At 32.3% G+C, this 129,429-nt stretch overlaps 3 protein-coding genes across 3 annotated transcripts; all 3 read right to left on the bottom strand.

Annotated features, from left to right (window-relative positions):
- Window positions 1–8,507: 8,507 nt before the first annotated feature.
- On the bottom strand, window positions 8,508–96,697 carry LOC145321555 (uncharacterized). The gene is made up of 51 exons (XM_080162976.1): window positions 96,631–96,697; window positions 94,661–94,753; window positions 93,859–93,912; window positions 92,582–92,659; window positions 92,058–92,135; window positions 89,876–89,976; window positions 89,705–89,752; window positions 87,936–88,012; window positions 86,940–87,002; window positions 86,495–86,581; window positions 85,876–85,949; window positions 85,475–85,556; window positions 81,669–81,746; window positions 79,608–79,689; window positions 78,117–78,194; window positions 77,574–77,669; window positions 75,981–76,064; window positions 59,072–59,144; window positions 54,647–54,746; window positions 54,044–54,118; window positions 52,874–52,957; window positions 52,541–52,632; window positions 51,657–51,716; window positions 44,001–44,075; window positions 42,803–42,866; window positions 42,366–42,451; window positions 38,186–38,215; window positions 37,124–37,156; window positions 36,562–36,642; window positions 35,023–35,076; window positions 34,471–34,526; window positions 33,507–33,547; window positions 33,126–33,208; window positions 32,479–32,572; window positions 31,944–32,007; window positions 31,437–31,506; window positions 30,668–30,787; window positions 30,234–30,297; window positions 29,428–29,526; window positions 27,055–27,182; window positions 19,293–19,391; window positions 18,831–18,943; window positions 17,729–17,856; window positions 16,002–16,081; window positions 15,410–15,486; window positions 14,827–14,905; window positions 13,295–13,345; window positions 12,585–12,879; window positions 12,354–12,368; window positions 12,005–12,065; window positions 8,508–11,385 (listed from the first exon to the last, which is right to left on the bottom strand). The coding sequence occupies exons 2-51, from the start codon at window positions 94,729–94,731 to the stop codon at window positions 11,327–11,329; spliced, it is 4,014 nt and encodes a 1,337-aa protein (XP_080019102.1). The 5' UTR covers window positions 94,732–94,753; window positions 96,631–96,697; the 3' UTR covers window positions 8,508–11,326.
- LOC145321552 (uncharacterized) lies at window positions 63,199–67,492 on the bottom strand. Its single transcript, XM_080162974.1, has 7 exons — window positions 67,151–67,492; window positions 66,855–66,911; window positions 66,377–66,417; window positions 65,902–66,039; window positions 65,440–65,523; window positions 64,710–65,046; window positions 63,199–63,888 (listed from the first exon to the last, which is right to left on the bottom strand). Exons 1-5 carry the CDS (start codon window positions 67,338–67,340, stop codon window positions 65,464–65,466), a joined length of 486 nt encoding a protein of 161 aa, XP_080019100.1. The 5' UTR covers window positions 67,341–67,492; the 3' UTR covers window positions 63,199–63,888; window positions 64,710–65,046; window positions 65,440–65,463.
- A 56-nt stretch (window positions 96,698–96,753) lies between the features above and the next one.
- LOC145321463 (uncharacterized) lies at window positions 96,754–112,418 on the bottom strand. The gene is made up of 7 exons (XM_080162884.1): window positions 112,218–112,418; window positions 111,374–111,450; window positions 105,062–105,119; window positions 104,629–104,708; window positions 102,508–102,619; window positions 97,116–97,209; window positions 96,754–96,771 (listed from the first exon to the last, which is right to left on the bottom strand). Exons 2-7 carry the CDS (start codon window positions 111,384–111,386, stop codon window positions 96,754–96,756), a joined length of 375 nt encoding a protein of 124 aa, XP_080019010.1. The 5' UTR covers window positions 111,387–111,450; window positions 112,218–112,418.
- Between the last annotated feature and the right edge of the window lie 17,011 nt (window positions 112,419–129,429).

The following is a 129,429-nucleotide window of genomic DNA, read 5'->3' as shown; positions in this document are numbered from 1 at the left end:
AAATCCAAAATTAAAATTCTGGGGTCGACTAATAACCCTCCACCCTAAAAAAATTCTTTTAAAAACAAAATTTAAAATTTTGGGGTCGACTAACCCCCCACCCTAAAAAAAATCGCACCCCAAAATATTTTTTTTTTTTAAATTAATTTATCTTTTAAATCGAAAAATTAGGTTGATCAAACCTCTTAAGGAAAAGCCCCTTGAGGCTAGGAGCTAAACCGCTAGTAAGGCAAAAAGCAAAATCATACAGTTTTGGTCGAGACATGGACAGTGACACACTATCTTCCTTACATCAACAAGAATATAATTTTCAAGATTAAAAAACACAAATATCTAAGTTTTATAATCAGTTTATTTCATAACGACAAACAGTATAAATCTTTAACAGGACTATTATAGGTCGTTACGACACCAGTAATTAATTACATGAACATCAGTACAAAGTTACAGTACAAGCACGCAGTACATATATCAGTACAAAAGTTACAGTAGAACACCAGTATTGAAGCAGTACATGTAGTACACAAATAGGTACATTATCATTTGACAAAAGCCTCCTATAAAGCCTAAAATTACGTCATACAATTACTGACCAATGATATACCAGTATTTCACCGTTGAATAATTACATTGTATACTGGCCTAGCATTGGTCATTTGTATTGTATGACGTCATTTTTATTCGGCACTATAAGCTGCTTCCATTTGAAATCCAAAAGCATTAAGCATCTCTACAGGGTGTTTTAAATTATCAGGTTATTTAAAATTCTGTATATTAAAACTTACATAGTAAAATAAAAAAGGCCGTTTAGTACAGTAACAAAAAGACTATGACACTAACAGTCATTTAAAATTGGAGTTAATTGTTTTTGGAAAGATAACATTGTAATATTTATTTGAATTTTAAAAGATTTCAAAAGAAACAGATTAAATAAAACACCCTGTAATGAAATGTAATTAATAAAGTTGAGATTGGTGAGCTGTTTTGAAAAAGAAATTTAAGAAAATTATTTTTTGCTATTAATACCCATAAATGTATTCAGTACTTGTTTTTTTAAATATCTTTAGAAAAATATATATTAGAGACAAAATTCCAATTGTAAAAAGACTATTTTGCTTTTTAGAGTTTGAATTATTTTTCTAAAGAAATTTCACGATAATATTTTTTGGAATGTTTTTGTTAAGCTCAAAAAAAATAACAAAATAATCTAGAATGAAAAAATATAATAAATAACTGGTGCAAGAAATAAAGGGAATAGTACCTTTCGTGATAACACCCCTTAGGGGCGATTCGTCGAATTTTTAAAATGGCTTTTTATAGGTTATTTTAGGTTATATTGGATTAGGTGCTTGCCCCACAGGGTTAGACAATTGGCCCCGCAGGGTTAGAGCCCCTCGCAGGGGCTAGAAATAGGAAAAAAGCTACTATGAAAAATACGAAGAATCGCCACTTAATGTGCGTTGCCACGAAAGGGACTATACCCGAAAATAAAATTGAAAAAATGAGCTGATTTGAAAATTTCCTAAGTTTTGTTGTTTAATATCTAATTCATATCATATAATAATAATTTAATACTTAAAATCTATTTCTATTCAATTATAACAATAATATTAAAAAATATATGTTTTCTGAATATAAACTATAACAAAATCAAACTATTATATATTTTGGATCTAGCGCAGTTCAAGATAAAAATGTTCTAACAAATATCTCCAAAAATCTATGAACTTTTAAAGGCTGATAACGGCCAAACGGTGGAAAGTAAAGATTGTGCGTCTTTACTTCAGTGAAGCTTTCCCTGTGCATCATTGGATTTTAGCTATTCCAGAGCTGGATCTTTAAATCATTTTAATGGTGAGCCAGATCGGGGTGAGCCGAATTTCAGCCAATCACAGCGCGGCATTTCATAAAATGCTGTGCTCTCATTGGTGGAAAGTTGGCTCACCCTGATCTGGCTAACTACTAAAATGATTCAAAGATTCAGCTCAGATCATTTATAGACCTTCTTATGCCTCTTAATACTGACTGGGCATGACATACAAGTTCAGTAACAGCTTTTTTCGTTTTCATTCGAATCCGGTGGATAGGAACCGGTTCTCATCCATACGAAAAAACTATGTCTAGCACCGAATTATATCCAGCTTTCTATGAATATAAAAATGTACAATCATAAGATTAAAACCAGTTTTTTTAGCCGGTGCCTTCGGCACCTCGGGGCTAAAAAAACTAGTTATAATCTTATAATTGTAAATTCTATATCCGCGGAAAGCCGTTTATAAAACGATGCGAGAAATAACTATTAAAGTTCATATATTTTTGGAGATAATCGTTACCAAGAACATTTTACCGTGAATTGCACTAAATCCTTTATTTTTGTATGTAAGTCTTGTTTTTTATCCTTTTTTTCAGTTTTTTTGATTATAATTATCTATTTGCATTGAAAATAGAGAACAAAAGTCTGAATAAATTTAGCTGTATACACTTTTAATTCATATTAATTTAGCTTGCCTTTTTTCGTATACTAGCGGATTCGCCCCTATCCTCTAGGGGCTTTGTCCCAAGAGGTGATAAAAAAAAGTTTTAGCGAAATTCGTAAAAGGAACAAGGAAATCTTCAGCAAAAAAATGGGGGGGATTTTTTTGTTATTTTGGAGAGGTTGGGGGTGTCTGTCCCCCCCCCCCCCCCAGAAAATTAGCCTAAAACCCCCACAGGACCAGTAGGTATATTCCCTGAAGAGTGGAATCCGATCACTTCAGTGGTTACCGAGATCTTAAGGGACGGACAGACATCATTCTACTTTGTATTATAGATAAGATCGGTGAAAAAAATATAAATTCTTTAACTGGTCCGGGTGGCCTGTTTCATGCTAAATTAATATGAAATAAGTATTTAAATATTATTCCATTATGGCATATTTCCGCCAGAATAAAAATCATGTATCGTATTACAGATATTTTTCCATGAATTATAAAATAAATCCCTGTTTTGGTGGCCCGAGCCATCGGCTCCTCAGGGACAGCCAAATTATAATATTTTACATAATTCTTCATTTTAGTATCCACGGAAAGCTGTCTATAATAATACGATGCGAATAATAACTATTAAAAAGGTTTGATCAATAAATTGATTTGAGTGTAATAAATTACAAAAAAAGCTATTAAAATATTATCCAGATCTTTTTTAGAATTTGACAATTTAAGACGCACATTGGGGCAAATCAACCAAAAAGGGGATTTAATTATTTAGTACCCTTAAAATTCATCTCACAAAAATTTCATTTTATACTTTTTTGTAGGTAATTTACCAACAAACAAATTTGCTTTTATGTTTTTTTCTGTCATTTGAAAGAAACATGGAGATAAAGGTCATTTTATTAAGGTAGATAGAAAATTACCAGATTAACCCCTCCCGAAAATAGCCCCCCCTTACCCTATCCATCTATCTATCCATCAATATATCCATCTATCTATCCATCTATCTATCCATCTACCTATCCATCTATCTATCCATCTACCTATCCATCTATCTATCCATCTATCTATCCATCTATCTATCCATCTATCTATCCATCTATCTATCCATCTATCTATCCATCTATCTATCCATCTATCTATCCATCTATCTATCTATCTATCTATCCATCTATCTATCCATCTATCTATCCGTCTATCTATCCATCTATCTATCCATCTATCTATCCATCTATCTATCCATCTATCTATCCATCTATCTATCCATCTATCTATCCATCTATCTTTCCATCTATCTATCCATCTATCTATCCATCTATCTATCCATCTGTCTATCCATCTATATATCGATCCATCTATCTATCCATCAACTATTCATCTCTTTATCCATCAACTATCAATTTATCCATCCATCAATCTATCCCTCTATCTATCCATCTGTCTATCCATTTACTTATCCATCTATCTATCCATATATCTATTCATCTACCTATCCATCTATCTATCCATCTATCTATCCATCTATCTATCCATCTATCTATCCATCCATCTATCTATCCATCTATCTATCCATCAACTATCTTGAATTTCGTGGTTAAATCGTCTAATTAGGGGTTTTGGTTATCAGAGCAATATGAGAATTTTTTAGTAGCGCAGCTACCCTATCACTAGCTTTTTGGGCACTTAAAAGTGTAACTATGTCAATTGTAGTCCGATTTTAGTGTTCAAAGTGTCAAATTTGGGGTCATGTAATTCATTTCAGTAGGAGGGGAGGGGATGGTGTAAAGGGGGTGGATGGGGATCCTTATTTTAGCAAGCTACAAGTTTCACTTTATTTTTATGTTTAATAAATCCATTATAAATGTGGGCATGATTAACATAAATTTTTATTAACTAAAATAGCCCCCCCTTACCCTATCCATCTATCTATCCATCAATATATCCATCTATCTATCCATCTATCTATCCATCTACCTATCCATCTATCTATCCATCTATCTATCCATCTATCTATCCATCTATCTATCCATCTATCTATCCATCTATCTATCCATCTATCTATCCATCTATCTATCCATCTATCTATCCATCTATCTATCCATCTATCTATCCATCTATCTATCCATCTACCTATCCATCTATCTATCCATCTATCTATCCATCTATCTATCCATCTATCTATCCATCTATCTATCCATCTATCTATCCATCTATCTATCCGTCTATCTATCCATCTATCTATCCATCTATCTATCCATCTATCTATCCATCTATCTATCCATCTATCTATCCATCTATCTATCCATCTATCTATCCATCTATCTTTCCATCTATCTATCCATCTATCTATCCATCAACTATTCATCTCTTTATCCATCAACTATAAATTTATCCATCCATCAATCTATCCCTCTATCTATCCATCTGTCTATCCATTTACTTATCCATCTATCTATCCATATATCTATTCATCTACCTATCCATCTATCTATCCATCTATCTATCCATCTATCTATCCATCTATCTATCCATCCATCTATCTATCCATCTATCTATCCATCAACTATCTTGAATTTCGTGGTTAAATCGTCTAATTAGGGGTTTTGGTTATCAGAGCAATATGAGAATTTTTTAGTAGCGCAGCTACCCTATCACTAGCTTTTTGGGCACTTAAAAGTGTAACTATGTCAATTGTAGTCCGATTTTAGTGTTCAAAGTGTCAAATTTGGGGTCATGTAATTCATTTCAGTAGGAGGGGAGGGGATGGTGTAAAGGGGGTGGATGGGGATCCTTATTTTAGCAAGCTACAAGTTTCACTTTATTTTTATGTTTAATAAATCCATTATAAATGTGGGCATGATTAACATAAATTTTTATTAACTAAAATAGCCCCCCCTTACCCTATCCATCTATCTATCCATCAATATATCCATCTATCTATCCATCTATCTATCCATCTACCTATCCATCTATCTATCCATCTATCTATCCATCTATCTATCCATCTATCTATCCATCTATCTATCCATCTATCTATCCATCTATCTATCCATCTATCTATCCATCTATCTATCCATCTATCTATCCATCTATCTATCCATCTATCTATCCATCTACCTATCCATCTATCTATCCATCTATCTATCCATCTATCTATCCATCTATCTATCCATCTATCTATCCATCTATCTATCCATCTATCTATCCGTCTATCTATCCATCTATCTATCCATCTATCTATCCATCTATCTATCCATCTATCTATCCATCTATCTATCCATCTATCTATCCATCTATCTATCCATCTATCTTTCCATCTATCTATCCATCTATCTATCCATCAACTATTCATCTCTTTATCCATCAACTATCAATTTATCCATCCATCAATCTATCCCTCTATCTATCCATCTGTCTATCCATTTACTTATCCATCTATCTATCCATATATCTATTCATCTACCTATCCATCTATCTATCCATCTATCTATCCATCTATCTATCCATCTATCTATCCATCCATCTATCTATCCATCTATCTATCCATCAACTATCTTGAATTTCGTGGTTAAATCGTCTAATTAGGGGTTTTGGTTATCAGAGCAATATGAGAATTTTTTAGTAGCGCAGCTACCCTATCACTAGCTTTTTGGGCACTTAAAAGTGTAACTATGTCAATTGTAGTCCGATTTTAGTGTTCAAAGTGTCAAATTTGGGGTCATGTAATTCATTTCAGTAGGAGGGGAGGGGATGGTGTAAAGGGGGTGGATGGGGATCCTTATTTTAGCAAGCTACAAGTTTCATTTTTATGTTTAATAAATCCATTATAAATGTGGGCATGATTAACATAAATTTTTATTAACTAATATCTATATTTATAATGATATTATGATTCTTGTTTACTGTTCATATGAATACTAGTGGCTTCGCTCCTAGCCTCTAGGGGATTTGCCCCAAGAGGTAATTAAACAAGGATGACAATATCCATGAAAGAAGCGAAGCTCTGAAATGGAAGGACAAACAAACATTAACACTTGTGAAGTGTCAGAACTGAATATTAATGCATGTCTATACAAAATTGTAATTAAAACTGATTAAATACATGTTACTGTTTAAGGACATACTGACGTTTTTAGGACTTGATTATAGAGTTGCTTCGCTTATAACATTACACCTTATTGAAATAGGAATCAGAATTCAAAAAATCAGATGAATAGGATATTTGTAACATTCAAAACCATTATTTGTTGTCAAAAAAGTAAAAATCAGCTTGTTATAAATGGATGTACGGACTTTCTGGTAACGATTATAGAGTTGCTGTGCTTTCTAAGTCGTACCTAACTGTTGTAGAAATCAGCATGAAAAGTTTGAGATCGATAGGACAGTTCTAGCCTGTTTAAGTTAAGTAAAAGAGCTATCTGTACCAGACGTACGGACGGACCGACCCTAATTATAGAAATATGAAAAAATTGAGGAGGATTTTTATTTTTGAAAAAGAGCTTTAAACAACCACAGGACCAGTAGATATATTACCTGAAGAGTAGAATTCAATCTGTTTAGTGGTTAGCGAGATCTTAAGAGATGGGCGGACAGACAAACAGACATCAAGATACTTTTTATTATATATTAACACCTAGGGATCTAAGGAACAAAACAATAACCGATTAATATGTACATCCCCAATATTGATACATATTTAATAAATTATATTACAAAATTATTTGTCTGTAGATGACAATTAGTGGTTGAAAAGTTTTGACACTTATCTTAATGAACCAACCAATAAAAAATCAATTAAATTTCCTGAAGTTCTTATGCTAACGAATATAAAAACGATATTATAAAACTTTGAAGGTTGGGGACTAGTGTAATTAACAGTCCCCTCCCTTTCTAAATAAAACTGCTGACATTAAACATGAATACCATGTAACTACATAATTTAAAAACAAAGCATTACCAATACACAGACAGATAGACTACTTGCTAATTCCAATTTAGAATGATTATAAGAACCTCACGTTATTTGCATATTTACTTTACCTTTCCGCAGTGAGGTAGGGGACATTGGGCTGTTTATAACACTAGTCCCAAAAGTTTTACAGTTGTGTGTTCAAACGTTTTAACTACTAACTTTAATCTACACAAGGGGTAATTTTGTGTATTATCATTGGGGATGTACAACAATTTATTGACCTTTGTCTTATCCCTTTAGATCCCTGATATATGTAATAATCTATAGAAACGATTATTTAGTTACATTAAAACATCAAACATAAAGAAGTTTAGATTTAGGTTTAGCCCCCCCCCCCCTCTCCTTCCCATCATTTAGTGGAATAGAACTTGAAAATACTTATTATTAACTTTAATTCTAAGTCAGAATAAATATTTCCCAATATGTCTATGTTTTTGTGTCTTTTATTTATTTGAATTATATCTTAAGTTTTGACTTTAAAAGTGCATTTAAACGCTTTTTCTTACAAACTTTTCGTGCACTTACGTTCAGAAAACGGACTAAAAACCCCTACGGGGGCGCAGGGGGGTAAGTGAAACCAGTACTGGCGATTAAAATATGTCTTTGGGTAATCAAATATCGTTTTTTTAGCCGGCGACACCCGGCGAAAACATGTTTCCTCTTACTGTGATCTTAAAAGTTGATTAAAAAACAAACAAAAAAAAACTAAAATCTTGACTTCAACTAGAATTATTTAGGACTAATTTCTTCAATTTGTGTTTTTTTCTTTTATAGTGTCAAAATATATGTAATGCATGACTCATCAAAAGTTATTTTGTCTAATTACGTTAATTCTAAGAGATTTTATAATACTTTTAAAATTGTTGGTGAAACACAAAAAGTATGCCTTTTTCTGTAAGAAAATTTTTGCATTTCTTGACTTCCATGCATTAGAATGCTTACTTGAAAAGCGTATTTTTACGATTCCTTTGAAATCTGATGTACATTGGGTATGATAATACTCATAGAATGTTTAAAACTTGATTTGGGGGTGGTGAATTGATGCCCCTTCTTGCCCCTATGTGAGACGTAGTGAACTTTATTATTAGAGTAGAGAAATATGAAAATATAGATTTGTTATAAGCTCTGAATATATAGTTATTTAAAACAGATTAACTAAATTCAATTTCCGAATGTGTACACAGTTTCCTTGGTGTTTCCTCATCCTATCTCAATATTTACTACTAGCTAAAATACTTCAAACTTTGATAATTTGAATATTTATACATTATACATTCAAAATTTAAATTTTTCAAATTTTGATATTTTTTTGGAAGTTTGAAGCTTTTTTAGCTAGTAGTAAATATTGAGAAAGGATGAGGAAACACCGAGAAAACTGTGTACACAATCGGCAACTCAAATTCAGCTGACCTTATTTGAAACAGGTTTGAACAAGGACATGACACTAGCAAAGTTATGGCACCAAAATTTACAAATATAACATATTTATATTTGACACATTTTGCATCGTTTTTTTAGAAGCACATTATCTCATTTTGAAGCTCTTTATAGTGACTATAAAAAATGACGTCATATTAGAATAGTTCATAATTCTAATATGACGTAATTTGGGATGTTTCGGCCAAGTGTTTTAAACTTTAAAACTTTTGGCCAAAAAAAAACACGAATTACGTCATTGACTATTCTAATATGACGTCATTTTTATAAGCACTATAAAGAACTTCTAAAATTTTTAGTAAAAATTATATAGCACTTTAATAATTTAAGCTTTTGTCAGTAATGGTCTCGAACCCAATTTATAGAATTAATTATATATCCTTAGATTTATATTTCCTTCCTTTTAACTTGTAAGAAATGCTTCTTTCAAAATAAATTTGTTTCAAACTGTAATAATTTTATAATTGACATTTAAATCCCATAAAAGCGAATACCTTTAAATTTGTAAACAAAAATTAAATTTTTGGAATCTATCTTAAATTAAAGTAAACATCCATAACAAGTTTAAGAAAATAGTAACCATAGCTTATATTTATAACATTATAAAGTTGGTTTCGTGGCCCATACTAAAATTCATTACCTATCTGTGAAGATGAGCTGAATTTGAATTTCTGTGTGCACAGTTTCCTCGGTGTTTCCTCATCCTATCTCAATATTTACTACTAGCTAAAAAAAAATCAAACTTCCAAAAAAATCAAAGTTTAAATGTATAAACGATTTATACATTAAAGATTCAAAATTGTAATTTTTAAAATTTAGATTTTTTGGGAAGTTTGAAGCTTTATTAGCTAGTAGTAAATATTGAGATAGGATGAGGAAACACCAAGCAAACTGTGTACACATTCGCAAATTCAAACTCAGCTCATCTCTGTGAAAATATGACAGTTAAAATTTTGATTATAAAAATATTTAGTTTTTTTTAAGCATCTTCATGTTACTTTTAATTTATGCATCAAATGGCCCGTAGACTAGTTTAAATGTAAGCTTATATAAAATTAAAATATTTGAAGAATACATATACATTGTTAGGGTCTAGTCCCTTTCGTGGCAACGCCTCTTAAGTGGCGTTTCGTCGTATTTTCACAATAGCTTTTGATAGGATATATTAGGTTAGGTTAGGTTAAGTTGAATTAGGAAATTGCACCGCAGGTTTAGGCAATTGGGCCCGCAGGGTTAGACCCCCCTGCAGGGGCTAGAAATTGGGGAAAAGCCACAGTGAAAATACGACGAAACGCCCCTTAAGAGGCGTTGTCACGAAAAGGACTATACCCCATTGTTATATAGACGGAAATATGAAACTTTTTGGTTTTAAGCTACATCTAGTTGCTGAATAAATATACAGAATTAAAAATGTTAAAATTGAAATTGAAGAAAATTAAATGTATAAGTATACAGCAACTAGAATTAACTTATTTTTTGTATAATATGATAAAATAAAGGGAATAGCATAATGGTTCAAAAAATTTAAATTTTGAATTTATTATTTTTATGAAACAAGGAGGGAGATGATAATTGACAATAAAGTAATCTAATGTTGGTAATAGTAAAAACTATATTCAATCTAAGTTTTCTAAAATTTAACTATTTTGATATTAGACTTTGTTATTTTACCAATTTCTATTTTAGAACCTTGATCCCATCCCTCTGATAAAAGGTGACGCACTGAAAAGTGTCACGTGTGACGTCATAAAAATACGTCTCTTTCCATCTCATCCCTCCTTTTTAGACGTATTTTTATGACGTCAAACATGACACTTTCCAGCGCTTCATAAAAGGTTACTCGCACAGGTACACAGTATTATCAACAAAATTAGTTATCCACTCGTTTCGTAATAATCTGGACGCCAAACCCCAAACTGGTTTCTAAACACCATTCTGTTTTGCTTATAAGACATCGCAGCAATGAGACTTATTAGGCATAAATGCAGCCAAATTACTACAAAATAGAGTGGATATAAATTATATTTATCAAATATTTGCCTAGACGCTTTCTGTTTAAAGCCATTTTTGAGTTTAAACGTCATCTTTATCTTCTAAAGTTCTTGGCAAGTACAAAAATAAGTCCAAAGCTTTTTGATATTTAGCTTTACTAATAAAATAACTTTATCAATTCTGATAAAAAAAGATACAGGTACTTTTATAATTTCCTTTCTTTCAAAATTAATGTTCGCCTAACCTTAGCTATATAACAAGGTTGTTTTTGTTTTTCATTAAAAAAATATGTTGATATACCTATCTAACATTTGTATACCTAACTCCTTTTTTATTTTAGATTAAATAGATACACCTAGAAATTGATTTTAGGGTAACTAAAATATTTCTTTCTGTTATTTCTTTCAGCAGACGCCGTTCTTGAGATCTTAATGTATGTTGTTTGTCCATCAATTCATATAGATGCCAGACTTGGGGAAAGGAATTCTAACTCAGACCTCTTTGTTGTATTATCTGCAAGAAAATTATATTAATTAATGACGCATCAATAAAAAGATTTGAACTTTCCAAATATGTTCTTTTGGTAGGTTATTTCCTTACAATAATATTTGCACTTCCAAGTTATAAATTTATTGAACAAGGAGTCAAATGCTTCTGGCAAGTCTAAATATCAAAAGTAAGTCACGAAACCTTTCAAATGTTCTAAAACGCACATCTACATTTCTTCGAATTTTGTTCAAAATTGGAATGTACTTCTTTCTTAGTCTAAAGAACGCACTAACATTGCATTATTATATATTAACAGTTTCAAACAAACCTTTGTACATTAAAGACTAGAACTATGATAAAGAAGGTTGACAAGGATTAGATGTGATTTAATCGAAATATATTCAAATTGAGCTGTGTGTTTTTCCTTGGATAGTCTCTTTTCAACAACGTTGCTGTGTTTTATTCCATATATATTAACTTTTTAAAAAATAAGCAATACCTTTGAATATATAACCAGGAGGAACATAACTACTTGTAACATCAGATTCTAATAATAATGGAGTAATAATACCTTTGAATATATAACTAGGAGGAACATAACTATTAGTGACATTAGATTCTAATAATAATGGAGTAATAATACCTTTGAATATATAACCAGGAGGAACATAACTACTTGTAACATCAGATTCTAATAATAATGGAGTAATAATACCTTTAGATATATAACCAGGAGGAACATAACTACTTGTAACATCAGATTCTAATAATAATGGAGTAATAATACCTTTGAATATATAACCAGGAGGAACATAACTACTTGTAACATCAGATTCTAGCAATAATGGAGTAATAATACCTTTGAATATATAACCAGGAGGAACATAACTACTTGTAACATCAGATTCTAATAATAATGGAGTAATAATACCTTTAGATATATAACCAGGAGGAACATAACTACTTGTAACATCAGATTCTAGCAATAATGGTTCTTCTAATCCACCCTACAAATTTAAAATAACTATTAAATATTTATTTTTTTAAGGCATCCAGAATTCAACTTACTTTGTTTGTCGGTTCGTCGGTCATGAAACAATTTTCATATGAATATCTTATGAAGTTTTCGTGTTATTTTCATTCATTCTTTCTTGATTCTTATGTTCTTATTCCGCTTACTTTATTTTTATCCGTTTTTATCAAAAAAATTCGTCCTTGTTTACCTCTGATTCACTGGAATGTTTCGGGGAATCTGTCCGCGAATCGTTGCCGCTCCCGCGTTTTCCGCCGCCGCTCACACTGGGATTCATCGGGGAGTACGCGCTGCCATACCCGTAATCCTCCGCAATTCCCGCCACTCCGTTGCCGCCCATGATGCGGCTTCCACTGCCGCCATTGGCGGCGGTCGTGTTGAACTGCGGGATGACGGTGTTGTACGGGTTGTACGTATTCTGACTGCCGTTGCTGCTGGTAGCTGCCAGGTTGACCAACGGAATCAGAGACGCTTTCTTTCCAGTACTAAAATCAAAAGTTAATCGTTACTAAATTTCATATTTCAAGAAACAAATCTCAATAATATTTTCGTTTGATTTTTACTTTTAATCAGCGCAGTTACGCAGCGAGAGAGGGGACAATGGGATATTTATTACACTAGTCTTTTTTTAATAACGTTTTCTTATTCGTTGGCTTAACAACTTTGGGGACTTTTAAAGAATTTTGTGTTTTATTTTATTAGTTGAATGTCCAATCGTTCCAACCACCAATTGTAATCTACAGAAGGGGTAATTTTGTGTACATTGTACATTGAGGAAGTACATCAATTAATCGGTACATACTCTTGGTACATCCACACAGACTAGGGCAAACACAACAATAAGAAACACGCACACAATATCCATTAATATTATGAAATTAAAAAAAAATTTCCACTTACCTCTTAGGAATTCCACTGTCTTTTCTTGAGAGGGAAATTTGACCATTTGCTCTAAATTACAAAATTGATTAAAAATATATTAATATATATTTTTTCTAGAAATACAATACAACAAGGACAGCAACATTTAAAGAAGCAAGCTTATCTGTTAAACGGTACTATTTTTTGTAGTTTTTTAAAGTTGTAACGTAAAGAACGTGTCCTAACTTTTGTGATTTTGTTTTAACCCATTTTTGACGAGCTCCTAAAGTTCAAAGTTTTGAAAGATCTTACTATTTTTCTTCATATTGGCAATTTTCTTCTTTTTTTTGTTGCGTTTTTTTACCTTAAAACCAACTTAATTTTAAAAAAAACTTTATTACTTAAAAAAGAGGCATACAAAAAACCGATTGCATATCTAAATTCTATGGATCATTTTTCATCTACCACTTACTAAAAGCACCGACTAGCTGTTTTAAGAAAATCACAAAAGTTAGGACACGTTCTTTTGTTATTTATACAATTAGTGTTATTTATGAGTTAAATGAAAAATACAGACGGCGACATTTTGTAAAGCGATAAATACCAATAAAAACTTAATCAGGGGCCAAAAATTTTGATCTTTTGTCGGGGTATTCTCGTGTTAAAACTGGCTTTATGGACATAAAAGTAAAACACTTGAGGGAGAAAGGGTTAAATAACTGTATCTTCCCATCGCAACCGCCTTATGCAACCCTTCTGTTGGGTCATTGAAAATCAGCCATTGGTATCGCTTATATTGACACAGCCAGGTAGCACAAAATAATTTAGGAGCAGACAAAAGAGGTTTTTTTTAAAAAGGAAGGGAGGTGGTTGTCTGTATATACATATATACTATAGATCTGTTTTATGGATGGTTGCAGAGAAAATGCAGGATCTTGCGGTCAGGTTTACCTGTTTCCTGGCATCATTTCCAGAGAGTCAGTGTCTAGAGGAACATCTATCTATATGTTTACCTGTTTCCTGGCATCATTTCCAGAGAGTCAGTGGCTAGAGAAACATCTATTTATATGTTTACCTGTTTCCTAGCATCATTTCCAGAGAGTCAGTGGCTAGAGGAACATCTATTTATATGTTTACCTGTTTCCTGGCATCATTTCCAGAGAGTCAGTGGCCAGAGGAACATCTTTCTATATGTTTACCTGTTTCCTGGCATCATTTCCAGAGAGTCAGTGGCTAGAGAAACATCTATTTATATGTTTACCTGTTTCCTGGCATCATTTCCAGAGAGTCAGTGGCTAGAGGAACATCTATCTATATGTTTACCTGTTTCCTGGCATCATTTCCAGAGAGTCAGTGGCCAGAGGAACATCTATCTATATGTTTACCTGTTTCCTGGCATCATTTCCAGGGAGTCAGTGGCCAGAGTAACATCTATCTATATGTTTACCTGTTTCCTGGCATCATTTCCAGAGAGTCAGTGGCCAGAGGAACATCTATCTATATGTTTACCTGTTTCCTGGCATCATTTCCAGGGAGTCAGTGGCCAGAGGAACATCTATCTATATGTTTACCTGTTTCCTGGCATCATTTCCAGAGAGTCAGTTGCCAGAGGAACATCTATACATGGACTGATCAACCGAGGATTTCTTCCTGAAATTAAAATTTTGTTGACATGTATAGAACCAGGGATCTAAAGGGAGAAGACAATGGGCGATAAATTGATGTACATCTCCGATGATGATACACAAACCTACCCCTTCTGTAGATTAAAATTAGTTGTTAAAACGTTTGGACACTCAACTTAATGAACCAATCAATCAAAATTCATTAAAGTCCTCAAACTTGTTAAGCCAAGGGCGTCCAAGCTTTTTCATTTGGAGGGGGGGGGGGTAAAAATTCAAAATTTTGGTGGTGATGTGGGGTGTTCTCACCCTATTACCCCCCCCCCCCCCTCTAATGGACGTCCTTGTGTTAAGCCAACGAATTGGAAAACGTATTTTTAAAAAACTTTGAGGACTATTGTAGTTAACAGCCCAATGTTCCCTCCCTCTCTGGTATAGAAAAAAAGAACTATAAATAAATTATCCCCCCGAGCTCATATAGATTTAAAATTCTGCCCTTGCAAGGACGAAAAAATGTGAGGTAGATTGTTACCTAAGTTTTCAACAATTTCTGCGGCTGCTGGTCTCTTGGTAGGATCCATTTTCCAACAGGTTCGCAATAAATTCACACTAAATGATTAATTTAGTTAAGTAAGTGCGTCCATGAAGATCTATAAAACCGCTGTATGTCTAAATAAATTCACAAATTATATGAAAAACAATGTTTTGAAATTATTCAACTATTAGGTCTAAGTAAAGCTTGCAATTAATTTTTAGGAGGGTTTTAAGCTATTTGAGGTATTTCATGGTATGGGGTCACAATAGCATTAGTTATTTCCATCAAAAATGATAATTTTCATCAATAATCAATAAATAATAATCTTTAATTTTTAAATAATAATCTTAATTATTAAGAAAGATAAGGTATTCTTATTCATTGCTATTTTATATTTTGGAAGTTATCCTATTTCATAAAGTAATAAGGTTTTTAGTGTCTGAAGCATAAGATTTCAATAAGTAATAAAGCTGGTTTTAGGCTATTTTTATAGCCCCTTCCTATCCTAGAGCCTGAAGATGTTAGGGGCAAAGTCGATAGTTTAGTATTAAAGCATTATAGAACACACTTTACGTGTAAAAATACTTACAGCTCTGGTTTAATACCGGAAGGTATGGTCAAAACTCTTCCAGCTTTCACAGCATTCAACACTTGGTCATTTGACATACCCTAAACGAAAAAATCAATAACAAATTGAAATACCCTAAATTAGTAGGACAAATATTTTTACAGCATTCAATAATTGGCCATTTGACATACCCTAAACAAAAGGATTATGTACAGATCGGAATACCCTAAATTTAGAAGTATAAATATAACAAATTGAAATACCCTAAATTAGTAGGACAAATATTTTCACAGCATTCAATAATTGGCCATTTGACATACCCTAAACAAAAGGATTATGTACAGATCGGAATACCCTAAATTTAGAAGTATAAATATTTTCACAATATTCAATAATTGGTCATTTGATATACCCTAAACAAATTATAATCAACAATTTGAAATACCCTAAATTTATTAGGGCAAAGTCTTTTACAACATAAAAAACTTGGTCATTTGACATACCCTAAACAAATAATAATCAACAATTTGAAATACCCTAAATTTGGTAGGACAAAGTCTGTTACAACATAAAAAACTTGGTCATTTGACATACCCTAAACAAAGTTGGATTATCGACAGATTGGAATTCCCTAAACTTGGAAAGACAAATACTTTGACAGTTTTCAAAAATTTGACACACCCTAAATAAAATGTAATAATCAGCAGATTGAAATTCCCTAAAGAAGGCGTCTTAACTTTTTTTTTATAGCTAGCCAGTGCTTTTAGTAAATTGTAGATGTAAATTTTTCCATAGAATTCAGATATGCAATCGGTTTTTTTGTAGACCTCTTATTTTTTAAGTAATTTAAGTTTTTTTTTAAATTAAGTTGATTTGAAGGTACTAAAATGCAAAAAAAAAAAAAAAAAATGGCCATTATGAACAAAAATAGTAAGATCTTTAATTTGACACCTTACTTTTTCAATTCTGTCAGGTAATTATTGAAAAAATAGATTTTTTTAAAACCCATGAGAATAAAAACTTTGAACTTAATTTTATCATGACCCAGGCATAAGAAATAGGCGGTATATATACCTTTAGAATGAGAAAAATATTACAAATCAATTCTAAGCAAAATTGAAATAAAAAGTTTACAATATAGTATATAAACTACAATAAAAGGAATTATATGAAAATATTATATTATATTATACAGGCAACCATCTTATTTCTTGAATTGAGAATAAAAATGGGAAGGGGGTAAAGAGGGGGTAAAGAGGGGATGAAGAAAGTGTTGCCTGTACAAAAAAATATATTAGGCCATTTTTTATTTTTATATTTTTTTACTTTTTTTCAATTTTGCTAACAATGGATTCGTAATATTTTTCTGATTCTAAAGGTATATATGAACCCATATTTTTTTACCTGTGTAATGATAAAATTAAGTTCAAAGTTTTTATTCTCGTGGGTTTAAAAAAATCAATTTTGGTTTTGATAATTTGGAGGCATATTATATTTTATAGAAATATATGTAATATCCTCTCGAATCACATATAATGGCAAATTTGAAAGGAAGCAGCTTATAGTACCTAATAAAATGACGTCCTAAGATACAAATGGCCATTAATAGGCCAGTATACATTCTATTTGACCAATGGTGAAAAGTTTACTGGCCTCTAGTTGGTCATGTGTTTGGTATGACGTCATTTTATATAAGGCACTATAAGCTGCTTTGTTTTCAAGCATTTACTTTCAACAATTGTTAATACCTGATAAGGGAAGCTTCCAAAGGTAATAATTTCATACAAAGTAACGCCATAGCTCCAAATATCTGACATGGGGGTGTAGATACCATCCGCTAGGCTCTCAGGGGCCATCCACCGCACAGGCAACAAACCTAGAAATGACAGTTTCAGCTGAATAAAATAATTAGGGTATTATTTCTCTCAAAGAACCTATTAAACACTGAACCCCATCACCTCCCCTTATTTTTCAGACAAATTGAATATAAGGAGAAGGTATTTTTTTCCGACGAAGCCCAATCTGTACCACTTTTGTACCACTTTTGATTAAGACGATGAAAGCCCCTCAAAAAATCAGCATATTCTATCTATTTTTTAGGGGTTTTCTATCCCACTCCTCCTATCCTCATCCATCATTTTTATGACATCATTGAGGGATTTTATTCGTCTTCACGTTTGATTCCTGTGACGTCATAAAAATGAGGGAGATGAGCGGAGTATTTGTAACAGGAGAAGTGGGAAAGAAAACCCCTAAAAAAGAGATGGAGAATCCCTCATTTTTATGACGTCACAGGAATCAAAAGTGGTACAGATTGGGCTTCGTCTTTTTTCCCTTCCTTTAAACCCTTCAATACTTGCAGTTCCCTATCCTGCGGGACTACCCAGTGAACACACACACTATAACCTAACTTAATTAACCTGAAGTATTACAACCCCCTTTAAATTCTTTTTTAAAATCATAGGGGGGGGGGTGGGATTCTGTATCCACAAGGAACTTAAAGGGAAATTACCAAGAAAAAAAATATCATGGAAAGCAACAAGAATAGGTAATATTGCATCTAAGAAATACATTACCTGCACCTTTTACTTTCAAAATAAAATGTAGATGTGATAAAGGGAAATACTTTTTTTCAGATGATATATCTCTGTCATTTATATATTCAGACATATTTTAATGTTGATTTTTTACATTTTAATGTTCGTTTGTTTGTTTTGTAGCCCTTCCTTTTATCCTCCATCATCATTTACTCCAGTTAACTCCAGGAAGGCTGCTGCTTCAATGGGTTTTTCCCAGAGTGATTTAACTGTCAGTGTTGTAGGTTTAACAGGACAGTTGAAAAGTTCTTACCTCTCCGGCTAAATCTGTAGTAGTCGCTCTCAAAGATGTACCGGGTCATACCAAAGTCGGCCAACTTTACGGTTCGAGTCCCGTTCACCAAACAATTTCGGCACGCTACATCCCTTTAAAATAAACATATTTATAAAAGAACGTGTCCTAGCTTTTTTTAACCCATTCCAAAAGTTCATAGTTTTGATTAAACAAGGGTTCAACAAAATAGATTTTTTCAATAATTACTCAACAGAATTCAAAAAGTAAGGTGTCAAATTAAAGAACTTACTATTTTTGTTCATAATGGCAATTTTTTTTTGTTGCGTTTTAGTACTTTAAAACTAACTTATTTTTTTAAACTTAAATCACTTCAAAAAACACCGATTTCATATATAACTTCTATGGATCATTTTACATCTACTACTAACTAAAAACACCGACTAGCTCCCCCCCCCCCTTCCAAATAAAAAAAAATAATACCTGTGGACATATTTGATATCTGCAAGATAGGCCAGTCCATTAGCTATATCCTGGGCCATGGAGGTCAACCGTTTGTTTGACACCTCATCCATATCCTCTCTAAAAACAAAATTAATATATATTTCATGTTATTTTTGGATACAAGAAATCCTTTTCTCGTATTCATTCGAATCCGGAAGATAGGAACCAGTTCTTATCCATACGAAAAAACTATGTCTAGCATCATATTATATCCAGCTTTCTACGAATATAAAAATGTACAATCATAATATTAAAGCCAGTTTTTTTAGCCCGTGCCTTCAGCACCTCATGGCTAATAAAACTGGTTTTAATCTTATAATTGTCAATGTACATTCTATATCCGCGGAAAGCTGTTTATAATACGATGCAAGAAATAACTATACTATTCTTATACTAAAGTAACAGGATGTTTCTTTGTTTGTTTGTGTGTCTGTTTGTGTGTACTGAAGGATCTCGCTAACCGCTGAACCGATCGGGTTCTCCTTTACAGGGTAGATTCTCATAGGTCCTGGGAAGGTTTATAAATAATTTGGGGGAGGGTATCACCACCCTCCCAAGAGAAATCACAAAAAATCGAAATTGTCTTGGGATGATTTTGGACTATTTTTCTGACTCCCCCTGACCTAACTTAGAGGCTAGGGAAGAATTTTTTTCTCTTGGGAGGATGGAGGTACCCTAAACCAAATTAGTCATAAGCTTTCCCAGAACCTATAAGAAGGTTCAGCGAGATTCTAGGCTATACACACTAGATCTTTTCATGAAAATACCCTTTCTCGAATTTCATTCTTCTGCTAACCTAAAAAGTTACTTTAGGGGCCTAGAAATACATGTACAAAATTTCAGCTCTTTATCTCTACTGGCGACCTAGCGCCAGACATGTAAAATATCAACAGATAACGGTAGCACGGCGGTTTTAACAATATCTCAGTAATGTGCAGGTTTTAAGCTCTTCTGCATATTTCAATTTAAACACACAAGGTCAAAGATATTATATCCAAAAAATCTTTTGTCAAAGTCTACTCTACACCTAGCGCCAGTCAGTTTTCTAAAATTATGCATTTTATACCTGTGAAAAATGAAATCGCCAGCGCTAGGTGTAGAGTAGACTTTGACAAAAGATTTTTGGGATATCATATCTTAGGCCTTATGTGTTTAAGTTGAAATATGCAGAACACCTAAATTCACCTTACAAGCCATTCTCTATGCATTTTAAATTTTTTTATGAAATAACGGGATTTCAAAACTGCCTTTTGAAAAGGCCTAAAAAATATCTTTTTTTGTCCCTTTTTTCACTGTTTATAGTTACAACTTATTAAGATATTATTCTCAGTTAAAAAAAAATTGGCGCTTCCAGCACCAAAACCGGCAAAAACAGGCAGTTAAACTTCTGTACCCCTACTTAACCCCCTAACAGACCCCCCCCTCTATCTCGGCTCCTGTTACAGATAGAGACTTAAAACTTTTTTCTGGTGGTTATGTGTAGTTTTAGAGAAAATTACTTTTTTAGTCATAGCGGTCAGACCGCTATTCGCTTTTTAGCGGCCAGCCGGTAAATATTAAAACTGCTGTAGAGCAGCCAATTTTAAAGCTAAGAAAACCAAATTTTATGACGAACTATTATTTTTTATAACAAAATAATACCTTTTCTGACCATTGCCGAAAAACGACAAATAACGGAAACTGCCAATTTTGGCGGTAAAATGGCGGTTGGCGGCGCTAAATAATATTTTTATCTGTTTATAGTTACAATTTATTAAGATATTATTCTCAGTTAAAAAAAAATTGGCGCTTCCAGCACCAAAACCGGCAAAAACAGGCAGTTAAACTTCTGTACCCCTACTTAACCCCCGAACAGACCCCCCCCCCCTCTATCTCGGCTCCTGTTACAGATAGAGACTTAAAACTTTTTTCTGGTGGTTATGTGTATTTTTAGAGAAAATTACTTTTTTAGTCATAGCGGTCAGACCGCTCCTTATCCACTTTTTAGCGGCCAGCCGCTAAATATTAAAACTGCTGTAGAGCAGCCAATTTTAAAGCTAAGAAAACCAAATTTTATGACGAACTATTATTTTTTATAAAAAAAAAATACCTTTTCTGACCATCGCCGAAAAACGACAAATACCGGAAACTGCCAATTTTGGCGGTAAAATGGCGGTTGGCGGGGCTAAATAATATTTTTATCTGTTTATAGTTACAATTTATTAAGATATTATTCTCAGTTTAAAAAAATTGGCGCTTCCAGCACCAAAACCGGCAAAAACAGGCAGTTAAAGTTCTGTACCCCTACTTAACCCCCGAACAGACCCCCCCCCCCTCTATCTCGGCTCCTGTTACAGATAGAGACGTAAAACTTTTTTCTGGTGGTTCATGTTTATTTTTAGAGAAAATTACTTTTTCTAGTCATAGCGGTCAGACCGCTCCTTATTCGCTTTTTAGCAGCCAGCCGCTAAATATTAAAACTGCTGTAGAGCAGCCAATTTTAAAGCTAAGAAAACCAAATTTTACGACGAACTATTTTTTTTATAACAAAAAAATACCTTTTCTGACCATCGCCAAAAAACGACAAATAACGGAAACCGCCAATTTTGGCAGTAAAATGGCGGTTGGCGGCGCTAATTAATATTTTTATCTGTTTATGATCACAATAAAAGACTTCATACAAAAATTGGCTGATTAAGGTCCGGAAAGGGGCAACACAGTTAATTGTTGAAACTAATGTAATAGATTATTATTTTAGTCAGATGCCAGACGCAGGCAATTAAATAAATTAACATTTAGAAATAGGAAAGAAAACAAAGTCATTCCTAATTAGGACAGAAGTCACTGGAAATTGATCTAATTGATCTAAGGAAGGCTACTTATGTCCTTCATCTAACAAAATCTAAGGTGAGGTGACTTATGTCCTTTGTCTGACAAATTCTTTCATTAGTAAGGCTGCTTATGTCCTTCATCTTGCAAAACTTAGCTTTTCTCTCCTTCACATAGCAAAACCTCACAAAACATAGCTTTTCTGTCCTTTACATAGCAAATTCTTGCAAAACATAGCAAATTCTAGCAACACATAGCAAATTCTTGCAAAACATAGCAAATTCTTGCAAAACCTAGCAAATTCTTGCAAAATATTGCAAATTATTGGAAAACTTGGTATTATCCTCTTAGAATTTTTTTTTTTAATATTGGAAATTTGAGTACCCCCCCCCCCCCCTCCCCGACAGCGAACTATGAACTTTGGCCGCAGCGCTCGGCTCCCTAGCCTGCCTAGCCGCAGCGCTCGGCCCCCTTGCCTGCCTAGCCACAGCGCTCGGCTCCCTAGCCTAAAACCTAACCTAACCTAAAATAGTTGTTCGTCGGTAGTCGGGGGGGGGGGGGGGAGGTGTTTGGTTAAAAATTGAAAAAAAAATTTCTAAGAGGATAACGCTGAAAACTTAGCTTTTCTGTCCTTCACATAGCAAATTCTTGCAAAACATAGCAAATTCTGGCAAAACATAGCAAATTCTTGCAAAACATAGCAAATTCTTGGAAAACTTAGCTTTTCTGTCCTTCAAATAGCTAATTCTTGCAAAACATAGCAAATTCTTACAAAACATAGCAAATTCTTGCAAAACATAGCAAATTCTTGCAAAACATAGCAAATTCTTGAAAAACATAGCAAATTCTTGCAAAACATAGCAAGTTCTTGGAAAACTTAGCTTTTCTGTCCTTCACATAGCAAATTCTTGCAAAACATAGCAAATTTTTGGAAAACTTAGCTTTTCTGTCCTTCAAATAGCTAATTCTTGCAAAACATAGCAAATTCTTACAAAACATAGCAAATTCTTGCAAAACATAGCAAATTCTTGCAAAACATAGCAAATTCTTGAAAAACATAGCAAATTCTTGCAAAACATAGCAAGTTCTTGGAAAACTTAGCTTTTCTGTCCTTCACATAGCTAATTCTTGCAAAACATAGCAAATTCTTGCAAAACATAGCAAATTCTTGCAAAACATAGCAAATTCTTGCAAAACATAGCAAATTCTTGCAAAACATAGCAAATTTTTGGAAAACATAGCAAATTCTTGGAAAACTTAGCTTTTCTGTCCTTCAAATAGCTAATTCTTGCAAAACATAGCAAATTCTTACAAAACATAGCAAATTCTTGCAAAACATAGCAAATTCTTACAAAACCTAGCAAATTCTTGCAAAACATAGCTAATTCTTGAAAAACATAGCAAATTCTTGCAAAACATAGCAAATTCTTGAAAAACTTAGCTTTTCTGTCCTTCACATAGCTAATTCTTGCAAAACATAGCAAATTCTTACAAAACATAGCAAATTCTTGCAAAACATAGCTAATTCTTGAAAAACATAGCAAATTCTTGCAAAACATAGCAAATTCTTGAAAAACTTAGCTTTTCTGTCCTTCACATAGCTAATTCTTGCAAAACATAGCAAATTCTTACAAAACATAGCAAATTCTTGCAAATTCTTGCAAAACATAGCAAATTCTTGCAAAACATAGCAAATTCTTGCAAAACATAGCAAATTCTTGGAAAACTCAGCTTTTCTGTCCTTTACATAGCAAATTCTTACAAAACATAGCAAATTCTTGCAAACATAGCAAATTTTTACAAAACATGGCAAATTCTTGCAAAACATAGCTAATTCTTACAAAACATAGCACATTCTTGCAAAACATAGCAAATTCTTGCGAAACATAGCAAATTCTTACAAAACATAGCAAATTCTTGCAAAACATAACAAATTCTTACAAAACATAGCAAATTCTTGGAAACTTAGCTTTTCTGTCATTCACATAGGTAATTCTTGCAAAACATGCAAACTCTTACAAAACATAGCAAATTCTTACAAAACATAGCAAATTCTTACAAAACATAGCAAATTCTTACAAAACATAGCAAATTCTTACAAAACAGGAATTTCTTGCAAAACACAGCAAATTCTTACAATAAGGGTCCCAAACTCAAAAACGAAGTTTCAGCGCGATCTGACCACCGTATCTTGAGATACGGTGACCTGGTGTCCTTGGTACTGACGGTAAGATTTGGGAAATGGTTCAAATCCTTAGTAAATTTGGCTAAGTCCAAAAATATTTTGACAAATTTTTGAAGAAAAAATACCCAGGTGACACCAAGTGTACCTACTGAGAGGACACCAGGTCAAAAATATTCTTAGTGTCAAAAAATTTTTGGACCAAATTTACTAAGGATTGGAACCATTTCCCAAATCTTACTGTCGGTACCAAGGACACCAGGTCACCGTATCTCAAGAACCGGTGGTCGGATTGCGCTGAAACTTCGTTTTTGAGTTTGGTACCCCTATTGCAAGAATTTGCTATGTTTTGCGAGAATTTGCTATGTTTTGTAAGAATTTGCTATGTTGTGCAAGAATTTGCTATGTTTTGTAAGAATTTGCTATGTTTTGCAAGAATTTGCTATGTTTTGTAAGAATTTGCTATGTTTTGCAAGAATTAGCTATGTGAAGGACAGAAAAGCTAAGTTTTCCAAGAATTTGCCATGTTTTGTAAGAATTTGCTATGTTTTGCAAGAATTTGCTATGTTTTATAAGAATTTGCTTTGTTTTGCAAGAATTTGCTATGTTTTGTAAGAATTTGCTATGTTTTGCAAGAATTAGCTATGTGAAGGACAGAAAAGCTATAATTTGCAAGAATTTGCTATGTTTTGCAAAAATTTGCTATGTTTTGTAAGAATTTGCTATGTTTTGCAAGAATTTGCTATGCTTTGCAGGAATTTGCTATGTTTTGCAAGAATTTGCTATGTTTTGCAGGAATTTGCTATGTTTTGCAAGAATTTGCTATGTTTTGCAAGAATATGCTATGTTTTGTAAGAATTTGCTATGTTTTGCAAGAATTTGCTATGTTTTGTAAGAATTTGCTATGTTTTGCAAGAATTAGCTATGTGAAGGACAGAAAAGCTAAGTTTTCCAAGAATTTGCTATTTTTTGCAAGAATTTGCTATGTTTTGCAAGAATTTGCTATGTTTTGCAAGAATTTGCTATGTTTTGTAAGAATTTGCTATGTTTTGCAAGAATTTGCAAGAATTTGCTATGTTTTGTAAGAATTTGCTATGTTTTGCAAGAATTGGCTATGTTTTGCAAGAATTAGCTATGTGAAGGACAGAAAAGCTAAGTTTTCCAAGAATTTGCTATGTTTTGCAAGAATTTGCTATGTTTTGCAAGAATTTGCTATGTTTTGCAAGAATTTGCTATGTTTTGCAAGAATTTGTTATGTTTTGTAAGATTTGCAAGAATTTGCTATGTTTTGTAAGAATTTGCTATGTTTTGCAAGAATTTGCTATGTGAAAGACAGAAAAGCTAAGTTTTCCAATATTTTGCTATGTGATGGACCAAAAACCAATTTTATGCAAGATTTTGCTATGTGAAGGATCAAAAAGCTAGGTTTTGTGAGGTGAAGGGAGGCTACTTATGTCCTTAATCTTGCAAAATCTTTGTTAAGGGAGGCATGTTATGCCCTTCATCTAACAAATTCTCACATAAGGAAGGCTACTTATGTCCTTCCTAGGAAGGTGACTTCTGTCTAATTTAGGAATGACTTTGTTTTCTTTCCATGATCCTAGAAATATTATCAATTTGTCTACAAAGGGTTAAAAACAAAATCAAAATATACAAATCTAATTATTAAAAACATCAAGATGATCTTTTCCATCCTATTACATATTATCTTTCTTATTTGCCTTTTCAAATGCAAGATGTATTTTCAAAATTTAACTGTTGATAGAAAGATTCTGGATCATTGACAGAAAATGAAGTTGCCGGTGATTCTTATGTGCTAGTATGCATAAAATGACTTTAGAAATGTCTTCTGATTTTAGTTGAAAGGTGGATACAATAAGTGAAGGACCTATTTTTATAGTATATGAATAAATATATATGATTGATCACATGGTACCTTCTGAATAAATTTTGACAAATAAAATAAAAATGAGGGACAACAAAACTTATGTAGTACAATAAAAAAATATGGATTTTTTTGTTATAAAAAATAATAGTTCGTCATAAAATTTGGTTATCTTAGCTTTAAAAATGGCTGCTCTACAGCAGTTTTAATATTTAGCGACTGGCCACTAAAAAGCGGATAAGGAACGGTCTGACCGCTATGACTAGAAAAGTAATTTCCTCTAAAAATACACATGAACCACCAGAAAAAAGTTTTACCTCTCTATCTGTAACAGGAGCCGAGATAGAGGGGGGGGGGGGTCTGTTAGGGGGTTAAGTAGGGGTACAGAAGTTTAACTGCCTGTTTTGCCGGTTTTGGTGCTGGAAGCGCCAATTTTTTTTTAACTGAGAATAATATCTTAATAAGTTGTAACTATAAACAGTGAAAAAAGGGACAAAAAAAGATATTTTTTAGGCCTTTTCAAAAGGCAGTTTTGAAATCCCGTTATTTCATAAAAAAATTTAAAATGCATAGAGAATGGCTTGGAAGGTGAATTTAGGTGTTCTGCATATTTCAACTTAAACACATAAGGCCTAAGATATGATATCCCAAAAATCTTTTGTCAAAGTCTACTCTACACCTAGCGCTGGCGATTTCATTTTTCACAGGTATAAAATGCATGATTTTAGAAAACTGACTGGCGCTAGGTGTAGAGTAGACTTTGACAAAAGATTTTTTGGATATAATATCTTTGACCTTGTGTGTTTAAATTTCCTGTTACTTTTATATAAAGATAAAAACAATGATAATTTGAAAAGTTTAAAAACCTGTTTCTCTCATTAACCAGATGTCTCCTGGCGAGCAGATATGTTTTTAGATTTCCATACAGCATATACTCCATCACAGCACAGATGGGCTCATTCCGAGTACACACTCCTATCAGCTTTACTATGTTCTAGATAGATAGATAGATAGATAGATAGATAGATAGATAGATAGATAGATAGATAGATAGATAGATAGATAGATAGATAGATAGATAGATAGATAGATAGATAGATAGATAGATAGATAGATAGATAGATAGATAGATAGATAGATAGATAGATAGATAGATAGATAGATAGATAGATAGATAGATAGATAGATAGATAGATAGATAGATAGATAGATAGATAGATAGATAGATAGATAGATAGATAGATAGATAGATAGATAGATAGATAGATAGATAGATAGATAGATAGATAGATAGATAGATAGATAGATAGATAGATAGATAGATAGATAGATAGATAGATAGATAGATAGATAGATAGATAGATAGATAGATAGATAGATAGATAGATAGATAGATAGATAGATAGATAGATAGATAGATAGATAGATAGATAGATAGATAGATAGATAGATAGATAGATAGATAGATAGATAGATAGATAGATAGATAGATAGATAGATAGATAGATAGATAGATAGATAGATAGATAGATAGATAGATAGATAGATAGATAGATAGATAGATAGATAGATAGATAGATAGATAGATAGATAGATAGATAGATAGATAGATAGATAGATAGATAGATAGATAGATAGATAGATAGATAGATAGATAGATAGATAGATAGATAGATAGATAGATAGATAGATAGATAGATAGATAGATAGATAGATAGATAGATAGATAGATAGATAGATAGATAGATAGATAGATAGATAGATAGATAGATAGATAGATAGATAGATAGATAGATAGATAGATAGATAGATAGATAGATAGATAGATAGATAGATAGATAGATAGATAGATAGATAGATAGATAGATAGATAGATAGATAGATAGATAGATAGATATTTTTTTTAAATAGTTGTATAACATTTCTAGTATTGATAAATTAATTAAATTATTTTTAATTAAATTAAAACGACTGAATTTCTAATCTAGCTGATTACACAGAATATATTTCATTTGGTGTGTTTTCACAAGCTTCAACAAAAATAAATTCAAATATTAACATGGTTCTTTTTTTGAAACTATAAACTTAAAAGTTAATATAATTTGATAGATTTTAGAATAACTTTGAATTTTAAATTTGGACGTTCGACTTTACCATATATTTTAAGAAATGAAGCTTATATTATAATATTCCCTTTTTAAGGTTTTTTTTACGTAACTCTCAGATAGATTTAAAATCTTTTTAGACTGTAATTTAAGTTTATTTATGTGATAATTGTCTTTTTGAGTTTATAATTTAGATAAGTCTTTTTAAATATTTTTTTCTTCATAAACTTAAAAAGAATTATAGTACAGCCATAGAAAATAAGAGAGGTCTAATTTTAGATGTCCGAGGGCGGGGATTATGGGGTGATTAACCCCCTAAAACTTTAAAACCTACATTTTACCCCTCTCCAAATTATAAAAAATACGTTATATTACTTCCCTCAAATCTTTGGAACACCTAATTTTAAAAAGCTTGGACGTCCTTGAGTCTAAACTCGTTCACTTAAAGAAAATTTAAATGGCAAAAAGTCAAAAACATACCAATACCAATAATGCCTTAAGTTTCAACAAGAACTTAATTGAATTTCTACCTTACTTCCCATCTAGTGCAATATATCTATGATTTTATATAAAAAAAATGTTCATCTTGACAGTCACTTTGTTTTGAAACAAATATTCCAAGCTTTTGTTACAATCTTTGGAAAAAAAGAATAGTTTATTGTAAGCTAAATTAATTCTTAAGATACATTTCAAGATTTTCAACAATTAAGGTCGGTCTGTTCATAACGAAAAGCTAAAATCGCCAATTTAGGCATGTAAGAATTAAAACTTTATATTATGATTCCTGCAATATTTAGGTAAAATTTGGAAAAAGTTATCAGAAAGTCAGTAGGTCCTTTTTAAAACATTTTAGACGTTTAACAACAATAAAGAAATAATGATTACTAGTACAACAAGGTACAATGTTATGAGCGAAGCATCTCTACAATCAAGTCCTGAAAATATAAGTATATCCTCAAACAATATACTATATTTAAGCAAATACGCAATATTATATTTAAATACAATTTTGTTTAGACTAAGAAATTTATAATATGCATATTACGTGTGTTAATATTTGTTTTTCTGATTCAAGAGATTCACTTTTATTGATGTTGTCATCCTTGTTTAACGACAAGTCAAGGAAAATCCTACCCTATGTTCAAATCTTTTCATCATTTCTGCCTCACTCAAGAAGCTAAGTTTATCCTCATAGTTACTGCCAACCTTCAGAGTTTTTACAGCTACAGCAACCTAAAAATATTAAAATACATAATAATATTTATTTCCCTAGTCCCTAAAGTTTTACAATAATGTTTTCTTAGTCGTTGGCTCAACAACTCTGGGAACTTTAATTGAATTTTATTAGTTGGTTTATTAAGTTGAGTGTTCAAGCATTCCAACCACTAATTTTCATCTACTGAAGGGGTCCCTTTAGATCCCTGAATCTTCGTACCATTTTAATTCTATGCCACTATATAACTAAGGTTATTTCTTACGTTTAACCTTCCTAATAGTTTACATTTGTACGTCAATTAATTGCATTCTTTACACAGAGAGGGGTCGATAATCTGTCCCCAAAGTTTTACAATAACGTTTTCTTATTCGTTTGAATAACAACTTTGGGAACTTTTACAGGATTATAATTGGTTAGTTCAATAGGTTGAGTGTCTTAACGTTTCAACCACTAATTTTTAAATACAGAAGGGGTAATTTTACATATAATCATTGGGGATGATCATCAATTTATCGTATATTTTCTAATCCCTTTAGATCACTGTTCTTTACATGCTTATTATAAATTAAATTTACAAAAAATTATTAAAATTAACTAATGAAAAATATAATATATTTGGTAAACATTTTCTTCTATTTAACAGTATTTTAAAATTCCTTGTTATGTCTCTGCTACTTTTGAAATAAATAACCCTTGTTTTGTTTGATTCTTAATAATTTTTTACCCATTCGTTGTTGATATGACACTCTCCACCGAAAACAGTTCCAAAGGCGCCCTCACCAAGTTTTCTAAAAGGAAAATTTAAACATAATATAAAAAAATTCTAATGGTAGGGTAGGTATCAAGTTTGAATCCCAGCCAAACCTGCTCCTTAATTAAACAGTTTTTTCGAACAGTTCCTACCTATTTCAACAATGCTAGGTTGGTGACATTTCTTTTGATGGTAGAGAGAATGTCTTGGCTCATAAATACTTATTCAAACTTAGCGCTTTCATAAAAGAAGTGCAATCAAATGATTGGAAACTAAAGTTAACCAGTGGCAGTGATTCACTTAAGGTTTATAAAAATATAAGGGGGTGATAAAAAAAACTTTTAATTTTAGGGGGGGGGGGTAATGACACCCTTCTAACGCACGATATTGAGGTTACATATTCTTACCTGTTTGTGACGACATTATCCCTTTTAATCTCCCATTCATCCAGCTGTAAAGTTTTGTGTGGGTCCAGGAGGCCGAGGGCTCGAAGCCTGTCCTCTTGACTCTTCATCTGCAGCTCGTACCTGACAAGCAGACAGTTTTTTTTTACAGTTGTAGCCAACGCTCGGCAGCCGCGCGTCAGCCACATGGAAATCAACCTTTTACAATTTTTAAAATGAATCAATCTAAACCTGATCCAAATATGAGCCTTAGTCGCAGCTGTCGAGCCATAGTTGTAACAGTTGTTTTTAAATCTTAGAATTACTTTTTTGAAAGCGCAGCTCTTTTACAACAAGCGGTGTTGAATTCGTATGTAAGTTTGCAACCGTCAGAACTCAACATTAATCTAAGTCTGTTAGAATGTTCCTATTAAATTCAATTGCAACTTTTGTGACAGTTGGGTAAATTAATTCATGGGAAGCAATTCAATAATTCCAATTCAAGTATGCCCATGATTGTTTATTCATTTGACATTTAAATAATTTAAATATGTAACTGTGTAGCTTAATGTATTCAAGCAAAATAGGTTTATATATGTTAGGGTTGGGCCGGATACTTTTTTGGTCGGATACCGGATATCCAGCAAATTACTGGATATCCGGTGTCAAAAATCAGCCGGATATCATGTAACCGTATAGTTTTAATATCCGGTATCCGGCCGGATATTGAAAATGACCGGATATCCGGCCCAACCCTAATATATGTGAATTAGTTTTAATTGATAAAAATTACCTTCTACGAAAGAATATGAAGAATATAGCAATGAGGGCCAACACACAAACAAACACTATCACAAATGCCACTGAAAACAAAATCCTGTGAAGTTTAGGTACTTCATATGATTTCTTTATTTACGGTGAAATCATTACTATATGGATGTTTTTGCAGAGAGAGAGGGGACAATGGGCTGTTTATTACACTAGTCTCCAAAGATTTATATTAACATTTTCTTATTCGTTGGCTTAACAATTTTGGGGACTTTAGTGAAGTTTGAGTGGTTGATTGAGTAAGTTGAGTGTTCAAATGTTTCAATGTTTAATCTACAGAAGTGATAATTTTGTGTATCATAATTATGGATGTACATTGTACATCAATTTATCTGCCATTGTCTTACTCCTTTAGATACCTGATGTGTTTGCCATTAATGTTAAGCTTGTATGAATTGTTCTATTTGATTTGAAGTAAATTCATTAAAATTTAAAGAATCTAATAATCAAAATGCCCGTTATATTTGTATACCTGTAATTGCGAGCTGGCAGTCGATCTGGAGGACGGTAGCAAATCCTGATAATATTCCACATTCCTAAAATTAAAATTGAGCCAGTATCAGTAATAAATTATCCCTCTTTTAAAAACTAAAATTGAAAATAAATGAGGGGTTTCGTCTCTCCCCCCCCCCCTCATAAAGTAATTTAAAAGATAAAGAATAATACAATTTTTTAATGATAAAGTAGTTATAATAATAAATTTTCATTATATTTTTAAAATGCTATTTAAATTAATGTAAAACAGTTAGCCATTAAAGATTCAGAGAAAAGGGAATGTGATTCTGACAAACAATTTTAAGTGAAAATTTCCCCCACAACCCCCTTCCCTTATTTCTCCCCTTCAAAGCCAACTTCTCTTCAGTTACACCAAAAAATAAGTTTTGCACTAACTCTAGGCCAAAAAAATATTAAAGTTTCGGCAATTTCTAATGGAATTGATTGGCTGAATAGCAGCCTATGTGAAAGATTAGCTGATCTACTATAAAATAGGCCTGACAGCAACCTACCATGAAATGATCTGGAGGCTGAAGTCCATCCTCTGTCTTCCAGATTAGGGCCGAGGCATTCCAGGTGATTTTACCCTTGTAATACTCTGACTCTATACATTTAATTTATTATACTCTTTTGTGTTTTTAAATCATTAAATATTCATCATTATCATAGACAGCTTTCCGAGGATATTAAAAAAAAAAATTATAAGATTAACTCCTGTTTTTGGGCTTTATCTTCTTTAAAATATTTTTTTTACAATTTTTAAAATTTTTATACCCAACATCCCCCCTCCCCCATCCCACAGAACTATGACTCTGGCAGAGAACATCATTTTTTTACAATTAGGTTAGGTTATAGGCTAGGCAGGGTAAGGGGCCGAGCGCTGCGGTTAGGCAGGAAAGGGTGCCGAGCGCCGCGGCCAGAGTTCATAGTTGTATCGAACCTTTATCTATTACGACTGAATTTTCTCTCGTGTTGATATATTTTTCGACAATATGTAATAACCACTTTTGATCTTTCAAAGACGTACAAGCTTTTTTAAGGGGGTGTAAAGTTATAGGGGGTAATGTATTATTAAAATTTTGAGGTGGGTAAAACCCCTTTACCCCCCCCCCCCCATTGAACGTCTATGCTGTCTTTATAATTTGTAAAATAAATTCCTTTAGAAGATTGATAATCTGGCACATAAACTCCAATTAACTTCGTGTATGGAACATCCCCGTTGTGCCATTGTTTTATCTCAATCTAGACAATATAATTATTAGTTTTGGGTGTCCATTGCTTTAAAATATATTTACAATCTTAAAGTTCACAAGTATCGCAGTAATAACAAAATGATAACATTTACAGGGTGTCCGTCAGAACTAATTTTTTGAAACGCTTATTACTCGCTTAATATTTGAGCTATCTTAGTTAAATAAAAAGGTTTTAGCAGCCTACTACTGGCCGTTTTATGGTATGGAGATGAAAAATCCACAAAGCTAACCGAACTTTTTTATTGTATAACGTCATTTTTTATATGCAATATAAGCTGCTTCCTTACCTCAGAAAGACGAGAATTTCTTCCATGGAAATTTATTTTTCCTAAAAAATAAAAATAGTGAAAATAAAGAATAGTTATTTATATCGCATCGTATTGTAGACAATTATCCGCAAATGGGCCGAAGGTGAGGGCTAACAAAACTAGTATTAATATCATGATTTTTCATTTTACTATTCGTTGAAAATTGTCTATAATACGATAAGATACATGATTATCGGTATGGCTTAGAACCGGATATTGCAAAAAAGCTAACATTTTTTAAATAAAAAAAGAAGTTCACATTAGTTTGTCAATAAAAAGTATACATTTCAACTTTAAAAATATTTTTGTTTGTTTAAGGTTTTAAAATACATATTTCCATGTTTAAGGGATAGAACAATTGACCATAAATTATTCGTCCCCAAAATTCATCCATGTCAAATTCTGCATTTTTATGTCTAAAATATTTGAGGGAAGATTGGGGTGTAGATTTACTTTTATGCTATTGTTCTTCCCCTTCTTTATTTATGTCTTTAAAGTATACTAGCGGCTTCGCCCCTAGCCTCTAGGGGCTTTGCCCCAAGAGATGGTAAAAAAGTGTGAAAACCTTCCACAAAGGTTTTTTTTTGGGGGGGGGGGGGTTAGGGGTGTCCCACCCCCCAAGAAAATAGCTTAAAACCACCACAGGACCAATAGGTATATATAAGAGTCGAATCCGATCGGTTCAGTGGTTACCGATATCTTAAGCTTCAGACGGACGGACGGACGGACGGACAGACAGACAGACAGACAGACAGACAGACAGACAGACAGACATCGTACTACTTTGTTTTATTGATGTAAATAAATAATATATGTTATTGACGGCTCCTATTATTAAATATTTTTCTATTATTACAAAATAAACATCAATTATATGGAATATGGCATCCAAATGAAAACAAATATGCCTCTAACTTTTTTGCCAGTTAAAAAAAATGATTACCTGTAACTCCGTTGAAATCAGTTTTCTCAATAATTTCAACAAATTTACTGATGGATCTAAAAATATAACAGTCATTAAATTGGGTCTTGACACTTTTTTTTATGATGATACATATAATTATCCCTTTCTATATATTACAATTAGTGGTTGAAACGTTTGGACACTCAACTTAATAATCCAACCAATTAAAATCCATAAAAGTCCCCAAGGATGTTAAGCCAACGAATAAGAAAATCGCAATATAAAACTTTGGGAACAAGCGTAATGACAGCCCAATGTCCCTGTACATGAAGCTTCTCTGAAAAGCCAAAATTTGTCATGCTGCTAATTATTATTCCCTAAAAGACTTTCTAGCTATCTGGTTCGAGTGTAGGTCACTCCTCTACATAGATGTTAAAAAGTGCATCTTCTGCTGTTATGTACATCACATGACACAAAGAATAAGAATTGGGAGAATTCCTTAGCCAATAATCATGCGCAACTCATTACAATTTACAGTTAAGACTTCAAAACAAAGGGTTGGTTTTCTGCTATGTCAAAATAAAAACTTACCTCTCAGAATGAAGGTCTTGGACATAAGATCTATTTTCTTTTATCAAATTGTCTGTTTAAATGTATATTATTTATATTTTAGAAAATTTGAATTTTAGAGTTGTACTTGTATATTTCTTTATTATGAAACAAGCGACTGAGCACCTAAGGCTCTGTTTATTAAAACTTGAATATGAAAGTCCAGCCCAAACACCCATAGATCCTATTTGAAGGTTCATTAAAATGGAGAAATCAATCGGTTAAGTAAGATACAGAAAAATACTTTACTACTACATATATATAATAAGTTTTGTTAACTAACAAAAAAAAGATTTTTAAAATAAAAATATGGTTAATTATGGCAAATATCAATAAAAGAGTACCTTGCTATTTTTAGAAAATAAACTTGGTGTAAAAATATTTTCTTAGCAGAGAAGAATAAACAGTTAGGGAAGTGTAACCAACTTTTCTTTCTTTGTTGACCCTGCATAGCTCGAGCCCCGAAGATAGATCGTTAGAGAAAGGGAGGGGACATTGGACTGTTAATTACACTGGTACCCAAAGTTTTTTTATTCTCATTTATTGGCTCAAAAACTTTGGGTACTTTGAGGATTTTAAAAGGTTAGTTCCAAACTAGTAGTGTGCAAACTGTTCAGCCATTAGCAAAAGTCTAAAAACGAGATAATTTTACTTATCATTTTTTCATCATGTGATATATTTAGATATTTTATCTTCCATTGTCTTATTTTGGTTGATAAGGGTGTAAAAAATCTCTTAAAAATAACAAAAAAAAAATTTTTTAATTTTGAGAGAGATGTAATTTGAAGCTCGCAACTTTTCGAGCAATGTAAAGTACCTCTTTTGAGTGAGTGTTTATCAAAATATGTTTATTTCTCTCTGTTCTCTCTAGGCTCTATTCAAGTATTTTTATTTAAGAATCCTCCACTATTCTTCAAACTATTCATTCTAAATTATACAAATAGGTAAATTAATTAGGTAATTAGTAGTTTTTAAAAGCCTTTGAAATTTGTGAGTTCTCCTTTTTATGAAATGTTCTCAAGGTATGAGGAAAAAATCAGCCATGTGACGTCATACAAATAGGGATTATTCATCTCTTTTTTAGGGGGTTTTCTTTCCCACTTCTCCTCTCATCTCCCTCATTTTTATGACGTCAAATGGCTGATTTTTTAAGACACTTTGTCCTCCTACTTTTCAGGATGGTTTAAGGCTATTTGTTTTAGAATTTAGGTCTTGATATGGTTTCAGAATTTTATTCTACTGCTAAAAGTGCTGCCGCTAGTGTACAAACCATTTATTAAAGCATCATACACATAGCCACTGTAATGGTACATTATATAGTATAGATGGACGGACGGACATACCAAACTTATAGAGTAGCTACGCTCCTAAAATATAAATAATTTCCTAGAGCATAGGCGTAAAGCCAAACGGCATCATATACATAACCACTGTATTTGTACACAATGAAGTAAATGGACTGACGGACGGACATACCATACTTATAGAGTAGCTTCGCTTCTAAAATATAAATAATTTCCTAGAGCATAGGCGTATAGCCAAACGGCATCATACACATACCCACTGTATTTGTTTGTCTCACTGTCGGCATTGAATTCAATCCTACCACACACAAGCAACATGTTTTCAAGTTTATAATGAAATTTTCATTTAAAAATAGTTAGCATATTGTTTCATAGTAATTATCACAAGGCCATTGGGCAGTTTAGACCAAATTGCTATTTTTGGGGGGGGAAACACTTTTTGATGCTTATTTGAAGTTAGGTTAGATTAGGTAAGGGTTAAAAGAGCCCCGAAGGGTTAGTAAATCGTTGAACTAAAGGACCTCTAGGGGTTAAAATGAGTGGCCATCAGATGTATACCATAAACGAACAAAAAAGTCCAATGTACTTACAATATGAAGTAAAAAAAAGAGTTTGTACACTCTCTAATTGTTTTCAATGCGGAAAATAATGATCAATTTGTATTAAGGAAAATTGATGAAAAAAATATGTTTTTCTTCTTTACTAAGTTATTTTTACAAGATGGTACTTTAAGGCTTTTTCTTAAATTGTATATTTCATTATTTGAACAGAAAGTTTACTTAAAAACATTCCTTCTCGCTTTGTCTGGGCTCCTAAAATAAAACAAAATATTATATATAATAATTGTTTAAAAACTCATACTAATACAATTTTCATTCATAAATATAGCTCATAATTAAAAATTAATGACGTTTTCATAATTGTTGGCTTAAATACTTTGGGGACTTTTATCTTAACTTGGTTGGTTTGTTCAAACTAGCAATGCCCAAACTTTTTAACTAATAATTTTAATCTACAGAAGAAAAAATTAGGGAAGTACATCTTTTAGGTCAATTTTCTTATCTCAATTTTAGCACAGGAAGAGTTGAATACATTTTAATGTTATAATAAGCTTCAACTTGAGTAAAATTTTGTAGTGCTCATAATTAAGTGATGAACTTTGTTGTTAATTAAAGAAAAAGTTTCCTGTCTCTAAGTTAGCATATTTATTGCAGTGACGTCCACAGATTTTTAACACATGGGTGCGCTAAATTTAAGAAGGTAAGACTTTATTCAATTGGCACCCCCTTGGGTGGGTGTATCAAGGGGTGTATATTCTTTCCATGTAAATGAATATGGGTAGAACCTTAGGGTAGTGAATACGCCCTTAACTTTGTCATGTGGGACGGGGGTGTATATACTCTTCTCTTAAGCACGCCCATGAATTTTAATGAAAAAACAATTTTGAAAATAGTTCATTTATGGGTGCTAGAAAAAAAGTTTTAAGGTTGTGTTTTAATGTAACAACAACAAGTTTTGCATTACAAGTGGCATTGAAGATGTTAGAGGATTTACTTGTACGCAATTCAATTCCTTTAAAAATAATCCAATTAGAAGAAACCTTTTCTTTCTTTTACAAATTATACAATATATATACAGTAGCTATAAAGTATATATGAAAAAGATATATTTTGCATCTAACTTTTCTGCCCACGAAAGTAAGCTTTAAGAAAAAAATTTTCATTTCCATAAGTTTAAATTCAAATTACATTTTCAAAGAATTGTTTTTTTTTTGAATGGCAGAAAAATAAGCTGCAAAATCCTTTTATCTGATATATAAAATTTATAAAATTAAAACTTACTGGTCAAGAGACTTGTACTTTTCAGATTCCCTGAAAATAAAATATTATTAGTTTGTTTTGAATTTATTTATTGGCTAACCAATTAGAGTAAAACACTAGAGGGAGAAAGGGTTAAATAACTGTATCTCTTGTGCAACCCTTCTATTGGGTCATTGAAATCAACCAATGGTGTCGCTTATTTTAACACAGCCAAGTAGCAGACAAAAATTTAGAAGCAGACGAAAGAGGTCTTTGAAAAAGAAAGGAAGGTAGTTGTCTGTATATAAATCTATACTATATATCTGTTCTTAACCCTACGGGGTTACATCTGTTAGCCCAATCTAACCTAACTTACAAAAATGTAAACATATACAACAACATTCACTAAGTTGATTTTTTATAGAGCATAATGTATAATTGTCTTTTTAAGTTGATGTGTAAAATGTCAAAAGTTAACCTAATTTGTAAAATCTAAAGGATTTTTACAATTGAACTATGACAACTAGAACTTTCAGGGGTAATTTTCAGAGAGGGGACAATTGGCTGTTTATTAAACAAGGCTCCAAATTTTTATAATAACGTTTTCTCATTCGTTAGCTTAACAACTTTGGGGACTTTTAATGAATTTGATTAGTTGGTTTATCTATAATACAAAGTAGCTTGATGTCTGTCCGTCAGTCCGTCTGTCCGTTTGTCCGTCTGTCTGTCTCTTAAGATCTCGGTAACCACTTAACCGATTGGATTCTACTATTCAGGGAATATATCTACTGGTCCTCTGGTGGTTTTAAGCTATTTTCTTAGGGGGTGGGACACCCCCAACCTCCACAAAAAAACAAAAAAAAACTCATTTTTTATGCAATTAATTTAAAATGTGTGGTTGCAGCAGAGATGCTAAATTATTTTTTAATTACTTCTTGGGCAGTGGCGTGCGAACCGAAGGGGGCATTTGGGGCAATCGCCCCCCCACCATAGCGACCAAAACGCCGCCCCTGCCCCCCTAGCCACCGCCCCCCCTGCCCCCCCCTAAATGTTGAAAAATGCCCCATTTTGCCCCCCCCCCTTGTTCAACAAAAATGCCCCTTTTTGCCCCCTACCCTACAAAAAGCAAAACTATCCCAGTTTCCAAAAAAAAGATCAAGAAATACTCAACAAAAAAAAAAATTTTGCCAAACAGACAGTTACTATTCATTTAACCACGCCAAATTTTTTAATTAGTGTACAAATTAGGTTATAATCTTTTTTCACTGAACATAACAAACCAGGTTATAGGAAGTATTTTATTTTGTATAATATAAACTTTTTACCAAAGAAATTTTGTACATCCCCAATGATGATACACAAAATTTCCCCTTATATAGATTACAATTAGTGGATAAAATGTATGGAAACTCGACTTAATTAACCAACCAATCAAAATTCAATTAAAGTCCCCAAAGTTGTTGAGCCAATGAATAAGAAAATTTTATATCAAATATTGGGGACTAGTGTAATAAATAGCCAAAAAAAACCTCCCTCCCTGCATATTTGAAGAAAAAAATTTGCGCTTCGCGCCCTTCTGAATCGTTTCTGCTCTTTATCACATTGTATATTTGGTTTTTATTTCTATAAAAACATGTGTAAACAACAAATATTTAATCAAAAAGTTATCTATAATACAAAGTAGAACGATGTCTGTCTGTCCGTCTGTCTGTCTGTCCCTTAAGATCTCGGTAACCACTGAACCGATCGGATTCTACTCTTCAGGGTATCTACCTATTGGTCCTGTGGTGGTTTTAAGCTATTTTCTTGGGGGGTGGGACACCCCCAACCCCCCCAAAAACCAAAAAATCCCCCCCCCCAATTTTTTTTTTTTTTTTTTTTTTTTTTTTTAAGGAGATTTCTATGGTTCTTTACGATTTTCGCCATAATTTTTTTTTATTACCTCTTGGGGCAAAGCCCCTAGAGGCTAGGGGCGAAGCCGCTAGTTTTATATAAAAAAGAAACAGCATTGATATTTATCTAAGCCTTTTTCTCAACACTGTATGTCTGTCTAAATGAATAACTATATATGATGTCATATTATTTTCAGGATAAGTTTATCATTTTTTTGTGTACATACCCTTAAAGACATGTTTTTTTTATGGCAATTTTCATTTAAAACCCTTAAAACTAACTACACTCTATATTCCTAACTTGATAAAATATGCCACTCTTGTTGTCTTTAATTGATTTTAGTTCAAAGGGGGAGTAAACATTTTTAGGTGTGCTTCACGCACCGCCCTTATAAATCCTTGGAAACACCACTTAATAAAAAATAACAGAGTTTTAAAATGCCATTTAAAGAGGGTAGGATATGTTGATATAACTTTTTAGCTTCTCTTTAATTCACTATGGCTGTCAGTACGTAATGCTAAGGGGGAAATGTGATTTTTTCAACTGCAATTAAAGATAGAAGGCTAAAACTTAATGTTAACATTCCCATCATTATGGAGTATAATTAACTATTAAAATTCATGGAGGTCGGACTGCTTTTTAGGACATTTTTGGCTATTTTTGTATCTTTTAAATTTCGGGTATAGTCCCTTTTGTGACATTGCCTCTTAAGGTGCATTTCGTCGTATTTTCACAGTAGCTTTTTACTTATTTATAGCTCCTGCGGGGCCAATTGCCTAACCCTGCGGGGAAATTATCTGACCTAACTTAACCTAGAATAACCTATTCAAAGCTTCTATGAAAATACGACAAAATGCCCCTTAAGAGGCATTGCCACAAAAGAGACTATACCCCAAAGTTTTCCATATTTCTAAGATATTTTTATATCTGTAGATGAAAGGACTAGTAATTTTTTTTTACATAGTTCTTTATATCTTTGGTTTTTATGGTAAGATAATTTTTTTTGTGGATTATAATATAAAAAAATAAAATTTCTCGCTGTTTCGAGCATCCAGTATGTAATTTACTTTGACTGTCATCACACAACATACAGGAAAAAGGATTTGCAACTTTTTCTACCTTAAATTAGTTTTTTTTACTTTTTTTTTCGAAGATGCTTTCTAGCTCCCTTCCATCGGTCATTGCAGGGTGGGGAGAAGAGATGGGGGGGGGAGAGATGGGGGATATAAATGGGAAATAGGGATGGGGAAGAAGGGATAAGGACAAGAAGGCCCATAATCAAATAATCCCACCCCTTAAAACGCCCTTATTTAAAATTAGTATATATAATCAAAATGCCCCCCCCTAAAGCAAAGTGCCCCCGCGGGGCACTTTGATTTAGGGGGGGGGGGCAAAATTTTACAAATTCTTCAAAATGCCCCCCCCTAGACAAAGTGCTTCGCACGCCACTGTTCTTGGGGCAAAGCTCCTAGAGGCTGGGGGCGAAGCCGCAAGTGATAGAATATAGGAGCGCAGCTTACGTAAATTCACTTAAACTTTGTTGACGGTTCCCAAGAATTGCAGTGGAATTATTTAGTATTTTGATATCTTCAGGATACAAATATTTTGAGAAAAATAACAAAGATCGGAAAATGAAGGAAAAATATTTGTTTCAAATGAATTTATTGCGTATATACGTTCTTAGAACTTATATTGTAACGGATAACGCACAAAGATGAAATTTGACATTATTTTGCCACTAAAAAATGTAAGACAGCCAAAATCAATTGATAATCAGGGAAAAGGGAATGATATTCTGACAAACAATTATAAAGGAAAATTTCCCTACAACCACTTTCCCCTTTTACTCCCCTCCCCCCCCTTCTTACCCACCCCTCTTCAGTTACATGAAGAAAAAAAAACAAATTATACTCCAACTTTACTCCAACAAAATATAAAATTTCGCGGCAATTTTAATTGGAATTAATTGGTTGAATAGCAGCCTCTGATAATAAGATTGAAATCATTACGTTTTTTGTAGTTGTATGTCAAGAAATTTCAAAACTGAAGCAAAGTGCTTTGTCGAGCTAATCCCCCCACCCCTAGTTTTAAAATAAATTGAAAAAAAAATCAAGGGGAAATTTTTAATCTGTTTTTTTTACCTTATGTCATGTTAAGTTACATTTGGTACTGGGTGGATGAACCCAGGATTATAGTCCCCCGCAGGGGTTAGGCATAGAAAAATCAACTATAATTTCTTTAAGATAATTAAATGAAGACAACTGCATTTGAAACTTAATTAGCTTTTTAGTAAACGTTTTGCCTATTGATAAGGCATTTTTTCTTGTACCTTAATCTGCTTTGTTTTTCAGCATTCCTGCTCATATTAAGCGCCATCTCTAGTCGGGTTCGGAAACTAGCTACAGTCTCACCAGTCTAAATAAAACAATATTATTTACCACCATTTTTGGCAGGTAATGTCAATTAAACATTTATTGGTACATTAAAACGGCTTATTTTAGGTTAGGATTAATATTTTTGAAGAGCCCCACAGGTTTAGAATCCCGTAGGGATATGGCCTTAGAAATTAAGAACCCGCAAAGGCTAAAATACTTTTTTTCAAAATAAAACGGGATCTGAAGTTGGTATATTTATATGTTTGAGTGATTACATCTCACAATCAAATTTGACCACCTTCGATTTTTTAATCTATGAATCCATAAAAAATCTAAATTTGAAATAAAATATTTTTTATGACACAAAAAGAAACAAAAATGTGAAACTTACCTGCATTATAGAGTCATTGTGGGCATAGTGGGTATGCACCAGTGTAAGATGCCCATCCAAAACCCTAATAAATAATATAATATTTATCAGGACATAAATAAACTTAATAAGGAGAAAACCATACTCTGGTACTAGACAGGTATCTAAAGGGATAAGACAATTGCCGATAATTGAATTGTACATCCCAAAAGATGAGATATAAAATTACCCCTTCTGTAGATTAAAATAATTGGTAGAAACGCTTGAACACTGAACTTAATGATCAAAGTCCCCAAAACTGTTAATAACGAATAAGAAAACGTTATCAAAAACTTGGGGGACTAGTTTAATAAACAGCTTATTGTCACCTCCCTCTTTTTCTGAGTACTAGGTGAAAAACGTACTAGGGGGAAAATCTCTTTATTAAAAGATTTTTTTTTTAAATTTTATTTTTAAAAATCTTCCAAAAAGGAGGACAAAATCTTTTTCAAGGACAAAAATATTTTTTGATTGCTTTTATTGTCTACTTATGATTGTTATCATCCTTGTTATTACAGAAAATCTAAAAATAATAGCAAAAAATATTTATATTGTTTACTTTGTCATTATGATATTTATTTTATATTAAGCCAATCAAAAGTAAACCACAATATAAATAAATAAATAATATGTGCAAAATTAGTTATTTCTTACATCGTATTATAAACGGCTTTCCGCGGATATAGAATGTACAATTATAAGATTAAAACAAGTTTTTTTAGCCCCGAGGTGCCGAAAGCTGGATATAATACGATGATAGACATAGTTTTTTTTCGTATGGATGAGAACCGGTTCCTATCCACCGGATTCGAATGAATACGAGAAATTTATTTTATAATTATAAGTACAAATAGTGAAATGTTGGACATGAGAAATAAAGATTTATCATATCGGTACAAACATACAGATCGTATCTCTATTGTTATCGTAACGAATTAAATATATGCCTTTTGGAGCAATTTTTGTGGGGGAGGGTTGTCTTTTTTTTCTAGAGGAAGTTTGTCTTTGAAGGGTGAGTGATGGTACCCTACCTCCAAAAAGTTGTAAACCTTCCCAGGACCTATCCGAAGCTAGATTGTAAAGGAGAATTGGTCCAGCGTAAGCAAGATCCTTCGGTACAAACGAATAAACAGACAGATAGACATCCTGTTACTTTTATATAAGAATTATCTTCCCATACCTTTTCATCTCTTCAGTGGTACAATTTGGCAGGTAGGCTATCTCCGAGGGTTGAAAGTCGGATCTCTCTTCGATTCTGAAAAAAATTTAAACAATGAACAAACATCTTTGCTTTTACAACTTTCCACTAAACACAAAAGTCTTTTGCTAGGTTGATTAGCTATCTTAATCAGTTTAACGTCAAAACTCTCCTCAATTCTTTTTTTTTAAAAAGAATTAGTTTTCATGAAAAAAAAGATGCTTTTTGGTAACATAAAAAGAACACTTTTCTAGCTCTATAAAATTTGAAAATCAGAAAAAAATGGCGAAATACACAAAATTTCATTTAGATAGACACACATACAACCTATTACTTTTACATCCGATTTCTGCATATTACGACTGAAAATTATTTTCCAATACGATTAACTAAAAAAATCTATAGTTCATACGTTCCTCGATTCTAAAGATAACAAAATCTTCAAAATCTTAACCATCTTTGATTTTAGAAATTTTTATTTTCTTTCCAGTATGGCTTCGGAAACGATTAATATCCGCTGGATTATAACCGGTTCTCAGCAAAACTGAAAAATCACATATAGCATTCTGTTACAGACAAAATATCCACAAATATTAAAATAAAAATCATAAAATCAATACCAGTTTTGTTAGCCTGGGCCTTTTGTTTTAATCTTATAAATTTTATTCTAATATCCGCTGTTACACATTATTTTCTATGTAGTGTGCAAAAAAGTTTTAACATGTTATTTTGTATAACCACCCCTTACCTTGCTAAAATATCATGCTGTATGTGAGGGGTAAATATGATAAATATTTTCATACTAATATATTCTAAATAAAGTAAATCTTTAAATATTTAGTAGTAATAGAATAATTCTATGCAAAAATATTTTTTATATATTTTTGCAAAGTTTATCCTTTATTATGCAGTCTGGCTAAACTTGTGTGCAAGACAAAAGAGAGAGTGGGGGGGGGGGTAAGTAGAATGGGTTGGAGAGAGAAGCAGGATCTTGCCATGAAAAGAATGCCACTACACAGTCTAGGCCTAACTTTTATAAAGATCAGACATGCCTAACACTAGGCCTAACTTTCATAAAGATCAGACATGCCTAGCACTGTCTACATACTGCATAATTTAGACTAATCTTTTAAGTTTAAATATGTTGCTGTATGTAATTGTTATATTCTTATATCAATACTTTTAAATAAATGCTGAAATTATCATACATTGAAGCTTAATCTTCCACAGACAGATAGGATCAAACATTAAAAATATTGAAAGACAGTCAGCCAGCAGCTTTCAAGATTACAACACTGTCTAAAGAAATTGCCTTAGTGATAAAAATATAATTGAGAATAATATACATAAGGTCTTTGTTTTTCCATTGTGGATAGGATAACAAATAGTTGACTTTATTAAATATTGTCATTGCCCTCTATTCAACAAAAGAGTTGATTAGATATTTAGTTAATATTGTAATTGCCATCTATTCAACAAAATAGTTGATTAGATATCCACCTGTTATTATTGTAATTGCCATCTATTCAACAAAATAGTTGATTAGATATCCACCTGTTATTATTGTAATTGCCATCTATTCAACAAAATAGTTGATTAGATATCCACCTGTTATTATTGTAATTGCCATCTATTCAACAAAATAGTTGATTAGATATCCACCTGTTATTATTGTAATTGCCATCTATTCAACAAAATAGTTGATTAGATATCCACCTGTTATTATTGTCATTGCCATCTATTCAACAAAATAGTTGATTAGATATCCACCAGTTATTATTGTCATTGCCATCTATTCAACAAAATAGTTGATTAGATATCCACCTGTTATTATTGTCATTGCCATCTATTCAACAAAAGAGTTGATTAGATATTTACCTGTCATTATTGTCTTTGCCATCTATTCAGCATAAGAGTTGATTAGATAATTATTGCTATATTTAGACATATCATTGCCCCCTAAGATTTTATTTAGTATTAGCTATAATTCTAAGCAACTCATTGCACATAGAGTTGCCCCCATGACTTCTGGTTGTGTTGACCTGTACAGAGTACAGGGAGGGCTGTATAGAAGAAATTAGCCCTTATAGCAATTAGAATTATAGCTAGGCCCTATCTAGGGACCAACAAAACCCCCCTAAGTTACCCACCTGCCATTTTAGCCCTGCAAATAGGGGGAGGCAAATTTTTGTGGGGTAGGGGTGGATTAATTTTATTCATTGCCCCCTAAGATTTTATTTAGTATTAGCTATAATTCTAATTGCTATAAGGGCTAATTTCTTCTATACAGCCCTCCCTGTACTCTGTACAGGTCAACACAACCAGAAGTCATGGGGGCAACTCTATGTGCAATGAGTTGCTTAGAATTATAGCTAATACTAAATAAAATCTTAGGGGGCAATGATATGTCTAAATATAGCAATAATTATCTAATCAACTCTTATGCTGAATAGATGGCAAAGACAATAATGACAGGTAAATATCTAATCAACTCTTTTGTTGAATAGATGGCAATGACAATAATAACAGGTGGATATCTAATCAACTATTTTGTTGAATAGATGGCAATGACAATAATAACTGGTGGATATCTAATCAACTATTTTGTTGAATAGATGGCAATGACAATAATAACAGGTGGATATCTAATCAACTATTTTGTTGAATAGATGGCAATTACAATAATAACAGGTGGATATCTAATCAACTATTTTGTTGAATAGATGGCAATTACAATAATAACAGGTGGATATCTAATCAACTATTTTGTTGAATAGATGGCAATTACAATAATAACAGGTGGATATCTAATCAACTATTTTGTTGAATAGATGGCAATTACAATAATAACAGGTGGATATCTAATCAACTATTTTGTTGAATAGATGGCAATTACAATATTAACTAAATATCTAATCAACTCTTTTGTTGAATAGAGGGCAATGACAATATTTAATAAAGTCAACTATTTGTTATCCTATCCACAATGGAAAAACAAAGACCTTATGTATATTATTCTCAATTATATTTTTATCACTAAGGCAATTTCTTTAGACAGTGTTGTAATCTTGAAAGCTGCTGGCTGACTGTCTTTCAATATTTTTAATGTTTGATCCTATCTGTCTGTGGAAGATTAAGCTTCAATGTATGATAATTTCAGCATTTATTTAAAAGTATTGATATAAGAATATAACAATTACATACAGCAACATATTTAAACTTAAAAGATTAGTCTAAATTATGCAGTATGTAGACAGTGCTAGGCATGTCTGATCTTTATGAAAGTTAGGCCTAGTGTTAGGCATGTCTGATCTTTATAAAAGTTAGGCCTAGACTGTGTAGTGGCATTCTTTTCATGGCAAGATCCTGCTTCTCTCTCCAACCCATTCTACTTACCCCCCCCCCACTCTCTCTTTTGTCTTGCACACAAGTTTAGCCAGACTGCATAATAAAGGATAAACTTTGCAAAAATATATAAAAAATATTTTTGCATAGAATTATTCTATTACTACTAAATATTTAAAGATTTACTTTATTTAGAATATATTAGTATGAAAATATTTATCATATTTACCCCTCACATACAGCATGATATTTTAGCAAGGTAAGGGGTGGTTATACAAAATAACATGTTAAAACTTTTTTGCACACTACATAGAAAATAATGTGTAACATAAAATTTCCCCCAAAAATGTAATAGACAATTCCTGGGAGGGATTCTGTACACATTGGTAAAAAAAACTTTTTTGCATACTACATAGAAAATATTGAGGTATTTTTTTGGTTTTCAAATTAGAACTATTTAGTAAAGAAAATTTAGTATTATACTTGTTTAAAATTGTACTTTTTTGACTTTTTTGAGAGTCAGAGAAATATTGAGGTATTTCTTTGGTTTTCAAACCAGTCCTAGTAAGTAAGAAATATAGTAGTATTCAAAGTAGTATAAAAATGTTTAGTGAAAAGAAAGAATACAAAGAAAGACAATTCATTCAAAGCAGACTTAGGCATTGGCTTTTACTCACAGGTATGATTGAATTGAAAGGACATAATTATCTAAGCATTTTACCTAACAGAGATATGTGCAAGAAGTTCAACCCAACTGACAAACTGGTTCCAAAAGCAAGACCTACCCCACCCAAAGCAGAAACTGAAGGAGACGTACAAAAACAGTCATACCTGACCCTTCTTGTGGATTTAAATCTGTATAACAGCTACCACAATTATCTTAACTGGATTCTTCTTATACAAGAACAGGTTAAAGAGTACTGCAAGTGATCTGATTGCAGAAACTGAAGAAAACATACATCTCTGGTCACACATGGCTCTTCTTCTGGATTTAAATCTGTAAAATATCTACCTGATTTCAGTTATCTGGATTCTTATTGTACAAGAACAGGTAGAGGAGCACTGCAAGTGGACTTATTTTGCCCACTGATTGCAGATACTTAAGAAAAGTACATCTCTGGTCATACCTGGCTTTTTTCTGGATTTAAATCTGTTTAACAACTACCTGGATTCCTTGAACCAGATTCTAATTGTACAGAACAGGTGGAAGTGGTCTGATAATATTCATGTAAGGTTGGAGTTTTCTGTTTTAGATGCAAAGCTTCTTATCTTCCTTGGGTTCCTGTTTATCCTGACACTATTTGTCAAACTTGCTTAGGTTTTTTAGTCCTGATTTTTAATCTTTACCTTCTAATTAAAGCTGAATTGCCTTCATTTTAAATAAAAAAACATCTGCTACACAAAGTAAACTCCTACATAAACAAACAATTACATGTGAAAAAGAAGAATTCTTATACTTAAATTGTATTAATGTTTCTAAAAATTATTTTTGCGGTATAATTTAGTCCTTATCTTAAATAAAAAATAACACTAATGTAGAATCAGTAAAAGATTTGTTTGTAAAAGATCACATTTCTTTTTATACTTAGTAAAACAGTGCAAATTCAAAAGATTTGGTAGTAAAGTTTTGCAAAATTCTCTTACAATTTTTATAAAAAAAATTTTATCATATATCCTAATATGATAAAAGGTATTGTGTATCAAATGTATCAATAGATATATAATGTATAAAAAATTGAAGAAAAAATAAACAAAAAAAAAAAAAAAAAAAAAAAAAAAAGGTGATGGGTTTATATTTAATCAACAAATAATAATAATTTTTCACCAATGTGTACAGAATTCCTCCCAGGAATTGTCTATTACATTTTTGGGGGAAATTTTATGTTACACAATATTTTCTATGTAGTATGCAAAAAAGTTTTTTTTACCAATGTGTACAGAATCCCTCCCAGGAATTGTCTATTACATTTTTGGGGGAAATTTTATGTTACACATTATTTTCTATGTAGTGTGCAAAAAAGTTTTAACATGTTATTTTGTATAACCACCCCTTACCTTGCTAAAATATCATGCTGTATGTGAGGGGTAAATATGATAAATATTTTCATACTAATATATTCTAAATAAAGTAAATCTTTAAATATTTAGTAGTAATAGAATAATTCTATGCAAAAATATTTTTTATATATTTTTGCAAAGTTTATCCTTTATTATGCAGTCTGCCTAAACTTGTGTGCAAGACAAAAGAGAGAGTGGGGGGGGGGGTAAGTAGAATGGGTTGGAGAGAGAAGCAGGATCTTGCCATGAAAAGAATGCCACTACACAGTCTAGGCCTAACTTTTATAAAGATCAGACATGCCTAACACTAGGCCTAACTTTCATAAAGATCAGACATGCCTAGCACTGTCTACATACTGCATAATTTAGACTAAACTTTTAAGTTTAGATATGTTGCTGTGTGTAATTGTTATATTCTTATATCAGTACTTTTAAATAAATGCTGAAATTATCATACATTGAAGCTTAATCTTCCACAGACAGATAGGATCAAACAATAAAAACATTGAAAGACAGTCAGCCAGCAGCTTTCAAGATTACAACACTGTCTAAAGAAATTGCCTTAGTGATAAAAATATAATTGAGAATAATATACATAAGGTCTTTGTTTTTCCATTGTGGATAGGATAACAAATAGTTGACTTTATTAAATATTGTCATTGCCCTCTATTCAACAAAAGAGTTGATTAGATATTTAGTTATTATTGTAATTGCCATCTATTCAACAAAATAGTTGATTAGATATCCAAAGAAGAGATAAATAACCATAATGATAAGAGAAAATTGGCAATGATAATGATGACTTATGATTGAGTAGAACATCATGCCAAAACCAAAGGAGACCTAATACACTCAGTATCTAAACCTAAAAACTTCTTTAAGCTAAAACTTTAATTATTTAAATATGTGCCTTACAACAAAGGTCAAGATATATCCTTAATGGGATAAACATAACAAAAAACACCTAAAAGGTGTGCCTTTTTTAAAAAGAGGTCCTAAAAGGATGCTAACAAAAAACACATAAAAAGTGTGCCTTTTTTAAAAAAGAGGTCCTACAAGGATGCTAAATTATTTATAAAATAGACTTAATAGAAGTGAGTTTGGCTACTCTGTGTGTAGCCTATAATCTCAAGAGGTCAAAATAACATCTCCTGCAATGCTTTCAGTTATGCAAACTCAAAACAGATTGCTATACAGGAAAGATTATGGCAATGGTTATTATATCTCTTTTACCTCAAAAAATTTTTTAAGAGATACCTTTAAAAATTTTTTTTGCTTTTTTTTTCAAACAGAGGGTGAGATTTCCCTCTTCATGAATAGTGAAGTATTAAATAATCATCAGACTCTAGACAAGAATCACATCCTTCAAATTTACAGATGACATAAGAAAATGTTTTATGAAGGAGATCAACATCATTCTTTTCTATTCAAGTGTAAAATAACACACTTTCAAAATAAATTTTAATGCAACCATAATTCAAAATTAATGGTTTCAAATGTACAGTAAAAATTACTAAATGTGCTTTTGAATAATGAATGAGATTATTTCATCTTTTATTAAGAATTTACATATTTGCTGAAAAAAGATTTTCTTATTGAAAATTTCATTGATAATCATATGATCTTTGAAAAGATAATAGTTTTAATTTTGGATCAGGCCTTTGCCCTGAAATACCTACCTTGACAAACAAAATATTTTTTTGTGGATGTTTTTATTTTTTTTTTTAAAAATCTTATTATGGTAGGTATAAATCAAATATTCTACAAGCATCCATTTTTTTATATCTATGATTTACCATATGTAAAATTTTTTAAAAACTGCAGTAAATATGTGTAAAGTTAAAGTACTTTTAATTAATTCATAATATTATTGTAAAATCACAATAGCATAAAATATGTAAAAATTATGAAACTGCAGTATATATGTATTATGATGTTGTAATTTCATGTTATCTTTTAATACTTATGTAATTTTAAATCTTGTAATAATTGGTAATAAAATTTTTTTAGAGTGAATCATAGATATATATATATATTTTTTAAAAAGCAAAAATAATTTTTTTTAATAATAAACTTATAAAGTTTAAAGCACAGAAACATCAAAAATAACAGAAAATATATAAATACATTTAAATATGATAAAGCTGTACTTTTTTGAGAGTAAAGTCTGGCTAAACTTGTGTGCAAGACACCGCGGAAAGTTGTCTATAATACGATGCGATATATAACTATTACCTTATCTTTTCAGCTAGTTGTTCTGGTGTAAGTTGTCCATTATCAGGCTGCTGGTTATTTCTTAAATAATATTATAAAATTAGTGACTAATGAAATATTGGATACTTTAATCCTGCGGGGGCCATAACTCTGCAGGGCCTACACCTTCAGTGCCCTATGACCCTGCGGGGCTACCCTGCTCCCAAGTCAGCCTAACAAACAAATCTATAGTATACACAGACAACTACCTCCCTTCATTTTTCAAAGACCTCTTTCTCCCGCTTCTAAATTATTTTCTGCTACTTGGCTGTGTAATATAAGCTATACCATTGGTTGATTAGAAAGGTTGCACAAGACGGTTACGATGGGGAGATACAGTTATTTAACCCTTTCTCCCTCTAGTGTTTTCTCTAATACCTAACGTATCCATAGCTAAAGTAAAAAACAAACACACGAAATCCAACTCCTCCTTTTTTTCAATTTTGTATAAAAAATAATGAATATGGAGGAGAATTTATGTGCTTGACTGGGCACTTTGAAAGAAACCGCCAATTAATCTGAATAATCTTTACCTAAGTGTATCTATATCATACCAGTTCTCCTTGAACCATCCTGGCAGAAACTATACCTGAGTGTATCTATATCATACCAGTTCTCCTTGAACCATCCTGGCAGAAACTATACCTGAGTGTATCTACATCATACTAGTTCTCCTTGAATCATCCTGGCAGAAACTATACCTGAGTGTATCTATATCATAACAGTTCTCCTTGAACCATCCTGGCAGAAACTATACCTGAGTGTATCTATATCATACCAGTTCTCCTTGAACCATCCTGGCAGAAACTATACCTGAGTGTATCTATATCATAGTTCTCCTTGAACCATCCTGGCAGAAACTATACCTGAGTGTATCTATATCATACCAGTTCTCCTTGAACCATCCTGGCAGAAACCAAACATACCCATTCTTTTGGGTCATACCAAGTCGCAGGGCCTAGAATATAAAGATATTAACAAAATTATTATTTTATCCATAAGTGGCGCAAAACATATAAACGGTTGTTAGTCAGACAATCAACTAATGGTGTCGCCAAGTAGCAGAAAATAATTTAGAAGCAGACGAAAGAGGTAGTTGTCTGTATATACATCTTTACTATAGATCTGTTAGTCAGACAGACAAACCTATAGACTGTTGAATTGTAGTGTTTTTTTTCAAATAAAAATCTGTTTCTTACCTCGCACATAACCATTCTTGCGTTATCTTCATAGAAATCTCCAATAATGATTCTTGCTTGATGGTTGATCAAATCTTGCAGGTACTAAAAATAATTGAATTGAAATACACTTACTAAAAACATGTATATTTGTTTGTGTGTCCAATAATGTTTAAAGAACCGCTGGACAAAAATACAAATTGCCTTAATGAAAATTTATTATTAGTTATTTCTCGCATCGTATTATAAACAGCTTTCCGCGGATATAGAATGTACAATTATAAGATTAAAACCAGTTTTTTTAAGGCACGGGCTAAAAAAGCTGGTTTTAATCTTATGATTGTAAATTTTCATATTCGTAGAAAGCTGGATATAATACGATGCTAGACATAGTTTTTTGGTATGGGTGAGAACCGGTTCCTATCCACCGGATTCGAATGAATACGAGAAATACTGTTATTATTTTTTTATGCACAATCCACCTTCCCAAAAGAAAAGATTGGCGTTGATAAAAAATATTAAAGGGTAGGGGGAATTTTAACAATATGCCCCTTTACCAAACCCTTAAACTTTAAAAATTAATTTCTTCGCCAATGTCTTATCCCTGTAAATGAACTGCAATCGAACTATTGTAAAGGCATATTTGATATAATTACTAGCGATTTTTTCCCTAGCATATAGTGGCTGAGTAAGAGGAAGGGGAGGGCAGAACTATAGCCTAAACCCATTCAAAGACTTAAATTTTGAAATCATTTAGACTAAAACCATTCAGAGACCTATGTAAAACTTCCCAAAAATGAAGAACTCAATCGATTCAGTAGTTATAAAAATCTTAACCTTCAGACCAAAAAAGCTTTTCTTCTTTATCTTTATAAATATATATATATATTACTAGCGGCTTCGCCCCTAGCCTCTAGGGGCTTGCCCCAAGAGGTAATTAAAAAAAAGTGGTGGTGCTGCACCGAAGTTATAATTACCTAGCAGCAAAAAAATGTAAGGGGGATTTTTTTGTTTTTGGGGGGTAGGGTGTCCCAACTCCAAGAAAATAGTCTATAACCACCACAGGACCAGCAGGTATATTCCCTGAAGAATATAATTCAGTGGTTACCGAGATCTTAAGGGACAGACAGACAGACGGACGGACAGACATCATTCTACTATGCATTATAGATAAATAAAACTAAAACTTACCATTCTCTTGCTATCATAACCAGGGGGGAACTTGCTGTTTAATATGAATTTCAAGCCGTACTCATGAAACTTATCCTAAATAAAAGAAAAGTTTAAAACAATAGAGCGGTTTCCGAACGAACTTTTTGAAATAAATGTATTTCTTATACATATTTTATTTGTAGGTTAGGAAATATAGTTAAGTAAAGGTTTTAAAAAAACCGCAGGAATAATACCCAATAGGGTTAGGTACCCGAAAGCATTCTAATATTTGTGTTCTCAAAATAATAAGGTAGGGGGGAACTTTAGTATCAAAAAATAGTTTAGAGATAAATGCACCAAAAAGAAATTTGTTTTAGATATCTACTCAACTTTGTGCTACTTGACTGCATTTTATTATGTGATAAAGCTTAAATTATATATGCTTTCTGTCTATTTATCATAATATTCAATCATATGGACAGATAAACAACCCTTTAATTGCATGCGTTTTGTCTTAAAACTAAGCTATGCATTGGAATCCACCTTTTCCTACTATTAATATCACATGTATGACATAGCAGCAGTGCAATCTAATCTAAGTTAAAAATAAGTTCAAAATCTGGATCTAAATTGCATTCTAACCTGCATTTGGGTGATATGATCGCTGTACTTCTCTCCATGTTGGGTAAGCGCAGCCACTCTTGTCCACTTTAACTTCTCCAAAGTCTGTATGTACGCATATCTAAACAAGAATAATTATATCCATAATTAGCGCAGCTACTCTTGTCTATATAAACTTCTCCAAAGTCTGTATGTACGCATATCTAAACTAGAATGATTATATCCAAAAGTAGCGCAGTCTATATAAACTTCTACAATGTCTGTATGTACGCATAGTTAGCGCAGCTACTCCTGTCTATATAAACTTCTCTAAAGTCTGTATGTACGCATATCTAAACTAGAATGATTATATCCATAATTAGCGCAGCTACTCTTGTCTATATAAACTTCTCCAAAGTCTGTATGTACGCATATCTAAATAAGAATGATTATATTCATAATTAGCGCAGCTATACTCTTGTCTATATAAACTTCTCCAAAGTCTGTATGTATGCATATCTAAACAAGAATGATTATATCCATAAGTAGCGTAGCTACTCTTGTCCACAAAAACTTGTTTCATTGTGCTTGTTGGGTTTACCTACTCTTCAAAATACTTTTTGTCTTTTTGAAGTAATTAGGTATATATTGTCAATATAAACAGCATACAAAATTCAAACTTCATGAGAAAATTACTTGAAATGAATTGCATATACAAAACTTTATTAATTAATATTGTATTGAATTTATATGAAACAAAACATCTGTACATTCTATCTAAATTGATATTATAAATATAAAATCAACTTTTGATAAAATATTGCTGTAATAAAATTTGTTTTATTTAATATGACAAACGCTTATTCAATATTCATGCATTTTTTTATTTAATATGTGTAATAAATAATCTTATTCAGATGTTTTTTTTAAACAAACACAACATGTTCTGTAAAACATAGATTCCCTTACATCAAGTGGATTAAATTTTTCATTTATCTGTTTACAAGTATGACAGAGGATGTTGACATCTAAATTCAAAAATACTAACCCCCCCCCCCCCCCATTGTTCATAAAATCTGTTAGACTTTATAAATCCAAGTATATAACGTAGTGGCGGTTTTTTGACTGTATGTGGTTTAAGATTTCAATAACTACTAAACTCATTTCGAGCTCTCCATTTTATGGAAGCTTTACATAGATATTGGTAGTTTTGGACTTTTTTTATTTATGAAGTCTTGGCTTTAGGCTATTTTTCTACTCGTCCTACCCCCTTCTAATATAGAGCACCTAGAGGCCAGGGGCGCATCCCCAATTAGGTAACTTGTTTTTAAGTTTAGTATGGAATTAAATTTTGTACAAATTCTTAAAATATATGTATTTAATTTCTTCGAATGAAATTTTATTTTTGATAAAAAAAATCGTAATAAAATAATAAAACAACAATAGGGGTTATGTAAGTTTATATAAATCAGAATTTTTGGAAATTTCTCTTATTTAGCCAGTGTATAATGTATAATCAATCCTACCCCCCCCCCCCCCCAACATCCTACTCTATTCAATTTGGAGAGAGAAAAATTTGTGTTTGAGAGTGTTTTTTAATACATTTTTTCATGTTTTAATTTAACCCACTAGACTTATGTATACCAATATCTTATTATACCAAAGGGCAAATGGGCCAACTTAAGCAATATATTTTAATCAACAATAAGCTGCGCCTCTTAGCCTCAAGACCATAGAAGCCAAGGGTGGTGGTAAACAGATATTAACCCCCACCCTCAAACTTTGAAACCCATTATTTTACCCCACTCAAAATAAAAATAAAATACAAGACAAAGACCAAATTGTGTCAAAATGATCCATGTGACGTCATAAAAATGTAGGATTATCCCTTTTTTTAGGTTTTTTTTCCTACTTCTTCTCTCATCTCCCTCATTTTTATGACGTCACATGGATAATTTTTGACACAATTTGTCTTTGTCAGTTACAAGATTTTGAAAAAGTTGGAAAAGGGGGGAGAGTTCTAGTTGGTCCACTAATAGTATGAGTGATTGAATCAAATTTGTTGTCCGCTGTGCATTTTATTGGTTTCTGTATAAAACAATAGTACGGGGGAATATCTGGAATATTTATGGCGGGGGTTCAATTTTATGATAAAAAGTGGCGGCACCCCTTGCCACAAGTGGATTTATATAGAGATGGGTAAAGTTTTGTCCGCAACACCATCCCCCTGTTATTTTCTGAATCTAAATTAGTTTTTTAAGTGAATTTCCCTATCCTATGGAGGATTGATCTACCCTCATCTACTTAAGACTATTATTATTCTTACCTAAATTTCTAAATCTATCATTTCATGGCTTTTGGATCTTTTAGGATAAATAAAAACACTTTAAGCACATAATCTTTAAATGAGGTGTCCTAACTTTTTTTTACAATCGTTTTATTTGTAGACCTCTAATTTTTTAAGTAATTTAAGTTTTTTTTTATATTAAGTCGGTTTTAAAGGTACTAAAACGCAACAAAAATAAAAGAAGAAAATTGCCATTAAGAGCAAAAAAAGTAAGATCTTTAATTTGACAACTTACTTTTTGAATTTTGTCGGGTAATTATGAAAAAATCGATTTTTGAACCTCGGTGTAATCAAAACTTTGAACTTAAATATATCCTAACACAGGCATAAAAAATATGTGTTCATATATATATGAGAAAAATATTACGAATCCATTCTAAGCAAAATTGAAAAAGTAAAATTATAATAAAAAAATATAAGTTTATTTTAAGAATTGTAATTAGCCAATCACAAATCACCAAAAATTGACAAATCAGGAAGCTTAACATCAAAAGTTAACCAACAGAATTGCTAGAATCCCTTCCAGTTACGTCTGTGTCATATTTGTATTGATAATATGATATTTCTAATAAAAACAAATCAAAATATTTTTATACAGTTGACAAAACAATGTTATACACTTAAAACGGAGAAATAACCAATGAGGTTTATCTGTAAAGGCAGAAATATTCACATTAGAATTTTAGAGAAAAATTATCATCATGCATTGTCCTATCCCCTTTTATTTATTGTGACAGTGGTGTTTTCTTATAGAACAAAAGTAATGCTTGATTTAACCCACTTTCCCTTGACATAAATTACTCATTGATATCGAACGTAAATCTGTTTGTGTAGTTTAACATCATAGTTTTCAATAAATCGCGCCTTAAAAAACTCTTTTTCTATAAGTATATTTTCTATCAAAATGTATATAATCAGATAAATTCGGAGCACAAAAAGATATGCACTCAGTCTGCTTTATCAAATTGCACAAAGTTCGATGACTTTTTAAGAGCTTCTTCACATTAACGAACACAAATCAGATTTATTGACAATTGTTTTAAAAGGACACTCTACGCACAAAAATTTATGAACTAAAAAATACTGAAACCAGTTAATTTGATTGATATTTTAATAGAAAATATATTTTAAAACTAATGGCTTACAAAGAATAATCAATATCTCTTTTCTTTCTTAGTTAAAAACACTCTTATTATTAGGTAAACGAAAGCAAAACAAATAACTTTTTGTTATTCGACATTTTTTTGAAAGTCTTAAACACTGTGACAATAAATTGCTAAAGTATCCCTAAATCTGATAAACAAGATTACCCCCTTAAATCATTGGTTTAAAAGTTTATTCACTTCTGTTTTGTAAAACCCAGTCAAGATTCAATAAAAAGTCCTCAAGTTGAGATATCTTGTTTATAACACTTTGGTGACCAGTATAAGTAAATAGTGCATTGACCAAACCCTTCCTAGGAATTCTAGCAGTATTTGCGACAAACCAGACGAAATTTTGACCATACGATAAATATACATTATATAACATATATTACCGGGGATCTAAAGAGATAATATAATTGCCGATAAATTGATTTACATCCCCAATGATGATACTCACAATTACCCTTTCAGTAAATTACAATTAGTGGTTGAAACGTTTGAACACTTAGCTAAATGAACCAAACTATCATAATTCAATTAAAGTCCCCAAAGTTTTTAAAACGTTAATACAGGGCTTTGAGGACTAGTGTAATAAACAGCCCAATGCCCCCTCCCACTAAGTTACTAGTGCATTGACCAAAGCCTTCCTAAGAATTCTAGTAGTATTTGCGGTAGTCCATTGAAATTAAAATTTTGATCATACGATAAATATCAGGAAGGGAGGAGACATTGAGCTGTTTATTATACTAGTCCCCAAAGATTTATAAAAACGTTAACTTATTCATTTGCTTCACAACTTTGGGGACTATATTGAATTTTGGTTGGTTTGTTCATTAAGTTGAGTGTCCAGACGTTTCAATTCCTACCTGTAATCTACAGAAAGGATAATTTTGTATATCATCATTGGGACTGTATATCAATTTATCGGCCATTGTCTTATCCCTTTAGATCCCTGACAAAACATGTATTACTTACTTGTACATCTTATTTTCAGCGATAGTTCTGAAGAAATATGGATAGTTGTCTCTGTTATCATTTGATATGGAACCTAAAACATAATTTATTTTTGTTTAAATCATTTTTTAAAAAGTTCTAGTATGGCTTCGAAACCGATAAATATCAGCAGGTTCTAAACCGTACTGAAATATCATGCATTAGAGACAATTTTCTACGAATACTGAAATATAAATCCTAAAATTGATACCAGTTTTTTTAAATTTTCCTTTGTAATGTACGTGGAAAGTTGTTTATAATACGATGCAATAAATAAATAACTTTTACATAAATAGTTCAATATATAAAAGAAATTCTACAAAAACTGCAGTAGCAGCGAGAAGGCATAGGGAAAGTTTGGCAACAAGGAGGTGTCGAGTTTGAGTCTCGACCAAAGCATATCATACCAAAGAGATTTAAAATGTTACCTACTGCTTCTATAACAGGCGCTTGACATCAATAAGAAGAGTAGGAGGAATGTCTTAGTCAATAAACATACACAAAGTATTACAATTCATAATTAGGACTTCTGTAGTAATGACGTATAATCAAATGTTGGTTGTCTAGATTAGATTAGATTTATTATTCTTGGGTGTACATACATAGAAAAAAAAAACAACAAAATAATAAATGAATTAAATGAATATTATATACATTTATATATACAGTCAAATTTTATTGATATGATTAATTTATAAAAAAAAATTTCTTCCCAAATGGCAGTTTCCTAAAAACTAGGAAGTATGCAGTAATGTGTATTCACACATTGTTTTCATACAGGCCATATAAATAAGACAAAAAAATAGAAAAAAAGATAATAAGCAATAAATAAAATCATATTGGAGAGGAAAGAATGATAATAGGAAGGATTGATTAGGACATACAAGTCTCACACCATTATTGCAATAATAGAAATTTTAAAAAAAATTTTAACAAATAGATTTTGATTGATTTATCAGATTTCAAACAATATTGAAAAGAAATATAATTTTATCTACATTCTTGACATAATGGGTTGTTACACACTAAAGTTAAGCTTGATAACAAAGATTCTTTTAGATTTTTCATAAATTTTTTTCTTGATTGATTGTGGGTTAATAAATCATTATTACAATGGTTATTCCATAATTCTTGGAAATGATACTTAGGAAATCTTTCAATAGATTTAAACTTCGGTTTTTTAACATCAAACATATTAGAGTTTCTAAGATTTCTGGTATGTAATTGATTACGGCGAAGCCATGTACCTTGAAAGGAACTTGGTAGCTTACTGTTTATAAAATCATACATAAATAATAATTTCAAATAATTAGCTGATTCATGTAAAGGAAGGACATTCATTTTTTTAAATAAAGGCATTGTGTGTGAGATGTGTTTCTTACTAAAAACAATTCTTATTGCCTTTTTTTGCAATTTAATTAATGGGTCCATAGTAGATTTTAGACCACAACTCCAGGCAGGTAAACAGTAAAGTAAATGACTATTTATAAGTGAGTGAAAAAGCATTTTTTTGCTATCTAAATTCAGTATATGTTTAGCTCTATTTATAAGAAATAAGGAACTAGAAATCTTTTTACGTAAATGTTCTACATGATATTTAAAATTTAAAGAAGGATCTATAAATACACCTAGGAATTTAATTGCAGGAATATTGCTACTTGAATTGACGTAATTTAAGATTTTTATTTTCTCATGATCAAACTCATTTTCATTGTTAAAGTTTAGCTTAATATTAAGAGCATTCCAATCAATAGTATTTTCATTTTTATTAAATATCATGATTTTAGTTTTATCAGGATTTAAGCTCATTTGATTACTCCTAAACCAATCAGATATCTTTTTAAGTTCATTGTTTAATTTCAGTTTTATCTCTGTAAAGTTTTTACCAGAAATTAAAAAATTACTGTCATCAGCAAATAATAGGGTAAATAAATCAGTACAGTTTTTAAGATCATTTATGTAGATTAAAAATAGAATTGGTCCTAAAATAGAGCCCTGTGGGACACCTCTATCTATGTTCAGCTTTGTTGAGTCAGTGTTGTTTACATGTACAAATTGCTGTCTATTACTTAAATAATTTTTAAACCATTCAAGTTCAACGCCATTAATGCCAATTTTTGACAACTTTTTAATTAAAATAGAGTGTGGAATTGTATCAAAACATTTTGCAAGATCACAGAAGACTCCAATTACAGTTTTATTATCATTTTTTGCTTCAGCTATATAATTTAAGAGGTGTATCACGGGGTGTATTGTAGACTTTTTTGATTGAAATCCATACTGATTATATTAATTATATTATTTCTAATCAAATAGCATGACAGTTGTTGATAAATGACTTTTTCTAAAACTTTTGAGAAAATAGCTAATAAACTTATCGGCCTATAGTTTGATGGATCAGCTTTTTCATTAGAATTATTCCCTTTTAACTTAAAAATAGGTATAACTTTTGCGATTTTAAATTCAGAAGGTATTTTTCCAGTTAAAATAGTTTGGTTAATGACATGAGAGAGAGGAAGGGCAATAACAGAAATTATTTTCTTCAAAAAAGAATTTGACAGGCCAAAAATGTCCATACTTTGTTTATTTCCCATTTTTTTAACAATATCTATAACTATATTTGGGTTTATTGTATGCATTTTAAAACTGGAATTATAATTAGGTATAAAGCTACACGGATCAATGTTAGAAGGATTTATTTTAGATGATATCTTGCTTGCTACAGAAGTGAAGTGTTCATTCAATTTCTCAGAAATTTCTGCATTATCTAAATATATAGCATCATTAAACTTCAATTCATTGATACATGTTGCTTTATCTTTTGTTTTTCGGATTGCATCTCTAATAATATCCCAAGTTTTCCTCAAGTCAGATTTACATTTTTTTAGCTCATTGCAATAATACAATTTTTTAGCTGTTTTTATTGCACGATTATAGACATTTCTATATCTATTATACATCCTAATATTATCAGCAGTTGGTTCATTAATACTTAACGTGGACAATTCAAATTTTTTATCTCTACATCTCATTAAACCATCAGTCATAAATTTTTCAATTTTATGTATGTTCTTATTAATTCTAATCCTTTGTAAAGGAAAAGAAAGTTCATAAAATTCATTAAAAAGCTCATAAAATTTATTAAAACAATTTTGGGGTTCTAAACTGTTAGTTACATTTTCCCAATTAACATTTCTTAATAGATTGATAAACCCAGTAATTTTTTCTTCATTAATATTTCTTGTAAAAAAACAAGATTCTTTACTTGCTTTATATGAATAAGGTGTTATTGTGAAAATTGGGAAATGATCAGATATATCATTTAATAAAATCCCTGAATGAAAACTATTATCTTTTGCGTTAGTAAAAATTTGGTCAATACATGTTGCTGATGTCCTAGAAATTCTTGTTGGTCTTGTTATCAAAGATAAAAAACCATTTGCAATGCAATTTTCAAGGAAATCATTTGTTTTTTCATGACAGTGATACTTTAAGATGTCAAAATTAGAATCTGTGAAAATGTAAGAGGCACATTTAAAAGACATTAATTTACTTTGTAGGTTAGAAAAATTATCAATAAAAAAATCCATTTGTTGAGATTCAGTAAATCCCATTATAGAAGTATTAGGCCGGTAGACATTACTCAAAACAAATTTTTCTTTGTTATATTCAAGTTGAATTCTATTGGATGTTACTTACATAATATTAATAAATTGTTGAAAATTTGAATAATTTAGTGGCGTAATGTTGGCGTAAAACTTGTTGTGTGCTGTAACTAAAGGGAAGTACGTAAGTAAGGGGAAAGGAATTTTGTCATATATTTATGTTGTGATGTCATATATTTAAGTTTGCAGACATATGTTAGTTGTTACTCTTAATTACTCTTTAATTGCTCTCAGAAAGAATAAAGAGAAAATATATTTAAGTCAGTTGATATTGAGAGTCCTAACACAGAACATTATCTGGTTTGGGTTCGAGTCTTTATTAAGACCAATACAGCTATTTACAGACATCCTACTACTTTAGATAGTTTGCATAGGCAGATATTCTACCCCTTCAAAGTGCATAGTTAATTAATACATTGTATTAATTAAACAGACAGTCATCCTGTTGTTCGGTGTCCTGATATACAGACAGACATCCTGCTACTTCAGAACTATCCAGCTTTGAATAATCAGTAGTTTTGACTTATTAACATATTTAATCATTTCTAAATATAGTATCAATATATAATCTTATTTACTCAAAAACTGCATTTAATCCAATATAATAAATACTTAAAAATCTGTTTGCATTTTGAATTGAACATTAAGTCTACTCTATCATTAACTTATGTAAGTCTGTCTATATCACATTTGGCGCAGTCTTATTGTGCTACGTGTTATTTAGACCTGCTGCTGAGTTAAGGGTGGGGGAAGTGGTGTTTAATTTGAAGTCAATCACTTTTTGAGATATTTTTTTATCTCGGATTTTTCACAGTTTTGTTTTAATTTTTATATTTCTAACTTGATTTATATTTCAGGTTTCTGTGGAATTTCATTCTTTAACTCTTTTGAAATAAATTTCACGGCGGATCTAGTTCCAGTGCTCGGATATGGCTGATGGAGAAAAAGGAGAGCGGGGTAAAACTGAAGGCAAGCGTGGACGGCCGCCTAAACGTCCTCGGGAGAATGACAGTCAGGATGATGATGGAACTCCCGAAAATTGGGAGGAGGAGGATGCTGCGGCTGAGGATGCTGGTGCAGGTGCTAATGCGAATGTGGAGTTGGCGTTGGGCGAGGTGGAGAATGACGTTGTGCCTGAAAGCATAAAAAAATATGTTAGGGCAATGTTGCAGGAGCATACGACTGTCAAAGGTCAGGTGGATAAGTTAACGGCGGCGAATAAACGGCTGGAGAATAAGGTGAAAGAGTTTAAGAACTCTGATGAGCATAAGAAGTTAGGTTATGATGTTGATTTGGCTACTATTAAGAAAAAGGTGGCGCAATTGCCAGTGGATGGGGATATTAGCGGTTTTTTGTATGAGACAAGTATGGGGGCTAGTGTATCTGCAGTCAAAGCGACGGGAGATGATTCGTTTAATACATCTTTCATTAATCGTTTGAGTGTGGAGGCTAAATTGGATTCTACAAATTTTGAGGCTAAAAGAGGGAAAAGTGCTCCTGGACATTTGAAGTTTTCGCAGATTGAGTTTTTAGGTCCTGTTGGAAATGGAAATTGGATGAATGTTCGTGAGAGTTGTCTGACCGAATATGAGAATCAATTGTTGGATATATTTCCTTTAATTGAGGAAAGGGCTGAAGTGCTTAAGGCCTATAAAAAGGTGGCCGGCGGTAGTGTAAGCCAACAGACTGTAGAGGAGCAGTTTAAGGAGTTTTGTCTTGTAAGGGGAGTCAAGTGGGATAGTGATTTTGTGCGGGATGCTCCATTTTGGGATGGAAACATTGATTTTGAGGATTATTTCTTATCCTTATGGAGGGTTGCTAGGTTCGCAAAGTTGGAGGATCCTATGCTTTTCAAGGACGTCCTGTACAATAGGATTTTTGAGTGCAAAGGGAAGAAGATGGGGAGGCTTATTACGCCGGAGGCTAATGCTTCCTTAAGTGCTTTAGGTTATTACCTGTTGATAAGAAGGTTGGTGATACCCTTTGCTGATACAGAGTCGGCTACCGAATTCTTTTACGCCCTGAAACAAAAGAGTGGTCAGAATGTGGATGTGTTTTTCAATGCTAAGTTGCGGCTGTTTAGGCTTATGCATCCTGGTCAAATTTCTAGACAATCTTGGCATGATTTTTACAATAATGTGGCTAAGAATTTGCTGTTTTCTGATTTAGCTAGAGATATGGCTAATTTCATTGAATCTATGCATTACCTGGAAGATTATAGTGCTTTCTTGACTTATTTGATTCGCAGAGGTCAGCATTATATAAGCTGGGCTCGTTCTGGACACGTGTCACCTGAAAATGTAACGTCCTGTTATTCTCAGGCTATGGAAGGGTTGAGGCTAGAGGATTCTAGGGAGGTAAAAGCTAGGCCTGTAATCAGTGAAGTGCATGTATCTGATATGGAGGGCAGGACAGAGATTGGCGATAATAATGCGTGGATTGAAGGGGATGATGATATTCCTTGGGATCAGGTTGAGAACGTGATTGGGGCTCTGAATTCGAAGGCTAAAACTATGATTTGTTGGTATTGTGGGAAAAAAGGTCATGTAGTGGCTAGTTGCTGGCAGAAGAGAGACGGCAAGCCGCCAGCTCCTGATTCTCGCATAGGAAAGACCAAAGCTAAGTTTTTCTCAGCCGGTAGCGAAAAGAAAGAGGGTCCTGGAGTGCCTAATAATAGGGTAATACCTGAGCAGTTTCTGAAGAAGACAGTCAATCAGGTGGGGCCTGTTGTGGATAGGTGGGGCAATCAGGTGGGGCCTGTTGTGGATTCTGAAAAGAGCAGAGATGAGAAACAGTATGAGGCTATGATTGCTGACATAGCCAGAAACAATTTTCAGCAGTATCCTATGTAATGGATATGATTGATTCGATGTATAAATCTCATTTTAGGATGAGATTTATAGATCGTTCTTTTATTCATATTCATTATATAGGCTATAGTACTGTAAATAGTTAATTTTGCTGTTGTGTATTCACATTATTGCTCTCAACTTTATAAAGTATTACTGTCTTGTTTATTCTTCAGTCAAGGTGTGATCGTGTTAATGAAAACATTATATATATATATTTATATATATATATATATCTACTATATATTATATTTTGATAGGTACCTATGCAAGGTTGAATACTTCGAGAGGTACTTACTTGTATAAGAAAAGGCTTGGAGTGTAGCTGTGTGATGCTGGTAGTCTGGGAGATGTACAGGATTTCATAAATTGAACAGTATGTTGGCGGCTGGTGACAGATGGGGGGCTGACTGCTGTGTAGTGGAATGATGTATATCTAAAATATATGGATATATTAATTAATTATAATGACTAGTGTTTTCAAGAGATTGTGAAGTTTTTGAAGATAACGAAAATGCCTATTTGTGCGGATTTAGAATTTCTTGTGCCTGGGGCTGATATTCCGGTGAAGGAGTTAGGAATTATTGATACAGGAAATAATTTTAATTCTTTGATATCTAGAGAAATTCTTGATAAACATGGAATTGAGTTTTGTCCTGCTAAATTATCAGCATATTCAGTAGATTTAAAGAAAGTTAATATTATTGGATATGTTGAGTTGAAATTTAGATTTGCTGGAACTCAAGCTGTGTTTACGGAGATATTTTATGTACCTGAGGTGACGAGTAGGTTGGTAAATCTTGGATCTGATTTCCTGAAAAAGAATAAAATTAATATTTGTTTGGATGAAGATAAGTTTGAATTTTGTGGGGAATCTGTTCCTATTAATTCCTGTTTACAGAAACAGGTGGTGGCGGAGATACAGAAAATTCCTATTTTGTCCGGACGAATGAATTCTGAAATTCCATCTAAACCTACCTTGCCAGGGATAAAGGAGGGGGGTGGGTTTGGAGAGTTATATTCAACGAAGTATAATGTGAAGTTGCTGGATAAAACTATTTTTTATCCTGGAGGATCTACCGCTGTGGTGCATGTGACTGGATTAAAGAATGATGGGCTTTGGTACGTGTCCCCTAATTCTTCTAAGATGACAAGTGGCAATGGGATTATGATTATTGAGGGGGTGTATCAGCCACGGAAAGATGGGTCCTGTGTGGTTAATGTGGTTAATGCGTCAATAAAACCTATTACCTTGCTGAGAAATGTGAAGATGGGGCATTGTTTCATCATGGATAATCAAGATGTTACCTGTAATAAAACAATTAATGAATTGGATAAGCCAGAAAAGTTGTCGGGGCAAAAAATGCATGAACGGGTACAGTTTATTATTCAAAAATTGAGATTAGATGAAAACCAGATGATTAAGGAAAATCCAGAATTGAAACCCAGGATTATTAAAATTTGTTTGGAAAATTTTGATATCTTTTCAATGAATGATTCAGATATTGGTGATTGTAGATTAATGACATATAATATAGAATTGTTACCTGGAGCTAAACCTGTGAAGGCCAGAAATATTCCTTTGAATCCAGAGTACGATGCTAAATTGAAGGAACAGTTAACCAAATGGCTGGATGCTGGCATTATTGAGGAGGGTTTCTCGGATTGGTCTAGTCCTATTTTTGCTGTGAAAAAGAAGGCTGCACCTGGAGCAGAGGCTAAGTTGAGGTTTGTCATCGATTTCCGCAACCTGAACAACGTGACTAAGCGGGTGGCGTGGCCGCTGCCACTGATCTCGGATAATCTGACGAAGCTGGGTTCTGGCAAGGTGTTCAGTACTCTTGACTTGACAGCTGCCTACCATTCGATGACTATGGATGAAGACTCTAAACCGTTGACAGCTTTTAGTGCAGCAAACAGGATGTATTTGTTTAACAGGTTGCCATTTGGGTTGTGTAATGCACCCAGCCTGTTCTGTGCTCTGATGGATAAGGTGCTGTCTATCCTGCCAGGTATGTATGGATTCTGTATCAGCTACTTGGACGATCTGATCGTGTTTTCATCAAGTCCAGAGGAACATGTAGAGCATCTGCAGGCACTGTTTCAAGTTCTTAGGCAGGTCAACCTGAAATTGAATTTAGATAAGTGTGATTTATTGACTAGAGAATGCCATTATTTGGGGCATATTATTAGTGCCGATGGATTGAAAATGAATCCTGCATATTTGGAACGGATTAAGGATTGGGGCAAGCCTAGAACAGGGAAGGAGTTGCAGAAATTTTTGGGATTTACTAATTATTACAGAGGATATTTTGCTGATTATGCCAAGAGGTCGTGCATGTTGGATAGTCACAGGAATGACACTATAATAAAGTGGACAGAAGAATTGAACAGAGTATGGACTGAATTTATGGAAATGTTCAAGACTGAAATGTGTAAAGGCTATCCTCAATGGGATAATCCTAATCTTTTTATCGTGGATGTAGATTATAGTTCTCAGTATTTTGCAGGGATTATTTCGCAAGAACAGGATGGTGTAGAGAGAGTGTTTGGTGTCTGTAGTAAAAAGTGTAATGCTGCAGAACAAAATTATCCTTCCTATAAAGGAGAATTAGGTGCATTAGTATATGCATTAAAGAATTTTTTACACTTTTGTAGGTTTCGTGAATTTTTGGTTCGGACAGACAGTATTTCACTAGTGCATTATAAACGTTGGGCTAAAGGATCAATAAACGGTGTCACCTATCGATGGATAACTTTCTTGCAAAGTTTTGACTTTACAGTTATCCATCGACAGGGGACTAAGCATGTGAATGTAGATTATTTGTCGAGAACTGAGTTAGATTGTAAGGACCATCGACTGAAGGATTGTCAGGAGTGTAGAGAGACAGATAATAAAATTTTGGATCCTTACCTGGATGATTCACCATTTCTGGATCAAATCTATTCTATTATGCAGGTACATTCTGCAGAGGATGAGGCGGATGTTGAGTTTGTCTGGCAAAGTAGTCTTCAGCAGGATGAGATCCTAAATGAAATAAGGTTATGGATATTGGAAAGGAGGCAGTTGTCGTCTTATGAGAGGGCGGAGCTATCGGGCAGAAAAGAACTATTGTACAATCTTATTGGCCATATGTATGTGCTAGAGGGAGTTGTAATTTTCAGACAGCCTTTGGCCTAAGGGGGTTTTGTCGAGAGGCCTGTAGTGCCTCTTTCTTTATACAATGATATATTTGATTCAGCTCATGGTGGATATGGTTCTGGACATAGAGGTGTGCAGGAGACAATACGTAAGATAAATGAGAGATTCTTTATGCCTGGCGTGAACAAGTTTGTGGAATCGAGAATACGAAGTTGTATTACATGTTTGAAAAAGGCTGGAAGTAATCCTAAACATGTTTCACCTATAACTCATTCTGTTCAAAGTAGTGAAGTTTTTGCTAATATGTCTGTAGATCTAGTTGGACCTTGGACTCCATGTTATCATCAGGGACAGACGGTTAAATTTGTTTTAATCATGGTTTGTCTATTTTCTAGATATGTTTTTACATGTCCGTTGGTTGATGCTAAAACTGAAACAACTGTAAAGGCTATATTGGAAAATTTTGTACCTACCTATGGTTTATTTAGAGCTTTGAGATCGGATAGAGGTACAAATTTTACAAGCAGTGTGTTTAAAGGCGTGATGAAAGGATTGGGGGTGGATACTGTCCTAATTCCCCCCAGGAATCCAAATTCGAATCCTGTAGAGAGGCAAAATCAAAGTTTGTATGCTGCTTTGAAAGTAGATGAAAATCATGGAACAAAGGACTGGGCTAAAAAATTACCTTTGGCTACGTTGGTGATTAACTGCTCCAAGAGTACTAGAACTGGATATTCTCCATTTTTTCTAGTTTTTGGTCGGCAGCCACGTATTCCCCTCGATTTTCTATCACCAGTTCCGTCTGTTGAATCTTCATCCTCGCGGTCGTATCTGGAATTTCTGAAAAATATGGAGGATGTAATTAAGAGAATTTCTATAAAATCCAAGTTATATTTAGAGGTTCAAAATAAACACAGAGTACAGAGGGAAGCATTAAGAGTGACAGATGTTTGTTATGCTTTCTTTAATATTGTAAAAACTGACGTGTCCAAGAAATTACAGTCTTTCTATGGAGGGCCTTTTATTGTAGTTAAGAAATTTTCGGATGCATTGTATGAGTTGGCACCTTTTGGGAATAATCCCATCAAGAAAAATCAGGTTGTGGCTAGGGATAAAATTCGAAAAATTCATGCTCGAACGGAAGTTTTAGGGGAGGAGGTTAATTTTAACGTTTTTCCTTTACCTGAAATTTGTCCGTCCGATGAGATATTTTTGGAGGTTGACAATATGCCTGTAGAGAGAGAAACTGTAGAGGAGAGAGAGAGTGAAGATGTTGTGTATTTGTCATCTGAAAATGATGGTTTTGAGTTGGCAGAGGAAAGACAGAGTGACGAAATTCAGGAGAAGGAGAGTGAGGTTGAGGTTGATAATGACAGAGTTTCAGGAGATGGAAATAGAGAAATTATACCTGTAGGTGAAGGAGTAGAGGTGGGAGTGACAGATGAATCTGTGGTGCCTGCTCCTGTGGTTGAGGGTAATTTTGACGAGGTTGAACTTCCATCGGAACAGTCGTTTTTGACTACGGCGCCGCCACAATCTTCACCTGAAAGATTAGTTACAATTAAGAAAAGTGGATCACGGGTGGCGAAATATTTATGGGACACTGGGAGGAGGTTAAGATCTCAGGTAGGGGGTCCTGTGGTACATGTTCAGATAGGAACTCGAGGACGGAGAAAGTAGGGAAAGGAGAGCTGATAATAATTATTTTTGAAAAAAAAATATTATATTAATACATATAAATATTTAAAAAATATATTATAATAAGAGTTCATGAATTGTTATTTGATTATTTTAATAACAAATATGTGCTGACAAAGCTAGTAGGTAGAAAGTTGTCCTGCAATGAAAGGCTAAATCAGTTGATATTTGCGGGTGAATCGGTGAACAGTTATCAGCTAATAATGTCTGGTCATAATAATAAATTCAAATCAGGTAAATATTTTTTAATTTGGGGATTGTGTTTGATACCCTGTGGGGCTGATATGATACCTGTGCTAGTAAAGGAGTGTGTTGGCGACGGTCCTGAGTTGAGGGCTTCAGAATGTACAGTATTTGGTCAGCATGAGTTTAATGGAACAATCAGCGGTCATCTGTTAAAAAAGGTGGGAGTGAGATTTTTGCCCGCGGTACAATGTCACGTCGACAGAACGGTTCACACCTGGTATTGTGGCAAATATAGCCACCTACATTTAGGGGCACCAGCTGTTGTTAGTAGTGATGAGTTAATTTCTAGTGAAGATTGTAAAAGGATGGAGGAACAGAGGGTGTTAGACATAGATGGACGACGGTTGCCTGTAGCGTTTTATGACCGGTCACTGACTTATTTCATAAATGGTACCATCCTGTATGATGATATGATGACGTATGGGATTGACCCTCAGTGCAGAGGGGATGGTATTTATTTAAATAATACCTTTGTGCCTAATACTTTTCAAGAAGTTCAGATTACAAGTTATTTGAAAAATATACAAATTTCAATGTTACCTGATAACAGTTGTTTTCTTGAGGATCAATTCATTGGTGCACATTGTCTGGAGTCTGATCTGCGGCTTGGGCTTGATCGAGTGATAGTTCACAATAAATCACAGGAAGATAGACGTTATTTTAGTTATTTTCGGACTGTTGAAATTGTAAATTTAACTTTGTTTACATTTTCTAATATGGCGGAGGATGCTAATAATCAGGGTGGCCAAAGTTGGTTGGCGATTTCTCCACAGTTTTCGTTGGGATTAAAACTGGGGAAAAAAGTGGAGTTTTCTGACTTTCTGACTGATTTGCATTACTTTCATACCAACGTTCCTGATGTATTTTTGTGGATTACAACTGCTAAAAAGAATTTTTTTCCTTGGATGCGGAAAAAGGAGGAGGATGGTGCTTTATTATTACAGTTAACCTCTTCATATCATCAGGTGGAAAGGATTTTGCAGGCAGAACAGGGGTGTTGGGAGAATAATTTGTTTCATTCCAACATCAAACAAGTCGGAAATTTGTTGGTACAACATCTAGGGGAGATGGAGCTTGTGTCTGTATGTAAGAAAAGATGGTTAAATGTGACTATAGGAGCAAATTTGCCGTGTTATCTTGGTCATTTTTCTTTGTTTATGGATAATAGAATTGTTGCTGTAGAACCATTCACAAGATTAGTTAAAAATGTTTCCTTGTTGATGGTTGTCGAGTGTAGGAAAAATCCAGTATTTGTGAGAGTTAAACCTGGATTATATCTAGGCAACAAGGGGGCAGGAATGCAGCTGGTTCAGACTAAACGGCTGGAGGATAGTTGGTTGGAGGTACCATTGAATTTTGAGCATCTGCTGGATAAGGGAGAGAAAGGACAGGTGTTGGAGTCTGTGGAAGAGGCTAAACTTTCGGAATTGGCTGCTAATTCAAATGCGTTTGTTGTAGAGGTGACAGAAGATTGGTTTGTACATTTGTATAATTCCTCAATTGATTGGTTGACTAATAGTTGGCAGCATTTTGTTATGGCTGTGATGGGTGCTGCTGGGGTGGTTATTGGATTGCTGTGTGTTGGTTGTTTAGGCAGACTGTGTAATTGCGTTAAATTTTCGCGTTATCGGGAAAACAGTAATTAAAATTTGGCATCCCTGATAAATATAATTTATATAAAAGTATTTCGTTTTGAATGTCGTCTTATATATGAAAAATGTTAAAATATTAAAATATTAAAATGTTAATATTTAATTATTGATTATTATCAGGAAATGGAGACGGAAACGAAAGGCGGTATCAGCGGGCGTCTGGTCGGCGGGAGGAGCGTGAACCGTCTGTTGAGATGTTGGATGCTGGTAGATCTAATCGGCGGCATGTTGTGTATAGAAGAGATGATAGGAGGCAGTATGATGTAGAATCGCCCAGGTATGAGCCTGGATATGATGATGAGGACGATGTTGGCAACGTGAGTCTTGAAGTTGAGCTTGATTCCAGGGATCGTCTGCCTAGTGAACAGAGTGGTTCAGAGGTAGACAGTTGGACTGAGCCTCCAACGGACAAGCCTGGAAAGGTGGCAGATACTGGTTCTGGTGAGGGACGGCGCAGGTTTGGTAAGTTTGTGCCAAATCAGGCTGCTGGGTCGGTCAGGACTAAGGGAGCCAGTAAGGCTTATGATGATGCTGGGGAAGGTACTTCCAGAAGGGGAGCCAGCAAGGCTTATAATGATGCTGGGGAAGGTACTTCCAGAAGGGGCGTGGTCAAGCGGCCTGCTGGGGCAGATTCTCTTGGGCCTAAACAAAAGAGGGAATTACCAGATTTACGTGCTGAGGTTGAGAGAAATAAGGCTGAACGCAAGAATGACAGACAGGGCTTAGCGCCGCTCAGTGATGAAGATATAGGTAGAATCAGTAATTCTGTTGCTGTGACTCTAAAGCCTATGATTGAGGAAAAAAATTCGTGAAGCTGTAAGAGAGTCAGTCAAAAGTTTGAACACTGCACAGAAACTTTGGCAGACGGACAGTCATAATCGGGTTAAAGATATGTTGGCCTCGCATAAGAGGGATCTAATGGACTGTATAAGGAAGGTCGATACGGAGATGCAGCAAATGGTGGCTACTACTGCACAGCAAAAGGCTTCTTATATGGTACAGAGTGTACAGACAGCAATGACTGATAATTGGGAAAGTAGTTCAACCAAGTTGGGACAGCAGGTGGGACAACAGGTGGAAAGTGTTTTGGCAGGACAGGGAACTAAGGTTCAAGAGGCTATTTCTGAGATGGCCAAAAAAGAGGCTGAAGTGCAACGGCACCTGTCTAATATTTTTAGTGAGCTTAGCGAGATCCGGCGCAGAATAAACAATGACTTACCGGCGGCGGCATATTGGCAGTTGCAACAGGCTGGAACTTCTGGTGGTGCTGAGGCTAACAACGGGGTGATGTTGGTTTCGGGAGGTGTTCAGGTCACTGGTGGTGTTGACATGGAAGTAGCAATGCCGGCAGATGGACCAGCGGTTGCTGCAGAGGTGGCTGTTGCGAATGATACCGCCTCAGCGGTAAATGATGCTGTGATGGTTGCTGTAGGAGGGCCCGTAACTGCTGCAGCAGGTAATGCTGTCATGGCGGCAACAGTGGGTGTCTCGGCTGAGGTTGGTGGAGGGGCGCTGAACACTCCTCCTCCAGTGGGTGAAGGAGAGGAAGGACTTGAGGCCGGGGTTAATTTCGATGTGGGTTCACCCAGTGAAGACATTGATCCTAGTCTATTGGATCAGCCTGATGGATGGTGAAACCATGCTTAGCTGGATGGTTTCAGAAGGGGGTAAATGTCATATATTTATGTTGTGATGTCATATATTTAAGTTTGCAGACATATGTTAGTTGTTACTCTTAATTACTCTTTAATTGCTCTCAGAAAGAATAAAGAGAAAATATATTTAAGTCAGTTGATATTGAGAGTCCTAACACAGAACATTATCTGGTTTGGGTTCGAGTCTTTATTAAGACCAATACAGCTATTTACAGACATCCTACTACTTTAGATAGTTTGCATAGGCAGATATTCTACCCCTTCAAAGTGCATAGTTAATTAATACATTGTATTAATTAAACAGACAGTCATCCTGTTGTTCGGTGTCCTGATATACAGACAGACATCCTGCTACTTCAGAACTATCCAGCTTTGAATAATCAGTAGTTTTGACTTATTAACATATTTAATCATTTCTAAATATAGTATCAATATATAATCTTATTTACTCAAAAACTGCATTTAATCCAATATAATAAATACTTAAAAATCTGTTTGCATTTTGAATTGAACATTAAGTCTACTCTATCATTAACTTATGTAAGTCTGTCTATATCACAATTTGGTAGTAGGAAAATTTTCATTTCCACTTGTTTGTCAGAATCCTGGTCCCTTCTCCCTGATATGATACAGATACACGATGTGCTGAAAATGGATTGCCTATTTCTTCCCTAATTTCCAAAGTTGTACAGCAGATAACCCAATTATTGCAAACGCTATTTTCAGCTACTCCGGTCAAAGGGAAAAGCTATATAATGTATAAACTATTTATACATTATACATTCAAAATTTTGATCTTTTAAAGTTTGAAGTTTTTTTAGCTAGTAGTAAATATTGAGCTAGGACGCGGAAGCTAGGTACACTTTCGGAAACTAAAATTCATTACATCAGATACACAATACATATACAGACGGACAAAATTTTGAAAAGAAGTTGTATCAACTTTTTTTTTTATAGCTAGCCGGTTCTTTTAGTAAGTAGTAGATGTACAATTTTTCATAGAATTCAAATATGCAATCGGTTTTTTTGTAGACCTCTTATTTTTTAAGTAATTTAAGTTTTTAAAAAAAATAATTAAGTCGGTTTTAAGGTACTAAAACGCAACAAAATAAAAGAAGAAAATGGTCAGTAAGAACAAAAATAGTAAGATCTTTAATTTGACACCTTACTTTTAAAATTCTGTTGAGTAATTATTGAAAAAATCTATTTTTTTAACCTCGGTATAATAAAAACTTTAGACCTAAATATTTTCTCAAACAGACATAAAAAACATGGGTTCATATATACCATTAGAATCAGAAAAATATTACGAATCCATTGTAAGCAAAATTGAAAAAAATTAAAAAATTAAAAAATTACAGAAATGGCCAATTATTTTTTTTGTTCAGACAACACTATTGTCTTCCCTTTTTTACCCCCTCTTTACCCCCTCTTTACCCCCTTCCCATTTTTATACTCAATTGAAGAATTAAGACGTTGCCTGTACAACATAATATGATATTTTCATATAATTCCTTTTATTGTAGTTTATATACTATATTGTAAACTTTTTTTTTCAATTTTGCTTACAATGGATTCGTAATATTTTTCTGATTCTAATGGTATATATGAACCCATATTTTTTTATTTGTGAAATAATAAAATTAAGTTCAAAGTTTTTATTCTCGTGGGTTTAAAAAAATCGATTTTTTCAATAATTACCTGACAGAATTGAAAAAGTAAGGTGTCAAATTAAAGATCTTACTATTTTTGTTCATAATGACCATTTTCTTTCTTTTTTTTGTTGCATTTTAGTACCTTAAAATCGACTTAATTTTTTTTTTTTTAAACTTAAATTACTTAAAAAATAAGAGGTCTACAAAAAAACCGATTGCATATCTGAATTCTATGAAAAATTTTACATCTACTACTTACTAAAAGAACCGGCTAGCTATAAAAAAAATAGTTGATACACCTTCTTTAAGAAGGAAGAATATTAATTTACCTTCAGCACTATAGGTGATAACAACAGTTCTAAAATGTTTAGCAACTCCAGCCAAGGGCTCTACAGTATCAGAACAGGCAGGACCTAAAATATTTTTTAGAGAAAACTAATATTAGGAAATTTTAATTAAATTATTTGTTTTTGGTAAAAATAGGTACTTCTAGAGTTTTTAAGAGTTGATTGATTTTAAATAAAACTCCTGTCAAAAAATTGTTTCGTTATTATGTCAACATAGATGTGTAGTTATAATGGCAATAGACAATTGATATTATATCAGCCACTACTACTTTACATCAAATTCGACATAAACCCCATAAATTGCATTTTGATAAAGTGCAAATCTCTATCAAAATTGTGTATGAAAATATTTTGTCAATGTACTGCCAATGTTTCGATATCATGTCAGCAATGCGATATATTGTTTAAATCTTTATTTTTGTTTGTAATGTCAACTTAATTCATCCTAGTTTAACAGGGTTATTTATTTACCAAGTATACCAGCTGTCTACTAGTCTAAAAGGGTTATTTGTTTACCTAGTATACCAGCTGTCGACCTTAATCTTTCATAGTTGTTTGTCATGTCAACGTAATTCATCCTAGTTTAACAGGGTTATATATTTACCTAGTATACCAGCTGTCGACCTTAATCTCTCATAGTTGTTTGTTATGTCAACGTAATTCATCCTAGTTTAGCAGGGTTATTTATTTACCTACTATACCAGCTGTAGACCTTAATCTTTCATAGTTGTTTGTCATGTCAACGTAATTCATCCTAGTTTAACAGGGAAGACGAAAATGGTCCCTCGAAAAATCATCATGTTACATCATAAAAACGAGGGATTATCCATCTCTATTTTAGGGGTTTTCTTTCCCACTCCTCCTTTCCTCATCCCTCATTTTTATGACGTCATTGAGGTACTTTCTACGTCTTCTTATCAGGGTTATTTATTTATATAGAATACCAGCTGTCGACCTTAATCTCTCGTAGTTGTTTGTTATGTCAACGTAATTCATCCAAGTTTAGCATAGTTATTTATTTACCTAGGATACCAGCTGTCGACCTTAATCTCTCATAGTCGTTTGTCATGTCAACGTAATTCATCCTATTTTAACAGGGTTATATATTTACCTAGGATACCAGCTGTCGACCTTAATCTCTCTTAGTTGTGTGTAATGTCAACATAATTCATTCTAGTTTAACAGGGAAGACGAAGAAAGTCCCACAAAAAATCAGCAAGTTACGTCATAAAAACGAGGGATTATCCATCCCGTTTTTAGGGGTTTTCTTTCCCACTCCTCCTCTCCTCATCCCTCATATTTATGACGTCATTGAGGGACTTTCTACGTCTTCTTAACAGGGTTATTTATTTACCTAATATACCAGCTGTCGACCTTAATCTCTCATAGTTGTTTGTTATGTCAACGTAATTCATCCCAGTTTAACAGAGTTATTTATTTACCTAGTATACCAGCTGTCTCCTAGTCTAACAGGGTTATTTATTTACCTAGAATACCAGCTGTCGACCTTAATCTCTCAGAGTTGTTTGTTATGTCAACGTCATTCATCCTAGTTTAGCAGGGTTATTTATTTACCTAGAATACCAGCTGTCGACCTTAATCTCTCGTAGTTGTTTGTCTTGACAACGTCAATAAAGGTTTTCATAACAACATCAGTTTCACATCTCCCATCTAAAAAATGTTTACATTGAAATTCTCTAACAAGGATAACAACATCTATATGTATAAGAAAATAGATAGAAACATATTTTACTAAATACTCAGAACATATCTACAAGTTTGAACCATGAAAAAACAAGGGTGATCTTATTTCAATGTATAGTGTTCAAGTTACTAAAGATAAGACAATGAAAAAAAAAATTAAATACATCTCCAATAATTACCAACAAATTACCCAAACTGTAAATTAGGGTTGGGCCGAATATATTGCCAACGCCAGATAACCAAATATCCACCATTATAAATCAGCCGGATATCCGGTATCCAGATAGTTTCAATATCTGGTACCCGGCCGGATATATTGAAAATGGCTGGATTTTAAAAGTAACTAAACTCATTAATCCAACGAATGAAAGAGCTTGTTTATAAAACTTTGGGAACTAGTATAATTAAACGTACCCAAGGTATGTAGAGACAGCCTGTGGTTTTTCAAGATGGAGGAATTTCTGTTGATATCCATCACAGCAAGGGTGGCGACTGAAATTGTAAACAAAACTAAATTATGAAGTCCAAGGGCAAACGCAGGAGTGACAAACGTCGGAGTGGACACTTAGCCTAATCTATTTTGAACCATCTTAAAGGTTTTTTAAATGCCTAAACCCTGCGGGGGGCTTATTTTGATATTCATATCTTAACCTAACCTAGCCTGTATAGAAATAACTAAATAACTTAATATTTTAGACACTCATGCGTTTGTCCTGGAACCAATTATGGCATGTTAGAATCTTCCTATTAGTTAATATATTATTTTATGTTTTGAATCTTTTGGACATATATACACGACTTACTACTGGTCCAAAAATGCAAATTTTCCCCCTCATACAAAAACAATGGTTAAGAGCAAAATACGTTTATTGTATTATTTCTAAACTTGGCAAGAAAACAAGAGTTGGGAGAATTTCCTAACATTACTTTTCTTTTCCTCTAATTATGTTATTTTTTCTCTCTCACTATTTTTAGAGCCAAGAAAATGAGCAGATTGGCATTTCTTTTTACATATTAATTTATATTTTATGCAGGAAAAAATAATTTATTAAAAGCGAAGCTTTTCTATAATTAGGGTCGGTCCTTCCATCCGTACGTTCGTCCGGAACGGATAGCCTTTTTCGTTAATTTAGGCATGTTAGAATTGTCCTATCGATTTCAGACTTTGCATGGTGATTCCTGTAGTAGTTAGTTTGGCATACTGATTCTTAGAACAACAATGTACAACATTATAAGCCAAGCAACTCTATAATCAAGTCCTAAAAATGCAAGTATGTCCATAAACATTATCCTGTTTCAAGCAGTTTTTCAACAAATTTATTTACAATTTTGCTTCGAATCTTATACATTTATATTCTGATTATTCAAATCTGACGCAAACAAGTCCGTTTGTCCTACCGTTTCAGAGCTTCGCTTTTATGGATGTTGTCATCCTTGTTTCTTATCTTGGAGGGAGAGGACAGTAGCATAGAAAATTATCTTAATAAAATTATTTTTTTAACAAGACTGGAAAAGAATTTTGAAGATATCAATTTAGGAAGAATAATTAATCTACCATTGTCCTATATCTGAACCTTATTTTTTACACCTAAGAATGTAACCAAACCCTTTGAAAAGTCTAAATTGCATAAATCAAAAATTAATTATAAGAAAGACCAAACAAGTTCTATTTTTCTGTATTATTTTTCTATTATTCAATTGCAAAACCTTTGATTTGAAGTCCTAATATGGTATGGTAGTAATTTTAGATTAATTATACATACTTATTGTAATGTAATTTAAAGGACTTACATATTAAAAGTAGTCACTATCTTAATGTCTTTAGTGATAGCGCAGTTTAAATGAGACTCAAACCCAAAGCCACCACCTCCATAACAACCAGCGGAAACAACATGTAAAACCTACCTGGTCCAAGTTCCGGAGCAAAGTACTTTTTACCAGAAATTGGGAAAATTCCCTCAATAAAAATTTCCTTCTTCGTATCAGTCTAAAAAATAAATACAATTTAAGATAAATTTCATTAGCTAAGAGAAAATAAGGTTGACCATTCGAGAAAATTAAAAATTAGCCATTATCTCTTACTTAGGATAAAGAGACATTTATTCTGTGGATAAACGAATAGGGAAAAATGGCTTAATATTTGCTTATAAAATACTAAATATTCTTAATATAAAGAAAATATTATTTGAAAATAAAAAGTAAAAGTTCAATCCTTATGATAAAGTAACAGGATATCTGTGTCTCTGTCTGTTTGTACCGAAGGATCTCGTTTACTGCTGAACCGATAAGGTTCTCCTTTATAGTGAAGCTTCTTATAGGTCCATAGAAGGTTTTAACTATTTTGGGGGAGGGTATCTTCAGATGCTGTGAGTATTGGTTTAAAAATATGACGTAACAAAAAAAATTAGCCAATGAGAGGCCGTTATTGACCAATGGCGGCATGCGTAGTGGACTCTCATTGGCTAATTTTTTTTGTTACGTCATATTTTTTAAACCAATACTCACAGCATCGTATCTTCACCCAACAAAAGATGACCCCACCCCCCCTACCCCTTCTTAACTAGAGGCTTATATGGGCGTAGCCGCTAGTTGGATTATAAAATATCAAATATTCTTTATATAAAAATTGAAAACTATTATTAGAAAATGAATAGTAATACAGTTAGGGAGTTGAATCCATTTTTATAGAAGCAGAAATATAATCTATGATTATGGTTTGGACCCTCTAAAACTGTAATCTACCCTTCCACTTTCCCCTCTCTTGGTGAAGATATCTTCAACGCCGATACGATTTTTGAAATATAAGATTCCACTTTTGTCTCTCTTGTTGAAGATATCTTCACCAAGAGAGGCAAAAGTGAAATATTAAATTTCAAAAATCGTATCGGCGTTGAAGATATCTTCACCAAGAGAGGGGAAAGTGGAATCTTACATTTCAAAAATCGTATCGGCGTTGAAGATATCTTCACCAAGAGAGGGGAAAGTAGAATCTTACATTTCAAAAATCGTATCGGCGTTGAAGATATCTTCACCAAGAGAGGGGAAAGTGGAAAGGTAGATTACAGTTTTAGAGGGTCCAAACCATAATCATAGATTATATTTCTGCTTCTATAAAAATGGATTCAACTCCCTAACTGTAATAATTAACTGAAATTATGATATGTTTTAGTTAGCTACTTAAAAACTTGTATTACAACTATATTTCCTCAAACAAGTTTTGAAGAAATGAAAAATCAGAGAAATTTACTTAATCCTGAACTTGTGACTAAATGCACGAAAACCTATGTAACTTTTACCAAGATGGAATATGATTATAAGAAGATGATTAAAGTCCCTCCACAGATTATGACGTCATACGATAGAATAGCAAATGAAAGGCCAGTATACACTGTAATTGACCAATGGTAAAATTTATGCTGGGGTCTCATTGGTTATTCTATCGTATGACGTCATAATCTGTGAAGGGACTTTAATCATCTTCTGATTATAAGGTAAAGTCCTAAAATAGCCAGTTTACTATCCTTTCCCTCTATAAATTCAATATTCAATAATTGATGCTTTTTGTAAAGAAATAAGGAATAAGTTAGTTTTGATACAAAACAATGATAGTTATTTCTCACATCGTATTATAAACAGCTTTCCGCGGATACAGAATGTACAATTATAATATTAAATCCAGTTTTTTTATCCCCGAGGTGCCGAAGGCACGGGCTAAAAAAACTGGCTTTAATCTTATGATTGTACATTTTTATTTTCGTAGAAAGCTGGATATAATACGATGCTAGACATAGTTTTTCGTATGGATGAGAACCGGTTCTTATCCACCGGATTCGAATGAATACGAGAATGTAAATTCTTTATGGTTAGAACAATTAGCCAATCTAAAAGGAAGGTAAAGTAATTTTGGACAAACTTACGAACGACCCAAATATAGAGTAGCTACGCTACTACAAAAATGCAACTTACTATTTTAAAGAATTTTCTGTACCATGGCTGACTAGAAAAAGATCCGTTGACAACCATACTCGTATTGTGCATCAACCACTAAAACAGAACCTGTCTTATTAGATGCATTCATTTTGTTATATAACTTTAGATGTATCATTACTTAAAGCTTAACTAGTGACCGTTGCCCCTTAGATGCCTCTAGGGGCACTTGAGGTGAGGGGAGGAAAATCTACCCCTTCCTTATTTAATCTTTTTGGGGTAGGTTCATTTTTTTCTAGGTTTTCTCTTAGGAGGGTGGTGGTACCCTCTCCAAAAATAGTTATAAACCTTCCAAGGATCTCTAAGACGCTACACTTTATGGGAGAATCTAATAGGTTCAGCGGTTAGCGAGATCCTTCCGTACAAACAAACAAACAAAGAGACAGACAGACATCGTTCTACTTTGTATTATAGATAAGTATTACCTTACAAGCTATGGATGTAATAGAAGCTGTCTTATTAGCTGCCTTCTCTCTGTTATACAACTCTAGCAACTCTAGTAAGTTTACCTTACAAGCTATGGATGTGATAGAAGCTGTCTTATTAGCTGCCTTCTCTCGGTTATACAACTCTAGCAACTCTAGTAAGCTTACCTTACAAGCTATGTATGTAATGGAAGCTGTCTTATTAGCTGCCTTCTCCCGGTTATACAACTCTAGCAACTCTAGTAAGCTTACCTTACAAGCTATGGATGTGATAGAAGCTGTCTTATTAGCTGCCTTCTCTCGGTTATACAACTCTAGCAACTCTAGTAAGCTTACCTTACAAGCTATGGATGTAATGGAAGCTGTCTTATTAGCTGCCTTCTCCCGGTTATACAACTCTAGCAACTCTAGTAAGCTTACCTTACAAGCTATGGATGTGATAGAAGCTGTCTTATTAGCTTCCTTCTCTCGGTTATACAACTCTAACAACTCTAGTAAGCTTACCTTACAAGCTATGGATGTGATAGAAGCTGTCTTATTAGCTGCCTTCTCCCGGTTATACAACTCTAGCAACTCTAGTAAGCTTACCTTACAAGCTATGGATGTAATGGAAGCTGTCTTATTAGCTGCCTTCTCCCGGTTATACAACTCTAGCAACTCTAGTAAGCTTACCTTACAAGCTATGGATGTGATAGAAGCTGTCTTATTAGCTGCCTTCTCTCGGTTATACAACTCTAGCAACTCTAGTAAGCTTACCTTACAAGCTATGGATGTAATGGAAGCTGTCTTATTAGCTGCCTTCTCCCGGTTATACAACTCTAGCAACTCTAGTAAGCTTACCTTACAAGCTATGGATGTGATAGAAGCTGTCTTATTAGCTGCCTTCTCTCGGTTATACAACTCTAGCAACTCTAGTAAGCTTACCTTACAAGCTATGGATGTGATAGAAGCTGTCTTATTAGCTGCCTTCTCTCGGTTATACAACTCTAACAACTCTAGTAAGCTTACCTTACAAGCTATGGATGTGATAGAAGCTGTCTTATTAGCTGCCTTCTCTCGGTTATACAACTCTAGCAACTCTAGTAAGCTTACCTTACAAGCTATGGATGTGATAGAAGCTGTCTTATTAGCTGCCTTCTCCCGGTTATACAACTCTAACAACTCTAGTAAGCTTACCTTACAAGCTATGGATGTAATGGAAGCTGTCTTATTAGCTGCCTTCTCTCTGTTATACAACTCTAACAACTCTAGTAAGCTTACCTTACAAGCTATGGATGTAATAGAAGCTGTCTTATTAGCTGCCTTCTCCCGGTTATACAACTCTAGCAACTCTAGTAAGCTTACCTTACAAGCTATGGATGTAATAGAAGCTGTCTTATTAGCTGCCTTCTCCCGGTTATACAACTCTAACAACTCTAGTAAGCTTACCTTACAAGCTATGGATGTAATAGAAGCTGTCTTATTAGCTGCCTTCTCCCGGTTATACAACTCTAGCAACTCTAGTAAGCTTACCTTACAAGCTATGGATGTAATAGAAGCTGTCTTATTAGCTGCCTTCTCCCGGTTATACAACTCTAACAACTCTAGTAAGCTTACCTTACAAGCTATGGATGTAATAGAAGCTGTCTTATTAGCTGCCTTCTCCCGGTTATACAACTCTAGCAACTCTAGTAAGCTTACCTTACAAGCTATGGATGTAATAGAAGCTGTCTTATTAGCTGCCTTCTCCCGGTTATACAACTCTAGCAACTCTAGTAAGCTTACCTTACAAGCTATGGATGTGATAGAAGCTGTCTTATTAGCTTCCTTCTCTCGGTTATACAACTCTAACAACTCTAGTAAGCTTACCTTACAAGCTATGGATGTGATAGAAGCTGTCTTATTAGCTGCCTTCTCCCGGTTATACAACTCTAGCAACTCTAGTAAGCTTACCTTACAAGCTATGGATGTAATGGAAGCTGTCTTATTAGCTGCCTTCTCCCGGTTATACAACTCTAGCAACTCTAGTAAGCTTACCTTACAAGCTATGGATGTGATAGAAGCTGTCTTATTAGCTGCCTTCTCTCGGTTATACAACTCTAGCAACTCTAGTAAGCTTACCTTACAAGCTATGGATGTAATGGAAGCTGTCTTATTAGCTGCCTTCTCCCGGTTATACAACTCTAGCAACTCTAGTAAGCTTACCTTACAAGCTATGGATGTGATAGAAGCTGTCTTATTAGCTGCCTTCTCTCGGTTATACAACTCTAGCAACTCTAGTAAGCTTACCTTACAAGCTATGGATGTGATAGAAGCTGTCTTATTAGCTGCCTTCTCTCGGTTATACAACTCTAACAACTCTAGTAAGCTTACCTTACAAGCTATGGATGTGATAGAAGCTGTCTTATTAGCTGCCTTCTCCCGGTTATACAACTCTAGCAACTCTAGTAAGCTTACCTTACAAGCTATGGATGTAATTGAAGCTGTCTTATTAGCTGCCTTTTCCCGGTTATACAATTCTAACAACTCTAGTAAGCTTACCTTACAAGCTATGGATGTAATAGAAGCTGTCTTATTAGCTGCCTTCTCTCTGTTATACAACTCTAACAACTCTAGTAAGCTTACCTTACAAGCTATGGATGTAATAGAAGCTGTCTTGTTAGCTGCCTTCTCTCTGTTATACAACTCTAACAACTCTAGTAAGCTTACCTTACAAGCTATGGATGTAATAGAAGCTGTCTTATTAGCTGCCTTCTCTCTGTTATACAACTCTAACAACTCTAGTAAGCTTACCTTACAAGCTATGGATGTAATAGAAGCTGTCTTATTAGCTGCCTTCTCTCTGATATACAACTCTAGCAACTCTAGTAAGCTTACCTTACAAGCTATGGATGTAATAGAAGCTGTCTTATTAGCTGCCTTCTCTCTGTTATACAACTCTAGCAACTCTAGTAAGCTTACCTTACAAGCTATGGATGTAATAGAAGCTGTCTTGTTAGCTGCCTTCTCTCGGTTATACAATTCTAACAACTCTAGTAAGCTTACCTTACAAGCTATGGATGTAATAGAAGCTGTCTTATTAGCTGCCTTCTCTCTGTTATACAACTCTAACAACTCTAGTAAGCTTACCTTACAAGCTATGGATGTAATAGAAGCTGTCTTGTTAGCTGCCTTCTCTCTGTTATACAACTCTAACAACTCTAGTAAGCTTACCTTACAAGCTATGGATGTAATAGAAGCTGTCTTATTAGCTGCCTTCTCTCTGTTATACAACTCTAACAACTCTAGTAAGCTTACCTTACAAGCTATGGATGTAATAGAAGCTGTCTTATTAGCTGCCTTCTCTCTGTTATACAACTCTAACAACTCTAGTAAGCTTACCTTACAAGCTATGGATGTAATAGAAGCTGTCTTGTTAGCTGCCTTCTCTCGGTTATACAACTCTAACAACTCTACAAACTCTCTGCAATCAAACAATTATAATTATAAACACAGTGATCCAAAGCGATAAGACAATGACCGATTGTGTTGCATAAAGTTATTGTTTAAAACATTTGACCACTTAACTTACAGAACCAACCAATCAAAATTCACTAAGCCAACGAATAAAAAAACGTTATTATAAAACTTTGGGGACTAGCGTAATAAACAGCCCATTGCCCCCACTTCTCTCTCTGGGGAAATGATTTTTTGACAACTTGCGAGACCTGTAGGTATTCTTTTAAAAATACAAAGAATGAAATTACTATAAAAATCTAGGAAAATTTTTAGAATTTTCTTACCTGTAAGAAAAAGTGAAGTTTTCAAGAAATTTTGATAGTGAAGGTGCTCCTTTTACCAACTCCTTCCAAACCATCTAAATAATAATGAAATAAGTTAAAAATAAACTTTTCTTTATTAAATTGATTTCATAGAAAAGCCATAATCCCCCCGCCCCCAAAAAAATATGTTAAAAGGTTCACGAACACTTTAAATTATTACCTTTACAGTAGAATAGGGCAGCTTATACCAAAAATGAAATTAATTTGGGAAAATATCACGAAACCTATACGTGTTTTTCAGCTGTCGTTGGGGGGCAACACATCGTAAAATTGACGACCTCTCCGTTTGCCCCCCTCATATTATTTTATATTTATTTCGCTTGTTGGTTATACTTTAAACCTAAGTGTAGGGTAGTTTGGGTACCCAGGGATAAGGGAAGATGATTTTGACTCAGTGAAAATTTCCCCATAACCCTCTTCCCTTATTTCTCCCCCCCCCTTCTTATCCACCTCCCTTCAGTTACATAAAAAAAAACAATTTTTACTCCAACTCTACACCAACAAAATATTTAATTTTCGGCAATTTCAAATGGATTACTGGGGGTACCTAAACCTTCTTGGTGTTAACTAAAATTCCAACCTTTGCTAGTCTATGAGGGCTGTAAATACATGAAACATCATCCTTCTCTCTCATCAAAAGGGGATCATTACATGTCATAAATTTAACCTAAAAAAATAACATATTCATATATTGTTTGTTCTGTCTTTATTTACAGTTCTACTACTTAAAGGTCCTAGAAAAGTTTAATTTTTTTTAGGTTAGGCTAAATCACCCTTCCACAAGAAATTGACCTCTTAAAAATCATAGGTATTCATTTTTTTTTATAAAAAAAAAGTATTGACTTATGACAAATTAATAAACTAACATTTTTAATAAACGTTTTAAATGAAATATACAACAAAACAAAATTGAAAAATTGAACAAATACGAAAAATATGATAATACTAACTTGAGTATAATTGTATCTAGTTGTATAGGTGGATGGATGTGGAGCTAGCAGCATGTAAAATATAATAATACTAACCTGAGTATAATTGTATCTAGTTGTATAGGTGGATGGATGTGGAGCTAGCAGCATGTAAAATTCCTTTAAATAAAAAAAATAATGTATTAAACTACAACATGAAAAATCTTGGATTGGGATTAGATCAGGGCTATGACACTTACACATCCAGCAATGATGTATTTTTGGCAAAATGTTTTTCGTTTTTTATCATGTCATAAATAAATTTAACACTGGCAAAAATACATCCAATTTTCTATACATATGTCTAAAATACATCTCCTGTCACTGGCATTTACACATCCATACTTTTTCACTTATATGTAATAAATACTGGCAAAATTTTATTGTCGTTTATACAGTCAAAATTGAGTTTGCCATAAATACATCCATTGCACTGGCGAAAATACATCCACTTTAAATTTGCTGGATGTGTAAATGCCATCCCCCATTAGATCCTTTTTTACTAACAGTTATAGATTTTACAATATTTAGTAGCGAAGCTACTCTATAATTCACTTTGTCTGTCCATCAGTCATTTTTGGTAAAGATTCCCTGTACTAATGTAATTAACTTTGTCCGTCATACCGTCAGTCATATCACGAAATATAAATATTAAAACATATACAAATATGTGAGAAAGGTTTCGTGATTCTTGATTTTACCAAATGCTCTCGAAATCTCCTTGTCATGATTCCAATCCATGATTTTGTAATCCTTGTTTTAAAATACATGATTAATTAATAATTAAATTAATAATTTTTCTCGTATTTATTCGAATCCGGTGGATAGGAACCGGTTCTCATCCATACGAAAAAACTATGTCTAGCATCGTATTATATCCAGCTTTCTACGAATATAAAAATGTACAATCATAAGATTAAAACCAGTTTTTTTAGCCAGTGCCTTCGGCACCTCGGGGCTAAAGAAACTAGTTTTAATCTTATAATTGTACATTCTATATCCGCGGAAAGCGGTTTATAATACGATGAAAGAAATAACTATTATCATACTTACTTCATTTTCTTCCATATAGTCAGTAACTTTTTCAATGTTATCTCCAACATACACGGGGAGCACGTACACGCCAGTGGCTAAATTAAGACAAGAATGTTAAGATTACATAAAGTAGTAAGGTTTTTTGTCTCTAGCTAAGATCTTCGATAACTACTGGGCCGATTTAGTTCTCCCTTATACAGAAGCTTTAAATATGTTCTGGGATAATTTTAAGCTATAGTATATAATATTAAAATTTAATTCTGGAGTAGTTTCAAGCCATTTTTCTCCCTATCCTTAGTCCTTACCCCTGCGAATATAGAGACTCTAGATGCTAGGGGTGCAGCTGCTAGTTATAATTTCTTAAAATGTTATTCTTTAAATATTTTTTTTATGTATGTATAGGAGTAGATTATTATGAATATAGTAGGTATTCCACATAAATCCCCTTTATCGAGCTGTGAAAACCAAATAATTGAAATCAAAACTTCAGTTATATGGTAAATTAGAGTACTTATAAATGTCAAGAAAAGATGTTCTTATTATCTGTTGGAACATAATTACATGCAGTAGCGTGCGGTATGGGGGGGAGGTGGTGTCAACACTCTTCTATAACAAGATATCAGATAGCCCCAACAGGTTTCAAACCCCCTTAGTAAATCGCTGTGCACCCATATGATCACATATGTTTCATTCTATAATTTCGGATTATTATGTCAGAAATGACAAAAATTTTTGTGCCAAATTGTCGACAAACTATATGTAAATTGCATGTTAATATATGACTCCAAAGTTTAACAGGATGGTCATCTAATTTTGCATTGAGATAAAAGTCAGGAATCTAAGGGATAGGACAATGGCCGATAAATTTATGTACAACACAGAGATTTACCCCTTCTGTAGATTACATTTATCGGTTGAAACGTTTTAACACTCAACTTATTGAACCAACCAATCCAAATTCAATAAAATTCCCCAAAGTTGTTATTCAAACGAATAAGAAAACTTCATATAAAACTTTGGAAACTAGTGTAATAAACTGCCCATTGTCTTCTCCCTCCCTGGATAAAAGTATTTGCAGTACAATGTAAAGTAATCAACCACAATTTCCGGTAGTTTTAGTTTTAAATTGAAATTTTACATACATACATGTTTTTTTTGTACTTTCTATCGGTGAGGAATGTTTTATTCAAAGAAAAACTCTGGGTTCTTTAATAAAGTAAAAGAATACAAGAAGCCCTGCTTGTATAAAGTCTTTGAAATCAGCCAATAGCATCGGAAATGTAAACACAGGCTAGCCACTACTAAAGAACAGAAAGCAATTTGGTAGCAGACGAAAGGGTCTCCACAACTTGGGCCAGGTAGTTGTCTGGATTATATATCTATGCTTATAAATTTATTGTTTCTTCAAACTTTTCCACGTTTAATTACGACAATATGTATGTTTTTGTACGGTAGTTTTTAATATTACGATACAAAATTAGTCTTTTGACTTCCAATTAATTAAAGTAGTGAAGGTGTTTTGTCTGAAGCTTATGATCTCAATAACTACAGAATCAGTAGAGTTCTCTATTATAGAGAAGCGTGACTTTGGTTTGGAGATGGTTTTAGCCTAAGTTATTTTAGATTTGAGATTTGGGGTGGATTTAGGCTATTTTTCTTTTCTTCCCTCAACCAATACAGAGCATATAGATGATAGGGGTACAGCTGCTAGTAAAAATATAAATAGATTGAGATTTTCCTGTGGAAATTTGATGTTTTATTGCAATATAAAAGAATTAAAAACTTACCATTGATATGGTTGAGAATTTCTTGAGATGTAAACAGAGAAGATTGAACTGAAATCATAATAAAAAATATTAAATATGAAAGAAGAAAAATAAATAGTAAATTAAGACAAATTGCAAGAACATTCGTTTTATCAAATGAAGAAAGTGAAATTAAAACAGCAACATACATACCTGGATAATCAGTAATAAGGATGGCACAGTCAGACCAGAAATCTGGACAATTAGCGTGGACACTTATCCCCTCATTGCACACAGGACCAGAGCAGTAATAACTAGAATAATATTTTTATTATTTTTAATTCTTAGGTACAAAGTTATACAAAAAAATTAAAATTTGTTTCTAACAACCGCGCAGTAAACTCAATAAAAAATCAACCGTACTTTCAATTTTTAAAAAGCGAGGAAAGCCTATGCTATGAGCTCTAAACCTGCGTGTCTCTAAAAACCATTGCTTAACCTAAACTGACAGATCAAAAATAAAATTTTCATAAATTGAAATAAAATCATCAAATTCGTTCCTATTCCTTTGATGAAAGACATGATGTTTAAAGCAAGATACTGAAAATACTAAGCCATAAAGTTAGTGTGTCATTTATAAAAGCGAAGCTTTTCTATAATTAGGGTAGGTCCGTCCGTCCGTAACGGCACGTTCGAATTGTTCTTTTGATTTCAAACTTTGCATGGTGATTCCTGCAGTAATTAGGTACGATTTAGAAAGCGTAGCAACTCTATAATCATTACCAGAATGTCCGTACGTTCATTTTAAACATATTGATTATTTAATATTTTTAACAACAAATTTTTAAGTGATTTAACTATCCGATTGATCTGATTTTTGGTATACTGATTCCTGGGACAACAAATAAGTGCAATATTATAAGCGAAGAATCTCTATAATCAAGTCCTCAACATGTAAGTATGTCCATAAACATCATTCTGGCTATAAACATTATTAATGTCCGTTTGTCCAACCGTTTCATTGCTTCGCGTTTATGGATAATGTCATCCTTGTTTATTATCATTCCGTGTAAGAACTTCCATTCTTAAGTTGTCTAAACTTATATTAAACTAGTGGACCTATAAAAGGCTGGCCGTTAGTTTATAGATTTTAAGGAAAGTTGAATATTGGTCCTGCGTTGGTATTGGGCTATTTGTTGTACTTCCTTATAATATATCTTTAAACCTATGATATTACCAAGAGAGGGGAAAATAGATTATATAGATTATATTTCTGCTTCTATAAATAAAGGACTAAACCTCCTAACTGTTAAATGTATACAAATTTATTGCAATTCAGTATTAACCAAACTTTGATATGATTGATAATAAATATTTTTGAATTAAAATGCGCAATATTATATGATTTTGTACATTCATTGTATAAATTTCAAAGTCATCAAATATAAATTTATTGCATACTAAATAATTCCATAAAAATGGCAATCCTTTAAAAGTCTGTATAACTTGATTGTGTTTAAAAATTGGGAGAAACATTGTATATTATTATTTAAAAGTAACAGGATCTGTGTGTGTCTTTCTGTACTGCTTACTACTAGACTGATATGGTTCTTCTTTACTATATAACTTCTCATAGGTCTTGGGAAGGTTAATAACTATTTTTGGGGATATACTACCACCCCCTTAAAAGAAATCGCCCTAGAAAAATATTTCTCCCCCCTCTCCCCTGCCCCTAATGTCCTAGAGTATATATAATGTAATAAGGTTTTTTTGTGCAATAAGCTATATTTTTAACCATTGAGTAGTCCTCTTTTTTTCTACTAAATATCAAACGCTCGGTGTAAATTTTATAGAGTTGCTACGCCAAAAAAAACATTATCTTATAATTGTTAAATTATTGCAATTAAAGAAAGCTTTTAGATATGAGTGATGACTTTAGCAAAATTCTTTAATTCAATTATAAAAATTAATTTCTGCTGATAGTATATTTTTCAATCATTACTACGCAGTAAGTTGTCTTAACTTAAGTTTTAGACATTTTTGTCAGGGACCTAGAGGGATAAGACAATGGCGATAAATTGATGTACTTCCTGGCCCGATGAAGATATAGAAAATTATCCCTTCTGTAGATTACTTCATATAGTGGTTGAAACGTATGGATACGCAACTTAATGACCAAACCAATCATAATTCAATAAAAGTCCCCAAAAATGAAAACTTTGTGGACTGACATGATAAGCAGCCCAATGTCTCCTCACTTCCCTCATTTTAGTAGCGCAGCTTAATACTCTATAATCCTTCAAAATCAACTATTCAGTTAAATAATTGTATCAGGATTGTATAAGGATTTAACTGTATAGAGTAGCTGCGCTACACACAAAAAAGACGTACATACCTTCCATCTTGATTGACTAAGTTTTGCAGAATGAAATTTCTTGTGTCAGTTGAGACGGATATGCTATCAATTATTGTCCTGAAAATACAAGTATACATTTTAATGTACCATATTTTTTAAATTCTGGTGTGAAAATGTACAGAGAACAGAGGTGGATTCTTTTTGGCTCACTGTGAAAAATCCTCAAAAACCACATAAAAAATCTACAAAAATCAAATAAAATCTTATGTTAATAACCCATCTATGATTTTATTTGAAGATTTTTTATGTGATTTTGGAGGATTTTTCACAAAAACAATTTTGCCTCACCACCGATGCAGCGACCCTAATTTTTTTAAGAATCCACCTCAGTTTATATTTTTCTTCCATCTCTCTCAAAAAAAATTGGGATTTATTTACTCCCCCCTATAACAATTTTCTCCGAGGGGTAGGGGTGGTTATGTGACTGTGTATTGGCTGTTTTTTTGTAAAAGTTTAGGGGGAGGTGCCGAAACCCCATGGTTAATTTTTTTTTGTATGTTTACCTTTTCCTGTAAGACTTCCAATGGTCCCAAACAACGTCCTTTCTGGTGGCAATTCTAGTGGGCACATACCAACCTAACCTAAAAAATTTAGATGTTCCAAGATAACTGGACTAACGGAAATATCATATTTTGTGATTAATTGATAATACTAATTGCCCCAACTTATGGACAAATTTTTACTTGTTTCTAATCATAAAAAAAAGCTAAAAGTGCGAAAATAAATAAGTATAAAGTATTTCTTGACAATAAGATATTGACAATAAAATGTAAAAGTTTGGCAATACTAAACTATACAGTTCAGGCAGGAAGGGGACATTGGGCTGTTTATTACACTAGTCCCCAAAGTTTTATAATAACGTTGGCTTAACAACTTTGGGGTCTTTTATTGAATTTTGATTTATAGGAGTGTCAAAACGTTTCAACCACTAATTTTAATCTACAGAAGGGGTAATTTTGTGAATCATCATTGGGGATGTACAGCAATTAATCGGCCATTGTCTTATCCCTTTAGATCCCTGATAAAGTTTGAGTGTATATTATTTGTATTTGGCATGCTCAGTCAATATGTGAAAAGAATAGTAAACTAGAAATAGATAACAATATACAGTGTAGTGTATGGTGGAGCTTTTTATAGTGCCTTTAAATATGACGTCATATTGGCCTACCATTGGTAATTAAGTCTGTGTATAAGCCTATCATTGTTCATTTGCACTGTATGACGTCATCTTTTAATTTAAGAGATTCTATAAACAGCTTCAAAGGTGATAGGTTTGAGTCTCCTTGAGACGTTGTCAATCTCATAATGCTACTATGTCAGATGCAGTTAAAGTAGAAAGATTGCTTGGGTCCCTAAATCAACTCTTTTTCTAGCATGCATTCTGACCTCCAGATAAAAGGCATGCAATCAAAAGGATGGCTATATTATATGTGTACTTTACACAATGCCAAGCACAGAATAGGAATCAAACACTTAAAAAACCTTTTAAGATATTAAAGACAGTATTGTTCATATGCAATAATCGTAAAAAAAATAATTTGTCTTTTATTATCCTACTCCTGAATCAGTGGTTTTGTCAGGGATCTGAAAGGATAAGACTATGGAAATAATTGATGTATATCCCCAATGATTACCTCTTCAGGAGAGTAAAATGATTGGTTAAAAGTGTAGAAAATGCTAGTTTAGAATTTATTCAATAATAGTACCCAAAATTTTTTAATTTTTAAAACCTTGGGTACCAGTAAAATATCCCATCCCGCTCTGGGTTTTATAGCTATACCTCATAGAAGGACCAAGTTCGCCTAGATCCATAAGATTCCAGCTGTCTATTTGTCTAAAATAAGTAATATTATAAAATTGTGATTTTTTTGAAAATTTTAGAAGGACTATTGATGCACAACAAATGAAGCATTCAATTTCTATTCTTTGTAATATTAGGAAGATAATAAATAAAAATATCTTTTGTCAATACTCAAATGTTTTGTTATAGTCAAAGAGGCATAAATTATCAAATAAATGAGATAATTTTATTTTCATGTCGTTTCGAAACCGATTAATATCCGGTGGATTAGAACCGATTCTCCGTTATGCTGAAAAACTGTCTAGCATTACGTGCCTTCGGCATCTCGTGGCTAAAAAACTGGTTTTATTCTTATAATTATACATTTTATATCCGCGGAAAGCTGTTTATAATACGATGCGAGAAATAACAATTATCTAACTTACTTATCAAGAAAATATTTTATTATTTAAATACTGATATGTGTGTCTGACATTTTATGCAATTACAAGAATGAGTTAAAACAATTGAGCAATAATAGTTATTTATCGTATCATAGACAGCTTTCCGCGGATATTGAAATGAAAAATTAAAGACTATAACCCGGGGGCCCAAAGTCTAGGGTTAAAAAACTGGTATTGATTCTATCATTTTTATTTTAATATTTGTGGCAAAATTGTCTGTAATACTAAATGCTATATTTCAGTATGGCTGAGAACCGGTTCTAATCCTGCGGATTCTAATCGGTTTCGAAGCAACACTGAAAATTTCTTGACAGTGACGGGTAGAAGAAAATTATTACCTTGATGGGGGAAGCATGACCCCCATGGCAATCATATTTGTGGGGGGTGGTACCACACGATTCGAGCCCATAAACGAATCCTTCTCACGACAACTAAAAATTGAGAAAACAAGGATGACAACATCCATATAAGCGAAGCTCTGTAATGGAAGGACAAACAGACATTAACGCTTGTATAGTTTCTGAAGTAAATAATCAGATTATGAATATATAAGAGTCGAAGCAAAATTTTAAGTAAATTTGTTGAAAAACGGCTTGATACAGGTTAATGTTTATGGACAATGACATACTTACATTTTTAGATCTTGATTATAGAGTTGCTTAGCTTATGATATTAAACTTTGTTGTCCCAGGAATCAGTAAACCAAAAATCAGATCAATCGGATAATTAGATCACAAAAAAAATGTTTTTAAAAAAAGTTAAAAAATCAACATGTTTAAAATGGACGTACTGACATTCTGGTAATATTTATAGAGTTGCTACGCTTTCTAAATCGTACATAACTACTACAGGAATCACCATGCAAAGTTTGAAATCGATAGGACAATTCTTACATGCCTAAATTAACGAAAAAAGCCATCCGTTACGGACGGACGGACGGATTGACCGACCCTAATTGTAGAAAAGCTCCGCTACTAAAATTATACATATAACTTTAATAAACTATAGTCACAAATGAATAACAAAAGATTATTTGTAGAACATCATGTTTCATGCATTATAGTTAACTTCAGTTACAATTGTCTTTTAATGCTGACAATAAAAATTGCGTTTACAGATTTTTTCAATAAAAATTTAGAGGATTTTTTGAAAATTAAAATTACAAGTAAATAATTTAAATTTAAAGTATTTTTGTTTTTCTCTATAGTTTGGTGTATATTTGGTCTAAGGCTTTGTAAATCAGTTAATATTTTTCAGTATTTAATCTGTATTTCAAATTGTACAGTTTATCGTAAATACACCAATTCCATTGCTCAAATTTTGATAATATTGAACGTTTTATACTTCTTTTTAAAAATTTATGTTTTTGTTTTAATGAATAAAAAATTATACAAGAGGTAGACATTTAGGTAATAATCTTTTGTTCTGATCATTCTTTAGAACTTTTATTTATCATCAATTGTTTTTTTTTCAATAAATAAATAAACAAGGAGGACAACATCCATAAACGCGAAGCTCTGAAACAGTTTACTTTTTACATTATAAAATTACCACCCAAAAGTATTGTACCCCGGGGGTAAATTTTGGGGGGTTAAAAAAATTACTCCTGCCAACAGATTACCCCCCCCCCCAAGCAAATTTTACCCCCGGGGTAAAAAAAAAATTTTTGGGGGGGGGTAAATAAAAAAAGCTTGGACGCCCCTGACAAACGGACATTCTGGTAATGATTATAGAGGAATCAACATGCAAAGATTGAAATTGATAGGACAATTCTAACATGCCTAAATCAACAAAAAAAGCTATCTGTAACGGACGGACGGACGGACCAACAATAATTATAGAAAAGCTTCGCTTTTAAAAACAGCCATCAGTTTTAAACAGATGCCTAGACAGACATATGAAATTTCAGAGCAGCTTTGGTGCTAACAAATAAAATAATACACAATATAAAAATTCTAAATAATAAATCAAATGGAATATCTAAACCTAACCGCTTTTATCTCCAAAAATCTAAATATTTGATGGTGTTAGATTACCAAACTGATCAGGATAGGAGGCAATTATTGTATTTCAAAAATATCTGTAAAAAGATTTCGAACATGTGATAGGAACAATAAAAACAACTTGTTTATTTACACAACCTTAATCTTTGCATAAACAAAAATTTGCTCAAACATTACCTAAAGATTTTTTAATGAACCTTTTTTATTTTTACAGTCAGAAATTGTACCGCGAACGAGTGAACGATAAACGCAGGGACGAAGGAACATACAAGTTCTAGAGTAGCTTCTACTAGAAAAAAACTTACAATTGTGTTTTACAGTCTGAAATGTTGGCGAATTGTGTTGTTGGATCCAGGATTGTTGTAACATTGCTATAATTTTAATAATAAGTCTTTTTTCATTAAAAAGATTTAAAAGTTCTCATACCCTTACATTGCACGACATTTCTTAAAGAAAAACATACTATAGTAAGTACTTTCCACCCTGTTATTGTATACATCAGCCTTAATTACCTTTAAAAAAATCTCCCTAAATGACGCAGTTATGGGCCTTGAAAGGACATACAGACATAACTTTTATAAAGAGAATCTGAACTCTTCACTGAAGAAATACTGAAAATTTCCTGTTAGAATATTTTATTTTACAGGATTTGAATCCTATATCAAGCTATCATACCATGTTACGAGTAGCTGGACCTATTTCAAAGGGCTGAAAAAATGCACCTACTGAGCCTTTGATGGCCGTACAAACTTTTAAAACACAACCTTATTATAGAGTATCTGCAAACTACATTGAAAAAGACTGAAAATTTCCTGTTATAAGTAAGCTCGATAGAGAATCCCAGAATTTCAGATCCAAATATCCGTGTTACCTCGCTGATCAACCTGAAACAAAATATACAAAATTACAGTATTTATTATTACTTTGATCTTACACCAGGTTTTCATGTTTTTTTTATAAAGTTTAACTTGTAGCAGGCTAAAATAACATTCTCCCCTATTCCCACCTTTACCGCATCCCATCCCCTCCCCTCCTACTGGATAAACGATCTGAACAATAAATGAAATGGGAAATAGAAACCTAAATTGACGACAATATTTTCTACATATTAGCCATTTAAGTTAAATAGCAGCCGAAAATTAAACGATGCTTACTATTCGTACGGACTGACATTAGGAAGTATAGAACAGACGTGGTGCTAAAAAATACATATGTAACATCAAAATATAAAATATAAAAAATATCAGTTTTGCTTTTTGTAACTATTTATATATACAAAAATTTGCATAATTGTAATTTATTCTTAAAATAATACTATTTACATTATATCTACATTGAATTTTATTTGTAGACATGTTTTAGATTCATTAATACTAGCGGCTACGCCCCTAGAGGCCTCTAAGGGCACTTAAGGATTAAACATTATTTCTCGATACTTTTTTTATTATCCAATTGTTACGTATTTTATTTATTTGCGTCATCTTTCAAATCCAAGGATCGTGAGTGGTAAAACAATAGAAGAAATTTAAGTACATGAAAGTTTGGACTCTGCTGGTTGGAACCAAGCAATCAAGACTTGATAAAAGTATTCAAAGTTTTTTTTTAATCCAACGAATGAGAAAACGTGGAACACAGTAATAGTGTCTGACTGATTATGACGTAACAAAAAATATTAGCCAATGAGAGGCCGTTATTGACCAATGGTAAAATTTATAGTGGCCTCTCATTGGCTAATTTTTTTTGTTACGTCATAATCAGTCAGACACTATTACTGTGTTCGAAACGTGTCTATAAAAATTAGGGACCAGATAATGTTTGCTATCTTTAACCGTTGAACCGATATGGTTCTCCTTTACAAAGTAGCTTTTCAAAGGTCCTGGGAAGATTTATAGCCATTTTGGGGAGAATCACACCACCCTCTCATGAGAAATCGCCCCTAGAAATAAAGAATGATAAACTATTCTTATATATTAGTCAAATGCTTTACCATAGTCAAAAACGCCAAAATTACACATTTTTTCAAACTAGGATACTTGTCAAGAAATTTTATTCATATCCTAATTAAACTTAAATCTTATGATGTCAAAACTTTTTTATACATTTTCTACAGGGGCTTAAAACTTTAACACAAATATCATAATCATATAAGGGTATAGGGATAGGATATTGATGAAAATAATTAATCTGCACCCCAGCTTTTATAAATTCTGTTTTTGGTGGCATATGAATATTTGGGATAAAAAGGGAATTGTAGCTTACGCAATAATCCGTAAAATTTTTAGCAAGCTTCCAGTCAAATGCACTTATTAGGTCAAACTGTTTTTAAATATGCGTTTGGTCAACATTAGACTTAATAAGCGCATTTGACTGGAAGCTTGCTCACATTTTTATGGATTATTATATATTTCCTTAATTGTGATTAATTTAAAGGCCATTATCCTCTCCTATCCATGAATAATTTTGGATTTAGTTTACTCTTAAACATCAAGTTGATTAAGTATGAATAAAAATGTAATGAAAACAAGGATGACAACATCCATTAAAGCATTATTCAACAAATCAGACAGTCGGTAAAACAAAAATGAATACCTACTTATATTTAATTTAAGAGTTGCTTTGCTTTCTATATTGTACCTTGCTATTACAAGAATCATCTAGTAATGTTTTGTACTTGATGGGATGATTCTTATATTTCTCAATTACAAATCAAAGCTATCTGTTACGGACATACGGACAGACGAAATGACAAAACCTTCGTTTTTATAATGATTTGCAGAGGGATATTTTATCTGAAGAGAAAATCTTTACTGTCTTCATCTACAGTGATATCATATTTTCTGAAAAGCTAAACCAATATGCCAAGCGGTTAGCCAAATCATAATTCAGAAAGACATACAGACAGACGTCATTCTATTTCGTTAATAGATATATTTTGTTTATTTTCTTGTTTATGCTGGAAATGTTTTGTGATAAGTTGTAATAATGAATTGCATTTTATATTTTTTTCTAAATAAATTTCATGCGAAAAATGCTCTTTTTGCACTTGTGGTTCTAATAAGCGTGAATTACATTGTCTGATTTTTCAGACTTTACAAGATAATTTCTTTTATAGGCGATGGGGGCCAGGAAGCGAAGCGTAAATCATATAAATCCTTATAGTAAAGTAAAAGAATCTTTGTCTGTGTGTCTGTCCTGAGAGATCTCGCTAACCGCTGAACCTCATATGGTTCTCTTTAACAGTATATACAGGTTTATAACAATTTTGGGGGAGGGTACCACTAACCTAAAAAGAGAAATCGGCACTAAAAAAATCGACTCCCCAGAGGCCCCAAGGGGTGTAGCCGCCAGTAAATAATAATTCGATATTCTAACCATTTTCTGAAGGTTAAGATTTTTCATATAAATTCAAATAGTTAAATCTTAATCTAAAAGATATACAAAATAAAACATTGTAACTCATGTCACCAATAGACAACCATTACTAACCCCCACCCCCCCCCCCCCCACTCTTACTCCCACCATTTAAACTTGTATTTGACCCCTGTAGGTAGCTTCAGTAATAAATGGCTCTAAATAAACTAGCTCTATCCCACCTGGTAAACTTGACCTAACCAACTTAATTAACCACGATTTACCCTTAAAATTACTTAAGGGGAGAGGTGGCGACAATTGGAGTTTTAAATGGCTCTACCTAAAATACCTTTAGATATAAATTACGTAAACATTGGTAAACAATCCCTATATAATTACAAATATATTACAACAAGGATAAATATATCCATGAGTAATGCAACAATTTCAAGATGACTAGATTTCCAGAGATCTAAGGGGATAAGAAAATGGCCGATAAATTGATGTACAATGTACATCCCAAATGATGATAAACAAACTTACCCATTCTGTAGATTATAATTAATAGTTGAAATGTTTGGACATTCAATTAATGAACCAAAATTCAATAGAAGTACTCAAAGCCAACAAATAACAAAACGATATTTTAAAACTTTGGGGACTAGTGTAATAAACAGTTCAATGTTTGCTTCCTAAAGAACAAAAGGACGTTCGAAAATACCATATTTGTAAAGTAGTTACGCTACCAAAAACAAATATACATTGCATGTCCCTTAAATATTTATGGTTTTATTCAACTCTCATAAAACTTTATTTAACTTTTTTTAGTTTAACAACTTTTTTAGGATAAAATGTCATATAATAAATACACTTATGATATTAATTTCTGTAATAAGAATCTTTTTTGTCGATATATTTTAAATTAACTTAAGAAGCAAAAATACTCTTTAACTATTAACCATAGCATATCTGCATGTCCAAGAACTTTGGTGAAAATGTCATATATTTTAAGTCTGAAAACATGAATTATTGAATTAAATGATCAATCCAATTGAAGATTTAAGGGGTATAGTCCTTTCCACGACATCCCTCCATAAGGAGCGATTCTTCATATTTTTCACAGTAGCTTTTCTCCTATTTCTAGCCCCTGCGGGGGGCTCTAACCCTGCGGGGCCAATTACCTAACCCTGTGGGGCAATCACCTAACACAATATAACCTAACCTAACCTAAAATAACCTATAAAAAGCCATTTTAAAAATACGACGAATCGCTCCTTATGGAGGGATGTCGTGGAAAGGACTTTACCCGATTTAAGTATAATACTTTATTGTCTTATTTTCATCTGAAATTTGTTTGCTTATTGTTTTTTGATTTTTGTTTATCCACCATTGTTCATTTGAATTTAAATCGTAATATTTTTTAATGCTTGGCTTAAACTTATGTTGATTTGGTGTTATCAATCTAATTTATCAAATCTGATAAACAAATTTTTTTAGTAATTAAAACAAAAACAAATCATTTTATGTTATTTTTGATTGTATATAGTGGTTTTCTGGAAATCTGAACTATGCATATTATAGAAATTAATTTGATTCATATAGTAGTAGATTAAAGGTTTGAACGTCATTCTTATGACGCTATTTTACTCATATTAAAGCACATAATCACCTCGACAACAAGAGAAGGCGGTTCAACATAAGGCATACCTTTCTAAAAGCGAAGCTTTTTTAAAAGCGAAGCTTTTCTATAATTAGGGTCGGTCCGTCCGTACGTCCGTAACAAATAGCTTTTTCCGTTAATTTAGGCATGTTAGAATTGTCCTATCAAATTCAAATTTTGCATGGTGGTTCCTTTAGTAGTTAGGTACGATTTAGAAAGCGTAGCAACTCTATAATCATTACCAAAATGTCCGTACGTCCATTTTAAACATGTTGATTTTTTTACTTTTTTAACAACAAATTTTTATGTGATCAAATCATCGGATTGATCTGATTTTTGGTATATTGATTCCTGGGACAACAAAGTATAATGTAATAAGCGAAGCAACTCTATAATCAAGCCCTAAAAATGTAAGTATGTCTATAAAAATTATCCTGTATCAAACAGTTTTACAACAAATTTACTTACAATTTTGCTTTGACTCTTATAAATTTATATTATGATAATTAAGTTCTAACACTATACAAGTGTTAATGTCCGTTTGTCCTACCGTTTCAGTGCTACGCTTTTATGGATGTTGTCATCCTTGTTTATATAATTTTTACTATTAATATAATTAAAGTATGGATACTCTAATGGCAGAGCTCAGCAGCCGCGCGTCAGCCGCGTCTTAGCCTTAAATTTGAACCCTTGTGCTATGATTTTTTTTTTTTAAGAGGGTTTGCATTTTTATGTCAGGTTTAGACTTTTAGCTGATTTTAAAAAAAAAATTATAAATGATTGATTTCCTTGGAGGCCTACAGGCAGATGAGCATTGCTACAGGAATGGTGACGTAAAATTGCGATGTCAGATGCTAAATTATCAGCGATATAAAGGGATAAGACAATGGCCGATTATTGATGTACATCCCCGGTGATAAAAAAAAAAACTACCCCTTCTGTAGAAAACAATTAGTGGTTGAAACGTTTGGTCGCTTAACTGAACGAACCAACCAATCAAAATTTATTAGAGTCCCCAAAGTTGTTAAGCCAACGAATAAGAAAAAAATATTATAAAACTTTGGGGACTGGTATATTGTCACTACAAATTATAAAACTGACCTTTGAGTTGGATTGTTACTGGTGAATATTCTGATGGTATGGATGGCCTCCAGGTAAAAATATTTCTTACCTTTGAGTTGGATTGTTACTGGTGAATATTCTGATGGTATGGATGGCCTCCAGGTAAAAATATTTTTTCTCTTGTTCTGGATAATCCAACACACATCTTTCCTCCCCCTCATCTTAAATAAAAAATAATCTCTATATAAAAATAACAGGATGTCTAATAGTCTATGTGTGTGTGTGTTGTATGAATTGAATGGTTCTCCTTTGCATTAAGCTTTTGGGGAAGTTTCATAACTATTTTTGTGGAGGGTCCAACACCCTCCCAAGAGAAAAAGAAAAAATGCCCCCCCCCCAAAAAAAAAAAAAAAATTACTTTTGTCTTTAACTAAAATTATAATAAAAATTTGTTATTCAACTAATAAACTAATTAATAATTATGACGAATATTTATTTATAGCAACAAAAGTAAAGAAAAAAAAACTATAAAGAACCAGAAAGTTTTTATTTAGACTTTGAAATGTATAAATTCCCATTTTCAAGTTGAAACATTAACATAATCTAAGCAGAAAACTAAGATTTTAAAAGAAAATCTTCTAATTTACATTCAAAATGTAAATCTTAAAATGAATTCTTAATTTTAGACAGAATGGGAGCCGGAATATAAGTCCCTCATATAATTCTGCAATTTATGAACAATTTTGGATTACAATGTCCTCACAAAATTACGCTTAGAATCCATAAAACAAGGACAAAAAATATTCATTATGTCAAAGTTAAAATCAGAAAATAACGAAAATTAAAAAAAAAATTATTTGCAGAAATGGGTTAACATTTCATTGAAATATGCATTTTAAGTTTCAAGTAACTATGCATATTCTTACATAAATTAATTAATATAAATGGATTACTGGCCTCTTCTATCCTTAGTTTTAATTTTTAAAAATAAACATAACCCTGCAGGGCCCTATTCCAATGGTATACAATCCCCCCTCGGCTAATTCAACCTTACTAAACCTAACCTAAAAGTAACCATAGGAAATACATTTTCATTTAATTAAATACTTTGTTTGTGGTTCATTTGCTTTATGAGGGAAACCCTACATATATAACTTTATGTAAGAAATAAAATACTTTTAGCTGCGGACAGACGTATAAAAAGAGAAGCTCTGCATGCCATCTACAATTTATTCATCAGAGGAATATGCAGTGTTGTGGAGCCGTTTTATTTTGTTGCGGCTCCGGCTCCGCGGAGCCGTCTCTGAAAATAACGGCTCCGGATCCGGCTCCTACCTATGAACAAAACTCAACAACAAAAAAAATATTTTTCAAAGTCTGTTTTTGACTTTTGAAGGTTATAAAAGTTTAATTTTTGAGTAAAATGGACCTGTAACACTTAGAAGGGTTTCCAAATTATAAAATTAAACTTTAAGTTTAATCAAGGTATAATTTTTTTAAAAAATATTTTAGCTTCCCCGGAGCCGGAGCCGCTCCAGCTCCAGCAATATATGACAGCTCCGGCTCCACAACACTGGGTATATGGATGATGAGGGTTATAATGAAAATTTAAACAAGCGAACAGTCTTCTATAAGGCTTAGCTTCAATAATTTTTTAAAAACGTTTTTCTGTCTGCATTAAATTTTTGCTTATTTTGCTATATTTTTTTTCCTTTTTCTTTTCAATATATTGTTGAACCCTCAATGTTTTTTTTTTAATTTATAGTTTTGATCCATTTATGTTAAGTATTAAAACAAAAGCTTAGTAATTTTTGGATACAAACTTTTTTTTTGCAAAAATTATTAATTATTTTTAAAAGAAATAGATAGAGACCTACCTATATTGGTTTCTTGTATTGTGTCGAGTGGAATTAGAGCATTTTCGTGTTGCAATTCCGTACTCACGGAACATGAACCTCGTAAAAGTGTCTAACTATGACGTCAGAAAAAATTAACAATTAACCAATGAAAGATCGCTATATATTTTACCATTGGTCAATTACAGTGAATACTGGCTTCTCATTGGTTAAGTGTTATTTTTTTCTGACGTCATAGTCAGACACTTTTACGAGGTTCACGGAACATAGCTGATTTTTTAGACACTTTGTCTAGTTACTAAAAGCTTAGTAATTTTTTAATACAATTTTCTTGTACAAAATTTATTAATTATTTTTTTAAAACATAGACCTACCTATATTCGTTTCTTGTATTGTGTCGAGTGGTACTAGAGCATTTTCTTGTTGCAATTCCGTACTTACGGAACCTCGTACTATATGTCAGTTTAATTTCATTTGTTTGTTCTATAAATGGATATAGAATACATGGATATTGCGACAGGGGAATTTTTTTCATCAATTTAAGTTGCGCATATAGTCCTCAGATATTGGTCAATACGTTTCTCCAGGATCAGGGGAGGGGATGGAGTAAAGTAATAAGTGGATGATGGGGGTATCGTTTTATTAGCCAGCACAGAGAAACATATTATTTCAATTTCAGCGGTTACCGAGGGCTTAAGCTTTAGACAGACAGGCATCGTACTACTTTGTATAACAAATTATTATAGGGCATGTTAGAATTGTCCTACAAATCATAAACCTTTCTCTGAACAAGAATGAAATTTTCCTGAGTGAGCGGCCAGAAGGAGGAGGAGAATAATTGTTGAGCTGCAGCATTGCCCGGACTACACAACATACATTCTCATTTTTAAAACAATGTTAGAATTGTTCTGTCGATTTTAAACTTAGCAAGTTCATTCTTGTCATAGTTAGGTAGTTTTTAGAAAGTGTAGAAACGCTATAATTAGAAATTCAATGTGTCAATCTAACACAATAATCTTTTATGTGTTTTAATTGTTCCTTTTCATCTGATTTTTAGATTACTGATTTCTATTACAACAAGGTAAAGTGATATAAGCAAAGCATCTCTACAATCAAGTGCTAAAAATGTAAGTATGTCCTTAAGGCTTAAACAGTCTCCTTTAATTTGGCAGTTTTGTAACAAATTTACATACAATTTTGTTTAGACTTTTACACTTACATTCTGCATATTCAGATCTAACTATTATTTCAGAGCTTCGCTTTTATGGATATTGTCATCCTTGTATAATATTCAGTTTCTCTCCTAAATATACGCATAGGGGGTTACTCATGCGAATAATCTTTATCACAGCTAAGAATTTAGAGTATGTCAAATATATTATACAGAGTGTCGTTTTTCTAAAAAATATTCACAAAATAATACAAAAAGATTTATTAGATAGGTATTTAGTAAATCTTGTTTTGATTAAAATTTAGTTATCATTATACTAGTTCTCTCACCCTTGTTTCTAGGGGAGGGCAAAGGGGGTTAGGATAATAGCCTAAAACCATCCGTCTGCTAGCGGCTGGATATCAAAATATTAAGCTACAGACAAAAAAAATACACTTTATATAAATTGAACAAATTTTTCAGAAATCCATATAAGTCCCAAACTTTTCGTAGATTTTTTTTACATTTCATTTGAAGATTTTTCTTCTAAAAATGTTTACTTTTTACTATATGTAACACCCTGTATAAAGGATCAATAAAAAAAAGTTGAATATTTAATATTAGTAGTAAACAATTCTAAATATTTGAAATATATAAAAATTGAAACACTATTATTTAAAAGAAAATATTAAATATTCACGAAATACAAATATGCGTATTTATCCAGGGATCTAAAGGGATAAGACGGTGGCCGATTAATTGTCTCCAAAGATGATACACAAAATTACCCATTCCGTAGAATACAATTAGTGGTTGATGCGTTTAGACCCAACTTCTCTATATTTTTTCAAACTGCTTATCAAATTATAAAATACTACTTTTCTGTCATAATATTGACATTCTGTCAATATACAATGAATTATGACGACTATATTAATTTTGATTTATTATTTATCGCATTAAAGACAGCTTTCTACGGATATTAAAATAAAGTCAGTTCTGTTAGCCCCGAAGGGCCGAAGGTCTGGATTAACAAAACTGGTATTAATCTTATAGTTTTTATTTCATTATTCAAGATCAATTGTCTGTAATACGTTGCTATACATGGTATTATCAGGGTGGCTGAGAATCAGTTCTAATCCAGCGGACATTAATCGGTTTCAAAGCCATACTAAAAAACCAGTTATTGCTAAGATAATATCGACATACCATTAAAAAAAAACATTTATAGCATTGAATTAATGGCTGATTTATCATCGACATAATAATAGGTATTATTGATATAATAACTATCCCAAATTTTGATAGGGATTGTAGAAACATTTCACTCAAACAAAAAATATTTTCAATAAATAAAAAAAAAACATATTGAAGCCATAAAAAATAATAAAAATAACATGAACACTTGTTCGTTGTTTAATTGTTTAAATAAATAGGACAATTTTGTCCATATGTTGCGTAGCAACAACAAGTTTACTAAATTTAGTTAACCAAAGAAGAATAATCTGTAGGTAATGTAATATGGTGACAAACGTGATAAATTGATGTACATATCCAATGATGATATACAAAATTACCCCTTCTGAGGTACACACTCAACGTAAGTAACTAAATACTCAAAATTTAATAAAACTCCCAAAATTGTCAAGCCAACGAATATGGAAACGTTATCATAAAACTTTGGGGACTAGTGCATTTAACAGCCCAATGTCACCTCTTTCCCTGAGGAATTACGCATATTCGGCATATCTTTTCTTACCAAGATTCCTGATCAGGTATTAGATAAGTTTCTTTGCAGGTATTGTATCTAAATCAAATAATTATAATATTATTATAATAATATTCTGTTAGATAAGAAATTCGATAAATTTAGTTTTTGTAATTGATTATACGAAAACACTATAATTATAGAGAATCCTTGATTATAAACAAAAATCTTATCCTAATTTATTGTTAAAATGTGCAACGCTAAGGGATTTAAATAAACTAATGAAAAAGCAAGCTAAGCCACTAGTAAAACCAATTGGGTACTCAATAATCATAAATCTTACGAAGTAGATGGATTAACACATCAAGAACAGGTTTAGATATCCGTCTATTATTACAGTTATGAAATTTGTGGCATTTGCTAGCATGTTTATAGGGCCTTCTAGTAATCTATTGAAAATCAAAAGTGAATTTTCAAGGGCTATTTAGCTCTATATATCTTTTATCTAATGCAATCTGTCTTAATGTAAGGAAGGTATAACTTTAAGGACCTAAAAATCAATAAAATTAGGTTTAACTTAGTCCTTAATTTCTTGATTTTATACTAAATCACAATAAGAGATTAAATTGAGTATCTCAACTGGGTCTTATTTTCAAAATAAAATATATATGGTGGGTGAAGGAATCCCTCACAAACTAGGGGGAAAACCCATAGAGGTTAAGGGCAAAAAGCAGCGTTGCGGAGCCGTTTGATTTTGGTGCGGCTCCGGTTCCGGCTCCGCGGAGCCGTGCCGTCTGTGATGAAGGCGGCTCCGGCTCCGACCTAAAATCAAGAAAAACTCGACATATTTTTTTTCTCCCACGTCTATTTTTGACTTTTGAAGGTTTTAAAAGTTCAATTTTTGATAAAAATGGACTTGAAAAACTTAAAAGGGGCATTTGCACATGACAAAACAGAGTTACCAAATTATAATTTATAAAAAAATCTCTTTATTTATCTAGTCCGGAGCCGGAGCCGTTTTTAACGAATATTACGGCTCCAGCTCCAGCTCCGGCAAAATATGGCGGCTCCATGGCTCCCGGCTCCGGCTCCGCAACACTGGCAAAAAGACTAACAAGAATAAAAAGTAGATAATGTTAAAAAAGCTATATACTGAAAAATTTCTCAATACTAGATCAAAGATAAAAGTAAGCTACCGTGATTACATAATATTTGATCGTTGTTGTATAAAAATTCAGGAAGTAAAAGGACAATGGCATCTAAATTAACTTTGAAACTACTGAACGTAAAATTTGATACAAAACAAACATCATTGAATCCTTTTTTGTATAAAATTAAAAGTTATTAAGGGAAAGAACAATAAAAGAAAAAAATGTTCTTGCCTATGTATAAAATGCAGGAATCAAAAGGGATAAGACAATGGCTGATTGATGTCCATCCCCAATGATGAATACACTAATACTACCCCATCTGTTAGTGGTTGGAACGCTTGAACACCCAACATAATGATCCAATCAATCAAAATTTAAATAAAGTCCCCAAAGTTGTTTAGCCAACGAATATGAAAACGTTATTATAAAACTTTGGGGACTAGTATAATAAAAAGCCGAATGTACCCTTCTTCCCTAATAAAATGTAAAGATATTTATCCTGGCGCCACTTAATGTGCAAAAATAAGCAACACATTTCTGGTGTCCTAATTTTCTTGCAAAAAAAATTTAACTTAGATTAAGAACTGCCTAAATAAAGACAACTTTGCCATAGAGACATTTCCTTTGAAATTATTTGTGCAAATTTTAATTTTTAAACAATAATGAGTAGATTTTCTAATTCTGCACTTGTAACCCAGGACAAAAAATTAATAAAACAAAATGTAAAAACATTTAGGGCTAGAAGCGGCTTTACCAGGATTTAATTTAAATAGCCCATTGTACAGTGGGTCAAATAATAAAAAAAATATTAGGATTCAATGTGTGTTCAACCAAAACTCTAGCTGTAACCCTTGAACCATATTTTAATCCTGTCTTGTCCCGACTGTATATACATATTAAAACAATTTTACAAAAAAAATCAGGTTTTGACCTTCTCAGTACCTGCTAAAAAAATGTCGTGAATTATTTTAATAACACAAATAGAATTCCTTTTAAGACTTTCTTTTAACAGCATAGTCTAAATAATCTAAGAAGCAAAGTATTCTCACATAGTAACTTAAACTTTTGTTTTTCTAAAAAAATTTTGTACTAAGGCCTTATCAAATTTTCTTGGGAAAAAACAATTTGTTTTTGTTATATCATAATTTTTTTTACATTTTTTATATAAAAAAGATTCCATAATATAATATTTTGTCCGCTTAAAAAAAATAAGATATCTATGTCGATGAGGTATATTACAATTGAATTTAACATGAAAGAATCACCTTTGGAATGATGATTTCTAGATCGATTAGGTACTGCAAAAACCAATATTAAAATTAAAGATAGAATTAAAATTTTTTAAGATGAACTAATGAAAGGGTGTGTTTTTAAGCATGTTGACATCCTTGTTGTAACTTTAATGTGACGTCATAAAAATGAGGATTATCCATCAATTTTTTAGAGGTTTTCTTTCCCACTTCTCCTCTCATCTCCCTCATTTTTAAGACGTCCCATGGCTGATCTTTAAGAAACTTTGTAAAGTTACATCCTTGTTCCATTTTCTCTGCTATAAACATAAAAATCTAACCTTGAAAACGCAAAAGTAAAATTAAAGAAGGCAGAACAAAAGCATTAGGCAAAATCTCATATTTGACCAGTTGAGTGCTGAAAAACAAATCTCCCCCAAAGTCTGAATATTGTGCATCCCAAAGGTTGAACTATGAAATAAAGATTGAGAGATAAAATGGGAGATGACATTGGGCTGTTTATTACACTAGTCCCCGAAGTTTTATAATAACGTAATCTTATTCGTTGGATAAACAACTTTGGGGACTTTTATATGTGATCCCAGGAAAGGAGAGGACATTGGACTGTTTATTATACTAGTCCCCAAAGTTTTATAATAACGTTATCTTATTCGTTGCATAACCAACTTTGGGGACTTTTGAATGTTTGATTCATTAAGTTAAGTGTCCAAACGTTTTTACCACTAATATTAATCTACAGAAGGTGTAATTTCATATTTCATTGTTTCAACCAATAATTGTAATCTAAGAAAGAGATAGTTTTGTGTATTATCATTGGGAATGTACTTCAATTTATCGGCCATTGTCTTATCCCTTTAGATTCCTGAGGTGATCCCCGTACAAAAAAGTAATTCTGCTAAGTTTTTTGTTTGTTTGCAAATTTCTTACTGCTAAATATTTTTTTGCGGAAATGTTTTATTTTTGCACAAAAATTAGGCCCTTATAATATGGAGCATATGAAATTACTTTTGTATAGTAAAGCAGATTATCTACTATCTGTTTAAAAATCCTATAAGAAAGCTCTGTATAGTGCCTATTAAAAAATGATGTCATACAATACAAATGATCTATGATAGGCCATTACACAGACTAAGTTACCAATAGCAGGCCAGTAAACATTTTAATTGACCAATGGTAGGCTAGTGCGACGTCATTTTTATAGGCACTTTAAAAAGCTTCTCCTATATGATTTTAATGCAGATTATATAGTTGCTATGCTTTCTTGATTGTACTTTACTTAAAAGGAAAACAACATCCAAAGTTTAAAAGCGCTAGGACAATTCTAACATTCTAAATTCTAAATCAACCATCAAAGTTATTAAGCGCACTGTACTTAAAATATATTCCTTACTAGTAAATTTTTCTTCTTTTTGATTTATGATAACTGTAAATGCATTTTTAGAAGCTATTTAATTCTTTAAAAATGTAACATGCGTAGGTAGTTTTTGCGCAATTTTAAGTTTAAAAGAAAATGTATAAAACTTCTCTTAATTTCTTAACAAAAGATTTTAGGGTATAGACCCTTTCGTGACAACGCCTCTTAAGGGGCGTTTCGTCGTATTTTCACAGTAGCTTTTGTTACGTTATTTTAGATTGGGTTAAGTGATTACCCGGTAGGGTTAGGTAATTAGCCCCGCAACGCTCCTAAAGATCCGTTGTTACCGTCTCAGGACCTTTAAAAAGCTGTATTGCAAAGGAGAACCATATAGGTTTAGAGGTTAGCGAGATCCTTCGATGCAGATAGACAAATAGACATCCTGTTACTTTTATATTAGAACTAATGTCTTAAAACATTAATTGTAGTTATGAGAATGTATTCCTGAAGGCATCTCATGGCTTGAGATGGGTCTCCTTGCAAAATAAGCCCCTTGTTTTCTTTCTTCCTCGCAATAGCTCAACTAAACCAGTAAGATATATGAATGGATTAAAATACAACTAAACCAGTGAGATACACGAATGAATTAATAATTTAACTGAATCAGTAAGATACACGAATAGATTAATAATTTTACAAACCAGTAAGATACACAAATAGATTGATATTCCACAACTAAACCAGTAAGATACACGAATAGATTGATATTCCACAACTAAACCAGTAAGATACACGCAAATAGATTAATATTTCATCTAAACCAGTAAGATACGCGAATAGTTTAATGACTCAACAAAAACCGTAAGATACAGGAATGAATTATCTTGATTAGAATTTATTATTTTAAAAATAAAATAAAAATAAACACTATTAATCAAATCGTTTAGGTATTAGTTTTTTTACTTGTATTTATTAGATCGTAGTATAGACAGTTTTCCGCGGACATTAAAATGAAAGTTAACAAAACTGGCATTAATTAACGATTTTCATTTTAATATTCATGGGAAATTGTCTTTTATACGATGCAATACATAATTATTCAGTATAGCTGAGAACTGGTTCTAATCCACCGGATAGTAATCGGTTTCAAAGCCATTCTGTAAAGTATTTAAGATTTTTTGGTCATTTATCGATTTAAACGAAGATTTTAACATTCATATATTGATAAGAGATCCACAAAAAAAAGAAACTTTAAAACAAACACTAGTTTTGTCAACCGAAAATCAGTTTTACTACTAGTATGGAAACCCTCCATTATGAAATAATCCATTCATAAATCTAACTGTAAACCTAGTTTTGTTTCTTGATTTTTTAATATGTCAAACTCATCTTCACTGTTTTTTTTTTCACCAAATGATTGTGACAAATTTTCACTTTGTAATTTTATGACACTTTCATTTTTCTCTATTTATCACTTTATTTATTATTTTTACATTTTATTTGATGTTGATGGATTATAATATGTTTAGCTGTCTGTCTTCTCAGATATCTGAAAATAAATAGATTTTGTTAATTAAGTAAAATAATGAAACAAGAATGACAACCCTTATAAGAAGCGAAGCTTATAAAATTAAAATTATTTTGTAATAAAAAAAAACAACTACTAGGGATATAAAGGGATAAGACAATGGCCGATAAATTGATGTACATCCCCAATGATGATTCACAAATTTACCCCTTCAGTATATTAAATTAGTGGTTGAAACATTTTAACGCCCAACTTAATGACCCAACCAATCAAAATTTACTAAAGTCCCCAATGTTGTTGAGCCAACGAATAAGAAAACGTTATTTTAAACCTTTAGAGACTAGTGTAATAAACAGCCTATTGTCCCCTCCCTCTCTGACAACCAACACAATTTCGGATTAAATAATAAATCTACATAATTGGTCATAATCACCTGAAAGAAATTTAAATTCTCTGAGATTTCTATCTTATATAGCAGCCAAATCATATTTCCAACATAGAATTATCTTTAACCCGGTGAAATAATAAACTGACGGACGAACTGACAAATGGATTGTTGTAGTTATGGGAAACATTCCAAATGTAATATCTTTAACAGCAGAGGAGTAAATATAGTCCTCAAAAACATCAAGGCCGGGCATGCAGAAAACGGAAAGAAAGTTTGAGTTATATAGTAGCTGCGATACTTACAAGTGTTTCATTATTAAAATTTAGTCAAGTATTATAATTATCAAAAGTACTAATATTTTAAAACACTTTAAGCAGATTTTAATTATTGCCTTTTAGTTTCTATAGCGGTTGTGCTCTTAAAATCTAGGGTATCTTAAATTCAAATAGGATATAGGGGGCAGAAAAGGGACTGAAACCATCTAAACACTGAAGGTTTAAAATGAACAGCCTAAAACCGTTCTCCGGTAATTAAATCAGCATTTACAACCACCAATTTAAAGGCTACTCGCTATCATTTAATATCTTAGGATGTAATGTATGGAATGTAATTGTTCTTGTTAGTCATATTAACGCAAATTAATAATTTTGGCAATTTAATTAAACGTGAAGGACATTTATTACTGCAATTTTCTTATTTATATTAAACATTTTTAATAAACAAATGTCATATTGAAATAAAATGTTTACAGACGAGAGAGATGCAACATTACAAAGTGTCTCAAAAATCAGCCATGTGACGTCATAAAAAAGAGGGAGAAGAAGTGGGAAAGAAAAAATGGATAATCCCTCATTTTTATGACGTCACATGTTTGATTTTTTAGACACCTTGTAAAGTTATAAGAAAATATTTTCTGGGCTCGGCAACCGCGCGTCAGCCGCCTGTAAGCCAAAAGAAACACATCCCTTTACATTTTTAAAATCAGGAAGTCTAAATCTGACCCTCAATCAATCCCTCTTTTAAATACATTAAAGCATCGAATCGGGTTAAATTTAAGGCTTAGTCGCGGCTGACACGAGGCAGCCGAGTCATGAATATTTTATCTGAAGAATCTTTATTTGGAAAAATATATATGTGATCTCAATAATGATTATTGTTGAAGGGACAATAATTTGTAACAAAATATTTTCTATTCTGCTGAAATTTTGAATATATTTTCCGCTCAGATACATTTTTGCAGGGCTCGACAGCCGCGACTAAGCCACAATTTTAAACCCGTTTGAATACTCTGAAATATTTTTATTTTTAAAGAGGGATTGCCATATTTTTTTTAATCGAAATGTTGATTTTTCTGGCGCTTAAAGGCAGCTGACACGCGGCTGCAAATCCCTGACATTTTGAAAACAATTTGTCAAACTCTTAAGAAATTTGTTGCTATTTAATTGCAATTTTTCTATTAAGAAAATGTAACATGTCATGTTCATATTTTTTGCATAATTTTTCTTTTGCATTATTTTCAATGAATTAATATATTTGATTTGACATATATCTAGGTGTGTATTGATAAGCGTAATCAAAATAATATGCATTAAGTTATTTACATATCCTATTTTGTAAAGTAGTGAGGTTCTGTTTGTTTGTAGCTTAAGATTTCGACAACTACTGAACCGATTGAGATCTCCCTTTGAGGGAAATTTAAACTATTTTATTTCGAATAAAAAAACCGATGCTTATCCGCTAGTCTATACTTAATAAGAGATATAAGTTTTCCGGAATTGTAATGTAGGGAGTAGATTTGAAATCTGCATCAAATTTTAAGGATTTTTTATAAAATTCGTTTTTTGTATAATTCTTTATCTAAAAGCGGAAATACAAATTAAGTTAATTAATTTTGGCATCTGTGATTGGTGGATTTAAAAAATCTGCGCTCTGATTGGATGTCGTACATCATTCAACCAATTAGAGCGCAGGTAGTTTAAAATCCACCTATCCTATTGGTCAAAATTAATTAACTTAAAATGTATTTTCGCTTTTGGATAAAGAATTTTACAAAAAACGAATTTTATAAAAAATCCTTAAAATTTGATGCAGATTTCAAATCTACTCCCTACATTAAAATTACGGAAAACTTATATCTCTTAATACTTAAAATAGGTGGGATGGGTGTCGTTATTTACCAGAAGATATCGCCAACCACTTGACCAATATGGTTCTCCTTTACAGTGAAGCTTTTTAAAGGTCTCGAGAAAGTGTTTAAATATGGGAGATAAAAGCTAGACCACGAGAAAGATAAAGTAAAAAGAAATTAATTGGACTAAAAAATCTAAATTAAACCGTATTTTATTTATCTATTTAATATTAGCTTAGCTTGTTTTTTTATTTGCTAGGTCAGTTAAATATTAATATTTTGATTACCTCATAAAACATTAAAAAATTCTATTTTACATTACAGACATGGGGATATATCACTGAAAGAAAAACTAATTTGTCTGTATGCCTTCCAGTTGAATATTTTATATTTATTTTATGTTTTTACCTATCAATTACCTCATACGGACGAGTCTGGTGTCTGACACTTTAACGTCAGGTTTAACAACCTAGGATAACTAGGAGGAGCCAGATCTCTCCTTTAATACCCGCGGTATTAGGTTAAGACAGACAATCAACTCTTTGATTGGACGACCCTTGTCTGGAAGTCCTAACTGCATGAATGGTAATGAGTTGCTCCTGTTTTGAACCAAGGCATCTAACTCGAACTCGTCAACTCCCCGACGACGAGCGGTTGTGCTACGTTTTCAGCCGCGGTGGCGGATATTTATTTTATGTTAGTGTGTAATATAAAGCTATAATCTTAAAACAAGAAAATAAATATGTTATCCAAATAAAACAAAAGTTTGAACCAAGTTTATTCAGATGAAATATCCCTCCCCCGATACAACATAAAAAGATTTAATTCATCTTTTGTTAAAGAAACAAGTTTACAATTTTTTTCTTTAAATAATTCAATTTATTAAATAAAATAACCCTTAGGCTAACCCATTTAATACTTGTTAAAATAACATATTTATAAAACAAATATTTTAGAAAAATAATTTATTTTGTTTAATACAGGAATCTTTTCTTATTATTTGAATAAGTCATTCAATGTTAAGCATTGAATTAATTCAATATATTATTACAAATTAACACCTAAATTAAAACCTTATTTTTTTCTATAATTATTATACTTATTATACGCATAGTATTACAGACAGCTTTCCGCGATTATTAAAACTAGTGTAAATTTTATGATTTTTCATTTTAATATTCATATAAAATTGTCTATAATACGATGCATTTATGCAATACATGATTTTTCAGTATGACAGAGAACCGGTTCTAATCTCGTGAATATTAATCGGTTTTGAAGCCATGCTGGGAAAAAAATTCAAGTCATAAAGAACAGGAAAATATTAAAATATAAAGTCATAATATTACAAGCTATGCCTTAGGCCAATTAGACAAATAGATTTAAAGAACGTTTTATTGGTTGCTATGCCCACCCATTAAACTTGTTGAAGCAAAAGTTATCTAAATGTTAAGTAGGTAAACTTAGCCATTTTAAACTTGTCCTTTTGAAATTTATGGGTTTTTTCCCCAGTTGTTTTTGTTGTCACAAAAAAATAGCCTCTGGCTCTGCCATAATAAAACAATAAACTAACAATAAACATTTAAATTATAATATTACATATTATATAGCAATAATTTGACCACCTGCGGAAATGTATTGATGTTTTGTAGGGAGCATCTTATTCTTGAGAAAAAGGGAAGTAAATAGGGGGAGAGTAACTAAAATAGGGTAAAAAGTTTAAAACCTATACATACTGTACAAAATCTAATTAATTGTAAATAAATGTTCATATAAATTAATCTAGATGTATATTTGCCAGTGTTGGATGTATTTATGACATATCATTGAAAAAGTATGGATGTGTAAATGCCAGTGTTGGATGTATTTATGGCATGAGAAAAAGTAAGAAAACATTTTGCCAAAAATACATCAACTGTAAATTTGCTGGATGTGTATGTACGTGCTATAGCCCCATTCAGTCCTATCTTACATGACTTATATTGCAGAGAGCGAGAGGAAACAATGGGATGTTTATTACACTGATCCCCAAAGTTTTATAATAAAGATTTCTGATTCGTTGGCCTAACAACTTAGGAGATTTTTATTGACTTTGTTCGTTTAGTTGAGTGTCCAAACGTATCAACCACTAATTTTAATCTACAGAAGGGTAATTTTGTGTATCATCATTGGAGATGTACATCAATTTGTCTATTATTTGAAACTAGATTTGTAAATTTAAAATATTTTTTATGAATGTTGTCATCCTTGTTAATTTTACTGAATGAAAATAATCATGATAATTCTTTAATGTATGTATAAATGAATGTGTGTGTGTGTTATTATCAGTTACGCAACAAATGTAAACTTTACTTAAGCAGCATATTTGGTGATTTCCCTCAAAGTGACTGTCGATCAATGAACCTCCAATCTCATTCTTTTTAAATAATGAAAATCATAGGGGTGGCCATATTTCCCCTAAGTCTGACCACTACAGGAGTCCCTAACCCTGTAGGACTATCTATTAACCAATATAACCTAATCTAACCTGATGCAAAGTAATAAACAAACAAAATGAGAAGGGGGGGGGGGGGTTGCTCCTCAAAGCACTTTGAAGGAAAACAGCGCATATCTTATCTCTTAATCAATTTAGTTTTTTTCTTATTAGTATTGAATCAAACATTTTATGATTCTAAAACAAAGACAACAACGTCTAATAATGATCAAATTTAAACAAAAAGATACATTGACGATGGAAACGGGGGAAAAATACCTAGAATTTAGAATTTGTAGTTTTAATTTTAAGATCATTTTAATAAGTACATATGCACATGCTAAGGCAGGCGATAAAAACCATTGAAAACTATTGTATCTACAATATTTATGTACAAATACATATTTTGAAATAAATCACAGATAGTGCAGTATTACAAGTCATATTTTGTTTAGATTTAATCTTTTTGATGCTGTTCAAGGAATGGAAAATAAGTAAATATGTGTGTTTAAACAAGGATAATACACGCCAGGCTACAATTGAATCAAGACAAAAGTAAGTGCCGAGCTCTATGTATGGTGAAATTAGACATAAAACCATGATGATTCCAGGTAAAACCAAAATATTTCGGCGGGGTCTTTTTTTTGAGAAAATCAGATTTGGAAATTTCAAGATCAATTTTCATCCGCTAGGAGTTACCGCATAATCATGACAAGAAAAGCAAAGATTATTTATTTAAAATTTTAAACAAGTTTGCTTTTATGAAGTCTTTCATAAAACCTCTCTATATATGATTTATTTAAGGCTGATTTTTCGTGACCTTTGCTAAGCAACTGATAAAAATGGGCATTAATTAACTCCCTTCAGGAGTGGTTTTATGAAGAACTTTTAGAAGCAAACTTGTTCAAAATTTTAAATAAATAATCTTTGCTTTTCTTGTCATGGTTATGCGGCAACTTCTAGCGGATGAAAATTGAACTTGAAATTTTTAAATCTAATTTTCTCAAAAAGACCCCGCTGAAATATTTTGGTTTTACCTGGAATCATCATGGTTTTATGTCTAATTTCACCATACATAGGTCCCAGAGCTCGGCACTTACTTTTGTCTTGATTCAATTTTAGTCTGGCGTGAATAATGTTCATATACACAAAAAGCTGGAAGAATCTTTAGAAAACTGATCAGTATGTCCTCCAATAAAAAGTAGTAAGGTTTTTTTTCTGAAGCAAATGTCCTTTACGAATATCTTGGAGTCGTTTTAGGCTATTTTTCTGATCTCCCTCATCGCCCTTCCCTAGAAGATATAGTCTATTTAATAAACTTACTCTGAAGGACATACGAATAAACCATAGTTATAGAGTACGCCTAGATTATTTTTGAGTGTTCTTCAGATTTTTTCCTTAATCTTTTAAGCTACTTGAAATATGAAATAGATCAATTTAAGAAATAAACGAAACTAAGATTCAATGTTTTCAAAACATGAATTTTTGTGTTTTTAAAACCAGTAGGTACATAATAATCTACAATCTACATATTTATTGATGAATATTTTTTAAACCAAATAACTAATTTTAAATTCATATAAAATTTATTTCGAATTTTTAAAGCTTATCCTTTCCATGCAAAAGTAATATAAACAACACTTTAAATATTTGAAAAGTATGTTGAAATATAAATCATTTATGTAACTTTTGAATAAGGTTATCAAATATCAAATAGTTAGGGTGCTAAGAAAATCACTGATTACCTTAAGAATCGGTTCCAACATGCAGCTGTTATGAAACGTCGCATTCAATGCAGTTTATTAGTGGCTAAGATATAGAAGCAAAGTCCTGCTATAAGTAAGACGTGGCAGTCAGTCTGTCTGTTATTAATAATTTAAAACACTTAACCAATTACAACTACACCCTAGAAAGTAAAGAAGAGAAACGGGATTAAAATATCCATTCTGGGTAAAACAATAATATAACTTTTACGAAAAAATACCTCTTTCCCATAGTTTCAACAACAACAAATATAGGAGGCCGGTAGCTGCCAAGCAGTTAAGAAGATACATATGATCCTCATCTATGATCTTTTTAGCTTGTCATTGCTGCGCTATCTACGGCCAAAATTGTCCAAGTTGAGATTTAAAAAAACATGTCTAAATTAATTAAAATAGCTAAACGTTCCGGACGTACGGACGGACCGACGCTAATTAAAGAAAAGCTTCGCTTTTAAAAACTTGCCACACACGTACAAACATAAAAGCAAACCCCAACAGTATTTTCAATTGAATTTCTAGCATTTTATTGATCAACATTTTTAAGCAGTCACACTGTACAGGGATATAAAGAGATAATACAATGGCCGATAAATTAATGAACATCCAAAATGATTATGCACAAAATTACCCCTTCTGTAAATTACAATTACAAGTTGAAACAATTGGTCATACAACTTAATGAATCAACCAATAAAAATTCAAAATAAGTCTTTAAAGCTGTTAAGCGAACTAATAAGAAAATGTTATTATAAAACTTTGGGGACTAGTGTAACAAACAGCCCAATGTCCCCTCCCTTCCTGCACGCTGTCCTGTGCTTTGATTGTATTCCAGGCAGTAATGTCAAATGTAAATTATAACCTTATGTATTCTAAGTTGCGTAGCTATTTTAGTACCTAAGAATTGTCCGTTAAGTTCTTGTTACCCTCTGAAGAAAGATTTGGTTTCAATTTTAGGAAAGGTTTACATACATAGGTCCCAGCGTGGTCTTAGGCTAATAATTTTTATTTCAAGACTTTACATTGTGTTAGGCCATTTTTATCTTCCCCCTCCCTCCCTCTTCGTATACACAGCTCTTAGATGCTAAGGGCGCAGCTGCTAGTATTCGGGATGTCTTTCTTTTATATTATAATGACCATTAAGTTCTCGTAAACGGGTTGACAATTTGTTTCAAAAAATTTCTTGGAAGCTACCCCCATCAACCTCTTGGGACAAAGCCACGTATAGGAAAAAGGAAATAAAATACATACATGACTTTAAACTTTTCCTCATTAACTTTGATTGTATTGAACTTATAAGTAATTAATAGTTATTTCTTTCATCGTATTATAAACCGCTTTCTGCGGATATAGAATGTACAATTATAAGATTAAAACCAGTTTTTTAGCCCTTAGGTGCCGAAGGCACGGGCTAAAAAAACTGGTTTTAATCTTATGAATGTACATTTTTATATCCGCAGAAAGCTGGATATAATACGATGCTAGATATAGTTTTTTCGTATGGATGAGAACCGGTTCCTATCCACCGGATTCAAATGAATACGAGAAAATGTTGGTTTATGTCGACTATCATTACTTTAAAGCGTACGTGCCTGATTATTACTTCGACATATGTTCAAAAACAAACATTGATACAAGAAAGTTAAACCAAAAATGTAATGCTATTCTCATAATGATAATTTAACTGCAATGCTATGTTAATAAAATAACATCAATGATGTTTTACTTGTATTGATCACTGTTAAGATGTTCAGATCTGTCTAATAGTTGGAGCAACACTGAAGTAAATTTCTTCTAGTTCTAGTTATGTCAGAGAGTAACAATAAATGTCGGAGACAAACAACTATTTCTCTCAGAAGACATGAGAGAGAGAGAGAGAGAGAGAGAGAGGGGTCGGGGGGGAAGAGGGGGTTAAGAATGAAGTAGATAGAATGATAGTGTTTATTGGTATGCTTCTTTGGTTAAGCCTTAAAAATAAGAGAAAGAGAGAGATTTAACAAGAACAATTATGTACAACATTGTTTTTGGTGTAGCTTGAGTTTTTAATAGGATAAGTTTAAATATATTTTTAGTAAAGATACCTAGATTGCAGATTTTTATAGTGTTTATTAAAATTTTAAAATGCGTGTTTTTTTCATTATTAAATCTGCCAACCAAAGATAATTTTAGTAGTATAGCAGATGCATTGAACGTACGGATTGCCTTGAATATAATGTAGCCGTGCTTCAAGGAGGGAACGAAAATAGAGAAAGAATGCAAGAGAGAGAGTGAGTGAGAGAGAGAGAGAGAGAGAGAGAGAGAGAGAGAGAGAAAGAGAAAAGAGAGAGAGAGAAAGGGAAAAGGAAAAGGAAAGAGAGAGAGAGAAAGAGAAAAGGAAAGAGAGAGAGAAAAAGAGAAAAGGAAAGAGAGAGAGAGAAAGAGAAAAGGAAAGAGAGAGAGAGAGAAAGAGAAAGGAAAGGGAGAGAGAGAGAGAAAGAGAAAGAGAAAATGAAACAGAGAGAGAGAAAGCGAAAAGGAAAGGGAAAGAGAGAGAGAGAGAAAGAGAGTAATTTGGTCTCTAGAATGTTATTGCTTTGATGATAGAATTCATTATACTGAACATTGGTTTATATAACTATCAACAGACGTTCTAATCATTTTCTTTAAATAAATATCCAGCCATTGGAAAAGAAACTCTTGGCGTATTCCTTCACAGTGCATGTTGATCACTGAAACCTTTCCCCTCGTAATTAGAAAAATAGTTTTAGATTGTTTGTTTATTACTTTAGGGAAGGTTAGGTTAGGTTATATTGGGTAATGGGTAGCCCCTCAAGGTTTTAAGCACCGTAGTGCAGTAAAAAAAAGTGGGGGTTTCAGTGCTAAACAGACACTTAATGAGAAAGCAACAAAAAGTTTAAGATAAATTCTATAAAAGTGAAAAAGTCTTTTACTTCATAATCATTTATTTGAGATATATTTGGGTGAACATGGCACCCTCTTCAGACTAAATTACATAAATTATATTAATTTATCTTACATATTAAAACATTGGTAAAATAAAGAAAATTCAAGTTGGCTTGATGTGCTGAGGTTTGTCAGTAATATTTTACAACAAACTGATTCTTATTGTATTTACAGAATTCAGAGAAGCTTTGTAGTGGTCATGGGAAGAATTTCTTGAGGTCAATGCACAGTACCAAATATTTTAAATATGAATATAATTTTATAATAAAATTGTAAATAAAATTTACATCACTGGCTTATTAGGACAAAGAAAGGAAAGATTTAGGAATTTAAAATGGAAGATATTTGATATTGAGTTCTAGAAATAATGTCTAAGTATTTCACTCTTTTTTGATGAATTTTTTCAATATGGTTTCGAAACCGATTAATATCCACTTGATTATAACCGGTTCTGAGCCATACTAGAAAATCATGCATCGTATCTTATAATAGGCAATTTTCTACGAATAAAAAAACTGGAATTTTTCTGCTGAAAGCTGTCTCTAACTCGATGCATTAAATAACTATTCTATCAAAATAAAATATAAAATTGTTTAGATTTTTTAACAAACGTGGATATTTTTTTAGTAAAATATACAACAACAAAAAAAGAATGGTAAACTCTAATACAGAAATATTATAGAAAAGCAAGTGAAAGAATGAAAATGCATAGAGACTGTAGGAAAACTTGTTTGTTTTAAAATGATATATTTCAATTTTTGGAAAAAATATCATACATAACTGTGTATAAACTGTTCTCTGTTTTCTGAAAAATATTTGTTATTTCCGAGTTACAGAAAAGCTTCGCCTTTTAAGTGGTTAGTTTGTCTTTCAATGGGCAATGTTTACTAATATGAAATCTTGAAAATTTATTTTTAAATGCTTTGGAACAATATCAGACAAACTTCCCCTATGCCTCAAAAATATTTGGAATGTTATTGTGTGGCCCATAAATTAATGTACATCCCCAATGATTGTACACAAAATTATCTCTTTCTTAGATTACAATTAATGGTTGAAACATTTTTACACATTTTTACAATGAATCAACCAATCAAAATTCGTTAAAAGTCCCCAAAACTGTTAAGCCAACAAATAATAAAACGTTATTAAAAACTTTGGGGACTAGAGTAAAAAACAGCCCATTGTCCCCTTCCTTCCTGATTTATATTACATTCATGTTCAATAAAACCAAAATGTAAAAGAAAAAAAAGTATAATTTAACTTATATGATGAATAATCTTCTCTAATCATAAGGAAATATTTCTTTGATGAGGAATATTAAAATAATTTTCTTTTATGATTACCCTCTCTCAATATTCTACACATTTACTTGGATATATTAATTTGTAGTACATTTAAGAAATAAATGAACAAATAAATTAACAAAAAATAAAATATCTATAATAAATTGAAACTTTCAATTTTGAATAAAAGGGTTTTTCTATAAATTAGCGAAGATACTCTTTGATTAGAAATATCCGTTTTTAAGTCAACCTAAAACATGTATAAAAAACGTGATTTTCTCGGTTTCTACCTACTTAATATAAACGACTGAAAATTTGCTTGGTCCGTTGGTTTGATGGTTATGCTACAAATGACAAATTTATATGTATCTGAGATAGCTGAGAATCTGCTCAATAACTTTATTTGTCCGTTTGTCCAGCCAGGATATTTATGTGCTTCGCTTCTCATGGGTAATTTTATCCTTGTTTTAGAAATAAAATCCCATTTCCATTTTCAATATTATTTGTCTGTTTAGTTAAAAGAATGTACTGCATTTTCGAGTTTTTTGCACCCAGATTTTTCTTAACTCTCACCTTGAGAAATAAACAGGGATCTAAAGGGATAAGACAATAGCCGATAAATTTTTGTAAATCCCAAATGACGATACACAAAATTACCATTTCTGTAGATTACAATCAGTGGTTGAAACATTTAAACACTGAACTAAATGAATCAACATATCAAAACTATGCAATCTTTAAGTTTGCAGCCCTTGACTTTATTACCTTTAACATAATGATTCAATGAAAGCTTGAATGGCTACCAAATAAAATACATTTGTTTACTTATTTGGATAAAATAGACAGATTCATATTCATCTTTTCATGGTTACCCGGGTAGAACTAACCTGGATTTAGATTTTTAGTTTTAATATTTAGCTTAATGCTATATATTTTTTATGACTATTGTTTAAAATTTAATTCCCATACAAATATGTTGTGTTAATTACATCTAGATAAATTACATTCATATAAGGGTTAAGGACACTAAAAAACTTCTGGGTCATTAGTTGTCTCTATAATGTTGTCTAATTAATGCACTTAATTATTTTCTCTTTAAATTAGTTTAATTTGTTAATCAAAAAACGAGAAAGTTTTTAGTAGCGCAGCTACTAACATTTTTTGTAGAGTTTACAGTCTATACATAAGGATTACTTTTACTTTTATTGTTGCTATGTTATGAGCAAAATTATCCTTGTTTTAGTTAAAGATAGCTTTATCTTATTCGAGGAATGAATTTTATATTCTGTACAGAAATCGCCTTATAAAGCATTACTTAATGCTTTCCCTAAGTTGAGGATGACCAAAAGTTCAACTAATCTTTTGTACAATTTATCCCGATTGATTAAAACGAATCTGCTTTTGAAAGACTTTTGAAATCGTGACAATTTTACAATAATCGAATTAATTAATCTTTAGTAAACTTTATATGTAACAAAAACTTTAATTTAATCCTTTAACATGTTCGAATATCTTTTGTTAAAAATAACGAAAGCTTAGTGCCTAGCAATGATCATCAAATTAAGTCGCAATCTAAATGCGCAAATATTTAGATATATAGAATTGCAATAGGTGACGCGAATTTTCAGCTGCTTAATGTGGGTGTAATTAATAAAGAAAAAACTAGGCCGCCTCTAATATTTCGCTATACTTACTATAGTCAATATCAATATTCAATGATTATTTTTCATAATATGAAATGGGACTGAGAGACATTAAACCAACTGTTTCTAGAAGGTTTAGTAAAATATCAAAAATATATCAAACAAATAATAGTTATTTATAGCTTCGTATTATAGACAGCTTTCGCAGATATTAAAATGAAAAATTATAAGATCAAAACCAGTTTTGTTAGTCACTAGGAACAGAGGGACCGGGCTAACAAAACTGGTTTTGATTTGTCTGTAATACAATGCTATACATTATAATTATGGCTGAGAACCGGTTCTTATCCATCGGATAAAAATTGGTTTCGAAGCCATACTGGAAAAATATTTATAAGACAATTAAACCATTTTTAGAGAACTGAATATGACACAAAAAAATATTAAACATTTTGATAATCCAAATAAAGCTATCAGCATCTTATGACATTTTCTAAACACCATTTATTTTATTACAAAGTCCCCAAAGTTTTGTAATAAAGATTCTTATTCGTTGGCGTAACATTTTTGGGTACTTATATTGAACCTTAATACGTTGGTTCCTTAAGTTGAGTGTCTAAACGTTTCAACAACTATTTGTAATCTACATAAGGGGTATATTTTTACCATAAAGAGCGTTACAGACGAAAACAGACCAACTGAAACGAGTTAAATGTATTGTAGGTTCTCTACAAAAAAAAAACTTTTTAGGAGAATCAAAACTTCTAACGACATCATAAATTATTTTATGGCTCTAATTATCTTTAAAAACACTTGTCATTCTAACAGCATTTTTAAACGTACTCTTGATTCATAAAAAGAGCATAATTATAAATTTTTTAAATAATGTACAGAGACATATTTTTAAAAGAAATATTAAAAACATTAAAGAAATATTTTTAAATTTACAAGTGTGTGATAATTATTCATCGCAATAATAAGTATTGTATGTATGTTCCAAGGTGCGTGGAGAGAGGTCTAGTACCCGAAGCGACACCTAGCCCCCTAGAGTCTATTCATCGCATCGTATAGAGATCTTTCTGCGTATATTAGAATAAAAAATATAAATCAGTTCAAAAGACCCGGGTTAACAAAATGGTATTTACTTTATGATTTATATTTTAATAATCTTAGAAAATTGACTGTTGCTACGATGCTATACATGATTTTTCAGTATGGCTGAGAACCGGTTCAAATCCAGCAGATATTACTCGATTTTAAAGCCATATTGGAAAATCATTTGACATCAGGTTTGTCAAACATTTGACTTAAAGTGTCTGTTTAAATTATTTTTAACGGGAAGCCGTATGGACGCACAAAATCTAAGTATAGAGTAGCTGTGCTACTTGTAACTACTTAATAACAATACAAAAGTAATAATTAACATACAGTCTTAGTGTAAGAGTTAGAATCTAAAAACCACAAATACCGATTACAACATGAAAATAATCACTTTACAGAGACATTACATAAGCGAGAGGGATATGATACCTGAAGAATAAAAAAATTGTGGTGCTAGATTTTTTTAGGTTTTCATGGTTTTCTCAATTCCTATTCAGGATTGACGGTTGAAATTATCAGGGATTGAGTATGCTCATGTTCTACATATTTCCGTCAAGTATCATTAAGAATTGTCTATTAATTGCGGTGCTAGATCGATTCCTAGATTTTTTAGTTTTCATGATTATAAGGTTGCGTGATTTTAAAGATGTGATGATTTCCCTATTTTACCAATATTAATATTTATTATATGACACTGCTTTATAGTATTTTTTTCCTGATATACAATCATATTTTTTGAGCTTCGCTACTTATGGATGTTGTCATCCTTGTTTTTATATATTTTATCAAAGATAACCTTCATAAAAGCAAATATTAATTAAAATGTTGAGAAAATGATAACTTGGCATAAAATTACTTAAAACGCTAGATGATTAACATGTGCAAACCTACATTTAATGTCATAGTTGTATGCTCCGCTAATGATTTTGTAGAAAATTATTATAGGAATTATAATTTCAAAAATCAATTTTCTATCAAGGCAAAGTTTGCTGACAAAAATCAACATGCTTTCAATCAAAATGCGAATAACGAGTAACGACTTCCTGATAATGATTATAAAGCTGCTACGAATCTTGAGGAAACATATATTTTCTATTTATTTTTTAAAAAAGATATTTTAATACCATAATTTTGTCTTTGGTACATTGATAACAAAAAATCATTTATTGAAAAAAATATAAACTAAACATATAAAAAATCTCTGTGACTTTAGGTCCCTTGGAATACAAACATCAATATAATAGGTTTGTTGGGCATATAGAGTAGCCTCGCTCTAAAATATAGCAAAACCAAAATCTTGAAAGTATTGCTTAACTTAGCTGTGGAAAATGCCACCTAAGGGTTGGTTTACAAAGTAACAAAAAACTTTAAAATAGCAAATAGAATTTTTTATTTAGTAAGTCATTTTTAATACCTAATCTAAAAAAATGATTTTAAAATTATTTACATGTAATCTTTTTTTATTTCACAAATATAGTTTTTTTTACAGAGATCTAAAGGGATAGGACAATAGCCCATAAATTAATGTGCATCCCAATGATTATACACAAAAGTGGTTGAAACATTTGGACACTTAAATATTCAATAATAGTCCCCAAAGTTGTTGAGCAAACGAATAAGAAAACATTATTATAAAACTTTGGTGACTAGTGTAATAAACAGCCCAATGTCCCCTCCCTTCCTGACTTTTTTTAGCTTAAACAATATTAAAGTTATATTGTGAAAGCATGCATGCATTGTTATCTATAAGTTGTCAATCTTTGTGTTACTAGAACAGGTTTGATTAAAAATAACTGCTGAGTTGTCCTAGATTTGGCCCATGCAGTACAGTGGGATGGGGACTACTAACAAAATTTTCGCTAAATTCTAAATTAATATCGGGCATTACCCTCAAAGTGCCTAGCGAGCATAGTCCCCGTATCTTATTTATAAATAAATTGCAAATAATGGGGTTGTGAGTTTTTCTTGTGTTATTGTTTAACCTTGGGTTAGGTTAGGTTGTATTGGGTACAGGGTAGCCTTGAAGGGTTAGGGCAACGCGTTTCGCAGGTATAAACCCCGCAGAGGGTCAGGGGTTTCATGATCACTAGGCACTTTGAATAAAAGCACAAAAAAATCGTTTTAGTAAATTTTTCGTAACCCTAGAGTTATCTTAAAATGTATTTTTTTGTAATAGAAAAAAATTGAGATAAAGATTTTTTAGCTGTGTTAAACTCCAACCCCCGGAAAGTACAATGAAGATAAGAGTTAATTGTGTTTATTTATAATTCTGAATTATTTATTTACTTAGCAGATTTTTAATATAATATTTTCACGAAAAATTATGCATTTTTTTTATATTTTGTACACCAAAGAACAAACTAGGATTAATATTTTCTATTTTCAAATATAGGTTGTAAAAAATGGTTTAAAGTAATATAAAATATTTGATTTCAAATCTACCTCTAACATTAAAATTTATTATAAAAACTTAAAAACTTATATATCTTAATAAATATCCCTAAGTAGAAATACCTAATTTAATTTGAGTATGAAATTCAGTACTAAGCTGTATATTCGTATTTCAAAGTTTTGAAATAAAATCAGTCTTCTTTTCTCTCTAACAGTTAGGGAGGTGAATCCATTTTTATAGAAGCAGAAATATAATCTATGATTATGGTTTGGACCCTCTAAAACTGTAATCTACCTTTCCACTCTCCCCTCTCTTGGTGAAGATATCTTCAACGCCGATACGATTTTTGAAATGTAAGATTCCACTTTGCCCTCTCTTGGTGAAGATATCTTCAACGCCGATATGATTTTTGAAATTTAAGATTCCACTTTCCCCTCTCTTGGTGAAGATATCTTCAACGCCGATATAATTTTTGAAATTTAAGATTCCACTTTTGTCTCTCTTGTTGAAGATATCTTCACCAAGAGAGACAAAAGTGGAATCTTATATTTCAAAAATCGTATCGGCGTTGAAGATATCTTCACCAAGAGAGGGGAAAGTGGAAGGGTAGATTACAGTTTTAGAGGGTCCAAACCATAATCATAGATTATATTTCTGCTTCTATAAAAATGGATTCAACTCCCTAACTGTCTAAGGATGTAAATTTCTAGTTTTGAAACTCTGAAAGCATGAAAAGGAGGGAAGGACTACTGAAAATTACTATAACTATATTATTGATTAAATAAATAAGAGTTATTTTGTGCCCTTGGGTGGCTGTAACTCAAGCCTAATGAATTTCTTGAGATGAAACTGTTTTTTTAGTTAGGTACGATTTAGAAACCATAACAACACTACAATTGATACCAGAAAGTCCGTATGTC

The sequence above is a fragment of the Acartia tonsa genome, chromosome 6 (assembly GCF_053477335.1).
Source record: "Acartia tonsa isolate MP-2025a chromosome 6, ASM5347733v1, whole genome shotgun sequence".
Taxonomy (NCBI): Eukaryota; Metazoa; Arthropoda; class Copepoda; order Calanoida; family Acartiidae; genus Acartia; species Acartia tonsa.
The sequence above is the reverse complement of the archived record's forward strand: the minus strand, read 5'-3'. Positions and strand labels throughout refer to the sequence as shown.

Coding starts and splice junctions, on each gene's coding strand:
- LOC145321463 (XM_080162884.1), bottom strand. Junction 104,709..105,061: donor CTCCTTCTGGCCGCTCACTC/AGGAAAATTTCA, acceptor AAACTGACATAT/AGTACGAGGTTCCGTAAGTA. Junction 102,620..104,628: donor AATACAAGAAACGAATATAG/GTAGGTCTATGT, acceptor TTTTTATTTAAG/ATGAGGGGGAGGAAAGATGT.
- LOC145321552 (XM_080162974.1), bottom strand. CDS start 67,340: ATGACAAACCTCAACTTAGCCTCTGCTCCAGGTGCAGCCTTCTTTTTC. Junction 66,912..67,150: donor CTTCACAGGTTTAGCTCCAG/GTAACAATTCTA, acceptor GTTTTATTACAG/GTAACATCTTGATTATCCAT. Junction 65,524..65,901: donor CCAAGCCTTTTCTTATACAA/GTAAGTACCTCT, acceptor TGCTCTTTTCAG/AATCCACAACAGGCCCCACC.
- LOC145321555 (XM_080162976.1), bottom strand. CDS start 94,731: ATGGGCTCGAATCGTGTGGTACCACCCCCCACAAATATGATTGCCATG. Junction 32,008..32,478: donor AGCCTCCAGATCATTTCATG/GTAGGTTGCTGT, acceptor TTTTAATTTTAG/GAATGTGGAATATTATCAGG. Junction 11,386..12,004: donor TCCTGGTTATATATTCAAAG/GTATTATTACTC, acceptor ATTTTCTTGCAG/ATAATACAACAAAGAGGTCT.